Here is a 144,179-nt window from a genome sequence, read left to right as displayed (position 1 = left end):
GAAGTAAATTATTAAATAGAAACCATTTCTTCATATATATTCCGTTATTGAGTCTAACACTACCTTGAGAAACTATAATGAGAATAAAGAAATTATGGCAATTTTGTAATGCATAGGAGGAAAAGCTTCCCCTCTCAAGTAGAGGGGAATCTGCAACTAGAAAGGGGTATGTTTATTAAAAGGTAACTGTACCTAAATGATAAAAATGCAGAAATTCTCTCACATCTTTCAAAATACTTGTGAGTTATTATTTCCTTGAAAATTTTCATAATGTGAGTCCACATACAGAAAGTACTTAAAAATACAGTAGTTTCAATGTGACAAACCATTGAAATGCATCTTCATTAAATCTTTGGCCAGTGTTAGTAGCCAGAGTGGCAAAATCAAGTTTTGGTGGGGAGTCACAATTTATTTTTAGTGATCCTCTACCATCACTGCTATTGGTACCATAGTGCTGGAATTTCTGGCCTGTGCTTTTTTGTGAGATTTCTGCCACTAGTTGCAATGAAACAAAAGACGGACAGCTGCTCGTGGTTCCCTTATGGTCAGGAAAAGTTTTCCTTGCCCTTTCCTTTCTCTATTCTCTATCCTCCAGTACTGTTTTCTATGCCTGTTATGACTTGCCAACTCACTCCAACACATTTTCTTTCCTCTCCTCCGTGCCATTCGTCTGTTTTACTGCCTTTCCTGTCCCTGCTGAACACGGGGCTCTGCTGCTTTGAAGGATACATGAAAAAATTATGATTGACCTCAAGTCAAAACCCACTGAATCTGTTAATTTCTTTGACCTTGAATGTACTTTATCTTGGCACCGTTGCTATTACACAGTAAGTGTAATTATCTCCCCACTGTCAAAATCTTTCCCATATTCTGTGCTTTTTTGTGTAGCTAGGTCAAACACGTTTTCTTTCCAGTCCACAAAATGCATTCCAAAGCTTTCTAAAGCAAAAGTGATTATGATCCAGCTATCATTTTGCTTTAAGAAGAGATTGTGTTTGATTTGATATTTTTGGGAAAGATGTGCCAGGAAAGTTAAAGACCAATAAACAGTTTAGATGCCCAGTATAGCTTGCAAAATTAACCTTCCATGATTAATTAGCCTTATGTGCTGAAAGCTGAAAGTAACACTGAATGGTTTGGGAATACCTAGGTGCAACACTACATACATATAGAAATACAGCTATTAGGACTGATACAGAAGTATACAGTCCAGACAGTCAGATTCCCAGCTGGAACTGCAGAAATGGTGTTTTCATATTGGTTTATTAGGCAGGAATGGAGAAGAAATCCCTATTGGACTCATATTCTTATTTCACAGAGCACTGTTTCAGAATATCCTCCATGAAAAGTGTGACCCAGAAATTTATGTTATTTTTATTTGTCAGACTGCTGGTTACCATTGCACAGGTCAGTCCTTAAATAATGCATCACCTAAGGTTATTCTCTCTCTTCATTTCTCATGGATAGTAAGTTCTGGTATCATGGGGGTTCTTTGTTTATGCTATTAATCTCTATAAAGTTCACATCTGAGAATGGAGAATAATCCTGAAGTGTGGAGAAAAAGAAAACAATTTCAGGTCTTTTTTTTTCTGGGTTTCAGATATTTTTCAGGTATCTTTTTATTTTTCCTTCAGAGAATCTCTATAATGTTTGCTCACTAGGCTACTGATTCCTCATGTCTAATTGTTTATATTTGCACCTTCTGCAGCTTTATTCTTCCATATCCCAATCTGCAAGAAACTCCATTTGTTTAGAAGTATCAAGATCAGTGTCTTGCCATCAACGTATATTAATCAAACAAAAATGTACCATTTTCTCTACATTTTCTTCTGTTTGTCATTATTGGCAGTACCATACTTGGCCTGAAACTTATTACAGCTGTGGAGCTCGTTCTGTACTACCACAGCATTCCTACAATGGGATTTTAAGTACTTTTCATCATTAAAGATGAAAAAATTTCCAGTGATTTGGGTCACAGTTAACACAGATAAAAGAACCATTCCCAGAAATAGGTACCTCTTCCAGGATTGTAGTGGGAAGCTAGAAAAGGAAAAATATAGCTGTTCATAGATGCAAGACTTAAATTAAAAGTGCTGTGAGATACCCAGAGAAGCTGTGGCTGCTCCATCCCTGGTATTGTTCAAGGCCTGAACACTGATCTGTTGGATCTAGTGGAGGGGGGTTTGGAACTGGATGATCTATAAGGTCCTTTCCAACTCAGGGCACTCTGTGACAATTGTGTAGGGGCTAAGAGAACAGCATAGCTTCTACTGTGATATTAGTGCCCTCTAAAATGGTTTGCTATCATTTTAACTTACAGAACATAAACCCTGAGAATTCTGCCACTCTTGAGTTTCTAAGAAAGTCACATTTATTGCCTGATCAAATATTGATGTGATGAGAGATCATGCTCCTTTCTGAAATCCCATTAGTAACCTGTGTACTGGGGGAGAGCTCCAACATCCTTTTCAAATTTGGCTGCTTTAGAAATTCTTGTCTAAGATACCAATAAATAATACATACCTCAGACCTGGCCTAAAAATACCAAATTCACCCTGAGCTGCTGGTCTTGACTGGAAACAGATTGAAAATGGTAGAGGAGTTATGATTTGTTCATATTTCTTTTTCAGGACATCTCACAACTTTACAGAATAGAAGTGCTAATCAGTTTTGGAAGGTCTCGTTTGAGTGTTAATCTTCCAAACTGACCTTCCCAAGCCTGACAGGAGAGATGAGCCTATTGAATTTTCTGAAGTAAGGGCAGGGACTCCTGGGGGATGGTCTAAGGCTGCAAGGGATCCCCACCTTTGTTCATGAGCTTTAAACTGAGTAAATGAGCAGAAAAAGTTTATTAAAAAAACACATGCACAAAAAAAAAAAAAAAAAAAAATAATAACAATAATAAAAAAACGCCATCCAGGCCAAGGACAGATTTATTTGCTCTACAGGCAGTACAGAGCACAGTGCATTATAAGCATGCTTAACAGGTTGCAGGTTGCTTGGGAACCATCTCAGACTTTTATAACATGATATGACAACCTTTGCTCAAATTTATGCAATACAAAGCCTGCATGCAGCTGTTCCAAAGGCTCCTTATCTTGTTTTTCCACCTGGTCTATGAATGCAGCAATCATTAACAATTTTACTGATCTCATGGCTAGCAATGTTAACTAATAATTAAGTTAATATGAACATTCATAGTATTATTATTTGTCCTAGTCACAGTGCCATTTGTGCACCAGAGGAATGTGAGGTTCTCTTTCAGTGAACATTAGTGTCACAGTCCATTTGAATATCTCAAATATAGGGAGCAATGGTCTCTGTAAATTAAGCTTTATTTTATGAACTCATTAAAAACCAAATATTTTATGAACTCATAAAACCAAATAAGACAAATAGTTCCTCAATTCCTTTTTGTATAGACTCTCATATTTGTGAGCAAAATGGTTCACTAGACAATGGTGAGAGTGCTCATTCTTCATCTTCCTCCCCTGCATCACTCTGGGAAGCACAAAAGCCTCGGCAGTCCCACTGCTTCTAGAACTGTTTCAAAAACTTTTTTTCAAAGAATCATGGAGTCATTATGGTTGAAAAAGACCTCTGAGATCATTGAGTTCAACCTTTGACTGATCACCACCTTGTCAACCAGACCACAGCACCAAGCGCCATGTCCAGTCATTTCTTGAACATCTTCAGGGAATTGTGACTCCACTATCCTGGGCAGCCCATTCCCTTGTTTAATGACCCTTTCAGTGAAGAAATTCCTCCTTATGTCCAACCTGAATCTCCTCTAGCATGGCCTAAGGCTGAGCTTGAGGTAAGCCAATGTATTTATATCTTTCATCTTGGGAGTTTGGTCTGTACCACATTTGTACCACATTATTTACTGGATTCTGAAGAGACTTCCATAAAACTGCTATGCAAGAGGGAAGGAAGTGATATCTTCAGGAGCGGGTGAGCTTAGGGTGATAATGGCTGCAGAGTGGCCTCTACTCCTTCCCATGCATTTCATCCCAACAACATGTTGTTCTGTCTTTGACCAGAGCATCCATCAGGTCTTAGCATGAGAAGTGTGTCAGGCCAAAACTGGAGCAGGAGTTGAGCCAAACTGGAGTTGAGTTGAGCCAAGTTGGAGTTATGCAGGCATGAATTCAAAACTTCCAGAACAGACAGATTAATTGTTGGATGTTATAAGGTTATATTTATTCAAAGAGGAATTCAGAAGGACGTTTTGTTCTTCTCTAGACCACGTCAGAAGGTCTGCATGTATTAGCTCCAAATCCTTTGGAAATTTCTAAAGGAATGCAACATAATCACAAACATCTTCAAAGTCAAAGACATCAAAATACACTATTCTGTAACTGAGAAATTACTCAGGAAATTCTGACCCAGGAAAACTGGAGTGGCAGCTGGTAAATGACTGCTCAGAAATTGTGTGAGAGGAGCAGTAGGTGTCTACTGCCATGGGAAATGTCAACTTGCATTTTCTTCCTGGACTGATTACTTATCTTTATAAGAAAAGTCCATCTTTCATATTCCTTATTTGGAAGACTCTCTCAGAAAGTAATGTTTATTACAGATAGTTTGCACCTGTTTGCATTTATATGGATGGAAGATTGTTGTTTCTTCTTGCAACTGACACAGGCTGATCAAAGTAAATATTCTTTGGCTAATGGTATTCCAGTAAATGATCTTCCTATGAGTGAAGGATTCCTTCATGGATTACTCAAATTCCTTCATGGAATTACTTTGATGGAAGAGAATGTTTTCCTGAGTTAATTAAGTGAAATAAAAATCAGTATTCTTTTTTTTCCTAATCTGAGCTAGTTCATTTTTCTAGTTTCATTAATGACTCTATGTGCTAAATTTTCTCTCCCAAAGACTTCTTTCAAAAATATAATATAACATAATTTTCTACATGTACATCTTCTGGATCCACTTAGTCAGGAGTAGATTGATTGTGGAAGCTGTTCCTTCTGCTTAGCAAAAGTTGAAGTGGGTTTAAAGGATATGTTGTTTTTTGGGGGTTTTTTATTCTACTTTTAGCTATTAACTTCAGCAAAAATCAACTCCCCAATATAAATTCAGGTGTCTCTGGTGTTCCCTTATTTTTTCTTCTAGTTTCTAGAAAACATCAGAGTGAGTTGGTATTCTAATCATTACCTGAGGTACTAAAATAGGCATCATTTATACATGGAACAGATTATTTTCTTCCTGAGGCCAAGAAAAATTCTTAGGACAGCCTCAGGTAACCTGCTTAGAACTATCAGTAATATGTTTTTCTCCTGGGGGTTATTTGCACTGCTCTGTCCATGAAGTGTCCGCGGCCTGAGTGGGGCTGAGCTGGATTCCCACTGCCCAGCCTGTCTGAGCTCCAGCTCTGGAAGTGCTACCAGGGAAGGGGATGCAGCCCCAGGCAGATCCTGGACAATGCTGGGGGGAAGGGGGGCTGTAGGGCAGCCTCCACCTTTTCTCTGTGAGCAGAGGAAAGGTAGCAGGTGAGGCAAAAGAAAATCCACCATCAGCATCCTTCTCCTGAAAAGTCTTTGGCATACTGATGCCACTATCTGTGCTTCAAGAAAAACTTCACAACTGACTGTGATAGAAAGTCATAGAAAGGATGAGCGTAACACATCAGAGGCACAGACAACTTGTAAGTCTTCTCTTAAGTTTTATAGTCAATAAGTTTTTATTTACTAGTTTGGACTATGTGTTAGTGTTTTATAACTCTAATAACTACTGCTTCATCTGCATTTATGTAAAGATTTTTATTAGGCTAACAGGAATTTCTTGGGTCCATGTTTACTGCGTATTTCCCTCCATCCATCACCTTATTTTTAATGGTGTTCAGTGCTGTTCATACAGCAGGTCTGTGCAAGGCAATAAGCAAAAGTGATTTACACATCTATTTTTAAGTCACAGCAAACCCTGAGGCAAAATCAAGGCCTAGCATAACATTCACAATAAGTGATGGAGATGGGAAGATGAGTACGTATGAAACTGTAGAAGAGTTTACATATGGAACCTCCAGCTATAACAGCAGATTTCCACCAGCCTCCATTGCAAGAAAAATTAAGCCCTAATTTAAACGAAGAGTTAGAAAAAGGTGCAGGTGGATACATTAATTATAGAGATGCTCTTTATAAGCTAGACAGCTATTTTTTTTCTTATTTTTCTTCAAATGCCCTTGTTGACTATGTCAACAACATCTGAGATATCAAGGTCATTTTGCAGGTGATTTGCAGTTATTTAGCTCTCTATGCTTCTCATTCAAAGGTTAAGAAAAGCAAGTTGTGTTTTCCTATTTAGTGATTATTGATTATTTGCAGCCTGTCAGCTTAAAACCCTTTAGCAGTAAGAAAATTAAATAGAATAATTCTTTATGAATTTTCTATCTTTCTTCTCATAGTTTCTGATTATGGTCCAGCATTATGAAAGCATATAAATGGAATTTGTTGTGGAGCTAAAAATCAGTGAATTTGAAGACACAGACATCTTATTAGAAGTGAGCTGTGAATGTGGAGAGGGGCTGGAAGGTGACAATATAAAACTTCTGGGACACGTATCAAGTTGAATTTTGAGCCTAGTCATTACCATGCAAAACTTGTCCTAATTTACTATCAGATCAGATCAGATCAGATCAGATCAGAAGAGATCTACCTCTGCAGTTGTGAGAAGTGCAAGTGGTGCCAACACAGTTGACAGATCTAGAAAGATCCTTTCAGTTATCCAACAGGGACAGATATTCTGTATCCAAATCCTCTAAAAAACGGTGATATGAGCAAGAGTGAGTGGAAAACAAGAAACAGCCAGACGTAATCAGAGTAAAACTGGATTCACAGATCTTTATCTAAGAAAATGCTCCCTAGAAACAATTTTTCAGGAAGCAATATAATTTGGCAACTAAACTATAGAAACTAACTAAAAAGGACTATCCTTTCATGAACAGGTCATCCCCATTCTTGTAATATCTTTTTTTGAAACCCATGTGATTGGATGTGAGTTTCAGGACCATAATTCTTTCCCCAAGACAGCTATCATTCTCTTTTGCCTAGAAATAAAGATGCACACATAAATCTCCTCCGACATATTCAGTCTTATTTCCCATCTACTGCTTTTGTTGAGCTTGGATGGACTATGTTAAAAATCCTGTAGAAAAAGCTACACTAAATTGTGTGTAAGATCACAATCATGCTGGAGGTGTACCACCTTAGAAATCCTGTGGCATATTTCTAGGTTTTGTAAACATGAAGAAAATAATTTTGAAGCTTGATTTTTCTGTTCTGAAATCCTGAGAGATTATAATCCATTGTACCCTCCTCACATGTTCAAAGTAGATTAAAGAGCAATATTTACATAGGCACTGGTAAAGCAGAACCTATGGAGTGCTTGTCTCATCTTAATGAGTGCAGTACGGAGGGTAAGAACAAATACTTCTAAAAAGCATCTCTATTTTTCTGAATTAAAAACAGCAACAGCTTTTACTCCTTTTTTATCTTTTTTTAAAGTGAAAGTTTTCAACAAAAAGAGTCTAAATTAATTTTTGGTTTTTTGTCTGTGTGCTACTTTGTTTTCAAGGATTTGAATAAAAAATTAGTCTAGCAGATACATAAACGTGTGTTGTTGAAGGATCCATGCCTAAGGAGTTTGTGTAGCCATCTGGAATGCATTTCTTTTACTGAATTTTAGGAAGAGGCAATCCTTTTATCAAGAAGCAGAATTGTTCTAGCATAGTTTGTGTAATCATCAGTTTCCAAGTGAATGAAAGAATGAAATTGTTTTGGTAATTACTCAGAGACCAAAATGTAATGCTTGAAGAATAAGTAGAAAAATTTCTGGTAAGTGCAGCTTTTATCACAAACAAAGTTTGTTTTCAGTGATTTTCTAAAATTTTTTAACTGTAATCATAATAACAAATCAGCAAAGATGTCTCCCTGGAGTAGGAAATCAAGGCTGCCATTTACAAAAATAGAGTTTATTGTTAAATTACTTCTTTTTCATGTAATTCAAACTGAGATCTTCAATTTCTTTCAAAGTTACATAGGCTGAGTATTGTCAAATCAGGGTGAAATTGCAAATCGTGGAAGTACCAACAGAAAGCTTTTATGTATACATGGTTTCAGTGGTTAGTTAACTCCATCCAGAAAATAACTTTGGGAATGTTTCTGTACGTTTTCCCTATCCTAAGCTGTCAGTGCAACACAGAGAGCAAAAGTACAGCTGCACTTTGCAGAGACGCACTCTGAAACCCTGCGAAACCCTGGCTTCTATTGTTTGTCCTATTTTCCTTTCCAAATAAAGCAGGAAAAACATGGGATTTGGAAAGAGCAGCACTGCCCTCCGGTGGGCAGATTGATCCTTCACAGAGGGAAGCCCTGGTTTTCCTTCACATCTTGAAATATTCAAAAAACAGTGCCTAGAACTGTACTCCCAGCGAAACATATGTGGTTGGATTGAATATGGTTCGAATATGAATAATGAAAACCCTTTTATTTTTGGAGGGTTTGGGGGGTGTGCATTGTGGGTTTGGGTTTTTTTTTTTTTGTTTGTTTGTTTTTTCCACAGAAATCTGTAAATACTTCTATGAAAGATTAGAAATCACTGCAAAATAGAAGAGGAGCACATATGTCTATTATAACCTAAAAGCAATGCAATTGTCAGTAAAGGTGAGTTCACTTCCTTCATGTCTCATGCCCTGAATGAGCATCTGCCATTAATCTGATTAGAATTCAATATTACACTTTTTGACATCTTAATATTTTTGTTACTGGACAGAGCACAATAAAGACTGGTTCAAATCAACAGCAAAAAATGTTTCTATTTTAAGTGAATCAGAAGCAGCAAAGGAATAAAATGTGCAGGTTTTAAATTTGCATAGAATAAATAATCTTAGTAAGCAGTTGTTTCTTCTGAAGTATAATTCTTATGGAACCCATTCATAGCTTTCCTGCCAGGTACCAAACCACTGGTAGCAGCTTTCTGAGAACAGGATTTTAAAAGCTTTGCATCCACCTTGCAAAGCTTCATTATGATAAATTTGTGTGTAAAGCAGAATCAGACGTCTTCTTAGGTCAACACATCTGAATGAGCCAATCTTAAACATTGGCTGTCATAGAATTCTGGAATGGTTTGGGTTGGAAAGGACCTTAAAGATCATTTCACTACACCCCCCTGCTATGGGCAGGGACACCTTCAGCAAGACCAGGCTGCTCAGAGCACCATCCAGCCTGGCCCTGCACACTTCCAGGGATGGGGCAGCCAAAACTTCTATGAGGAACCTGTCCCAGTGCCTCACCACTCTCACAGGGACTTTTTTTTTCTTTGTTTCTTTTTTTTTTTTTTTTTTTTTTTTTTGGTAGTATCTAGTCTAAACCTGCTCTCTTCCTCTCCTGGGGAAAAAAAAAATTGAATGAGATTTTTCTGAGTGAATTAATTTTAAAATGCCCATGGTTCTCATTTCTATGTTTTCCTAATATCTGTGTGTCATTTGGGATGCTTACAATGAGTTGGAGTATTTTTTTCCCATACTTTTCCAGACATCTGGCCTGGGAATTGAACCAGCAATGGTAGATTTGGGGATTTTGGCCAGCTTTTTTGCTTTTTCTTTTTTTTTTTTTTCCTAAATACATTGCATAGTGGAAGTTCTTCTGAAGTCCTTTAACACTAGTAATTTAAGATTAAATTAGAGAGATTTTTTGGGGGTTTTAAGTACCTTAAGAAAAATTTCTTCAGACCCAGTTAGCAGAAATCATGTGTTTAATACTAAGTACTCTCTAACTAGGACTTTTTCAACCCTACTTTGAGCTAAGGCCTTGACTTATTCACTTCTCTAGCCATATGAACACAGCTGAAATTTCTAATTAAAAAAAAAAAAATATTCTTTTGCTGGTTTTATTGGCACATCTTCCCTTAACCTTTTTTTTTTTTTTTTTTTTTTTTTTTTTTCATGCTCCAGCTGATTTTGTACCCTTGGATGATCTCGCTGGCTCAACAGGCATTCCTCAGAGGGAGAACTTTTTATTTCACTTGGAGGCTGACTTGACTTACCAGCTCTGTGTTAGCTTTAAGCATGTGTTTCCATACTTTACTCAATCAGTGTTAAAATTATGAATCAGGTTTAATTTTCTCCTGTTGATTTTCCAGCTGCTGCAGTAATATGTTTTCCTCAACAATTAATTTGTTTAATATTCATGAGCAGGCAAGGTATTTTAAAACCATTCTCAAGATTGTCACCATCTCACCTAAACACTTGTTAAACTTCACTGGTTTTCAAGTAGAGTCATGAATTGAAATAATGTAGAGACTTTTAATGTGGCTTAGCTCCTTTTTATATGCTGAGGAGAGATTAAAATTAATCTGACTTTTTTTAAAATGCAATAATTCAATGAGATATACACTATGGTTAGAAAATTACTTTTAAACATTGTTTCTTAATTAAATATACGTTTAAAAAGATGTATTTGAATACAGATTTAAAATGTTACTGAAATCTGAGATATTTACATTGAATTTCAGTTTTATTTAACCACTACAAATATGTAGTGCAGTAAAATTAAAATGCAAGTATGATTTTTTAAATTTTTTTTTAATAAATGTAATCACTATTCTGTGATGTCCTGGGGCTTCCTCTACAACCAGTGATGGCTGCAATGGTGATGCCAGTGAGAGCCTTCCAATTTAAGTAGGCTTTGGATCAGGGCTGTTAACATCAACTTCCAACTAGGACCAGCTGGATTTATAGGAGTTAGTTGACATAATTCCTAGAGAAAGGGTGGGCTGTTTCTGGAGCAACATGTACTAGCTACATCCCTAAGCTTAGCTGATACTTCCAGATATCAGAAGAGGCGACTTAATGATCTGTATCTGTCCATTTTGGGTGATGAAAGGGACATATCTCCCTGCTATCTAAATTCCAATATACAGAAAGAAGACCTAATGAAGCTTATCTCACAGCTCCAGGAAAGAACATTTTAGTTCTATTATTCTTCAAAATTGCAAGAAGACTAATGCAGCCTGGGAAAGATTGTAAAATGAGTTATCCTTAGCGGCACTTTTCTGTATGGCCTGATTCCAAAGCAAAGAAGTTTCCTTTCACTTCCTATGAATATCTTCTGCTGTCATCCTTTGGTTTATTTTGCTTTAGGGACATCATCAGCTTTTATCTGACAATAAAGATCCATTTCTGACAGCAGGTAATGGCATTTGAGACCTTGTCCTTACACTATCAATTAAGACTCTTTGTGCCATGAAATTGGTCCTTTTTTCTTTTTCTCCTTCTTAGTTTGCAGATAGTGAAAGTTGATGCATCAGCCTCCTTGATGTTTCCCATTGGGCACTAGGAAATGACCAGGCAAAAAGCCAAATTTGGATGAGAGCAACACAGAGACGGAAAAAAAAAAAAACCAAAAAAAAACCAACCAACACACACACACACACACACAAAAAAAAAAAAAAAAACAAAAAAAAAAAATTAAAAAAAAAAAAAAAAAAATAAAAAAAAAAAAAAAAAAAAAAAAAAAAATCAAAAGCCAGTATTTTTTTTCCTCAACTTTTCATTTAGCTAGAATTTTGTATTGACTCCAAAACAGGAAAGACTACCTTTTTCCAAAACTCCGTTTTTTTAAGAATTGAAAGCTTTTAAGAATTAAAACTTTTAAAAACTGAAAGCTTCAGTTCTCAGTTTAAAAAACCCTCTTTAAAATTCTAGGGAAAAAAAAAAATCAATAATTAGTTCCATCACTTTGCCTACCTTAATGTCTAAGGTTAAGGAAGCAGCAAATGACTCAGGGTGTTTGCAGTGCTGCCAGACTCTGGTTCCATATCTCTTAAGGTGTCTGAAAATAGACTGCTGTCCAGTGGGTCCCAAAATTATCACTACTGGTAGGTTGTTCAGCAACAGATAACCCAGTGGATTTGCTACAGTCAAATATCTGCTTAAAATTTGTAATATTGACTTCAATGCACAGTGGAACATGACTGTGAAAGTTAAACAGAAGGGATGGTCAGCCTAAACCCTGTAGCACAAAGCAGAAATCCCAGCAATTCATGCATTATTATAAAACGTGATCAATGAGAACTTAAAAACTTCTTTTCTAACATGGAAAAAGAAAACTATGTTTTATTTGTCTGAGTTAAAATAGGAACACTGTGCAGAGAATAAGATTCAACAACAAACACAGTGGCTGCCTCCTGATATTGAACATATTGTCTCCAAAAGGGTGGCAAATCAAGCAATGAGTGTGATTTTTAACAATATTGGTACGACTGTGAGTTTTGTTAATGCAGGATTTCACACCTTCTTGCAACTTTTCAGAATTGAGCTGTTAGTTAAGTTTCCTTCCCAGGGGGTAAAAATACCCTATTATCTATATGGTGGTAAATATTGGAAAAATTACCCTCAGTCTTTCTTTTTTTCCTCTCTTTACCTTTTCATTTAGTGTCCTTGACTGTCATCAACGTAAAAGCTTCATATCATTGAAGTACATGTAGTGGTTATCATATCTACTTAATTATTTTTTATTTACTCACTAAATTGCGTCATTAATTTATGTAATATTCTTTTTATCTATTGCACTGGGTCCAGCTGGGGTGGAGGCAATTTTCCTCATGGCAGCCTGTGTAACAACGTGTTTTGTAATCATGTCTGGAACTCTCTCATATTTTGGCTACAGCTGAGCAGTGCCGAGGTTTTCTGTTTCCCATTCTGACTCCCACAGTGATTGGGGTGGGGCTTGGCAAGATATTAGGTTGGGCCAAAGCCAGGGCAGAGTGATATTCCATGCCATGTGGCACCATGATTAGCAACTAAAAACAGGGTCCTAATCCTGCCAGGGAAATCTCACCAAACCTTTCGAATTCCTCGCTGTGGTCTAGAAGTTGCAGGGTCAAGGCAAGACTGATGGCACCTTTGTAGGAGCCACAGGGTGTGTGTGGTTGTCCCTACCCATCTGTACTGCAGATACAGCTTTAATGGCCACAAAGTCACGTTCAGGAAGGGGAGTTTAGAACGTCCTTTCCCACATCCCTGCAGCCAGGCTCCAGAATTGCAGGCAAATGCAGTGCTCTGACATGCTTAATAGTCAGAATTCTATAGAAAATTTTAGAGGTGGACATGTTTCTCATTCTTCAGCAAGTCAGAATGAAATCATAAAACGTTAAAGGTGTGGAAGGGACTTTAGAAATCATCTTGTCCCAAACTCCTGCCCAGGGGTGGGGACACTTTCCACCAGACCAGGTTACTCAAAGCCCAATCCAACCTGGCCTTGAACACTCCCAGGGAGGCGGCAGCCACAGCTTCTCTGGGCACCCTGTGCCAGGGTCTCACTACTTTCACAAGGAAGAATTTCTTCCTAATACCTAACCCAAATTTCCTCTCCTTTAATTTGTACCCATTATCCTATCACTAGAGGTCCTGATGAAATGCCCCTCCTCATCTTCCCAGCATATACTCACAGTGTCTTTCAACAGTTGAAATAGTGTTTAACAGAGACTTTCTTCACTGTAACATGCAAAATTTCACACTACTGTAGAGAAGAGTAAACAATGAGTTTCTTTAAGAAAGAAAAATTTTAATAATTAATGCCTGAATTACTCATAGTAGACAGAATATTTTTTTTCATATAATGTCAAAGATTAGTCTTATGTGTTGGGATGTTTTCAAAATTCATTACCTTGTCTTTTTTTTTTTTTTTTTTTTTTTTTTTTTTTTTTTTTTTTTTAACCTTTTCTAACATTTCTGGTATTTTTTTTTACCTGGATTGTATTTTTTTCTACTTTTCTGGCATAGCCTTCCAACATGATCCCTCTTTAAATTTCATGTTACCAAATGTAAACATCACTTTGGACAGAATGTCTCCCAGTTCTCTGGGGTTTTTTTGTTGCTTTTTTTTCTCTTATGACTGAGGGTTTTGGTATTAGAAATTAGGCAAAAATTCAGCTTTTGTCTTTTATTTAACACAAGGTTTGTCTCCATTTCTGTGATTTCTGGATGACCAAGTATGTTTGTTGACTTTCCCAAGTGTGGTGTAAATGTTATTTATTAACTACCTCATCTCTTTTAAAAGTGTCATGTTTTTCATGTATTTATGAGAGATGGTTTAAAAGTATTTTTAAACAAAAAATATTATCTGAATATTTTAATTCATTTCACATAATTCCTAGCAATAGAGAACATATGAAATCATACAACAGGAAGAAATTGTAATTCCATTATCCTTTTAATGAGTTTAGCCTTTGTATAATATTATTGTTTGTACAGTTGTACTACTCCATCATTTGATAGGCATTTTACCAGCCGACTTCCTCCTGAAAAGTTACTCTTTTTCTTTGTATTTGACTGTTCATGTGTTCACATATGATTGCAGTGAAAATCTTTTTTTTTTTTTTTTTTTTTTTTTTTTTTTTTTTTTAATGGGAGATTATGCTGTTTTCAGCCTCCACATACTCTTTTGGGTGGTTTTTTTTTTGTTGCTGCAAAAATACGTGTGGCGACATGATTTGACTTTATTTTTTATGAGCACCTTTTTCTCTTGGATAAACTTGATCTCAAAGATAACATCTCATAGATAACCAGCAAGAACAAGTATTACTGAGGGAGAGAAGGAAAATGCAGCATATTAGTGTCCCCAAATGAAACTCTAAGCTCATGGAAGAAAGTCAGATGTGTGCTACAACATATGAAAACATTTTCCTTAAAAAATAAAATTTAAAAAAAAAAAAAAATCAAACAAATTGAAATAAGCCAGACTAAATCATTTTGTCTGTTCTTTTAGAAACAGTCATCTATCATGATTATTTTTTCTTACTTCTGGAAAAGAACTAGAGGCTTAATATTTGTTGTAAAATATGTGGGACTTATTTGGCATATACAGATTAGGAATGTTGCTCTCTCAACTCAGATCTCTAAAAACTCATTAGACCTTAGAGCCCTTATTCTTCCAGAGCAGAGATTTCAGGCCAGTTTATAGCAGACTGTACTAAAAGTTTTTGCCACCAAGACAATAAGTAAACTGTAAATATATATGGATTTTTTTCAGTTGGTAGTAACAGGAAAATCTTTCAATACAATTGTAACACTAATAATTATTCCTAAAATTATATTTTCAACTCAATATAATCTTAGAATTTTAAATTCAAGTTTAGTATTTTGTGACTGAAACAGTTTAATTTTCCATTTATAATTTGAAGAATTCACAGAGGTTTGAGAGAGGGAACTGAAACCATTTTTAGCAATAGAATTTCCAACTTGGTTCCACTTTTTTGATCTTAATCAATTCTATATGTAAATGAAAAAAAACCTCAGAGATCTCGAATCCATCTGCTGGGCTTGTACTTAACAAGACATATTTTTGAACATAAATTAATTCAAAATGTGTTGTCTCTGCAAAGTTAGGAGAAAATCAGGGGGTTTATGGGCGATATAATGTTTGCAGGGTTTTGACTTTCCCGTTGAAATAATTGATGTATGTGTTAGCTGGAAATGCTAAACCTCTTGTGTAACTGTATAGTGATAGATGAAGAGAAGCTAAAATGCAGATATATTTTCAAGCTTTAAAATACTTTTTTGTAGAATTGCACTGAATCATCCCATTCCTATTGCCTGATCCTTCCTTTCTACAATGGAAAAAAGAAACATGAAATCTGAAATCTTGGTCACTTTTATAAGGGTTTTGTAAGGCATGATTTTTGGCATCATTGCATTTGATCTGTTTCTCGTAATTTTTGTGCTTTTCCCATGTTGCGGACTGACTTAAAAGAGCAAGCTTTTTCTCTTTTTGTTTTTGTTTGTTTGTTTCTTTTCCTCCAAAGCATATGAAACCCATCAGAGTTGTTTTTCACTGGGATGTAAATCCTTCCACACAGACTAGTCCTGTGTCTCAGTAGTCCAGTTCTCATTGGTTTTTTTCAGTGGCAATGCCAATTTTTAAATGAAGCCAAATTGAGGCTGAAGGCTTGTAATAGCTATAAAATTTCAAATATCATTGTTAGCATTTCCTGCATGCTGCTGGGTTTGATATCAGGTATTTTTTTCCCAATTTAGATAGACATTGAAATAAAGAAGTTGTTGATAGATTCAATAACTGAGGGTTATAAAACATTTTTCCATTCAATATCTTGGGAACATTTAAAGAGTTTTGAAATAAAAAGTGTTCTCTTTGTAGTACCTACAATGGGTAATGAGGAACAATTTAAACACAATGACCAAAATTTGAACTCTTGTTCAAACAGATGAGCCCAGTTACTTGAATCTCTGCAAAAGTAATTACATGCTCAGTTGCTTTCAAAATCCAACAGCATTTTCCTCATCCTTCTGTGTTACCTGTCGCTAAAATAATTATCATGTTAAAAAAAATAAAAATAAGAAACCAATTGTACATCAGTTTGTTTATTTATTATCTTGTCAAACATCCAATGTGAAAAGTTAATTTAGTGCAAGAAGCTAAATGGACTATTATAGAGGTCTGACCTGAATATCTCTCCACATGTGTCTAAAAGAGTATAAATTGCCTTTAGTTCAGTAGTTATTTTGAGGGTCATGTATAGAGAACAAGAAAATAAGGGTGACCATATAATTTAGTGCTCTAGCTTGAGATCTGTGTTACCTGGTTTGGGGAATCTTTTAAGATGAAGTACAATAGTTTCTTTGTCACAGCTTTTCTCCAAAACCCACACATAATTGTTGTCTTGCTGTTATGTTAGGTGTAAAGTGGGATTTTTCAAAGGATTCTGCACTGATATAAATCTTCTTTTTCAAGTCAGGCTCAGCTTCTACTGAAAGCTGCATTACAAATTTCAAAAGGAAAGGAGCAAGGCTGAGGCCGAATGTTTTTGGAAGAATGTGTAGATAATTTTTAACATTAAAAAAAATGTCATGCTGCCAATATGCTTTGGAATATGTGTGTTTAGAGTGGAAGCTTATGCTTACACTTGATACACTGTGGGCTAGGTAAATCAGTTTTCTTTCACAGCTTCTCTGGCCTCAGCTTTCACCTCATTTTTTGTGTTGCTTGCGAGTGAAATGCAGAGTTCAGATTTACTTCTTTCCTATCTTCTCCCTTTATTTGAGTAATCTGTTTCTGACCCGAGTATCTGATTTTCCTTTTCTCTGCCTGACCTGGACAACAAAAAACTACATGAGGTGGCAACAAAAGGTGTAATAATGGAGAAATTTGAGGGTTTTTTTCCTTGTGGTCTGCCCTTCAGAATCTCAGACAGTTAAGAATGTTACATCCATAACACATACAGACAGGAGAACAAATGTTTCATAAAACCAGATTGCATTTAACATAAAGATTTCCAAAATCATTCCAAAGGGTCATGGACAAGCTATCTTTGTATTATTGATTTTATAAGTTAGCAATAGAGATAATTATTGCTCCTTAGGCATTTCTGACTTCTCCTGTTATGGAAATACCTATGCTTAGGGTTTTTCAGGGTCGTAAGGAAAGAGATCAGTTTAAATATTAGTTGGCCTAAAAGAGATGGATATTTAACAAGAGGACCTGTGAATTTTAAAGTACTTGAATTTCAGAGAAACAGATGCTATTCACATTTTTAATAGTTAAAATTTAGTGACCTTTTAAGTACCTGCAGCAAGCTGATCTGTAGAACAGGGCATAGCAATGCTTATCAAGACCTGCAGTCAAGAGTGTTCATTGAACAGCTGAAATAACACTCACAAAAAAACAGACCTTAATGCTTTAATTATTATTTAAATATGAAATTTCCCATTTTTCATGTTTTTGAGACAAAAATCTATGAATGTTCATCAAGAATAACAGTGTTCTAAGTATCATGGACAAACTTAGGAAAGACTGCTGGAAACTACACAAAAGATGGAGATGCATTTTAATGCCAGCAAGCTTTTCCCCAGATTTTTCTCCACATTTTGCAGAGGTTATAGATATCTTGAAATGGTTTATATAGGACAGAAAGAGGCTAAACTACCCCATATCTCAGTCCTTGTTTCAGACACTTCCGTCTTCTCTGTTTTTGTGTCCCTTTAACCTGCAAACAGATATAAAGATTTTCTTTCAAACCTCTTTGGAAACAAATATATACTGTGATGTATAGCCCTGTGATGTATAGCATAGAAAACTTAGTTTGCATTTATTCTACCATTCTGAACAAAAGGTGAGGATGAAAGAGGAGAACCATCTCCCTGCCACTTGAATTTTCTTTTCAATGCTTCCATATTAGCCTGCAAGGCACAAATCCTTATACACAATGTTTCTGTGATTTGTTATATTTATAGAAACTATTACATTTTATAGAAACTATTACATTGTGGCAAATTTACTGCTAGTTTCTAGTGACTGCTCTGCACTGGCTGTTACATCAATTAAGAAGAGAATTCGGAACAGCAATAATGTTGCTGCTCCCTCTTGACCTTTGCCTTTTACCTGCTTATTTTGCCATGCAAAGTTACTGGCTGAGTTAAGGCTGATTCTTTCCCTTGTGTGCCATATCTGTTCCTGACTCATCCCATTTATTTTGCCACAGAGAACTTTGCATTGATGTGGTTTTTATTCCATTGCTCAGATGGTTCATGCTATTTACTGTTTTCTTTTTGATTGCTACTGTCTTCACTTTGTTCTCATGATCCACACCTTTTTTCCCCTAATAATAATAAAGGGGAATATAAGTATGTATATGTAGTAGTTTAGACTCAGTTAAATATTTCAATGTGGTCTATTAATTTATATTTTGAATACAAAATGTTATTCTTGTTTTATCTAATTTAAATTTACTAAAATTAGAAATTTATGATAAAATATTTTTATGATGTTTAGTTAATGCAAAATGAGTTGATTGTCTCCAGAAGCAAATTCTTACTCTCACCATTGAGTCTCTAAAGTTAGGTGAAAATCTACCTTTATTCTCAATACCTGTGATCACTTCTGCTGATGTCAACTGGATTCATCACTGGTTTTCTTTCTGGATATTTTTAATTTGCCCCACTTTTTATTATAATATGTTCAGAAACATATTTCTCTGAGTCCAACTTAAAATAAGATTCTTTGATTGTGTGTTGGAAACTGCTGGGGAAAGGAAGTGAATGTTGATCTGCAGCTAACCAGTCAGACAAGATATGGACTGACCCAGAAAAGAACCCCAGTGCTCTCCTGTGAGATCTTCCTGGATGTGCTTAAACAAGGGAAGTTTTTGTTTGCTTTAAAAAGGCCTTCCTCCAAATTGAGGGAAGGGTGATAAATTCCAGTTTTGCTTTCGGTGCAATTATTTTTTTTTCCAAGACAGTCTGAAGAACTAATGACAGCAGTGCCTTTTTAATTACCTTTCTGATATAGATATGTTAACACAAAGACAGATTACTCCCCATAAATTTATTTGGATCTTTTAATTGAATAGTTCAGCTTAATCCATATTTCTGAACACTTTTCAAGGGATGTATAAAATCTGTAAGGGATTTATGTTTTTTTTTTCTTCCTTTTTGTAATGGTCTCACTCGAGGTCAGAATTTAAACTATGAATGCACAAAACAATGTAGATATTTGCTTGTGTGATAAAAATCTAAAACTCCCCAGAACCTTTTGTCAGTCTCAATATGATCTTCCACTCAAAATAAGTGCATTGATTACTTAATCCATTACTATATTATCCATTACCATATTATTTTGCACATTACACATCCCCTCTGTTTTCATGATCACCCCTGGAAACTTATTAGGTGTGTATGTGGAAGTTCTTGGGCAGAGTCTCAGAGCAAACACCCAGATGGCTCCAAGATCTTGCCACTAGAGTAAATCTTCCAATGTGATGAGGCCACCAGACCTCATCAACTCAGAGATGTCAATAATTGCAATATATACCTAGACCCAGGATTTGGTGAATGTTTAGGGACTGAAGGCAGATATCAGGTCCAGTTCCCTTCTCTATCTTCCCATCTTTGACATACCACAGCCAAATGGAGACCAACAAAACCTAGACCTAGGGGCACTTACACTCGTTCCACGGCCTTGAAAGCAGGTTGGGGTTTTGTCAGTTTGGTCTTGGAGGGCTTGGGATGGTCAATTGGTTGGATTTTGAATTATCATAAACTGTATGAATTCAGGGGGGGAAATGGAGACACTGTTCCTTCACACCTTTCTCCTAATTAAAATACAAGTATTCCCAAATTTTTTCAACACTTTTGTGTTCTATAACATAGTTTTCCTACCATCTCTAATCCACTTTGAAGAGAATAACATTGCTCATTTCTGACATCTTTAATAGTGCATGCACTCTTAGAACTTTGTGATCTTCTCTAGGAAGCTTAGGATAAGAAATAGCATTCCAGAAAACACAAGATTCAGCAAGTCCTCCAAGCTGGATTATTCTGGAAACAGGTGAAAAGAGGGTGAATACAAAGAATGTACACTCCTGTACTGCCATGACTCCTCTGTTGAGTTATGTCTTGCTGGATCAAACATGCATGAGAAGGTCTTTGAAGTGAGAATAACAGATTTGTGATGTTTATTATGTAACTTTTAGTCAGTTTAACTAAAGCCTCTGATAACTTGTTTCCTGTGAAGTTTCAAAGTTGGATGACTACTACCATGGATTTTTTTTTTTTTTTTTTTTTTTTTCTTTTTTTTTTCTTTTTTTTTTTTTTTTTTTTTCTCTCACATAAAGTGTTACTGCAATCCAGCTCTGGGTCCCCAGCACAGGAGGAACACGGACCTGTTGGAGCACATCCAAAGAAGGGCCACCAAGCTGATCAGAGGGATGGAGCACCTGTTCTACAAGGAAAGGCTGAGAGAATTTGGATTGTTCAGCCTGGAAAAGAGCAGGCTTTGGGGTGATCTAATTGCAGACTTCCAGTACCTGAAGGGAGACAAGAAAAAAGATGGAGAGAGACTATTTAGAAACACCTGGAGTGACAGGAAAAGGGAGAATAACTCCATACTAAAAGATGATATGTTTATATCAGATATTAGAAAGAAATTCTTTACTTTGGGGGTGGTGAGGCATTAGCACAGGTTGGATTGGTCTCTGAGCAATCTTTCCTAGTGGAAGGTGTCTCTGTCCATGGCAGGAAGGTTGGAATGAGAGGATCCTTAGGTTCCCGTTCAACTCATGCCATGCTATGATTCTACAACTACTGAGAAGTTGTTCTTTCATATGATCTCCATTTTAAACTTCTCCTTTTGATGCAGGGGTGAAAGTAGCTCATAGTCCATTTCTGCACTTTCACAGCAGATCTTTTTCTTTCATTTTCTATCTCCCTCTCTGGAAGTCTGCACAAAGAACTTTAGACAGCTGAGAAGAGCTGCCATAAGAAAGCTGATTTTAACTTCACTGTGATAGGGCAGGGCAAGTCTGTGGGGGTGACAAAATGCTTTCCCACAGAGAGATAGTTATTAATTCAATGTCAGGCTTTAAGTATGTTTGTGACAGTCTTGGTATTAGAGGAATTATCACTGAGCACAATATCCCCTGTCCTCCTATGTCAGCAGTCTTTTCAGCCTGTGCTGGAGACTGATCAAACAAGGAAATAAAAGCAGCCCAATAAGGTTATGAAACCTCTGAAGCTGCAGATATGGATGCAGTATAAATCACCTAAATTGTAAATCTGTTATATTTGTAGCATGTCAATGGCCTATTTCTTTAAAAATTAACCAACCTGATGTTTCATTTGTATGGCTATAGTGATAATTATAAAGACCTCAATTATCAACATTAAATAAGTGCTCATCTTTCTCTGGGTTTTATCACATGAAGAGAGAATTTGCCTTTTATATAATTTATTTTAAAATCATGTTGTATTATTTTATCATACAATTCATATGTAGTGTCATAAAACTAGAGTTTTGAAAATAACATGTAACTGATTTTATTCGTTTCAACTGAGTAATCTTATGTGCTATTTTCAATTTTGCATTATTTCCTTAGGTTATTAATTTCTTTGCTGCAGGGTGTCCATGACTTGTGAATATTCAGAACTTGCAGTAGATGGTAGTAATCTGTTAGTAACAGTGGTTAAAGCTCACTCTTTTCCTGAATGGCTTTTACCATTTCACCAGTTTACTCATGCAGCAAACCAACCAAATCCAACTTTCAAGAGTCCTATCAACCCACAGAGGAAATTAAAATGAAAATCAAATTTTAGAATTATGCCAAAAAATTAAAAAAAAAAAATGCAACTAAGACTGCAGAATAAGAATGAACAAGAAAATTAATTAAATGAGGAATAAAAGTAGAAGCAAGTGAAGCCAATATCTAGAGGGCAGTTTGCAGTCACAGGATGTGCACAGGATGTGCTGGAATAGTAATACTGTTCAACCAAGTTCAACAAGTCCAAAGTCCAGCATCTGGGGTGAAATAACCCAGTGTCTCTGTACTGACTGAGGCTGAAAATCTGATAGGGTTTTCTAATTGCTGCCTTCAGATATCTAAAGGATGATTGCAGAGAAGGCAAATGGACTCTCCTCAGAATTGCAAAGGGAAAGCCCAAGAAGCAACAAACACAAATTGCAGCAGCTGATATTCCAATAAGACACAGAGGGAAGAAGAAAATCACAATGGAGGGAGTCAGTGAATAGTGTTTATGGAGTCTTTCACCTTGGAAGTATCTAGATCTTGCTTGACATGGCCCAAGCAGCCTGATCTAATTTCAGTTAACCCTGTCTCAAGCAGGAGGTAAGACCAGAGGCTTGTCATAGGTCCCTTCCAGCACAAGCCACTCTGCTTCTGTTATTCCTGACTGATGGCAAGCAAGCCATAGCACACTGTTGAGTTCTGCTCCCCTCATATTGAAGGTATACAAATGAAAATGTGGAAACATGGGTCCCAATATTGCTTTATAACTAGCTTATACTAGTACAGACTGTAATATTTTGCAAAAAAAAATTAATGCAAGAACTCACTTTTAATTACTATTGGCTCAGTGTCCAGGGCTTGCCTATTAATTATTGCTACCATGACATCATTACTAGATAAAATTGTTTACCAAATGAGTTCATTTGTAGGAGTCACAACTCCAACTTGAGATTGCCCACTCTAAATTATGTCTTTGGCCTGACTGTAATCAAACTGTGTGAACTGTAAGTGGTCACAGTTTTTACTCCTCTGGGCTAATCTCTTTGCCACTAGAGCATAAATTTAGAATTGTGGCACCTTTGGGTAATAGTGTTTGTCTTTTATTTGTGATGTATAGTGTCAATGATACAAATAGTGAAATTGTACAAAGTGTGATAGAGGAATCCAAAGTCCATCTGCACAAAACTCCTCAGATTTGTGATAAAAAATATTTGATTAGGAATAAGACAGGACTAATCTAGTACTGTTTCAGACGGCATGGACAGGTGCAATGCCTTAACCTTACCTGGCTGCCAGATGTCCACTCAGAATATTCCTCAGTGCCCTCCTCAACAGAACAGGGCAAAAGTAATTTATAGCCATCCCCAAGTGGTGCAGGGAGATGGGGACTGAGGGCTTGTGATCAGTCCCTAACAGCTCCTTGTCACTCCCTCCTCTTCACATTCCTCCCCTGCTCCCTGTAACGCACAACTCTGCTGGGTGTGGGAAAACTTAACACGTGTAGCTGAGCAAAGTGAATTATTTAGAGGCATTGTCAATTTGTGTGATAGAGTCAGTATTCAGGAAGATGTAGAAATTTAAACCCCTCAAAATGAAGGGTATTAAAATTATTGCTGAGAAAGCACAAAAAAGTTACAAAGACACCAGTGTGCCACAGTTCAGCAGTGCTCAGCACTACAAATCTGATCTGGTCAGAAGTATACATCTATATCTACACACATTTGTATTCATATATGTGTGTGTCTGTGATACACAATATCTACAAAAGCAATTCTTACTCCATTCAGCATGATGACCCAGAAATCTCATCCATTTGCAAGATCCAGACTCAGTTTGCTCTTTCTCTGTAAAGGCAGTATGATTAAGCTGCAGTGAATTTTGTTCTGAAACCTTTGGGTTTAAGTAAATGATTATTTATTTTTAGTAAGGTGAAATATTGCTATATTGATTTCATTATGGTATGATATTACACTAAATGGAGGATCCTACTGTCAGGCCTAGAGTTTGATTGTGATTGAGTCCAATTATATCCAAACAGTTGTGTGACAATCCTTTCAAATACCACAGTTCTCAAAGAACTGCTGTGTCATCTAAGTCTCATTTCAAGACTTTTTCATTTCTTCCCAATTTATATTATCTCCATTTCTGTCAATTAACAGATAGATAGAGCTTCTCTCTTCCAAAGATTGACTCAGAAGTTTCCCTTTCCTTTGACAGGCAGGAATGGGGCTGGTGTGCTCAGATTCTCCACAAGGAAGAGTGTCATACCACAAATCTGGGTTTAGCACTCTGACTGAGTCAAAAACAGTAACTCCCAAAGGCACAAAACATAGAATCAGTATGACTTTACTTTTCTGAAGCTCCAAAGTTCTGACAGATTAAATTTACAACCAAATTTATAACCAAGTTATACTGGTTGCTACACTGCCTGTTTAATTTACTCTTGCTTCATTTACTAAGGCTACAGCTCTGACCATCCACAGTGCTTTAACTTTATCAAGGACTTGCATTCCATGGCACATTTATGCCTGGAAAGAAAATACAAAACAAGCATTCATTTCATAATGCCTTCTCTGATTAGTTCTCCAGTTCTGTGGTCAAAGGACCATGCCTCACACAGATTAAATTTGTGCTGCTGAATTACTGTTCAGTGCTGAACACGCTGTTGAGCCATGGCACATTACTAAACAATTCATTTCCCAGCATAAATAAAATTACTTTAAAAGGAACTTTGTAAGTAGAACAAGGAAAGATACAGCCTTCAGTGTTGTCCTCACAATTGCCCTTGCGAGGAATTAGCAAAAGAAAACTGTATAAGCAATAAATTTGGCAGCAATATTTTATATTGTCACTTCAAAATATCAAATTACAAGAAAAAAGTGTAGATCCAGTGTCTAACCTTACATTTCTGTGGGTTTGCTTGTTCTTTATCTGAGACATAATCTTCAGTGCTTCCCCTCTGAGTGGGTTTATTTTCTTCTTATTTGCATATCCTGTGCATGATTATAACTGCTCAGAAATGTTGTAAAAACCTCTGTCAGTGAAGTTTTATGGTGCAATTAGTTTACAAGCATCTCCTATAAATATCTGTTTGCATGGATTGTTGTCCTCCTTTTCAGGCTGTGTCTTTTGTCGGGCCTTAATTCACAGAGGTTTTTGAGACAGAAATGAAGCTGAAAAAAGCATCTGATGAGAAACATGTTGTTCTTAGTAGCTACGAGATTTTCTTTGCTTCCCTGCTTGCAATTTTTGTGTGTGTTTGTGTTGGACTCATTGTACTTTCTTGGATATCAATCCAGAAGTTGGAACGAGGTAAGTAACCAACCCTTAGCTACAGACCTTTAGGAATTCCTCAGATTTCAGAGACAGTGCACTTACAATTGTAATTGTGTTTTTTATTTCATGCTATGCTTTTAATGCTGGGGGCAGGGGAAGTGGTGTCTTAGGAGTTATGTGTTCTTCTCCCCTGGAAATTGATGTGAACAAAATTCCAAGCACTGGAATCATGCTCTGAAGGCATATAAAATAATTTTCATGGTTCAGTTTTGGGAAAGGTCCCTAAGATGCAATCCAAGCTATAAAGCTCTGGTTATTCCACCTTATTCATCAGCTAGTGAAGGTAATATGGAAAAGTGTGAAATTTTGTCTTTTTCTCTATGTATGAGGTTTGAGTCAGAAGACAAATAATCCACTGAAAGACTAATAATCTCCCAGAGTTTGTGGGGCCCATCCCTTGGAATCTATTAATTTATTTATTAAAATATATATATTTTTTGAAGTCTTTTTTTGGTGTGAGAGAGCTCCTGCATCAGACAATCAGCTGCCAGCCTGTAAAACTCAGGTAAAGTCACACTTAGTCTTTACTCAGTGCTTGGAATGTGATGGAAGAAGTTACTGGTACTCAAAGCAAACTAAATTAAAATAACAATGTTTTATGATTTTCAAATGGCATTAAAATTTTGGTTAAGAGATCTTGTGGATATAAGTTAACTGGGAGGGCCACACCTGGAGGACTGCATCCAGTTCAGGGCTCCAAAAGATGTGAGGAACATGGAGCTACTGGAGGGAGTCTCAAAGTGATTTTAGTTGCTGAAGAAATATTCTGCTACATTGATGATTTTGCCAAAAATTTTGCCAAAAATCCATACTATTTCATTCCAAAGACTAAATTTTCATGAAGGCTAACCTATCTGTAAGCCTTATGTTAAAAAATAAAAACAACCAACCAAAACCACTTTGTCAGAATATCATGTTCATTCTTTCAGTAGCTATTGTTTTTATTTCCAGATTTTAAAAACTCTACCACCTACCAACTTTCTTAGCTTCTTACCAGAGTATTATCGCACTGCAGTAAAATCAAAAGGTGCATAATTGGATCTAGAGCTAGGCTTTACCCTAATTACTTTGTTTATAAAAATAAATAGGAAAAAATTTATCCATGTGCAAATACAATTATAAAATATTTTTTAACCATAGTTGATAACTATTGCTATTTAGAAATATTTTCTAAACACATTTGCAATTGTTTTAAAGACAAGCCTTCAAAGAAACTCAAACCAGCCTGCTATTACTAGATGATATTAAATTGGTGTCACTTTGCTGTGCCTTCCATCATAAACTGTTCATTGTAGTATTTATTGCTTATCTGCTGTTATGATTGAGTTATTAATATTATTATAAGTGCCTCTGCCCAAATTAAGGTGCAAATGAGACCATATGTCAAAGTCAGTAGCATGGATTTTACTTAACAGTAAACAAGAGAGAGAGAAAAAAAAATAGGGAAGAAAGAGGGGATTGGGAGGGGAGAGTAAGGTGGAGACAGATTAAGTAGAAAATATCAATTCTCAGTGGATCCAGATGGCATCCTGTTGATCTTTATCTTGGTGGTGCGGGTTTCTTGAAAAAAATAGAATCCAGTGGAGTCATGTATGTTTGGGCCTGGTGGGAATGCCCAGGTTTCTGTTGAGAGGTGTCTTCAGGGAGGAGAGGGTTCTGTATGCAGTTTTGCCATAATGGGCAAAACTCCTTCATAACAATGTTTACGCCATGAACTATAATATTTCAGTCTCTGATATCTGCTTTTGTCTTAAAACTTGCTTTGATGCCTTCAAACACAGCCTAAAATACCACTGGTACTGCAGCTGTCAAGAAAAATACATTTTCTTTCAATCAACTTTAATTCAGATATTTTCTAAGAATTTCCAGTGTGTTACACAGTGATGAAATGTGTTTTGAATGTATTATGAGTTGCTTTATGTATGCCTCATGTCCTGTAGTGTATTAAAATCAAGATTAAATTTGCAGCAATGACCAGTTGTCTAATTTCTTTATAAATTCTCCCAGAATTTCATATATGTATTGGTGAGAAAGGTCAGATCAAAAATAGCTTAACTATTCTGACGCTGGAGGTTTCCAGTGCCATCAGCAAAACCAGCTTACACATATAAAAAAGGGCACAACACAAATACAGAAAGTGTGAGGCAATAATTCATAATATTTTTTTATCCAGAACATACAAAATACTCATAATCCACTTTTTGATTTCCCGTGTGTCTCTGTCCCTTGGGTTAGACATAAGTGGGCATATCATTATGGCTTTTATGCATTCACAAAGGTGATGCTGCTGCAAAACAGCATCTAAAATAAAATTGAAAGTAATGAGAATAAAGGGCAAATAGTATTCACAAAAATATGATTACAGTTATAACTACTGTAAACATCCAAAAAAGTCTATTTTTTTTTCTTTAAACTCAGTACTAGGCAGAACATATCTGATTGCAAAACAATAAAAAACCCCTAGAAGTTATTGTATTGATCCGTGTGAAATAAAATCTAATATAATATTTTTCATTTATTTCTATATAATTAAAACATCTTTATGTTTAATTTTCTAGCTCAAGCAGGTGTGAATACTCATGGCTACATGGGAACATTTAAAATAGTCTCTGGCACATCTTTCACTCCAACATTACAAAACAGTTCATCAGCTGATTTCAAAGTCCTTGCCTTTGATGTCAAAAAACTGGTAAGAACCTATCAGCTTGTGGTTAATTCAAGAGTATTTGTAGGTACATTAATTCCCTAACATTAACTGCTGTCAATGTTTTTTTCTTTCTAAAAAAAGAGATATTTCAGGTCTTAAGCCTGGTCAGAACTCAATATATTCCTTATTTGACAAAATCAGTGAACCATCAAAGAAATACATTGATTATGTAGTCTAGAAAAAGCTATTTGGTACTAAAATCCACGATCACAGTGTCAGAATGTGTGTATTTTTAATTATTTTATTGGTTCAAGATTTCTCTTTTTCATATAGATACAAAATATCTTTCAAGAAAGTGATCTGCAATACAAATTTAAGAGATGTGACATTTCCTGGTTCAAGTAAGTACAGCCTGATTTAACTTTGAAAATGAATGTAAAAGTCCTCACTTAGATATTTCTCCCAGAAGTACTTGCCTTGATTTTCAAGACATCCATGGGAACCTCTTGTGTTATGCCTTTCACGTCTTGCATCTTCCAAGTGCTACTGTGCTCAGTGTGTTTCCTTGGGCAAACTTCCTTCTCAAGCTGATGTTGTGTCCCTGCCTTGGCCAAACCAGCAAGGCTGAGCCCCAAGACCCACTCAAAAAAATTCCATATTTTAAAGAATTGCAAGAGTATTTTTTTGTCACGGTGCTGTTGGCAGGGTTGCCAATTCTTGCTATCTAGAAGTAATTTCATGTTAGAGATCTCCTGCCATAAGGCTGAAGGCTGAGGGACTCATATGTCCCTATGGATACAAATCCACTTAATTCATATTCCTGAGGGCATTAGCAAGTGAGGCTGTGATCTGACACCAGGAAAAGCTGCAGCCTCTGTGTCCTAAAGATTCCATAAAATCGGTGCAGTAAGACCTGCTTCATTTAGTAAAGCATATTTTAACCTCATTTTCAGTATCCTGGGGTGTTGGCTGTCGTACCGAAGGCCAGCTGAAAAGAAATGTCCAGGTCTGTGGTGTTAATTCTACATGGACTATTCTTAATAAAGTCTTGATTCAGCAAAGCACATGTAACACTATCTCTCATTATTAAGCACTTCCAGGATGTGCATCTATCCTGTCCAATGCATTATAATCTCAATGGAAACCATGTGGTGTTGGTTGTGGTTTCATTTTTTTTTTTTTTTTTTTTTTTTTTTAATTGTTGCTTTTTATTTTGCAGGAAATCTGAAGATGACCGTGACAGATTGATGTCAGATACTGGGTAATTGTTTATAAAAGAGTTTAGTTAAAATATGGGCAAGAGACAATGATGCTACTAATTTAAACAGTTCTTCTGTGGACTGTGAATAGATTGAAAAAAACAAAACAAAAACCCAAGCATTTTTAGAATTTGGATAAGGCCCTCTAAACAGGATGAAGCTTCAAAAATATAGCTTTTCTCTAAAAACTGCTTTTATCATTAAATGAAAAATATATATATATATAGTCCCTGAGGCTGTCAATTTAGAAAGAAAAAAGGAAGAGGGAGAAAGGTAGGAAACTATCTAGAAAAGAAAAGATACAGGTTTGTGCGAAGTTTGCTTGTGTAAAACTGCTTAAACTGAGATCAGATCTCATGTCATTACCAGAAACTCAAGTTTTAAATCAAGTCTGATGACACACTGTGATAGGCAAGAACAACACAGAGGACAAAAGATTAAGACTCTAGAAGAGCCCTGAAAAATTAGTGGTATAATTGGCTGTCTCATAGGTGAGCCCAGAAAATTAAAGTACACAAGACATGAAAACAGATCAATAGTTCTGTGCTAGCACATGTTCTTGTGGTATCAGTGTAAATACATGAAGCTGATAAATATGCAGAGGACTTTAGTTTATATGAGTGATTGTCCTTGAAAACAACCCCAGCAAAAAGATACTGGAATATTTGCTGATCATGAATATTAATAAGTAATGGGAAGCAGATTTGAATTGAAGCAATCTTTTGATTGGAAAAGTGAGGACGTAACCCTAATTAGCTAGAAAGTGGAATATGATCACTTTATGAAGGATTATATAATTTCCATTCAGGAAATTTGGTTTCTGCACAAAGAAAAGGACTATTCTAATCAAAATTTCAGCATTAAAGATCTCTGAATGGTTTGCTCAAGACTATCTTTGTCGATGCTGGGTTTTTAGTTTTCTCATCTGGTCAATTTAGATGCCTTTTTTTGGAGAAGACTAATTATGCCAAAGAACAGCTTGTCTTTTTCTATCAACCACAATGGCAACCCAGATATCTGCACTGTTAATATCTGTGTTGGGCAAAACTCATTCCACTCCTTGTTGTATCTTGACGCAACAATCACAGAAATCACAGAAAGTCTGACATTTCTGAATGTTGGATCTGACTTTTAATACATCAGTAAGATTGGTCTTCGCTTCTGCTTTGAATAACTTTCTCACAGACATTACTTGCTTTTCACTTAAAAAGTCTTTACCCCTTCAGGCAATCTGCTTGGTATTTTCACCCTTGAAACGCTGCTGCTGGGTCACAAGAGCAGCAATAAAAGCTCTTGTTTACTCAGCATGGCCCAGAGGTTATCAGAAATATGCAAGAAGGAGAGTCTTTCTACATGTTGCAAACTATATGCTCAGCAAAATGACAGGAATAATCACTCCTTGCAAAGAGCACTACCGAGTCAGTTGCAAGCAGGTAGTTTAAGGATAAATGAGGTTTAAACCTAAATTTAAATAAAAGGAAAATTTATCTTTGGCAAGTCTCATACTTCAACGTTACCTTACTCTAGGTACAAACATAAAACTTCATAATAGTGTCTAAAAGAGATGGGAGAGAACAAACAGAAAACACTCTGGATAAAATTCACAGAAGTTAAATGCAAATTAACCACCATTTCTAACTATCCCTATTTTCAGCCATCACTGTTTCCTTGTGAGAATCCAGTCAGTCATACAGCAGATCTGCAAAAATGTAGAATCCACAGATGGTATTTGCTGTACAGAAATGGTCACATGAAAATACTATACCATTTTCATAATACTTCAGGGTTCACCTTCAATATTTCAGGGCTAAAACCTGTTGAACAACAGTTAAGCTACTTCCTTAGTTTTCCTCAAGTTCAGCTCCATTGCAGCAATTGAAATGAATGTTGTCTTTGGGTTTTTTTCCAACAGTGTAAGAGTAGATAAAGAAAGAACAAAGTTTCTCCTAGGTTCAAACTGACCTGATGATTAAGAGATGTTTCCTAACATAATCCTTGCCAGCCAATATTTAAAAAAAAAAATCTGCCTTTGCCAATGGACCCAGCGCTAGAATTAAATATTCTGATAAGTCATATTGCAGATTTGTTTCATCGGCTTGAATCACTAATTAACTTCTCTGTTTTCTATTGCTAGTGTGGTTGTGAACTTCACCCTTTATTTTACCCAGATGGTACCAGTTGTGAAAGTGGAAAATGAGCTGATTTCAGGTGTCCTTGCAAATAACCCTAATCCTACCCAGACTTTGAAAATTGATGCAAACAGCATACAAATCACAGGTACTATTAGTGCGTTTTTTGTTTGATGTTTTTGGGGGTTTGGTGGTTTTTGTTTTGTTTTTGTTTTGTTTTTGTTGGGTTTTTTTTGTTGGGTTTTTTTTTTTTTTTTTTTTTTTTTTTTTTTTTTTTTTTTTTGATTCTACAAATCCTTAAGAACTATAGGTAGTTGGAATAAAAGCTTTGGCTCCCAGACAAAAACTTTTTCTCTTGGATGCCATCCTCCCCCATTACATAACTTTCAGTAGCAGCTGAAAGAAAAATTTACAACCTTTTCTACTAGAAAGCATGAGGCAGCATTTTGTACATTCCCTAAAGAGGAAGAAAAAGGGCAAAGTAGCAATTTCCCATGAAAACCACTCAAATTCACCTTTTATGAAGCAGAATATTTGTAATTCTTCAGCCTTCTAATTAAAGCAATTAAGCCCCAAATCATGTTGTTTCATAAGTAAATACAGTTACAATTTTGTTCTGCTAAAGAATAGGAAAAGGGCTCAGACTTGCAGTGAGAAAAGACTCATTTACTGAAAATGTGTCAGGAAAAAATCAAACTGCTTTGGGAGAAGTGCACCCAGGGAGCTGGCTCCATATTCCTGTAGGCCTTAGGTAAATGTAAGTGGTGGGGAAAAGGAACAGCACTTTAAGGACTAGGCAGCTTTAAATTCTGCAAATATAAAGATATTTTATGTAAGTACTAGAAAATTTATCAAAACCTAAATGAAAGCCCTTCAAGATCGCTGAGAATCCTTTTTTTTTTTTTTTTCTTAACCTGAATAAAGCTTCAAAAGAGCCCTTCACTGAGGGTGAGATTAAAAAACAACCTGAATTCTTTGAAGCTGATTAGCTGACATTTGAAGACCTGTTGGAGTTACTATTAAGTAGAAACTGAAGAGTGGGAATCTGGTGCGCAAGGTCTCTTACTCTATACTAGAAGTTACACTTTTTGCTAAGTGCTTCAAGTATTCAAAGTCTAAATTCAGAGTCTGGGCATATTTTGTTCTCTTTACTACTTGTTTATTCCAAATTACCATGCAACACTGTGAAAATTGATTGCTCATTATACTTCAAAAATGCCACCAAGAAAACAATGAAGAGCCTTTTAAAAGGTTCAACCGTTGATGAACTTTGAAGTAGTCAAACCTTTACTGCTGTGGATCATTAAAACACCTCTTCTCACATGAGTGGTCCATTCCACCACGAGTGCTTCAATGAAATAATTGATACTAATTATAAATCACAATCATATATGGCACTTTTTCATTGTGTATATCAATATGTTCTGCCAGAGACATTCCTGTTTCAGAGAGGGAGAGAGGTGTCACGCAGGTGTGACTTGCTTGAAGCAAGTTTTCACAGCGATTGATTAAAAGTAACTGTCATGTAAACTATCCCAGGTTCATTTTAACTCATTCATCTCTTCTAAATACTGTTCTCTAGGGCACAGGTGCTCTGAAAATCTTTATAGAATAAAAAGCCTCAAGAGAGACTACTCAGGTGAAGATACTCTGTGTGCAATAGAATCACTAGGCATTGAGGATTGAAAGGAACTGCAGTGACTTTGAAACCTCATAACCTCAACTCATTTTTTGGGATCTTTCCTCCTTGAGAAGATCATGGAGTTAGAGAAAAGACTAGGAACAGGATGAGGCAAAAGGAGGGAAGCAAGACACTGACAGTGATTCAATGAGAAATAGTCACAGATGATTTCTTTTTAATCTTTATTTCTGTCATCTGAAACTAGACACTGTGCTATAAAAGAATTTTATAATGAATTTGCTTTCTGCCAGAAACTGATGGAAATCCTACTACAATGATGCCTTTAACCTCATCAGGTCAGTACCTTTCACAAAACAGGGACTAATTTTTGTTACCAATACAAGATGAAGGAAAATAAGACTTGCTTTTTAGCTCACACAGCTTAGTAAAGCTGCCCTGGCTGTAGCTGGGGGTTGACTGCCAGGGTCCATTCAGTGATAATTAGCTGCTTTCACCATTTCTGACTATTTGAGAAAGCAGTGAGTAATCTGAAGTCTGTACAAAATCTGTAGGAGCTTAATAAGTGTATCGAACCAAAAGCTTAGTCTCAATTAACCAGCTGAGCTGCAAGCTGAAGTTTTTGCTAGTTTAGGGAGGTAGATCAGGCTAGGGAGTCCTGCTCTCATGTTGTGGTTATTGATTTACCAAGCAATGTTGATAGACAGATCTTCCTTCCACTACCTCTGGAAGTTTTATGACGATAGGACATGAGGCAGACAAACTCCTTGGTCTCACAAACCTGCCAAAAGTCAGCCAGAGAGATAAACAATATAATTAGTGCTTGATAGCACTAGGAGCAGGTAGTCACCCACAAACTGCATGCAAATTATCACTTAAAAACTCTCCAGGGCAGAGTACCAGACCAGAGGCTAAACAACTGCCCCTATCAATATAAAAGACAAGAATTTATTGATATTCTAATTACAGCCATAGTAATGAAAGAGTTATTATTAGTGTGGTTACAGACCTATTAATGTGTATAGTCCAAAGTGTGCAAGTACTCTAGTCTATTCCCAAAGATACAGTTTAAACTGCTAGCATTCAGTTTTTTTCCCCTATTTGTCCCTTCTTCTCTCTTAATGCTCCCCTGGTTCTAAGTTCAATGTTGCTAATCATCCCCAAGCAAAAATTTGGAGATGGAGGGAGGTCCCTAAAGAAGGGGAGTTGGGAATTGTCAGCACCCAAGGCTGGAATGGCAACCATATTCTTGGTGTGAGCTTCTTCTCTCTTGGCTTTGGGTCTGCTTGAGGTAATTTTTGTTAATATTTTCTACTTCCTTGTTCTTTCTGTTTCAGTCCAAATGTCACGATACACCCATGTACCATACCAGCTATATTTACACCTGCTGGATCCAGGGTTATGCCACTGCTGACCCTAAAAACATCCTTTGCCACCTCAACCTGTTACTCGAGTGAGATTTTTCTAGTAGCTGTGCTTGTATCATTGCTGCTTCTGTCACTGTCCCTTGTTTTCCTTTGGGGATTTTGCTGTCAACATGTGCATGCCCTTTTGGGAATGTCTGTAGCAATTTTTCAACAGTCTTCACAAAGTAGCTCCCTGATAACTGTTTTCTTAGAACTGTTTGCTCCTGCTTGTGTCTAGTTTTAGGTCTTGGAATGTTTAATTCCTTCTAAATTGGTTATCCTGTAGTAAAAGCATGTGTATATATAGCAACAGATATGTTGGTGTATATATATCTGTGTGTGTGTGTATATATGACTCTTTAAAAACCTATGATGGTATAGATTAAGATTGTTTTCTCTACTGTGAGAAAATGGATTAAGCTTTTTTCTCTACTGTGAGAACAGTCCATCTACTCCTTGCTCCTCTCTCTCTCTGCCAAAGAATATGTGTCCTTAAATTTGCTGACACAAGAATGCACCATAACGAGAGTGATCTAGTTTAGCTTAATAGTATTTGCTAAATAAGCATGTTTTGATCAAAAATTGGTGGGAAATCCTCCTGCAAGTTTGTGCACTAGGTCTGAGAAAGCAGAGATATCTAACAAAAGTGGATTGGGGATGACCAGTGGTCAGCAACTTCTACCCACAAAACGGATGGGTGACAAACTATAGACAGAGCCTTACTGCATCTCCCACTTTATTCCTTCAGTCTCTTCATCTTATAGACTGAGATACATGATCCAGTGACATGAGGATTGTTTTCAGTTGAAGACATCATCATCCTACTCACATATTTGAGTCTTAATTTAGAAAGTGAAAATAGTAAACAGGGATGCTAAAGCAAATTCAGAGAGGAAAAGAAAAAAGACTGTTTGGAAGCTGTAAAAGCCAGGTGCATCCTCAGTGAGACGGAACTTCTGTTGGAGCAATCACAAACACACATTCCATTTTCCCAGAATGTTTTGTGGTTTACAATCACTAATACAAATCTCCTTATTTCCCTAGGCATTTGTTCATGTGTAAATATGTACACACACAGGTATATCTATATACCCCTGTATGTAAATAGACAAATACTAGATAGGTTTGAGGCTCCTCACTGATTTGTAGATCAATGTTATTTGTCAGAAAATGTATGTTTACCTAATATTGAAGTTGTCATAACTTTTCTTGTTTCAACAGATCCCATGGGTTTAATTACAAGTTCCTTGACGCCAACTTCAGGTCAGTATTTTTACAGGGGAACACAAGAAAGCATTGATCCTATTTTAGTGGGAGCAAGGTGGAAGGAGGAAATAAACCTTTTGAAGTTATTGAAACACCATAATTTTTTCTTATGCTTATTGTGTCACTTGAGCTCCTGGACCAAGCCACTCAGGCTGGCACTACCATATAATTACCTGGAGTGTGGGGAGCAAATAATACAGATATAAAAGCAGAATAACTGCTGCTTAATTCTTTCCAAGTAACCAGAGAGTTGGTCCCAGAGAACAAGTAGAGTTCTAATATTGGCTTGTGTTTGTCCAGGTTCAGGACTACTCACCACAAGCAAGTCCTCAACAGCAGTGGGTGAGTAACTGTGTGTGTGGAGGAGCAGGGAGGTTACAAAAAACAAACAGTCTGAGATTGCAAAATTGTGCCACTCATGTACCGCCTCTCTTCAAAGCATTCAATCCTTGTATTCCATTCCTGAAAATTCAGGATATGCAGGTTTATCTTAGACCAAGGAGACCTCTTCAAAGTGAAATGTGCATGCTACAAAAAGGCTGCATATGTTATGCATGTTGAGGCACACATTGACACAAATACTAGCTGCTCTTTCTTTTTTCCATATTATTTCTTCACTTTTATGAGGAAAATTAAATAAGTAAACTAATAGCAAAGTATGACTTCCAATGGACAGAAAGCTGAAGATATTTGAATCTTTGAAAACATTCTCCAGCCTTCTTACGTGGTGAAATATAAATTATATCTACAAGCAATCTAATGTGTTCAAGTCTTAGGTGTTTATTGCCCTTAGTTAATTGAATATAGCACTTGCAGCACAATTTGGGGCAATTTGCCGTTCAAAAGAGAAGTCAGAATGTTTTAGGAGGGAAAGTTGATGTCTTTCAATCCAGGAGGTGGCAGTGCTGTTTAGTTTTCTGAGTTGATTTAACAGGGAATTGATTATGTTGTATGTAAACAATGATTTCTTTCCTGATGGGCTTGTGCAAAATCTCTTCCCGGGTTATTGGCTGGAATTTCTGCTCTGGGTCTAGAATGCACAGTTTTGTCTCTGCTCACCTGTGGAAATTCATTCAGTGGCCCTGTGTCCACCTCCTGCACTTGACTGGAGCATGTTTGGTTTGTTTTAATTTCCAGTTGGATGCAAAATGGCAAATCTTTTGGCTTTGTAACATTTGCATTGCCAGCACTGAGAATGTTTTGAAATGCTGCATTACATCCCTACCAATGTCAGTTTGGGACACACAATACAATATCATACTTAATCTGATTGCAGAACAGCTCTATGGAAAAAAAAAAAAAAAAAAAAATTTACAGATTACTATTTTTCATTCTTGCATCAGAAATGTTGACCTTTATTTCTGTAAGGATTCATTGAGGGTAAAGACAAGGAGCTGTGTGAATAGTGCTATAGAATTTAATGCAGTTTTAAGAATTTTAAGATTTGTCATTCTCCAAAGCTTATTTTAGGTGTGTGTTTCTGTTCACTTTAATAGGTCCTACTTGAATTCTACAGATGTCTAAGACCAAAACCCTCTAAAGACTAAAAGATTTTGTTTGCAGTAGATAAATATTTATGGTCTAGGAAAAGACTATTAGTAAGAGCTACAATTTCAAGGACATGCCCATGTATTCCTCTAACAGAAATTTGCTTTCAAACTATACATTTAATTTGGAAATCTGAAAAGAATATGGTTTCTGATAATTCTGGTGTTTCAGAATCCAGTCTCAAAGGCTCTTTTTGAGGATATGCTGGTTAAAAAATCAGATTCCTTAGCATGATGAGGTGCAGCAGAGTGATGTGTTAAAGTTGAAGAAATAAATTAAATTGTATTTACCTAAACCCAGAGATTCTTCACTGTTATTTAAACCAAAGCACAGTTTTCTGAAATTATTTGAGCATAAGAAGTTGGAAAATGCCATTTATTACATTGCATAAAGTAGTTTATTTGTGTAAAGGAAATAAAGGGAAATTCCCAGGCATTTTCTTTCAGCCTTACTTCAAGCTAGGTTTCAAAAAATATTTCATTTCCGAGAACCCTCTCCATTCTCTGCCAAATTTATCTTTTTATTATGTGAGATTTCACTCCAGGCTTCTAAAAATGCAGTTTTGTAAAACACTGTAGAGCAGTCGACTTGATTTTTGGTAAAGCCACCAGAGGTAAGTCAATTTTTGTTTGTAGTGAGACTGCCTTACTGTTGTGCTGTTATTGTTCTCATCTTTATTATTAGCTGAGTGTTTGCCACCTGCTGAACTCTGTGCTGATGGTGTGGCCTGCATTAGCGAAGATTTCTTCTGTGATGGAGTCTTGGATTGCCCAGATGGTTCAGATGAATCTGAAAAAAGATGTGGTAAGAATACAAATTCCTCTAAATCAGTTTTTTAAAATGTGTTTAACACTGTCAGTAGTTTATAAATAGTTAATGGGCAATAAACTGTACAGTGAAGTCCAAATCAATTTTACCAAAAATAATAATAGAAGCGTTTCTTATAGTCTTTATCTTGCAAGAGGAAACAATGTTCTGTAAAGTTCTCACTAATGAAGAATATGCTTAATAAATAATGAAATATTAGTCTTTCTGTTTTAATATAAAGTTATAGAATTTGTCACTTACTATAGAAATATTGATAACATAAATGCTATGTAAATGACAAAATATTCTAGAAATTTAATATGAAAATTTGCATCAGAAACATGTGAAATCCTGGGGTCTAAAAACAAACAAGCAAGTAAAAGACCAATTATGTTTTTAAAGAACCTGAAAGATTGATCCTGAAGGTTTGTGACAGGCTGGACCTCTCTGTCATGTGTAATTTCTTCAGAAAAAAAGAAAAGAGAATTGCAGATTCTCTGCCCATTACTTACACTTTTTTCTGACTGCAGTCAGCTCAGAAGGGAGACTTGGCTGAACATTTTGGGGAAAATATCCATAAAAATACTTTAGTAGTATATCCAATGAAGCACATCAAAATGTCTACTTATCATAACATCTTCATCCAGCTAGATAATAATAACAATTATTGGCTCTGAGTTGGTCCTTCTACAGCTGAGGAAATCAGAAGGTCCTAAGGTTCAGCTAGAAAGCATTAGGTAACATAACTTTTCTTTTATTTTTGAGACAGTGATCTTTTTGGGTGTATTTGGTTTTTTTTTTATTTTAGGTGTTGCTAAATAAGAAAAATGTAGGCCTTTATATTCATAAAGTAATATTATACATATCGTAAAATGAATGCTGTTTACTCTACTTACTTATGCTTTACATCATAGAATCACAGAATGACCTGGCTTGGAAGGGAGCCTAAAGATCATCTCATTGCAACCCCCTACCTGGTATAGGGACACCTTCCACTAGACCAGGTTGCTCAACCTGGCCTTGAACACTTCCAGGGGTGGGACATCCATACAGTCTCTGAGCAACCTGTTCCAGAAGTTTTTCCTAATATCTGATCTAAACCTATTCTTTGTCAGTTTGAATCCACTTCCTCTTGTCTTATCACTCCAGGCCCTTGTAAATGGACTCTCTCCATCTCTCGTAGGGTCCATTCAGAAAAAGGACACAATTATGTCACCCCAAAGCCTTCTTTTCTCCAAGTTGAACAATCCCAATTCTCTTAGCCTTTCCTCATAGCAGAGCCCCTCCATCCCTCTGATCAACTTGGTGGCCTCCTCTGGGCTCACTCCATCAGGTCAATGTGCCAACTAGGTACAAATTTACAAGTTTCATCCACATTTTATTGAAGATATTACATTCGTACGTGTTACATGTATTATTGTGGCAGAATTTAATTGGCATTATATATTGGTAGATGCAAAAATAAGCTCAAATACTTGAAGTCAAAGCTGTGTAGACATGACTCAGCTGTGCCTTGGAGGCCTCACAGTGGCTTAAGTTATGAATTGTGCTTGAGTAGAGTTTTTCAGCTGAGGCATAGACTCTTAAGCCATAATATAATTTGTGAATGTTTTCCCCTCTGTGACCAAGGATGTCATTCTTAGTTTCGGCAAAACCGAGCTGAAAATTTCAGGAATGTGCATACTTAATAAAAGTAATAAATAAAGTAAATAAGTACAAAAAATAAAAATATTAATATAAGTATAAAGTAAATATGAATACTAGTAAAAATAGACAGTGTCATAGGGAAAACAGCTGTAGTTACAGTCCAGAGAGCTGGATGATTTGGCCCTGTTCATCTTCACTGATGCCTGGTATTTCTAAGCAATTTGATCAGTTACACTAGCACAGCAATTTTGGCTCATAACCTTATAGAACAACAGCTCTGGCTGGAAGAAAAATTATTGATCCATGTTTCTTATATCACATTTTCAGTCTCCTCTATCCTAAACCTCAGAGCTTCTCTAATTTTATGCATTTGAGTTTCTCAGCAGATTTTATAAAACCAGTGGAATGAAGGATAAGAAGCTGGATGCACCTTTGGGATACCTGCCAATTTTTCCACCTCTTTAATGTTTCACTTTTGTCCAATTCCTAGAGAAACTCAATATGGTCATATGAAAGCTAAAATTGTTTAGATTTTCAGAAATTCTTCAGAGTTTCACAATGAGATTTATGACCAATTCCTTACTCATGCTACAAGTGCTCCTGCATACAAAAGAGTTGCCGTCCTCTAAAAATCTTAGTTTGTTTTTCATCTTGATTGTTATTCTCTCTAGTATTTCTGATTTCACAATGTCAATGGTTTCAAAATATAGGATTAAAAAGTGAGTTTTAGTCATCTCTTTTTTTTCATTAGAGAGAATTGAGTAAAATCTCAGATTCTCAGAAGAGATTCAGACAACAGAACACCTTTTTTTTTGTTTTGTGTTATTGATTAAAATTGTATTGAAATGCTTCTTTCTGCAGTGCAGTAACAAAAGGCTTCACAAAAGCACAGCTAGCAATTTCAGTGAAAGAGTCTATGGAGAAATGTGAAGTCTGAACAGCAGCTCCTAATAATGACTGGAAGTGCTATCAAGCAGCCATGTAGCACATAGGGGTAGAGAAAGGGAGACTGGAGGCTGATCCCAGGAGGGGTTTCTGCAGACTCTTTTGCAGTTATTATACGTCTAAGACTTTGTGATTACTCACCTCACAGCATCACTACAGCACTGAGAGAGATTAATCAGAAAATAATGAACTGGCCTTTGGCAGAGAGAGGTCCTGTCAAGTGAAATATCTGGGCTTGATTTGACCAGTCTGGGGAGCTTCACCTCAAATCCAAGGCTAACAGGATAAAGCCTTCATAATGTCCCATGTATGGAAAATTAGTAAACAGCAAGATGAATACTGGGGAAAGAGTGGAAGTGGTTCCTACAAAGGATATCTCCTGTCTCCTTAGGAGAACAACTGCAGCTTTTCTTTGGCCTCCAGGAGGAGGCAAAAATTTAATGACTTCCATGCCCCCGCCCATCTTTGACCACACCTGCTTTCTCCCTGCAAGGAGGAAGCACCGTGGAGGTTCTCTAGGGAAACAGGACCAGTCCCTGCTCTCTTCTTGCTCATTCCTGACACAGGAAGCACTGACTATTGCTAGTCTGTGGATAACCTACCTAAGGGCCTTTTCCAGAGCCTTGCTGTCCTGTTTGAATTTACTCACTGTCTCTTAAGAGATAAGGAACAAATAAAGCAGAATAAGAAGATAAGAACAATCATAATAATAGGGGGCTGGAGCATCTCTCTTATGAGGAAAGGCTGAGAGAGCTGGGGCTGTTCAGCCTCGAGAAGAGATGACTGAGGGGGGACCCCATCAGTGTCTGTCAGTGCCTGCAGGGACGGGTCAGAGCATGGACCAGGCTCTGCTCAGTGGTGCCTAGCAATGGGACAAGAGACAAGGGGCAGGAACTGATGCACAGGAACTTCCACCTGAACATGAGGAAGAGCTTCGTCACAGTGCAGTGACCAAACACTGGAACAGATCACCCTAAGAGGGTGTGGAGTCTTTCTCACTGGAGACATTCCAGAACCATCTGGATGCAATCCTGAGCCATGTGCTCTGGGATGACCTGCTTGGGCAGGGAAGTTAGGCCCACTGTGGTCCCTTCCAACCCAACCCATTCTGTGATTCTAACAGAAATGAATGAGCAAACATTTGTCATTTATTTTATTAGATTGGTAGGCTTATCTTTTTTATTATTGTCCATACTATAAGATTCCTTTTAGATCAGTTTATGTCTCACTTGTTAACAGGACCACTTTTTTGTAATCTTCACTGATAAGAAGCTGGGCACTTTCCTTCTTCTCACACTGATTTGTTTGTTTGGTTTGGTTTTTTGTTTGTTTGTGGTTTTGTTCATTTTTTTTCTCATTGGTAAGGACAGGAAATATGTGAATTAAAGTAGAGATAAAAAGTACTTCTATACCAATACCCAGGTCTAATGCTAACATAGAATAATAACTATCATTCATGGACCTTTTCTCTCTGTGTATTTAAAATCTTATCTGTTCTATTTTCCTCTCAACAATTGCAAAAGGGAATATGTTTCTATTTCAGCTCATGCATTAGGCCTGTTGACAATGTTCTTTTAGCACAGTTTTTATTTATGGTGTATGGCTGCCTGAAACAAAGCTTGATTTTATTTTGTGTTTGCTACAGCAATAGGCAGGAAGAATTTTACACTTATGAAATGAACACACAAAGAGTCACAATTTATTCTTTTATATATTTTTCCCAGAGGAAGACTATGCTCAATAAAATTCCCATTTTATTTTCAATATGATTGGTTATTTTTAATTTGGACCATCATTTTAGGGATGATTTCACTTCTGAAATTATTTAAAAGCTCTGTAAAATTTCTGATCATCTGCTTCAAATTGATGAACTTGTCCTTACCTCTCCAGATAATCATGTGTGGTACCAATTTTATCTATATGTGAAAGCTCTATGATACTTTTAAACAGCTGAAGAGAAAACATCATTAGACAGATTCCTAAAATAATGTTCAAGAGATGCAGCAAAACCTTCAGCAGCTCTTCAGTGTCTGCTGAAACAAAAAAACACTACATGAAGTATCATTTGCAATCTTGCTGAGGCTTAAAAATACTGGTTTTCCCCCCTCCTTTTTTTTTTTTTTTTAAAGTGAAGAGCTTTCATCGAATGGAATACTGACACCAAGGAAACAAAACTAATAAAAGCCATTTGAAAAAATAGATGATGATAAATGACATTTACCTCAGCAGAATGAATTGAATAGCTGGCAGGAAACCTGGGAGATCCACTTATCTCTTTGAGTACTCAGTAATATATGAGTCGAGGAACTAGGAAGCTCATAAAAGTAAAAATAACAATAGTCAACCATGTCCCCTTTTGCTTTTATTCACATGATATCAAATAATCTGTGGTAGTATAAACACAGTTTTCTGATTTAAAGTAGTTGTAGATAAGGACTGCTAAGAACTGTTTCCTTATAAAAATAAGAGTAAAATGAAAGTAAGAATTGGATTAGCTAAATCCAGTAGCTGGTTTTGAATTATTTGGATTGGATTAGCCTGGTTTGGATTAGTTGGATTGTGTCTAATTTAAAAGTTAATTTTCTGTACTGCTTTTCTTCTCATCTAGTACCTTGAGATCAAACAGTGATGAGACTTAGAAGTGGGAATAAGTTAATAGTGTATTTTACTTTGTCTTCTTATTGTTGCTTACAAACCAGTTCCAAGGCAATCCATGTAAACCAATATCCAGAGTTGTCCACATTTTGGCTCTGATTCTGTTTTTCAAATGTCATTCTGACAAATGTTCTTTATTATATCTTTACAGCTGCCATTTGTGATGGACAATTCATGTTGACTGGTTCCTCTGGTTTTTTTCACTCTATGAATTATCCAAAACCATATAATGAAGATATCATTTGCCAATGGATAATAGTGTAAGCCATTTTCCAATAGTTTTGTACCTAACATTTTTTGGATTATGAGGTGATCTTGTTTCCTGCACAATAGTCTTATGTTATTTGCTTTTATTCCCAAATACTCCAGCGCAGAAAATATGTCATACCCTTTTCTCCTTTGTATTTAGGTAACTTCTCCTTAAAAATCTTCAAGCATAAGCTCCATAACTATATCCATATTTTTTTCCATTTACAAAAGTTCTTAGGTACAATTTTGAGAAATCTTGTGTGCTATATAGATCCAGAGGAACTTAAGTGTTAATTCAAATTAAATCACAAAACTTAAAATAAGTGAAAGGTTTTTTTCAAAGAATTATATTAAATAGTAGTCTTCAGGTAATGGCTTTCTATGATGTAAAATCTTACTTGAGAGAAAGAATTTTCAAGAATTCATTTGTCACTTAGGTGAAAAGGTTTAATCTGTGAGTTAAGAGTACCTGCGTATCAATGTAATTTAGGAATACGCTTTAAAATTGCATAGTTAGCATTTTATATAATAGCACCAAATGCCTTTTAAGCCTTAGGCACAATAAGTGGATTTTTTTTTTTTTTTTCAAATCAAGGATATATACCTATAGACAGGGACAACTGTCTGATTTTGACTCTCTAGGTCTAGTTCTTAGGCCAGGGAGAAAAAAGATAGCCACACTATATAATAAATCTCATCCAAAAGTACATATCTTAAAAAAATCAGATGATCACAAGTTAGACAGTCCTAAAAATCCCTCCTATGACTGCCAATTCGGAAGCTACTGCTTTGAAAGTAGTAATTCTTATTATGGTTTTGTAATAACAGCTGTTCTTTGATTCTGAGAAGTGTTAATTTGGTGGAAGATTTCAAAGGAAATTAACAAATTGCCTTTAAAATTGGAAAAGGTTTGGACTTCTCATTCCAAAGGCTCCTTTGAAAGTGATAGGCCTTGATTTTGTTCAGAACTTTCATATTCACCTTGAAATCCTAGTTTTCCTTCTGTTTAGTACATTTTTTCCTTCTCATTTTCAATGGTACTGTTCACCAGTAATTACTGGCAACACTTGGCTTTAAAACACAGGTGTGTCCCAGAAAAAGAACAAGATTTTTTTTCCTTCAGAATATTCCAGCCTTGTTCTTCATTTCATGGCAGTGCAGAATTTGAGCACAGTAAATAAAGATGGCCCCAAGTGTCCTTCTTCCTTCTAAACTGTCAATGTTGCTCCAAGTGCCGCTATAGCTGCAAGAAGCATTGTAATAGGTAGAAATCTACATGTACGTATCTAATAAAAACTTTTTGGAAAGAATCATGAGCAACTGCAAATAATATGGTAGAGGTTCTGCAGATATGTGTAATTACAAATTGAAAAATGACGAAAAGCAACCATCTCATTTTACCTGCTTTAAAATAATCTGGCATCACTGAGAGTAAAGACCTAAAAAATTCAAAGTGGCACTCAAATTTTGTCTTTCAGAGTTGTTTCCATGAGGGAAACACTTTTGGGTTTTGGGTAACCTATGTTTTTTATTATCCCTATAAAAATGTGTCAAAAAGCAACCTATAATACATCCGAGATTGGGTTTTTCTTGTGCCTGCCTTTGTCTAGAAATATTTCCCCATTACCTTTAAGAAGGGCTTTCACATTTTCATGCTACTTAACTGCAAATGAAGATCCAATCTCCTCTCTTTCTAAAAGAGCAACAAGCTCTGTATTTCCCTGAAAGTTTAACTTCTTGAACTTTTCAACTGTATGTTTTACTCTTCTCTAATCAAGGCTATTTCTTCCCACTGGAGAAATATAAAATAACAACAACAACAAAATGTTTAAAATGTCCAAGCATTTACTTCACAGTTCTCTACTAATCATTACTAATAAGGACCAGCAGATTTTAGTTGAAAGCTTATTTTCATTGAGTCAAAAAAAATTCCAAAAATAACCCACATAGTGGTAGCTAAGTTGATAGTGTTTTAGAATTTGGACTACCATATGTGTTTAGTGGAAAGGAAATGGGAGAACAAAATAAATATGGATTAGTCATAGAGCATAACTGTAGCAAAATAAGACCAAGAATTTTTATACTTTACTTCAAGTGACTTCTGTCATTAAACTTTGTGTGTGATGGTTTGGATTTATAGCAATTTCCCAAAGAGTGGGTTTGAGATCATCAAATCTGCAAGAAAATCTCATTTTTGTCATAAAAGACAGTGTTTTGGACTTTCAGGAGAGAGATTTTGATATCTTGCTGTTTGTATTGATAGCCTGATATTCTTCTGGCTTTGGGAAGTCTACCTGAGCAGTGAGGTGTCTAAGAGTAACATGTATGAAAAAGTGACTGCAATTCAATGAGATGCAGAAGACAACAAAACCCAGCCCAAACCACCCAAAAAACTGCTCCTAGAACTGATTATCACATTCTAGAGTTTAGAACATTCAGTTTCTAGAACATACTTAACTCCAGTGCCTTAAGGGTGTCCGCACACTGTTATGAAAAGGTTTATGCCAAATTCCTTTGGAATTTTGCATGCTAAAAGTTAGAAAAATAAATTGTCTTGATTAATAATCTTGATTAATATAATTTCATGTTGCTTCTGAACTCCTTATTCAAGCACTCAATGACTTCAGTTTTGAGTTTACGTTTCTCTTGTTGCCTTAGAGTGCCTCAAGGGTTGTCCATTATGCTGAACTTCACTTCTTTTGAAACACAACCATATGCAGATGTATTGAGTATTTTTGAAGGATTAGGACAAAACAAGGTTTTAAGAGGTAAGTTTATTTTTCAGCTAATAATAATTTTCCATTAATAAAATCTAAGTGGTAAAATAAGCATTTTGAGGTATCAAAAGCTGTAAAAAAATGTATTAGAGGACGACTGGACCTGTGTAAAACTACCCTGTTAGACAATCTCAATATACCTGTCTGCTTTTTAATTTGACCACATAAAATCCTTATAAATCCTTATACATTATGAAATATCTACTTGTTTTTCAAGACCTTATTTGAAAGTTCTGGACAACTTCATCAGCCTCATGGTCTTGTGGGGTCCATGTTTCATTGGAAGTATATTGTCAGGAGTTCCTGTAATATCACACAGGGTAACATAAAATGAAAGCATCTAAACTGAACTGGTGGGAGAAGTGCTATGAAACTTCCTGAAAATCTTTACAAGTATGACATTACTCTCCTCAGATCTTGAAATACTGATGATACTTTATCTCTGTCTCTGTATCCTACTCTGAAAACTGGGATTGTACTCATTTTTCACAGGACTCAGTCTATACGGCTTAATTCCATCAGAGGTGGAAAATATTTTCTGAAGATAGACTATAGAAAGATATATCAGAAAGATATATCATTATTTATCCTTATTTATGGAAATAGGTAGAGAATGGGAATGAGGAATGATAAAAGACTGGGTGATATCCATTTTGGTGGATATGAGATATGGAATATGCAGAATATTTATATGTCAGCCAAACAGCTAAATGCTTCAAGGGTTTGAAGCCACTCTAGCAGGATCACAGTACAACAGGAAAACCGTTCCTTAAGACTCAATAAACTAATCCACTGTGTTTTTGTGACAACACTGGAAATTTTAATGTGCATGTGATTACTTTCTCTCTGACTGTATGGTTTTTTATTTGTTTTCAGCTTCTCTGTCAGGGACCAATCTTGAAACAATTTACATTTTTTCTCATGAGGCTACAGCACAGTTTGTGTCTGACTATTCAGAGAATTATAATGGCTTTAATGCAACATACGCTGCATTTAATGCAAGTGAACTAAACAGTAAGTGTTCTGCGTGTGTGTGTGTTTGTTTTTTTGTTTCTTTTTTATCCCAAAATTGTGGTCAATCTACATTTTCAGTTTGAGAAAATGGAGGTGGAAAGGGAACCAGCATTTTCTGGCCTCAGTCCAGCAACTAGATCCACTTAGAAAAATTTCATACTATTTTAAAGATCAAATAAATTATTTCTGTAACGCCATTCACAGGTTTACAGGTCTGTATCTAGCAGCATGGTGATGTCTGACAGAACTCATCTCTGTAAATAAAACTGTGTCTGCACCTCCATCAGATTCCTCTCAGCCAGTTTGTTCATTAATCAATACAATGAAATCATCGACCACAATATCTTTATTAAAAAAAAAAAAAAAAATCAGAATAACATTTAGAAATAACATTCAGGAAAGTACCTGTTTCAGTAAACAGGCCTTAGGAAGCCTGGATGAGGTAAATCTACAGTGACAACAAAATTCAGCAATATGACTCCTGCTTTGGTAATTGGATGAGTGAAGGCTTCTTTAGCTGCTAAATTTGGAGCAAAAGGGAACAGGGAATGTGGCTGGGATGGGATATGCTGCAGGAAGCATCCAGGAAGTTCCTGTCATGTGGAAGCCCTGCCTGACCTGCATTTCAAGGCACCATGGACAGAAATATCATTGAAAGAGAAAGGGGCATCCCAGGGCCATGGAGCACAGCATTCTGCTCTAATGGTGAGCCCTTTCTGCTGGAGCAAAGAAAAGAGGAAAAAGAAGGATCAGAAAGGAATGTTGGTGAATGCGTGCAAGAGTCTGTAGGGCTACCCTTCAAAAATAGTCTTTTATTAACAAGTACAAACAACACATTTATTTGAGTAATTTTGTTGCATTGCATAAAGAGGGAATTAAGTTGCTGTGGGTTGGTTTACAAATATATTAAAAAATTCACATTGTTCATCACTCCTTCCTGTGTAATTCTGAGAAAAAAACTTACCATCTCTGTCATCTTTTATTTACTAGAAGTTTTTATTCACAGATTACGAGAAAATCAATTGCACTTTCGAAGATGGCTTTTGTTTCTGGATACAAGATTTAGATGATGATTCAGAATGGGACAGAGTTCAGGGTCCTACCTTTCCTCTCATGAGTGGTCCTGAATTTGATCACACATTTGGCAACTTGTCAGGTAAGATCAAAAAGGTGCCTTGAAGATTAAAGGAAAAACTTGGTTTAGCTTATATCACTGCATTATGGATTCTTCATAGTGGTATTACTAGGATATCATATTATTCTGCCATAAGAGTGTCAGGGCTACCAGACAAAATGTTTTATGCTACTCATTGCCATCTTGTGGAAATATCCAAAACTAAAAGAAAAATATAAAAGAATAAGTAAAATTATTTAAGTATGAGGTACTAAAAATTTCAAAGCTATTATTACACCAAAATGCCTTATCTGAGAAAGGAATTTTTATTGGTCAAAAATGTTAAAGGTCAAAAACCTGTATGTTTAACTTGAGGGAAAAACATATAATTGCATTATTAGGCAAAACACTTCTGTTTCATCCCTCTCTACTTCTGACATCCTCATGGCTGTCACAAAAGAACTTTGATTTAGATAAAGTTGACCTGCAGTTTATAGGGGACATCTGTCCTCCCAGTTACTGCAGAGCAAACACACCAACTGTGCCAAACACACAAACACTCCAGTACCTGTTACAGTTAAATAACTAAATTTGAAGAGTGGTCATATCAAAAGTGGAATTTATTTAAAGAGACAATACTGATTGGAATCAGATTTTGAGTGTATCATGAATCCTTATGCCAGAACTAGACTCTGTAAGATTTTTTCTCCTTCATCAATAAAACCAAATAATCACTTTCTCAGCTGATTTGTCACTCTAGCTGAAACCAGATAAAATATAAATTGGATTTTGCAATGTATGTATTCATATGTATGAATATGTATTCTATGCAAGACTTACATAGAACTTATTCAGTGACAAATAAGTGAGAAAATTGCAAATGATTCTGTAATAATCCTGGGAAAAAGAAAAATAGTATTCTGCACTTTATCAGATAGAAATTATTCATCTCTCTTTGAGTGAATGCACATTTTCTAAACAATCTTCATAATGCTGTTCTGTCTTCCAGCTTGGCTCCTAGAATGCAAATCAGATGAAAGAATGTAAAATTTGCTTAATTAAACACTTGGTAATGTTTTCTGTCTCTCAAAAATGTTTATCTATTTTAGGTGCTCTCTGTTTCCTTGTCTAAGGAAAGCCAAGTCTAAGCTTCCATATGTAATGTTCCTATGTGTAATGTTATTTTGTGTTGCATATTCAAATTTCTATGACCCCTATTTTGATTAAATTGCATTATTAATAACAAGCTATTACCTTCAGTGAAACATTTTCTTGTTTTTGCTGCTCTTGAAAAGTAAATACCTTAATACATATTCCAAAAATTGAATCTGAATGCTCAGAGAATTGATGAAACAAAGACAGAGAACCATCTCTTTGATTATAGGAATAACTTTATTCTTTAAATTAGACACCATGTGTATTTTAGTGCATGCTATCTCAGTCAACAGAGGAACTTAAAGGCCTGGTTCAGATTTCAGATTAATTTTCAGGAATTTTAGCCTCCCACATGAACAAACAAGACAATCTGGAAGTATAAATAACAGAATACAATGTATAAAATTTAATTAACATAATTCTAGTAATTTTAAAATGATATTAACATAATATTTGTATATATATGTATTAGATAAAAGAAAATATAAGATTACATCCATGATTTGAATAAAACAAGAATTTAATTCTAAAGCTGCCTAAGTTTGCATTTCTTATGAAAAATCACAGTGCTTCTGTGGCCTGGCCTCATATGGCCACAAGAGGTCCAAATTCCCAGCTGCAACAAACTCAATTTCAAAAATAAAGGGGAGGTTTGTTTGCTTATAATGCCTCACCTTGCTATAAAATATTCACCCAGTCATTCTGTCACTCTCTCAAAACACAAGCCACATCTCCCATTGTCCCATGTGGACACACATTGTGAAAATGTCGGTGAATTCTTCTGCAAAATTGCAAGCAATACCAAACAGGAAGACATTTCTATAAACCCAGGGGAATTGCTGCCTTCACTGAATATAAGGCAGGATTCCCACTGACTTTAAAAGGACTAGTTTCCCATTGCTTATCTAGTTCTGAGGAATATCCAAGAAACTTAAAAGCTCAATTTAATATATCATTGACTGATGAATATACCTTGGAATAATCATTCACATTTATTGTGTCAAATCTTCCAAATCACACAACACTATCTGTGCTTGATGTTATTTTAAATGTAAAAACTCTAATTCAATAAGTAAAAAAATAAAAAGGAAGTTCTTCTGTCTAAAAGGTGTTCATTGTCTTGCAGGATTTTATATTTCAACACCCATCGGACTTGGATTCATGGAAGAGCGAGTCCGGATTCTGAGTTTGCCTTTGGTCCCTTCAGATATCTATTGTCTAAGCTTTTGGTATTCTTACATAATTCCTAAACCTGTATTTTGTTTACCAATATACCCAAAGAGTTTTCTTTCATAAAACATTGATCCTACGCAACATGCCAGCAATGCCAGCCTGGTTCTGTTTGGATTTCCACAATCAGTCTCAGCTCCAGGCCCGGAGTTCAACTCCTTCCTAGCTTTGACTTCTGCAGTTAGCTGTAATGTATTTTCTTTTTCACCCTGTATCCAATATTCATTTCTATACAACAATGGTAAAAAGGATCCCTGAAATGTGCTTTGTCATGAAACTTAAATAGACCTCTACAATTCCAGGTGTAATTTAAACATCCAATTAATACTATTTTCACACTCCCTTCAAATTAATCTAATTACATAAAACATTATAAAATAAAAAGAGTGACTTTTTTTTCAAGGAATTTGACTTTGTTCTAATGATACCAAAATGCTTTTCCACCCCCCAGGTATTTCATGTATGCAACAAATGTTTACCGTTTAAGCGTTAGTATAAGTGATGAGAGTGGTCAGGAAAAGATCACTTTTGAGAAAGAAGGAAACTATGGAAATAACTGGAATTATGGACAAGTAACTTTAAATGAAACATCTGATTTTAAGGTTTGTTCAGCTGCTTTTTTTTTTCTTTTCTCTTTTATTTTAGCTAAACTGATAGCAGAGGTTTCTGTGAAATTAACCCAAAATTCCACTGTTCCAAAGATAATTCTGAGTATCATTTGACAATTCATGCCATCAAATAAATATTAGCATGAAGAAGATTGGAATCTGCATTTGACTTCTCACAGCCCCTTTTCCTACTCTGGAAACCGGATCATTGTCAAGGAACAATGAATGTGACCACGAGAGCTTTCCACAAAACAAGAGTGTTCAAATCCCATCAAAATCTGCTGTGTAATATGAAATCTCAGGAGTGAGGGTGATGTGAAACACTTAGCCATGAGAAGACTTGAATTTAAATTGCTTCAGATTGTGAATCAGTGTTTTCACTAATTACTTACAGATTAATCCACTGAAACTATGTTGCAGATGGAACTGGATGATTAACAACTGACTTATCTGTAAACAAAAGGAGCAGATTTATTCCAGATAATTATTTCAGCACCTCTCTTTTGAAAACAATTTTTTTTTTTATAGCTATTTGGGGTGGTTTGCCCTGCTGCAGTAGTTTTGATTGATTTCTGGCAAGTATTGCTCAAAAGACACATTTAGCATCTGAGGAAATAAATGCATCTGTGACCTGGCTGCATCAGACTTCGAGGAAATATGTAACCACATATGATCTCAAGAAGATTGCTATACCTAATTGTATTTCACCAGCACTAATTCCTTGTTTGCAGGATTACTTTAAATATGTGGATATTAAAGAACAGTAAAGAACAAATGAGATTAATTTTAGTTTTTTGAGCCATTAATTCAGGAGAAGTTTGAGCTGATGAGCAATGCAGAATTGTTTATAAAATTACATGTATAAAGATATTGAACATTTTAAAATCATGTTCATCATTTAAATGAAGAAGCTACTATGTTCCTTAGAATGATCCATGAGTTTGTATAGTGCTGTTTTGTTTTGTGAGGAATTCTATCTCATCCCCTGCTGCCTTCCCCTAAGTGTAGCACCAGTGTAGATTAGAGTGGAAATAAAAACATTCAAGAAAAGACAGAACAGTGCAGAGCAGGAAGATGAAAATGGTTCATTAAATTGTAAAAATTTTTTTTTTCCTGAATTCAGGTTATTTTTGATGCCTTTAAAAGGCGTGGCGCCAGTGATATTGCCGTGGATGACGTTGGCCTGACGAAGGGAAAGTGTAATGAAGACAATTACGTGGAGCCAACTGTGAGGCCAAGTGTTCCTACCACCCCTTTAGTTCCTAGTAAGTAAACACTAAATCACTGCTGATTTCCTACTGCTGTATTTGGGTTTGAGTGGGGCAGAATTTTCAGCATCCATTTTATAAAAACCTCTCATCAGCATTATAAATTTATCTTCAGGATAACACACTAAGATCAAGTTCCATGCCTCTCCAGTCAGATTGCACGGCTTCATCCAGACTCCTCTAGCTGCAGAGTATTTTAGAGGAAATCACAGAGGTTTAAGTTTCCTCAAAACATTCCAGTTTCACAGAGCTAAGCAGGAAAATCTCACAGCAAAATACCTGTAACCATCCTTATAAAACTTATATAAAAGAGAAAAGAAAGACTGTATATGATTTTAAACAAGTCCAAGCACATTCAAAGCAAAAACCAATACAAATATAAATAGAGCTTGTGGAAAAGTCATTAAAATACCTGGTGGGGCTTACTTTGTAATTTATTCTGAAAGTTGATGAAATTTTGGAAAAAAATTTTAGAAAAGGCATATTCATACATGATTTCAAATCATTAAAACAAGCACTGAGCATATTCTAGGACTTCCTCATAATTTACTCAGATTTTCTGTGCCTTTCAAAGCACAGCTAGTACCCCTCTTGACAACATATAGTAAATAAAAATGATCTAAAATTAAAATTGTAGTTAGACTTCTTGCATGGTATTCATGTTGAAACATTATATACTAATAGTATTATTCTTTCAAATCTGTCACTTGCAAATCTACTGCATCAAGACAGGTAAAAAAAAACTTTCTAAATGTAAGAGTAAAATGCAGTTTCAGAGCTCCATCACGAGACATGGGGAGGTAAAGTTCAACAAAGTGTCTGTCAGTAAAATTAAATTTTATTAACAGTAGTAATTTCAGTCATAGTTTCTCAAAATGAGATTTGGAATTCAATAGCAGTTTTTATTAAAATAATTTTGTAGAGAGATGCTGATGTCTATCCCCTCCTGCTAACCTTTAGGGGCTGTGAGTAAAGACACCTAAGAAGTTAGAACCAGCGTGATTATTAGTGGCAGAATAGTCCTGTGGTAAATAGCAGCTGAGTGCTCCTGAAAAGCACCAAAGGAATATCGAACTATGGATCTCTATCCAATGCATGGTCATAATATTTTAGCATTCAAAAAAGGGACATGGTAATATGGTTTATAACTCATTATGAAATCGATAAAAGAGATCCATGATACAAAAGGACAGTCTAAGCTGCTTCTGGGGAAAAAATAACTTGTTTTCATCATTTTCTTGGGACATGCTACCACATGTTATCTGTGACTTGATGAAAAGAAAGTGAATGTTATCAATCATCTTCAAGGAAGGATGAAATTGCTTTGATGAACATGTCCAAGCTTACTAACACTGATGATTTCACTACAAATGTCATGTCCATAAACAAGACATAAAAGAATCTGAGCTGAGTCAATTTCTTTTACTAGAATTAGAGCTTCAGTACAAGTCACTTGCATCATTCACAGTGCCACAAAAGCTCCTTGAAATGTAATAAAGGATATTTTTGATGGTGGCACAGGAAAGCCGGATTCACTTTTGTCTTTTGCACAAGACTGTCACCTTACACTTTCATCTAACATAAAGATTGCTTTCATCTTCATGTTTATTTATAAGCTGTCTTTTAACACAAACAACAGTGTGGAGAAGACAGTGTACATTCCACATTTAAGGCACGTGTGTCAATATGAACTGAAGTTTTGGCCAAAGGACAGAGACACAGGTCATAATAATTTCTAAACTGCTGAAAAAATCATCTGTTTTGCTCAACCAAGATTGTTGGTAGTGATTACTATTTAGTTCTCTAATGAATAACTCCATATGAATTAATGTTTAAAGATCACTGGAAATTTTTTAAAACATTATTTCAAGACATGAGTAAATTCGATTTCTTCTCTCATTTTTACATGCTAGAACAAGATCACTATTAATGTGCCCAACATGTAGTCAGCAGCAGATCAGATTTCACAGGCAGTAATATTCCAATAAAAAAAACAATGTAATCTTTATCTGTTGTTCATGGTATTTATAGAAAATAATCCTCCTTGTGAGCCATATGACTGAAACACAATATACTTATTAGTCATGATGAGATTGTTAACAGTTCCTTTTCCTTTCCGAGTGTTCAGCTTTTCTTGCCAGGGTTGATTCAGTGAAATAGAAAGTTCTAGAAAATAGCTGTTGTGAGGAAGTTCAAGTCTTTTTCTTGGTTTTGGGTTTTTTTTTTTTGTTTGGGTTTTTTGTTTGTTTGTTTGTTTGTTTGTTTGTTTTGTTTTGTTTTGTTTTGTTTTCTTGAGCTTTCTCCCAGTGGGATTCAATGGTCAGATTTGGTAGGACTTGTAGATTATGCAGTTCCTAGAGAACAGGACGAGAGTGTGAGATGATAGCAGACATCATGGAATGCAAATTTGAGCTATAAGGGGTGGGGAGGAGAGCATTAAAGTTTAACCAAAGTCTAAGAGTTTAAAAAAAACCAATAAGAATTTTGATTCAAGGAATGAAACATCAAAAACCACCAAAATAAAGAAGGCAAAGCTATTTTGCCTTAACTACTATTTCCTGAAGCAAGTGGAGGAGAACTGTTCTTTATTTTTGAATGTAGTTGTTGTGAGCAACAAAAGTGGTAAAACACCAAAGTTCATTCACATGGTTCATTCAGTCATTCTGATGGCTAAAATGAAAATAAATAATATTCCTCAATATTAATTAAAGTGTTCGAACATGAAGCTGGCATATTTGGGGTGAAAACCACCATCAAATTGACACAGAATATTGAATATATAAAGTATAGTTATATGTGTCCATGTTGTGAGTGCATGTATATGAATGTACACGTATCTAAAAAATTTGCTTTTAGAAAAATTTTATTAATTTTTACCTATAAGTACATATACATCTTTATGACAAAGGTATTTCCTACTAGAACAGTTGTTTTAAGGAAAAAGCAAATGACTGTTTTAACCACTGACAAGGTTTAGCTGTAAAAGGTTTCGTGGTCTTGAAGAAAACAAAGTAATGGTATGAGGGGTTTTTGGCTTTTTGCTGAAAGTTTCTTGCTAGATGACGAAAAGAGCTTTAGATTTGAGTATCTCTGCTGATGCTGCAAGAATAATTTCTCCATGGAAAGGGTGATCAGGCACTGGAAGAGGATGCCCAGGGAGGTGGTGGAGTCACTGTCCCCGGAGGTGTTCAGGAAACAGCTGGATGTGGCACTCAGTGTAGGGTCTAGTTGACAAGGTTGACAAGGTCCTGTTGATCAGTCAAAGGCTGGACTCAGTGATCTCAGAGGCTTTTTCCAGCCTTAATGGTTCTGTGATTCTAAGATTGATCAGATAACAAGAAAGGCATACAAGCAGAGTGTATGAATTGGTTATATTTGGGGGTCTCTCTTTGGGGGGGCCTCAACATTTCCCAGCTTTATTACTACTGTGCTAGTAAGTCAGACAGATGACTGAATCACATTCTTGTCCTACCCCTGTCATGGGCAGAGCATTCAGACCAATAATCATGAATTTAAAAATTATCATTGTTGCTGTAGATTAAAAAAATGACAACAGGAGGTTAACTATGCTCTTGAAATGTTTGGTTTTTTTCAGCTGACTGTGGAGGGCCATTTGAACTCTGGGAGCCAAACAGTACATTCAGCTCTGCAAACTTTCCAAACAATTACCCTAACCGAGCTTTATGTAAGTCATTCTTTTCCAAATCTTCAGGAGAAGTTTAACCATATAATAATAGAGATACTAAATCTGCTTTTCAACTCAGATGCTGTCCAACAAAACAAAAATATCTAAGATATATACAGTGGGATCTTTTAGCTGCATTCTATATGGTATTGAGAGGAGAGAGGAAGCGAAGGAACACGTGCCACCTGATTAAAAAGGGATGAAGAGAACCAAAAATCCAATGGAATGGGTCCAGACAGGCCAATTCTATCCCGCCTATTATGTCAAACGTCTTTATGTTGATGCAGGAGCACATAAGGTGATGAGAGCTCCTATTTAACCATAACCTGGTGTATTTGCCAGGTTAATATCATTACTTCTGCTGTTAAATAGCTCAAGTTTTCTAGAGGCAAAGAATATGTTAATGAATTATGTAAAGAATCATCTCTTTATTGAATATTTCTTAACATACTAGTGAGAAGACATTGTTACTCTACTGACATGACTTGATTTAGATTAAATGAGAGCCAGCAAAAGTGAATGCTTCAAGGTGGTCCACTGTTGACCACTTCAAGGTGGTCTTGTTGATTGATAAAGCAAGGAAGAGAGCTTTATCATTGCCTCTTAATGAAATTTTAATTATTTATTCCTTCAATCCTGGGGAATTATGCTGGGATGGTAATCATAAGAGTTGTCATTTTATGTTTCTGTTCCACTTGAGATATGGCTCACATTTCCAGGATTCATTCCACAAGTTCCCAAATGAGATTCCTGCTAGTGATAAAATACTTTTCACTCCATGAAAAAATATATTTTTTTTTTAGTTTTTTTTACTGTCTTTACAAGATTTCCATCGTATCCGCACTTAGATTAGATATGAGAAAGTATAGGCTCAACAGAAGCAAAGAACTATTCTAACGTGAAAGACAGGCTTCTGTGACTGATTATAAAAATTATCTTACTATCAAAAGGGACTTAAGTGACAAGACTTTGTCACATTGTCACAGTCAGAAAAGAATGAGCTTTACTACTTTGGGGAAACTCACAGCTGACATGGATGATTAAAAACACAGGTATATGTCATAGAACCCTAAAATTAGTTTTCAAAAATGTTTTAAGAATTAGAAACTATAGGATTTTGGTTCTTGACAGCTTTTAAATGCAAGATTTAAACTTCTTAATTTCTTAGGTGATTCATAACAATTTAGGAGAATTTTTTTTCTCCCCCAAAGCCCTTCAACATGAAAATGTCACAGTAAATGAAAAGGTGCTGAAAAATACTGAAAAGATAATTTGTGTGTGTGTGTTACTATTTTCCAGGTGTGTGGTACTTGAATGCTGAAAATGGAAAAAACATCCAACTTCATTTTGAGGATTTTGATCTGGAAAATATTTATGATGTTGCTGAAGTCAGAGATGGCAGAGGACCACATTCCTTACTTTTGGGCAAGTAGCAGCAGAGGGTACTAAAATGAATGTAATCAGACAGCTGGAGCAAACTGATGAATATAATATCAAGGAAAATAAATTCCTCTCATTCCATTTGCATTTTTAGGGCCTCAGAAATTCAGAGGAAAAATTGAGAAAGCATATTCTATGTGACATCAAGTTCCCAAAACATTTGCACACGCTCAGTTCTCCATGCAATCCATGTGAAATTAACTTCTCAGTAAACATACTGCTTCCACGTGTGGACAAACAGATGGATAATCTCTTAGCTGAGTTCTCATTGTTCTATGCTGATTAGTCAAACCTGGTGTTGGGGTCTGACCATGGCAGTCTGGCAGCAGTCGGGTTTGGGGGAGCAGTTTACATCCCTGTGGTGGCAGTATTTGCTTTTGAACCCAAATCATTTTGAAATACATATGGACAGAATAGGCTGAATGCACTCATGTTTTCCTGGTGAACAGCTGTCTACACAGAGAAAGGCCCACTGCCAGATGTCTTCTCTACTACAAACCAGATGACAGTGATCCTCCGGACAGACAAGTCTACTACAAGGAAGGGATTCCTTGCAAATTTTACTACTGGCTACAATCTAAGTAAGCATCTGAACCTTTTTATTTAAGAGGTTATACCGCTGGCCAGATATATTTCAAAAAACATGGAGAGCATAAAGTGACTATCAGTACTTGCTCAGCAGAAAAATGTAAATGTTAAAGAGAAAAAGGCTGGTTACTAATCTGTACTTTTTATGTCCTGGCTTGAAAAGTGATTGGTTTTTTTCTTAGTGTAATTGGGCAATGTCTATGATCATGTGCAACTCTGTGATATTATGTGGAAAATTGACTCAGTATTTTGACCAAAATATTTTCAAATGTTAAGAAGGCAAACACTAACTATTCCCTATAAAAACCCAAGGAAAACATTTCACTTTGTAAATAATCTCAGTGTGTCATTAACATGTGTTTAATTTATGTGCATTTATAAAATATTTATTTATGTGCATTAATGAAATATTTATTATTGATAACATGCACAACAAGAGAAAACCGTATGTGGTAACTCTGATCAATATTTGCAATATGGTCCTTCTTGCATCTTTAAAAATTTCGTCTTTGGTGTGTGAATAATCTGAGAAGAACTAGTCTCTTAAATATCTGGACAGCAGTGTTTCTGGTTCCAGCCAGATCCCTTCTGAATGGCTCTTGATTTTCTTGGGGACTGCAATTAGACTTGTCACTCATAATTTAGCAATCAACTCTCCAGAATATGCAAAACAAAGCATAATGCAAATTACATGGAACATTAATATGCTTAGCAGGACAAATAATTATACTAAATCTAGGCCAAATGTTGACTGAATTAATTAGTGGCTTTGTATTTCTGGAAGTTTGATGGGAGAAAAACAGGGAAAGAAAAAGCAGTATGTATTGAGAGATGTGTGAAGTACCATTCCCTTACCTGAACAGAAAGTCAACAAGGATCTAGGCTCTTTCTCTTACTTTAAGTCTCAGAAATGCCAAGTTTCTCTCAGTTTGTTTAACCAGTGGTAGATTTTTTATGGATTCACAGTAGTAGTAATAATATTACTTTTCTTAATTTTTTTTCTTTAAATCTTCACCTTTGGTCTACAGTTTTAAAATTAACAATTTTAATTTATATAATTTTTAATTTAATAATTTGTAAAATTAACTCTGTTTAATCCCATTGTGCCAGACTGAGATGTTAGTTTATATGTCAATAAGACAATTTTGCTGCTTCTTGTTCTTCCTTCTCTATCACATTTGTTCAGTCCCACACTCTCTCCTTTCTGTTTTAGCTGGTTCAGCATCCTTGCTGGTCCAGACTTGCCCATATTTTGTAAAGTGAAAATTGAGCTTAGCAAGGTAGAATTCTCAGAGTAGCCATTGCCAGTTCTGGAATATATATTTTAAAAAGTTCCATTAGCAAAAGAATGATGCTTATTCATGATCTTTGCAGCCAAAGGACAGAGACAAATACCATTAGCATGCAGGCTTAAGGATAAAAGGATTGTCAGTAAATAAATTAGCTTTAGAAGAAAAGCTTATTTTTCTTTGCATCTTTTTGTTTTTCTATGAAATATTGTTTTTTTAAAAGTAAGAATTATTTGAACAGAAATAATTCTTGGCAGTATGCAATGTAATAAAAAGCACTGTCAATTAAGAACTAAGTTCTTTGGAATATCTGTCATTAGTTATGGATATTAAATGTGTGAAAATCTGGTTCAAGCCTTTTATAAACCATATTCTTCTGCTTCCATTTGATACAAGCTATGCTGATAGAGGAACGGATCATTTTATAGGAATATTAAAAATTCAGAAGCAAAGCAATTATTTTGCTCTAAGTAAGACTTCTAGATAATTAAATATTTCTGTCAGTAAGTCCAGGAAGGTCAAAGAAACAATTTTTTGATAGAATTTAATTTATGACTGTATGTTTCCTGTAATACAAATGAAGCCATTAAAAATACACTTTGGCCACAGAAAGAATTATAACTTCACATTTACTCTCTTCCTCGTTTGCTTTTATTTATTTATTTTATAACTGATTCTGAAGTAGCTTAATCCTACTTTTGTGAATGCTCTCTTCATTCATTCTGTTTACTTTTGTCTCTTCCATCTTTCCTAACAAACAGGTTTCAGAAGGAGAGTTTCAGCTCTTGTTGCCTCTTTGCTCATCTGCTTGACTTGACAGAGTTAAAGGTCTCCAAAATTTATGAAAGTGTTGAGCATTTGAAAATTTAAATCGTTAGTCACTTTTGGCAGGATTTGACTTTTCACTCCCATGTTTATCAGTCATAATGGAAGAACACTGCTAACTGAGCAACTCTACCTAGAACAGAAGTTACAAAGCGAATTTTATTCTTAATTAGCTTCTATTTACCTGAAAAATATCTTTATTGTGAAAGAGATGGATGGAAATGGAAAGAAAAGGAAATTAAAAGTTCTTCATACTATCTATATAGTTTTCTTCAGGTGAACTGTAAGGCTTTCTGTGAACATCAACCTTCCTCACAGCTACAGATTAATTTTCCTCTCTTGCTTCCCTTCAGGGGCTTGCACAGCTGATGAGCATCAGTGTGGGAGTGGGAAATGCATCCCATTGCATAACCTCTGTGACAATGTACCTCAGTGTGAAGATGCCTCTGACGAAGCAAAATGCAGTAAGGTTTCCTCCATAAAATGAAATCATAGAATCATTTAGATTAGGAAAGATCATGGAGTCCAACCATTAATCCAGCACTGCCAAGTTCAGTGATAAATCGTGTCCCTCAGTGCTACATCTACTCTACATGTTTTTAAGTCCTGCCAGGGCTGGTGACTCCACCACTTCACAGGGCAGTCTCTCCCAGTGCTTGAAAGCCCTTTTGCTGAAGAAATTTTTTCCTAGTATCCAACCTAAGCCATGCATATCTGGCAGGAATTGCCTAGGAAAACAGCCACAGGACTTCAGCTAATGTAGAATGCTGCAGATGCATGCAGGCCATGCCAATTTGTACAGCAGCATCTCATTGAGTTTGTCAGGGCTGGGAAAACAGACACTTTTCTGAGATAGTGTACGGAAGCTGGTAAAGAAATCTGGAAAAGGCAGGAAGCTCCTCTGTGCCCAAAATTGTAGTTGCATATAATTGCCTCAAAATTAAATGAACACTCAACATATGCTCTTCTTCTGTATTCATTTTATATCTCCAAATTCTACTGTTTTGCCATAATTGATTTGAATTTCATAGCAGTAAAAATTCTGCAGTGGAGTAGAGAATAAACTTGTTCTTGGTGGAAATTCCCAAAGAGTTTTGTGGTTGTGAAGCCAAAATATAACACATGGCACCCTCCAACCCACCTGGACTCCATGGGGTGAATGGATGACACAACTTCAAAAGAAGCATCCCTTGTTCACTGCTATTCCTTACTTCCCTGGTAAAGTCTCTCCAAAATGCATGTGTACAGTATATTATTCATTTCACATAGCAGGGAAATAAGATTCTCTAAAACAATAATTTAAATGTCAGACTAATGCTAAGATAATGTTTGGCCTAGCACAGCAGTTAAGCTGCTCCTCCTCACAATCTTTGAAGAACTAAGAGAAGATTTAAAAGATTTAAGATTTAAGTTTAGCAAAATTCCTTTGTTTTAAGGAGCTCTACCAGGGATCAAATATGTTTTTAGGTGTGTGCTGACAGCCCATTGATTTTAACATTTTTTACATGCATGCATATAAAAATATGCATGGCATATGTAAATACATGCAGATAGATATGTAGATAAATAGAGATAGATAGATAGATAGATAGATAGATAGATAGATAGATAGATGTCTGAAGACACAGATTCAATCCTCAAATTAGTGCCATTGGTTATTTTGTTGCAAACATATCCTTCTTTTAAAATGCATAGAATAAAATTCACTTCAGTTTCTCCTTAAGTAAAGAAAACTTGAATATTTTTTTCCAGTCATTGCTGAAGAAGATCTGAACAAGGTAACCATCACCTACATTAACACGATGTGCTTTTTCCCAAAGATTTATTTTGCCACAGATTATCTATTACTTCATAACAAATTACTTCACATGAAAAGCCTGGGAGACTTGTTTCCAAAAACACATTTAATCCAAACTTTGGCTAAATCAATCTACGTCTTAAAACAAAATGAAATTCAATTAGAAACTCTCACACTGAGTCTTTCCAGTGTCCAAAAGCCTTGCTCATCTTCCTGAAACCAATTTTGATGTCTTATCAGAAGTGGCAATTTGAACTAGAAAAACTGTGTTTTGAAATCCCCCAACTTCTGAAACTTCCAGGAACTGCAAAGAAATGCCAAAATTCTAAAATATATGATATGTGAATTAAACAGTTGTTGGATCCTCAATGACTTCATTATTCCTTATCAATAATGTATTTGGAGAAGAACATTCATCTGATAAGGAGAAAGGAAAAGGAGTTATAGTTTAAGTTCTCTCAAGAGGAGAGGTGTCAAAAGTAATTTTGAGAAATCTTGCAGTGCATAAAATTCCAATATATTTAAGAAGCTCAAAAAATAAATTTAATTTAATCTAATATTTACCATTAATTAATCATTATATATCACCTCTTTCATTCATGCACTCCAGGTGTTGCAAAGACATTTCTAAAAATCTAAATTTTTATTTACTATTTACTACTCTTTGTGAAAGCATTTTGGTGGGAAAATATTTTCTGTACAAATAATTTTTTTAATAAAATATTTTGGTAACCAGTCAATGCATTGCATGCTTTCATTTACTTCACAATGGCAATACCTGCCATCTGCCTGAAATGCAGCTGTAGCTGCTAAGACACATGAGACTCCATTGACATTATTATACTTAATTTAATATTATATACAAAAAGTCATTTTATACGCATGAGATCCTGTTGACCTTACAATCCCACTTCCTTAGTCACTTATCTTAGTGACTTAGCCTTATCTTAGCCAATAGCATAAGATTTTTTACCAATAAGTTGAAGAGTTTCTGAATTTTTGTTCTGAATATTTTCTTTTGGTAAAAGTTTTTTTATAGAAGGACTGGTTTTCAATGATATTTTAATTATTGAGAATGTTTTAACTAAAACTGCAACGAAAACAGTGAAAACTCACAGTAATTGGAACTGGAAATCTTTTTTTTTTTTTTTTTTTTTTTTTTTTTTTTTTTGTCAAAACTTATTTTAACATTATTTCCAGTCACTGTTACTGAGAATCATGGAGCTAAAGCTTCACTCATTATTTGGAAATTATATAATGCTGACTAAGAAAAAGATGTATTGTTTAGAGTTCATGGAAAATGTACAGTTTATTGTCTATTTCTGAGACATTTGCAAAATGCAAGGTACAAAACTCTCCTGTGGCAGAAATATAGGAAACAACAACATTTCCTTCCTGTGGGAACACAGGATATCCTGGAGATGCTGGGTTTATTATCCCTGTAACGCATTTTAACTTTTTTGGTGCTCTTCATTGGCAGTAATAAATCTCTTTATATTAAATTTCTGTTTGCTTGGAGTCGGGGAGGAAAGTGGTTTACCACCCATTTAAAATGCTTTTGCCCATTTTGTTTTCCAGTGAGATTATTCAATGGCTCCCTAGACACCAAAGGGCTGGTACAGGCCAGGATTAGGAAGACATGGCATCTGGCGTGTGCAGATGATTGGAGTGGAGAGATTTCAGACAGTGTTTGCCAGCTGTTGGGATTGGGGTGAGTGATAAATATTCATTGTCCTTTGTAACCTGTTTGCAGATTTGTTGAGTGTATATTGGCATTTTCCTCCTCATTTTGCTGCTGTACTCTCCAAAAAAATGGCAAATGTATCTGTCTCTGTCAAGCGGAGTGCTTGGCGTGCCAACAAATTTGAAAGTGTGGCAAATCCTGACTTGATGACATTCAGTACAGGATTGATAACTCTAAACATGGCAGGCTGGGCATGAGAATACATATCGGAGAACACTGGGAGAGCATTGTGGATGCATCCCTCTTCTATCACTTTATGTCATCATTTACATCTTCACTTTCATAAGGATGGCTCAAGAGTAAAAGCTGGAGCCAACAGCAGCCTTGGCTGCTCTGCTTTTGTAGTGCTGCTGTTCATTCCAAGTAGAGACAATCACTTGGATATTCTGCTACTGGGCTCCCAACACATTTCCTACCCATCATTAGATCTGAGCTGCTGGGAGAGGAAATGGAATTTCTCTCGAGGTAGATTTAGAGCAGGGATGGATGGAGTAGAGAAGTGTGTAACAGAAAAATAGATTTGGTTTTAGTCACTCTTCAGGAGAATTTTCAAAGAAAACATGGGGATTGTCGAGTTCAGAGTGTTGCATTTTTCATTCTTGTGGTAAAATTTATGGCCTAAATTTTGGCCTTACTTATATCATGTGCTACTCCACTGCCATCCACTGAATAATAATTAGCTTTCCTGCAGTGCTGGGGCTTTTAGAGAATATCACTCACTCAACTAATAATCAAACTAAATTCTAAGCCTGCAATTCATTATTTTTGTCTCTGACCAAAGAAAGATTCCTACAAATCCCCTTCTGATAAATTAATTGTAGCAATCACAGAGTTAAAATTACTTAAAAAAATATCCAAGTGTTATTTCAAAAATGCTTCTATTTGGATGTCAGCTGGTTTGTTGGGTTTTTTACTTTTTTCCTTTGGGTAAGTACTGTGTTTACATAAACATCAGGTAGCTACATGCACAAATCCTGACTGTAATTTATGCATGCATGCATGTAAGAACATACAAACTATCCTTAAATGTGCTTCTGATCAAATACCTTGTTCTTCAGAGTGACCAGTGGCCTTCTTCTCTGATTCTTTCTGCCCCTGCCCTGCCTCCTTTCCCTTCTGGACAGAAGTAATTTTCTGATCTACTGATTTAATTGACACATTTGAAAGGCTTCAACAAACTTTGCCTTCCATGGTATTCTACCTTTTAAAAGTTACTTAATGCTTTTGTACCCATAACATTCTGTGGCAATATCTTTCAGGTTGTCTCTATAAACTACTCAGGTGTACTTGATGAAAGGGTTCCTATTAAACTTCCTAGTTATTTCTTATTAATTCAATTTCTGGGTTTATTACATATTTCCATTGTCAAGAAAAAATATTTTTAAACCTAACTTATATCACATTTTTGTAACCTGGGTGCTACTGCAGTTACAGCATAGGACAAAATTCTCATATGTATGTGTCTATATATATTGATATATTAATAGGTATACATATATATATGTGTATATATATAAATATATGTAACTCCTGTAAACATCACACTATTCTGCTTTCCTTAAATCCTCCCATAGAAGTATATTTGTTAATAAGTGTCACCATATTTGTTACCAAATGGATGTTTGCAATAAGTGGTCCTGAGTAGGCTTTAGCTCATGCTCCTACACTGAATTACAACCTAGAATCATGCTTTCTAATAAAGGCAGGCTAAAGTTCATCTAGGACAATTTAGTTTTACTATTAATTGCTTATAAATTTGCTAGTCTTGCTTGCTGTTTAATTTATGAAAAGGGCTGAGCTGATAGGAGTACAGTATCACATCCTGATTATTTGTGTACCTGGGTTAGAAAGTGCAATTCTCCTCACAGGTTCTAATAAATCTCATGTGTGAATCCTTTTGCCTCCATTTTTCAAATGTATGGCTGTTGCATTTGTGATTTGTACCAAACAAGGAGCCAGTCTTGGGGCATGCTCATTGTGCATCTACAAAATATGTCTTAGGCAAATAATTTACAAATCTTCTTAATGAATTTGGGGTGCAAGATGAACAAATTTATGCTCTGGAGAAACCTGAAAATAATCCTTTGCTCAGTTTGCATTGTTAGCTGCGTGCATCTGACAGCACTGCTGAAATCTGTTGTCGGCATCTCATTTCCTGGAACCAAGAAAATCCTACACTAAGCTTTTTACCATTCCATTGGGCAGATGCAAAACAACCCTGTTTCTCTGGGACCAGAGCCAGCTGGGTCTTTGCTGCATTGTACCCAGGAATGGGGGTGGACCTGGCAATTTTGTCACACCTAAAAGTCCAAGAAGAGTGAGAGTTTAGGCTTTATTCTGAAACCCTTTATTCTATTTTCCTTATGAGCTTGCAGCATTCTTCAGAAGGAAATTAGTTCCTGGGAGTACTTTGCTGGTCTCAGCAAAGTTCTTCATCATAGAATTTGATTCTGCCTACCTGGATTGGCACTTTACTGCTCTCTCAGACTGTCTAAAAGGCACTTCCAGGCTGAGAAATGCAGCAGAAGTGACTTTCCACCAGGTGGACCATACAACCCTCCTAGTGGCTCAGCAGGGTTGTTGAACACCTCTTTACTTCATACACAGCAGATTTGCAGGCAGATTCCAGAGTTCATCCTTCCCAGGAGAGTGAGATTTACTGCATTTGAAGAGAAGACACAATGCAAGTGCTCCCTGTGTATTAAATTGCAGGTGCTCCTTGTGTATTAAACAAATGTTCTGCTTGCTCCTAAGTCTAAAGGGCCAGATGAGAGATTGTCACCCCCAAAAAAATTATTCAATCTAACCAGAGCTATCTTTTTTCCTCATGCTTCCTCAAGGGAAAGCAAATATGTGTTCCAAACTGGTCATATGAATTATCACAAAGCCCGTGATGCAGAATGGATTATAGAGTAAATCTGGATATGGGTTCTAAATGTCAAAACAATTTGTATCACCAGTAGTACACAGAATTCTTAGTTCAAAAAGCCATTGCTACAAAAAAAAAATAAAATTCAAAGAATAAACTAATTGATGCCTTTAAATTGACTACATGATCTTTAAAGGTCCCATCCAACCCTAACTGTTCTGTGACTCTGTGAATACATCCCACTCCTCCTCAATAGCAAACATGACACTATTGACTTATTCCACAGCTACTCTGATTTCAATAGATCTATGAGGTGAAAATTAACTTCTTTGTGTTTTTTTTTTCTCAATTAGATTCTTCTTGATACAAAATATAATTTCATTTCTTTCCTAGACAGTATAGTGTAAGTGTAACTGCACCCCTCAAAAAAAACAAGGCTGTGATACCTAAAGGTTTAACTATTACTGCCCTGTTTGGCATTCTAAGTTCTAGCTCCATACATTTAAAAACAGGTATTCCAAACCCTTCACTGTGGCACTCAAAAGCCAAAATAAATATTTACTGCTGTCAAAGGAATTAAGTCTCTTTCAATATTATTATAGCATTAGAAATCTTGCAATAAGATACAAGATTGGATGAAAGTGACTCACATTCTAATCTGAAGAGTTTCAAGCCTCAAAAATCTCCTGCTAAAGGGTCATTATTTGAGGAGAAGAAAAATAAAAACAAACAAACAAACAAAAACCTCATGAAGCTGGTGTTTATTCTATCAGCATAGTCATTTCCCAAATATTGCTCCACTGGTTGAATAGGGTATGTATCTAAAAATATGCATGTGTCTTTTTGTCCCAGGGATGTAAATATGTCATCAGCGGTATTATTCACTGGAGATGGCCCATTTGTCACCATCACCAAAGGAGGAAACCAAAGCCTAGTTTTTACAAAAAGGTGGGTACAGTGGGGTTTCTTCCTCATACAAACAATGTCTTTAAGCGTAGTGGTGATTATTTATGCCCTAATACATAGTTCAAATCCCAATTGACATCTTTATCCATTTACTGTGGAAATTATATGCTCTTTATTATTTATTATTATATTTATTATCCAGAAATCTCTAAATTATGAGTACATAATGTAGTAGAATTAAGACTACCTATATATAATATAGAAGAATTAAGATTAAGTGATATTCACCCATAGTTAGAGAGCAGTTGTCACAGCAGGTTCTCTCTGTAATCAGCAGAGAAAAATAACCACTCCAAAATGTGATCTATCCAGGCATCACTTGAAATGCAATGAGTCACACTCTATAGTCCTTTGACTTTATTGATATAGACTTTGAACATACTGAGGATTGCTAATTTAAGCCATCCACAGACAGGTATCTATATTTAAACAAACTATCCCCACCCAAAAAATGACTTCTGGATTTGTCTCCACGTTTACAAGTGACTCATTAGATGACATGATCCTCAGAATACAGAAAAAAAAAGAAAAGTTACATTTTATGTTCTAATTATACTCTGTTAACCCCAAACATTTATCATTCTCATGGGTGGTGAAAGTATCTTAAACTAATGGAATATCATTGGAGGCTATTTTTCTTTTTTTCTTCAGTGAATGTCTAAACCATCATTGTCACAAGACATCCTGCAGAGCAGTAATGATTTAAAGATGTCTTCTGTCAATACCTATTAAACACTAAAAGTGATTAAAGCAGGAGGAAATTGACTAAATTCATTTATCCTGGATGTATTTCTATTGCAGAAATAGGTGTCTTCTCCCATGTTTCATCTGCACAGCTGATAGGAATCATTTTGCAGGGTGACACTGTGGCAGATTCACACGTGGCTTTTGTACATATAATGAACGCTAGAAAGAGCACGCAGATTTGATAATTTAAGCAACTGAATTGATTAACTGGTAATCTAATTATAAAATGTATTTCTCACATTGTCTTTGATTTTTATTCAAGTGCATCCACCACTGAAACAAAGGAGGGCACATATAATAATGCTTGAAAGCTGCAGTGACAGAGACAACAAAAGCATTCTCTGCTGCCCTTAGGTAATGTGATTTTTGGCAGGATAGGTTAGTAAGAACCCTAGATCCTGCCTTTTAGATACATGTGAGCAGATTCCACAGGGACCAATTGTTTTTGCCAGTTCTAAGTGAAGATCATGCTCACAGATATCCTAACTACTCCAGATTTCTGTCTGGCATGCTACTTGACAGCTGGCACTCAGCGAGGCACAGAGGAGGGTGCTCAGCACAAGCCTCTGGTGCCTTTTGGCTTGTCCTATGCTGACCAAGAGGCAGCTGAGGACAGTTGGGCTGAAGTGCAGGCAAGGAAGGGCATTTCCTGCTGAAAGCTAGCTCCACAAAGAGGAAAAACCAGAGGTAATTGAAGTCATTTCTACTAAAGCAGCCAGCAGGTACTTGTGGTGGGACAGGCAACTCCTTTTACACTGAAAATGTAAAATTATAGAGACAAATCTGACATTTTGGTTGTTTGGGCAGTTTATGCATCTACCTATGAGAAAGCGTAGGAGCAGATAAATGATCTAATATATAGCACCACTGACCTTCCTTTGAAAGCTTATGAAGGCATTGTGCATAAGAGTATTTAGTTGCTATGAAGTTTATGCAGAAGATGGTATTGGTTTCCTGTGGGTTTATGCATTTCTGGTTGTCCTTGATGTTTGTCTGGTTATAAAGATTACACCCTTATGAAGTCATTACAGATTTGAATACAAGTCACAGGAATTTGTTTCCACCTTTTAAATTACAGCTTTAAAAGTAGGTACCTACCTTGAAGTGGAAAATGGCAATGTGTGACTATTCAGGGCAGAGGAATATCTCATTTGCACCCCACCACAGTGAAGGTTTAACTGGCGAGGTGGTGTGTTACTGTTCCCACTTTATTTCTTGTACCACTGTGCCATTGGGAAATTACTGGGTCACATCTCCCTCACAGCAGATATCAAATTTTAGAACAAACACAGTGAGGGATGCATCATTCCCTATCATGTTTAAAGTATCCTTCACCCACTCTATTTAAAAATGGAATGTGGAAATGCTCACTCGAAACAAACTGTTGGCAGAGCTTCGTTTTCTATCCTGCTCTCATTCGTATTTCTGTGTGTGTGAGATTTGAATTGCTAGCACATACAGTGTCCCAAGTGTTTCAGATTCATTACAGACTATGAACATAATATTAAAACCCCTGGGTATCACAAATGCTTGAGCAGTTTTGATCTGTGGTCTTGTGCTCTAAAGGCTCTGGCTTTCTATCTCTGCTAAATAATTTCTAACCTAGCATATGCAACTATGTATTTTACTGTAGCATTATTTTCTTAGTAAAATGATACAGGGATATAAAAATAACCTCTTAAATTCTTTGGCCACACTGATCTCTAGTGGTAAGGTATTGAAAACATCTCAAAAGGTAGGAAAAAGTACCATAGGGAGCTATAACTATATTGCAAGTCTGTCATGGAGAGATGACCTATTTCTCTAAAACACAAGAAGAGTCTACTTTTATTTCCATAATACAAATCAAGTGCCCAGTGAAGAAGAATGTGCACATTTAAAGTTGTATAGCATATAATGATGTATATTTATAATTAAATATATAAATTATATTTAATATATTTAATATTTAATTATATTTATAATTAAATATATAATTTAAACATGTAGCATTAGTTATTATACTTAACAGGCTGATACTGCTAAACGAATGTACTTTTATGTATGTAATTGTATAAATTTCTCTGTGTGTATGTATATATATTTTACAGTCAGAGTTATCTGGTGTGCAGATATTTGTGATTTAATTGCACTTTCATTCTAGAGAACACTGTTTGGACAACCTGGTGATTCATCTGCAATGTAACATTCAATGTAAGTACACAGAATCCAGGACTATTTCACAGAGAGATCAAATTGTTCAGACCATAAGGCCTAATGTTTATAGCTTGAATGGAAAGGTTGGGGAATGGGCTATAAATGCTATATTCATAATGATTCAGACACAGGAAAATTTAGTCCACACTCGATTTCAGTGTTAAGTGTACACTAGAGATGGATCTGTAGTGAAAACATATATAAAATAAATGTATAAAAATTCCAGAAGGTCTGAGGAAAGAAAACATCTAAATCCAAGTTAGACAGTTGTATCTTTATTTCAGCTATAAAAACTCAAATGTTTTTCCATATTTTTGAATAGCAGTTCAGATTCTACAGTCTTTATTATTATTATTATTAAGAAAATTGACTAGTCTAATAAAATATGTTACATCCCTTTGATTTCTTTTATTTGATTTGATTCTATTTTGCTTTATCACAGCTTGTGGAAAACACCTGGCAACTCAGAGTAATGGGACAAGAATTATAGGTGGAAATGATGCTACAAGAGGGGCTTGGCCTTGGATAGTTTCACTCCATTTTAATCTGCAAGCCGTTTGTGGAGCTTCCCTTGTCAGTGATGAGTGGGTGGTGACAGCAGCACACTGTGTATATGGGTAATGTTCTTTTATGTGCAAATTCATTAAGAAGGCATCTGATTATCAACAAATTGTGACACTGAGATGAAAAAATAACAACTTCTTTAATGGTTTAATTACCATGTTTTGAATCACTTGTAGGCTGAGCTGGAAGTTCCTTTGCTCCCTGGTAAATCCTCAGTCGTTATTTTAATGCAGAGAATGGTGGAAACCAAGCACCATTTCCTAAATAATAAGGAATTGCACTTTAAATGCATGGTATTAATATTGAGCACTGGCATTTAATCCATAATTATTGCGGGCCTCCATAAATTAGGTGAATCCCTACCAGTGGTATAAAAGGTGGCGTCATATCTCATCAATTAAACCCAGCGTTCCTCCTGTATATTATCATGGATTGATCAATACTTACTGTGCATCACTGAAATGAATCTTGATTTATGTGTATTGATTAGGCAATATTGGATATCCTCTTGATGGTGCTATTTGTACCGTTCAAAGAAGTGATGCATATTGAAATATTTTCTAGGGTTTGCTTTCATAATATCTACAGTAAAAACAAGTGTTGTAAAAGACATATAGAAACTGGAATGGAAAAAAAAAAAAAAAAAAAAAAAAAAAAAAAAAAAAAAAAAAACCCAAGAAAATTCAAAATTGAAGTAGAGTTTTCACTACAAATAGATAAATAATAAGGCAATGGAGACTTGTGCCAAAATCCTAATGCTGCCACATGTCATGACAGGAACTACAGAACTACATTCCACACAAAGACAATAAATGAAAAGGATTAAGCCCTGTTAGTTTCCACACAATAAATCCATGATTGCCTTGATACTTCCATTTCACTTGAATCACCTTTCTATTTTCAACTAAATCTAATTTTACCATCTTGCCTTTGCTAGAATTTTCCTAAATTGAAGCTTGCAGCTTCACACCTACTGAACATTTAACTTGAATACTCCTAGTTTAGAACAAAAGAACCTCTTGATGTCAAACCAAAAGATGAACACAAACCAATTCAGTCCAACAATCAGGCTGAAAATGTACTTTTTAAGCCATAAAGTGATTGATTAAAAAACAAATATTTAAGTTCTCCGATGAACACAGCCTCAAACCAGCATGTGTAGATTAGGAAAAATATCAGATTATGCCGTATTTTGTTTTAGAAGATCTTTTTTGATTGAGATTAAAAACTGAGACCAGTTTTCTGCGTCTATGAGCTGCAGCAGTTCCAACAACATCTCAGACCTCTTATCCCTTAGACATTCTATTAAAATTTTCTCACTGGGACCAATATTAATTGCCTACTGGGCAGTCAGCAGTATTCTTAATAGTGTTTAAAAAGCCATGGTAAATTACTTAATGTATCTTCCTCCTCTGCACTACAGTCTGATTAATTCATTACAAATAATGCATTACAAGCTCATCATAAAAAAATCAGCAACACATATCTCCAGCGTGCATGTTTCAGACAGCAATACTCTCACAGAATTCTAAGCACATCTACCCTGTACTGTTCATTTGACAAAAAGTGTGAATGCTGTGGATTACCACGAGGCTAAATATCAGCATTTCATCTGATACCTCTCTCTCAAAACTTTCATCAATCATTCTTAATTGTGACTACTCTCCTTGCAACTCCTAGGAGACAGTTAAAGCCATCCCGCTGGAAGGCAGTTCTTGGCTTGCACCTTCAGTCAGAACAGGAAAAGCCTCCAGCAGAGGTTCTCAACATCGACAGAATAATTATAAACCCTCACTACATGAGAGAAACAAAGGACAGTGATATTGCTCTGATGCACCTTCAACACAAAGTGCAGTACTCAGGTGAGGTTTTATTTTCCCAAAAGACCCATTTATTTCCATTTATTCTATTATGCAAAACAGTGCTAAACATATGAGGGTGGTGGGGAGTCTGCTCAGTACATCCTGGATATCTTGGCCAAAAAGTGGGTTTGAATTAAGAAGTTTTCTGGTGCGCCTCCATCAAAACCTGAATGGAGGGAAGAAGTTGAAATTGATTGCTTGTTTCTTGCTCACAGATTACATACAACCTATCTGCCTACCAGAAAAAAATCAACAGTTTTTACCAGGAATTAACTGCTCCATTGCTGGCTGGGGAAATATAAAGGATGAAGGTGGGTCATCTGCTTGGAAAATTCTGACAGCCATGTAGCTGTGAGGGAAAGCTTGATCCTGTTCCACAGGAGTTGCTAGGGTCAAATAGTTTAGAGAGTTACTCCTCCATATGAAAATTTAGAAACTGTCCTATTCCATTATTCCTTCTCTGAAGCAATATGATGTTGTAACACATTTATTAGAAGAAAACATCCATATCTAAGTTAATTAGGCTATGAAGAAAGCCTATTGCATCCACTTAGAAGTTACGACGACTATTTTTCTCAACACAAAATATGTACGTCTTGGTTCCAGATATTGGGTGGGGGAAAAGGAAAATTAGTCTTTCTGACAATGTGCAAATGATTTTCCCCAGAAGTCAAGAAAACTGACTGCAGTGTGAAATGTATGTTCTGTTTGTATGTCATATGCTCCAGATTTGGAGTCTCTCTGAAATAATAAGCATGCCATTTCACTTCCAGAGTTGAATGCATTGAATTCTACATTAAATTGCATTTAAAATTTTGGGTAGAAATTAATAAAATAATGCTTTTAAAAAAACTTTAACTAACCAAAATTACACAATGAACAATGAGGAAACACTGGACAACCCACATTCCTAAGCCTTTAATCATCCCTTAGATCCCCCTCACAGTGAGTTCATAGTCATTGATTTTAGTAGTATTGATTTAATTATAACCAAATTCAGTCCCATTACACAAATGAAAGACAGAACTCAGTTAACAAGCCCAGTTTAATCAATGACTGTGTTACAGGGGCATAAGCCTGACTAGTACAGTAGTAAGGCAGGGATTCCTTCTGCTCAGGACTGTGCCAAGCATGCTGGAACAGGAACAAAACCTGATCAGCATTCCCAGTGGGATGCACGCATTTGATGCTGCAGGTAAATGTATTTTGTATTTTCATCAGGTCCCACTTCAGATGTATTGCAAGAAGCAGAGGTCCCTCTCCTTTCCAATGAAAAATGCCAGCAATGGATGCCAAAATATAATATCACAGAGAATATGCTCTGTGCGGGATATGACATGGGAGGAGTAGATTCCTGCAAGGTAAGCAGAAGCAACTCATTTCCACTGCTGGCATAAACATCATCTAGTTACTGAATAAAATGCTCCCTGATTCTCCACTCACAAAAACCAGAACAATCCCTGTCCATTAATTCAATTTCTAGTCATGGCACTTTGTCCATTCAATAATTTTTCAGGATACAAGTTTAAAAAAACCATAATTTTTGGTGCCACCTTGGCATAAGCAACCATGGAGAGAGATAAATATCAGGATTGGAAATCTTCTGCTCTCAGCTTTGAATAAATTTTTCTCTCCATGAAGGAGAGAGGCATGTGCTTAGGGAAATGCAGAGAACGGAGAAATAAATACCAAACAGAATGATGTCTCAGAAATCTTTCATTAAGGGAAAGAGACAGCAAAGCTCCTTTTCCCCAAAATCTGTAGACTCTGGAGACCTTTCCTAAGCAGACACCACAGTATTTCAGAGAGGCTGCCTTTCTGCACTGATATATATTCCCGTGTGTTTAGTTTTTATCAATTACAGCTCTCTTTATAATTCACTACTTCTCTTTGAGGATGTACTCAGAAGTGGCTACCATATGATTTTTCTTCCAGCAATATGGAGTCTGTGGCAGGGAGACTGGCTGGCTTTCCTCGAGCCTGATGAGGAGCACTCTAACATAGTTTTTCATATTGTCTTGCCCTCCCAACCTGAGTCTTCACCATGTGTCCTGACTTTGCCCAGTTTAGTCTAGCAAAAGGACTGTGTTCAAGCCTAATGTTCTTTCCCTTCATAGTTTTCCTTTCCCTTATTTTTTTTCTGCACCTTATACTGAACAAAAACAACACAAAACCAAATGAACAAAAAATCAGTGCAGGACCACAGGCTGATACAGAGTACAAGTGACCAGCACTGTGATCAATGACCAGTCAGCCATGAGCAAAGATGAATAACTGAGTCCTGATAGCACATCCCCTTTAGGCTGCTGTCACAGCCTTTAATGTTCTAGGATGCCCTAGAGTTACAGGCAGAAGTATTTTAATGGCTGAGTCCTTGAGGAATTCTCTGGTAAAGATCCATTCACAGGGCCTGGAGAAGACACAATTAATACAGGTTCAACTAACTCGATAGACAATGAAAAACAGTAATTGTTTTCTTTCTCATCAAAACAAGATACCCATGGCTGACTCATTCTCACTCGAGCTAAATCAAATTCAGTCTCTATCACAATGCTACATCTGCTAAACTATTGAAAAGAAGGTGAGAAAAAAGGGCACCTCTTCTGGCAATCTTGTTATTTTGTTCTCTAAATTTGAAACTGTGGAAACTGGGGTGACTGAAAATAGAACTGTGTTTTGGCTGAATATATTCAACTGGAAAAAATCCTCCACTTTTACCTAGGCTTTGTGAAATACAAAGGGCTGAACATAAAAGGAATAAGATTTAAAAAAATCTCTTGAATTTCAGTGCTCTATTGGAAGACAAATCATTTAAAAATAAAGAAAAAAAAGAAATTGATCCATTCAAGATTTTTTTTTTTCCTATGGAAATATTCATCTTGATCTCACTTCCTGGTGCTCAGGACATACAGGAGTAGAGCATCTATGATTAAGAAACAAAATGAACAAACATCATAAACAGGCTCTGCTTCAGAGTTGGCACCATTCACTTTTAACTTTTGAATTTGTTGTTGCAGGGGGATTCAGGTGGCCCTCTGACATTTGAAGATGGGGACAGGTGGTTTTTGGTTGGTGTAACTTCATTTGGCGAAGGGTGTGCACTTCCCCAGCGACCAGGAGTGTACGTCCGAGTCACCATGTTTGTGGACTGGATCAAAAACATCCTCTATTAGTTTGATATTTTTTAATTATAGAAATGGAATTTAGATGTTGAAAGTAAGACATTGCATAATGATGCAAACTAGGCTGCCATTTCAATCTCACAGAGAAACGTAAATCCTGGGGAGGAAAACATTGGTAACTTCTGTTTGTTAGTAAGACCCGTTTCCAAGTGAGAACAATATTTCAAAAGAGATGCTGTGGTTTTGTTAATAAACAGTTTTGTCATTTTATTTTTTGTTTTATAGAGGATCTTAGGAAAACATTCTTTGAACATCATTAACTGCCCCGTGGAAGGCTTTACAAAGCATGGGAAATAATAATAAAAAAATGCAAATTGTAAATGATGTAGTGGAAAAGAATCAAAATTGTTATTATCAAGTGAACTATTATCTGGTTTATGTTTTTACATTGTGTTTTTCAATGTGCAGTTTCATCTCAATGCAGAGTCAACTCATTCCAGCAATCTCTCTGCGTATCAAAATGAAAGTGTGTGGTCTCTCTTTCAACTGGGGTCATGGGACTTCCTCTGCCTTGCTCTATTACAGAAGGCTCTGGAATGAGGTTTATGGATTGTGCAGAAAGGCTGACCATGGATCATGCTGCATTCTAATGAATAAACTGAATGCCAGCCAAAAGTTCTCTCTTGTGTAATGGGTTTGGAAGTAAGAGAGTTAAAAAAGGATTGAACAGAGCTTTTCAGTTTTCTTTCTAGGCAAGTGTTTGGCAATTACTCAAACAGTTACAGAAATGTGCTTGTCCACACCCAACCACAGATTCACAATACCATCACCTCTTCTCATAAAAAGTGATGTTTTAAAAAACATTTGACAGTAATGAGTAGCAGCTCTCCCTCATGAATAATAGTGCTCCGATATTACATGCTTTTTCCATACTGGTGATTTTTAATAAATATTTTGTGCTTTGAAAAAAACCTAGCAGGGTATCCCAATACATGATTGTAAAGGGGAAAGAATATGAAAACCAAAATAAAAGGTTTATCTTCTTGAGCTCTTTTATAAATAGGTTTCTATTAAAATATAATTACTTACTTGTTCAAACACCTTAAACTCCACAGTGTCTTAGCGTAATATGATGCACTTCTTTATTCCTGTTTTCAGACAAGATTTTAATATGTTTATCATTCCACAGCACCAAAACTACAAAATACATTCTCGCTTACTGTGTAAGTGTATCTACACCTATACACATAGGTGTATGATTGTTGTAAGCTCCTGGATTTGGTTTTTGCAACCCTAAATGCAGGTATGAAATGCTTGCAAACAGAGGTTGGCAGTCACTGATTTAAAACAAAACAAAACAAAACAAAAAAAAAAAAAAAAAAAAAAAAAAAAAAAAAAAAAAAACACCACAACCACAACAAACCAAACAAGTCCCAAACTGGTTTCAGGTCTTTGTAAGCATCAGAGAACTAGGTCCAGACCAAACTCTGTAGCTTTATCAAGAGATCTGTGATCATGAAGACAACAGATAAACAATGACAGAGAGAAGGTAAGAGGGTGTTTTAGACAGTCTCTCATATAAAAGACAGTTTTTTTTAATATTAAAATATTAAAGTTGCAAATTTTATCTTTCATAGTGGACCACTGTTTTTCCTATTACTCTGAAAAGCAGAGCATTTTGCAATCCATATAAATTGATTTGGATGAAGCAACTAAATTAAAAAGTTTTAGAAAAATATGACCTGATTTTTGCATTATTTACCATACATCACTATTGTACACTGTGGTTCAGTCTGTTAATGAAATACAAAAGCCAAGTGAAAGCCGATCCAGTCACTAGAAAATGTGCTTCCCAGGAACACAGTAAGATACTTTTATTTGTGTGCATTTTCTTGCTTCCCAAAATGCAAAGCATAAATGTACTTTGAGATATACCTTGATAAACCACCTCATCAGATTGAAAAAATTCTATTATAAACCCTGGCATAAAAAGATGTATCATATAAACTATTTTAATTTAAAAAGACATTTTATTTAATTTTATTTCAACTAATTATGTCTAGATAAAACTAACATAACCTTAGACAATCGCATTCTAGTCTTTGGTCAACATCCATGGATTCAGCTGCCTCTGAATTAACCTGTGGAGAAACCAGTCAATATTCTGTTAAAACACTTGGGCAGAACAGATCATTTGCAATTGACTCAATTCCAAAACACTTTGAAACAGAGGATGGATATGGTGACAAATACGGGAATATTTTGTCCCTGTAGCCAGTGTTTCTTATTTCTACATAAAACATTAATGCACTACAAGAGAAGCACTGGATGCCACTCCATCTGCCTTCACATAGAGTTTGAGGCAGATCTGTGCCTACTCCTGCCCAGCAAGCACTTTCACACTAGTGAAAAAAAACACTCCTGAAGGTATTTTCATTCTCCTAATTGCTGCTCCAGAATCACTTCTGCTGCCATTAACCATGATATTGAAAGTGACAACTTTACATCTCCTTTGGAAGTATGAATAAATAGTTCATCCTTAAGTTAAAGGGAGTTAATCCTTCAAGACCACAAAAACAGAGTTCTTTTTATCACAACTCTTCTCAAGAAAGAGGTCTTTCTTCCCCTCAGCTGTGTTAATCAGTATGAACATCAGTAGTAAAACAATTCTGGCCTTGGTGATCATGTAGGATCATAGTATTTTCTCACTGCAAAGGAAACTGAAGTAGGGGATTGAACAAAGAAGTTCCTACTGACAGGAAAAACTAAAGAATATTTTAATTAGGAATAACAATATTTAACCTGAACTACAGAAGGAGTTTTCTTTGAAAAGGAAGCAAAATCATGGCATAACAGCAGCTTTAAGATATTTCCAAAAGTGCTTCAGCAACTAATGACACAATTAGTATTAATGGCACTAAACTTTCAAACTTTTTTCTGTACTCAGAAAAATTGAGGCACATTGGTCTCCAAAACAATGTGATGAACATGAGGCAGCACAGTGCAGGCAACCCTTCAGTTCTGCATTGGTCAGTCCCTCCCCAACACTCACGCAGTGCTAGGTATGAATCTGTGTTAAAGCCAGCAAGGTTGAACTCAAGCTCTTGAACTCTTCTGCAAGGGCAGTAAAATCCCTTAACGTTTTGCTCTGACACCAGATTGTCACCAACAAATCAACCAAAGTGCTACTGCCACCCCCCTGGGCTGCTCCTAATGACTGGCCCAAACATTCTTAAGGCACAGAAAGCTCTTAAGGAACCAAAGATAATGGACATTAATGATGTTAACCATAACTCTAGAAGCTTTAAATGCATCATAGTTACCACTAAATCTATTCATCAATTAATATAATTAATGTGTTTCTAGATAACAGTCTTGAGTAATGTTGGAATCAATCTATGAGTGCCACTTCCAAGAAAAAGATTTTGTCCTCTCTTTGTTCCAACATTATATTATACCTAACAAATGATTAGCTATATTTAAATTACTTTTAATGTGGTTTTTGTGTAGACTTATTGAAACAGTCATTTTAATCTTAAACTGTTGCCCACTGTGAATTTTTTTCCATCAGAAAAATATTTTACTTAAGTAACAACAAATAGCTGCCTTTAAAGGACACACTTTCCAAGTTATTTATGTTGACCTTGGGCCAATATAACAAAAAAGTTATAGTCATTCCCTGGCAAAATTAATTCATTCTATGACAACAAAGGACTTGGATGAATCCTTGAATTTTGCCGTATCAGGTTGATGTCACAACATGGTGGCTCTTTCTGGCAGCAACCACGTTAATATTGAATAAAATAATGTTTGTTCCCGAGTGTTAAGTGTGTTAAGTGTGCAAATAAATGCTAAACATATATTTTGTATCAAACTTTTATGCAAAGATAAATAATTGTTACACTGTAAAACTGTCAGTTCCATTTACTGTACATTGACTACAATACAATGCATGAGAGACTAAAAGAAACAGAGGAAGTTTGTTTAACTACAAACATTCTTAAAACTGACATACATTGTGGATATTTCCCCATAAAAACTTCAAATGCTCTGTTCATTTCATTGATCACAACTAGCTAACTTGCATCTCTTAGCAAAATAAACACATACCCTTTATTTAGCATGACATATTTTGTTACTGAATTAATAAACAAAAAATATATAAAAATGATCTGAATATTTGCCTCAAGGGGGAGCTTACAGTTCATTCTTGTAGATCCTTTGCATTTTCAAGCCATTCCAAGCTAATGTTCTTTGACGACATTATAATACAGCCTCACTGCAAAATGTTATTTTTGCTTTGTTTTCAGTCAGTAAATCATTATACCTCCATGCTACTGTCCTTCCTAGGCGTCTTTGAAATCCATAGTGTGGACTGGTTTGGACTGGTTTTTGTTCTTCCTTTACTGAAAAATAATCATAAAAACTATTTTCAGTGCATGTGTGCCTTTCCAGTCCTTATTCAGCTCTGTGATGAGACTTGAGCATTCCATCCCCAGATCTCAAGGCCACATTTGGTGCTTTCAGAGTGTGGGCTCCCCATCCACAGTAGCATTGTTACCAAAAATACCAGACCACCCTCCTGGGCAGTGCTGCTCCCAGGAACTGCACTGAATTGGCCTGTACGTTTTTTTTGTTTGTTTTTTTTGTGGTTTTTTTTTTTTTGTTGTTTGTTTTTTTGTTTTTTTGTTTTTTTTTTTTTTTTTTGGTTTTTTGGGGTTTTTTTGGGTTTTTTTGTTTTGTTTTTTTTGTTTTGTTTTTTTTTTTTTTTTTCCCCCAGTTCCCATCCAACCACACCTCTCGTACAGAGCCGTCTTTTCAGAGAACAACTCAGTTTGACCATGGCTGGTGGGAGTTGAGCACTTCCCTCATCTGGGGGGGACCAGAGCACACACAGCCCCCTAAATGCATGCCCAAGGTGCAGCCCACCCACCCCAGTGGGTACCACACCCCTGCCCACCCTGGGTACACCAGCGGGTTCACTGCACACTCCTACACCAGCAAGCCTCTTCCCTTCTGGGCTTGACCAAACATCTAATGGAGTGATGGCACATGAATCAGACTCCTAGCAATGAATGACTGCTAGAAAGCTTCCTTAGGGCCAGTTTTCAGTCAAAACTGTCAATAGTAGGTTTTGTGTTTGGCTTTTTTTTTTCAATTAAAAAATAAAAAAAAATAAAATAAAAGATAAAACTGGTTCCAAAAAGTACCTGCTCTGCAAAACTGCTGAAGTGTTCACCCTGATTTTTCCAGGGAGCCTTGAGGTTCCTGGAAAGTTTATGGCAGTCTTTCACATGGCTACAAGTGACACCATCTTCCCTCACTTAGACTGGCAGATGGCAGTGCTCTGCAGACTACTGTCTGCAGAAACAGGAGCCACTTCAGGAGCCATTGCAGCTGTATTTCAGTGAAAATGCTTCAATTCTGGGTAGAATATTTCACACTGATTTTTTGGTGTGTTTTTTTTGTTTGTTTGTTTGTTTGTTGTTTTTGGGGTTTTTTTGGTTTTGGTTTTTTTGGGGGTTTTTTTTGGGTTTTTTTTTTCCCAATTAAGTAAAAACCAGAGGAAGAGAAATAGCCCTACATAAAACTGTGTAAGGTGGAAACCAGAGAGTCCCAACAGTCCTATACATTCAGTTTTACTCCTTTCCTGGTGTGTAAATGCAAGCAAGTCTGAGTTGATTTAAAATGTACTTCGAGGATGCTGAATGCTACAGTAGTTTCCAATCCCTCCAGACTTACCTCTGAAGTCCTACAAAGTAATGCATTATGTACCTGAGCCCATTGGAGTAATTAAAAAGACTCCTTTGGCTTCAGTGGACTTTAGATCAGGCCACAATGCTATAAACAAAGCAATTGCAATGAATCAAGTAGCTCCAGCATTTCCTTCTTACAGAAACGAAGTCACTACTTCCCTCCAGATTAATCCAGCAAAAGCAGGCAAAAAATTAATGATGAAAGGCTTTGAATGGAGAGTCCTTGCCACACAGCAGGAACAATTTCTAAATACCTTGGATCAGAGCTTGAGCTGTATCAAATGAGCTCATCTTCAGGAAACCTACGCTGATTTTCACAGCTGACTCAGGAAACAGATTTTAGTGGCAGAGGTAAGATGCAATAAATAGCTTGAGCTTATTGGTATTTTGACCATCAAATACAATCATAGAAACTGAGAAATATACCAGGTTGGAATTTAAACTTTCTGCAAGGCATTCAGATGATAATGGAGATGGATCTTTGAAGCAGTTTCTCCTTGCTTCCCTGGAAGAAATGAAAGGGAGAGCATCTAAGCATGAATGAGCTGATCATTTCTGCTAGCTACAGGGACGAGGTGTTGCTTTGCCTTATTACTACCCTTCAAGAGCCCAATGCCAGGCAAAATTAGTCATGACCTTTCAAGCTAGGCATGTCCTGGTTGGCCATGGGTTGTGGCTTTCAGAGGAAAGGTCACCATGTTGTGGAAGCCTAAAAAAGAATGAGAAGTCAGGTTCATATGGAAAGTTGGGGATCCCTCCTTCCCCAGAAGGCCAGAAGCTCTTTTCTAAAGCTCTACAATGTCCAGATGATAAGTTCAAATTATTGTGTTTGGTCTTTTTGTGTGTGAGTGCGTTTTTGGTGGTTTTTTTTTTTTTTTTTTTTTTTTTTTTTTTTTTTTTGGTTTGTTTGTTTGTTTTTTGTTGGTTTTTTTTTGCATATTTGTGATGAACTAAAATGGTTTGCAAGGCAGGTCATAGGTGGATATTAAAAACAGAAAGAAAATTAAAAAAAAACCCACCTGATTTTTTTGTTTCAACAGGTCAAATACTTCATTTTTGGTGATAATTTTTTGAGCTAAATGATTTTTTTAAATGGTTTAATTTCTTTAATGAAAAGTTTTGATGTAACTCAAAACGTACATTCTGGGAGCCCAGAAAACCCCCAAACCAACCAAATAATAAAAATGAGAACCCTGTTTTCGCATTAAAACCATTTTGTCCTTGATTTTTGTATCATTCCATCTATCAAACTAATCAGCTAACAGAAAAAAGGGCAATCTTCCAAGGTGAATTTCTAATATCTGTGTCATGCAATTTTGAAGTCTTGAAAGTATCCAGAGGTGAGTCACCTCTGGATGAACTGCTATAGCATCAAAGGCCTGATCAAAGCCCACTGAAGTCAACACTACTGTTTCTATTGATTTCAGTAGGCCATGAATCTCTCATTGTTTTCCCAAGACTATTCGAGGACTGAAACTTTTCTCAGAAGACCTGCCATAAAAGGTACTAAGTATGGTGATACTTACCAAGAAATCCAGGGCCACTCTAATAAGGGTTCCAGAATTCAATCACTATGTAATTGCTAGTGTTATACATATTATTATTTCACTACTCTTTGCTGCTTTGAGCTTCCAACCTTCTGCAGCCCCAGTGGTGAGGTTTATGCACGACATTTCACAGGTTTGCATTTGTCTGTCATAAGACAGGCTGGAAAGTGTAAATTTTCATTGTTTTATAGAAAATGCATAAAATACAAACAATCAACTTTGCTATGCAGACCTCATAATCTGTTCTTTATGGCTATTTGTTTCAATGGTACCAAGGAGTACTGCAAATATCACTGTGCACTCACTCACACAGACAGAAACAGTCTTCACATTTGGAGTGTTTTCTTGCCTGAAATAAGTTTTTGCAGCTATTGGCAGGAAATATTAAGTAAAAAGCATAAGGAAAATATAAAGGCTAAAACTAAGGAGGATTTTTTTTTAAATTTCTTAAAACAGTGGTATCATATTCTTTTTAGTTATTCCTGCTCTTCAAGAGGTTCAACAGCTTATGAATCTGCTTATTACTCTCAATATTTTACCAAAATAGCATTTATCTATAAAACATGTTTCAGTTTAAACTCTTCTGGATTACATTAACTTGAAAACACTTCCTGAACTAAAGGATGAAAACGATATTTGAAAGTTTCAGAAATACTAGTTCAGAAAAAAAAATAAATTATATGCTGTCATATCTTTATGTATCTATAGCATATCTGGAGGAAAATTAAAAGTCCAAAGAATTTTAAAGCATGAAGCAAAGTATATTATATTTCAAAGGCTGAAATGTTTCCTTTTTGCATAACAGGACACCTGCTTGATACCACAGCTATTGTGATAAAAATAGGGTAAAAATTCGTGTATAAAATAATAATTCGATGTATAATGAAACAAAGCTAAAGTAAAATTGTAAAATCCAGTAGAAGGGTAACCGTTCTCTCTCAGCCTGCTAATCTCAGTTGCAAAGACAGGACGAAAATCATCAACTTAGACAAAAGACACTGGCCAACCCTGATAAGAATCACTTCCTCGCCAAGGCAAGGAGAAATTCCTTCCTGACGACGATGCCAATTTCATCAACCTTCTGCTGCCACAAGCGGAATGAAATCAACATAAGACAGACTCTTGGAATTGACATAAGAAAGGAGCCTTCCCGGAATGAGACAACTAGACTTGATGAGGTCCGGGAGGGCCATCGAAAAGAAATCTGGACTATTCAACCCACCTTGGACACCTGAACTGCCTAAGGGCAGAAAATTCCTATAAAACGGTGGACTGAAAGCTGCACCGGCATGGACTAGGGCGTCTGGTACATCGGTGCGGACCTCTATCCACCCAGCGCGCGCTGACAATTTCCTATTTTTGTGGTTTTTCTCTTTTTCAGGTGCTCGATATTCTGTTGTTAATAAATTGTCATTTATTAACCTGAAATTTGCCTTTGCATTTATAACAGCTATGAACACATATCTATTTATTTTATGCATCCTCTTTAGCACATACATGATGCACAAAGGATGTCACACTGGTGTGTGGCTCAAAGCAAGACTTTGCATTTCAATTTCAATTTCTGTGCTGCAGTGGTCTATCTGTTGTTTGTATGGTGTGTGCAGTTGGAGCAGGATTAAGCAGCTGCTGGCCCTTAGGATTGTCCTTGGAACAAATTTTTACTTTAGGTTGGAAAGTGAGTCCTTGGTTCACCCTGTATCTGTGAGGGACCCCTCTACCATTTCCCACAGCCCAGGTACTTCTCAGGTGGAAATCACAATGAAAGAGGTGAAGTAAAAGTCCTGACAACAGCCCTGCCTACCAAGTGGTCTGCAAAGAGACTTCCTTCAGAAACAGGTGGAGTCCCAACAGCTACTTTGAGACCTGGAATTATCTCAGCATGTTGTGGAAAAGCCTGAAGGTGAATGTTCAGCTGTAACAGCTGTAAACTACTTGCATTTTAAAAGATGAAAAGCCCTTATTTGCATATCTGGGGACAGATGTAAGCAGTCTTTCAGTAGGAACAGCTTGCCAATGGAAATACGAATTCTGCATTACAAAACCACCATGGATGAGTATATTTTACCTTTTATGAAGCATCTGGAAACAGCAAGTCCCAAAAGCCACCAGTATCAACAGCAGTAGTGGTATAGTGGGTATTACAACATAAATTAAATTCGGAATTATACCTACAAGACAAAAGTTCTCATTAATGTCTCCCATGTTGAAATGCTTTTAACTGTGTGAGTAAAAATCTGGAGTAAGATAACAGGAATACATTAACTTACACAAAAGAACACATAGATTCCTTCTACAGGAAGAGCTCCAAAGAGAGCTCAGCAGTATGAAGAATAAAGCAGCACTTGAGTTATGTGCAAAAATATATCTTAAGGTCTTCGATTCTGATATTTTCCAATTCAAAATTCAAGTAAATGGAGTACTTTTTATGGCCTAATTTTTTTACAGTCCATTTTAACTGTAGACTCAGTTGTCTTTGTATGTGGATTCCCTGCCCACGCAGGGCCACAGGAGAAATGAGCCTGGGTCTCATCTTTCCTCTTAAAAGATACATATAGCCTCTCCTTGAGTAATGAGGAGAGCTAGAGGTGCTTCTCTGCAGGTCCCTGCACAAAAGGATTGGGAAATGGTACAAGCTGAGACTCTGTTATCTGTCTACGATAGAGGATGGGATCTGCAACTTCCAGAAGGGTACTGTTTCCCACTAACTATATGCCCATGGTTTTATACCAGTACACATTTAATGTACAAATTGTGGAGATTTTCTTACCCATTGTCCTATTTTGAACATAATTTTCACTAGCAAGAATAAATGGGAATATTCAGGTTGCATTTGAGTTTTCGAGTCTTTGCACAGTGTGCATTAAATGGTATTATTGATTTCAAACCACAGCTCAGCAATATAATAATTCCTCTGGAGTTACAGATAATGGAAACACCAGTTAGGAACCCAAACCAAATCCAGACAACCAGTGCGAGCAAACAAAGCACCCACTTTCCATAATCCCACGGTGCAATCCTGTAAAATCCAGAGCTGCTCCTTAGACATGTTCAATTCCTTGAACTAAAGCTGTGCTACGACTCTTCCTGAGCCTCAGGACTCCGTTCAGAAGATAAATTGCTGAATGAAGGAGCCAGTGGCTTTGCAGAACCTGAGAAGTAGGTATCCATTTCCCAAATATCAAGTGTCTTCTCTACTGGGAATCTCAGCAAGGCACTGAACTCCTCTCAGCACGTGATTTTCCCTAAATACAGGGTACTCAAAGGAGCTATGGATGCAGTGTTTATTCTAAGTTTGGTGAGACAAGGAAACAATTTGTTTCCACAGTAACTAAGAGAACTGAGACTCTTGAAATATTATTCAAATATATGTATTTTCAGGCTACTTCCCAGGGAAACAGACTGTTGCTTCCTATTGACAAAAATGGAAGCTGAAATATTTATTTAATACCACTGTTAATATTTCTAGCAGAACACTACATTCATATGAACACATTACCTGTTTCAGTAGCAATAACGTGATACTGGTCTTCTGGTTTGCTTGTGTCATAAGGATTTCCTGCAGGCACTGTTGGAAAAACATCTGGAAAGGAGATCAAACATTTTAGGAAAGTAGTAAAAAATATGGACATTATGTTGTTAAATAAATTAATTAAATTTTAATTTATAATGGGAAAATTAACATTTTTATTGTTTATCAAACATACATGTAAATAGGATTTTATTACAAATTTGGAATTATATCTGGAAGAATAATTACAAGCAGTGTTATTCTGAACAACAGCCACACATTTGTAGCTGTTGCTCTCTGAAGAATTCATTTTTCCTGTGTTCCAGTTCTTAACTGTGCCTGTTAAAGTTGAGTAATTTTGGAAGTTCATGTATGCAATCCTTACAATTATGTATTTACCAGTGCAATGGAATTTAATGTGTCAAAATTTCTTACCGTATTCTGGCTCTGCTCTGTCTCCTAATTCTTTTTCTAAGACATTATCTGTTAAATGAATATGTGAAATTGATTGGTGAAGAATGAAAAATGTATGCAATAAAACAGATGTTTCCAATTCTTTCATGCAGTATCACGGAAACAGATATATTCCCCCAAACAATAATTGCTTAATCCTTCAGCATTTCATCTTCTTACCAAAGACTCTTTGAACACTACTGTCAAATCACCTCTAGTTCACACTTTTTGCTCCTTAGAAGAAGGCCATAGTTAAGTCTAACTTTTCTTTTTGGTGGCCTCTATTTAATGGCAAATGGTTAAAGGCTAAGCCTCTGAACACCCTAATTCTGGTGCTGAATAAAGTGGCCAACACACCCAAAGCTTGATTGTGCAGACAATTCTAAAACAATATAAGAAGTTCTCTCTATCACAAGGTTATACTAACTTAATAGTGTTATAACACTACAGTTCTGGGTGTCTTGATAAATACCAACTGCTGGGAGAAATCAAAACAGCACTAATACTTACTAGATAAAGGCAATTATTTAACCTACTCTGGTGAAAAATAGCTACATCTGGCCTTATATAAAGAAAGATGCCAAGATACCTCAAAGAACTGAGCTGCTGTCTCTTGACAGCAGCAGAGGAGATGAGTTTTTAATTTGATTGCATAATCAAGCCCACAGGAGCTGGACAGGAACTAAATGTGAATGCAATTACCAACCTATAATTAAATTTAAGATTGCTGAATGATCAATACTATCCAAAGCCAGATTGAACATTGCAACAGTAAACGTTGTCAAGGGAGGGCTTGGCAAAATAAAAGTGTCTACCAGAAATGTAGTTGCTGCTTGAGCAAGGCTGCCTAATGAGCACTGTCCTGGACTTGCTGATGATACAATTAGATGCAACTTCATCAAAGTCACCTACAACCTGCTTTGGCCTATATTGAATACAGACAGGAGAATTGTGATAAACAACATACTCGGATAATAAACTGAAATTCAATGTGCATGTGGCACTTTAGTACTCCTGGCGAAATGGATGTATTTTGCATTGCTAAGAGCTGACAGTGAAGACTTTACAGTGATTGGAGGGGAGAGAAAAAGGTCGTTTGTGAGTCTCACTTGGTTTGAGATAACAAATGTAATTTTCCTACAAACATTGTGTTACTTTCTTCAGGCAGTGAGAGAAATGTCATATATCTATTTATATATATTTTTTGCATCTACTCCTTTCCTCCACGTGACAGATAAATACATTTCTTGAGAACAGTCTGTTTTGCTAAAGAGCATAATTCCCACAGTTTGAAAAATAAACAGCTACAATTCAGTAGTACTCGATTTAGGTGCATAACAATGTTGATACTAACAATAATTTACCTATACGTTGTTTGCTTTATATGCCTCATTATAAACTAATAACCCATTTCTACTTAGAGAAAGAAATATAAATGTATTTTCATTGTTACTGTTATCACTTTTCTTTCTGACAAGCCAAAATACCCAGCATTTTCTCAGATGGTAAAAGCCATAGAAAAAACAATTCTTTATCCCATCTCAACAAGAATGGTAAGCAGTTCACTATTACAGAATAATTATCTAATTTAAATTTGTTTGCTTTTAAAGCAACAAAATACAACTGAAACCAAACCTTCTTAATAAAGCCTGCAATTTCTGACATAAAAATGCTGGGCTTTTAACAACATAAAGCTTTTTTATTTTGTTACATTATTTCAAAACAATTTGAACAGTTCTAAAAGGGATAAAATTGTAACAATTCCTTGAAGGGCCTATGATGATTACTGATCATCATAAAGTAGTGATATCCACTAACAATTTCAAAAGCAGCAACAGATTTAGGGGGTGGGGGGATACCAAAACATGTTGGTATATAAACTCTGCCAAATATTTAATATTTGCTTGCAATATTAATTGCCATTAATATCCTCCTTAAGAGACCAGAAAGTGACAAAAGTTATGTATCCACCAAAACCAGAGGAACAAACTAGCCTGGATCTCTACAGACAGACAGATCTCTACAGAGAGTGATTATTGCTTGATCATCAGCATAGACAAAGAAGGTAGGAAACTGCAGAATTATATAGGTGAAACAGCTGCTAAAAGTGGGATACCATAGAATCATAGAATGGTTTAAGTTGGAAGGCACCTTAATAGGTTTTTCCAACCCCTTGCCATGGGCAGGGACACCTTCCACTAGACCGGGTTGCTCAGAGCTCCATCCAACCTTCTCTTGAACACTTCCAGGGATGGGGCAGCCACAGCTTCAATGGGCAACCTGTGCCAGGGCCTCACCAAACTCACAGCAAAGAATTTCTTCCAATATCTAATCGAAGTCTACTCTCTGGCAGTTTCAAGCCATTCCCCCTTGTTCCTGTGGGTTCCCTTCAGGTACTGGAAGGCCACAATCAGATCGCCCCAAAGCCTGCTCTGTTCCATGCTGAACAATCCAAATTCTCTCAGCCTTTCCTCACAGCAGAGCTGCTCCATCCCTCTGATCCCCTTGGTGCCTCCTCTGGCCTGGCTCCAGCAGGTCCCTGTCCTTGCTGTGCTGGGAGCCCAGAGGTGGATGCAGCCCTGCAGGTGGGGTCTCAGCAGAGCGGGGCAGAGGGGCAGAATCCCCTCCCTGCCCTGCTGCCCACGGGCCTTTGGATGAGCCCAGCACACGGGGTTTCCTGGGCCATGTCCAGCCTCTCACCCACCAGCACCTCCCTTCTCCTAGGGCTGCTCTGGGTCTGTCCATTCCCAGCCTGGATTGGTACTGAGGGCTGCCCTGACCCAGGTGCAGAACCTTGGACTTGGTCCATTAAACCTCACGAGATTCCCATGGGCCACCACTTGAGTTTTAATTAATTAATAAATGAAATAAATCCATAATTTCATATGCTTTCTGACTTTTAGCTTAGTTCTGAAAAACAAACACACCGAAAATTGTTTGAAAACATTTGCATGATCCTGCCGAAAACCACATTTTCATTTACTTTAAGCGCCACCCAGGATAGAAAATGTTTCAGGCTCAAACTGGAAAGTTTACTTTTCACATCCTTTCTGGTTTTGCACCATGTTCTACTTTATAGTTCACTTTTCTTCTGTTGACATATACAGAACTTATGTCACGTCTGAAAGCACAGCCAAATTGCCTAAGATCTGTTTTTTCTATCACCATCTCAACTAGCATGCATCTGCTTTTCATATCTCTAACTCTATATGCATGAATGCAGAATTTTTCCCTGCTGTTCTGGACTTCATTCTCCAAGCCATAACTTTGAAACAACCACCACATGTAAGTTGGTATAAAATGGCAGGGCTGAAACTACAAGGACAGTGCAATATTTTTTTACAGGAGGACCAAGAGGTGTCTCAGTCATCCTACCCAGAAAGTAGAAAATGTACACTTAAAACACTTTGTGAAGTAAGGGAATTAATTAAATCAAAACAAACAAACAAACAAACAAACAAAAACATCAAAACCAAAACAACAACAACAAAAACCAAACAACCACAACCTGGAAATGCATGATACTGAATCTAACTTTGAAAACATTCTTATTAGACAGAAACAGCTTTATTTAAATGTATTAAAAATGTATTTTAATAGTTGTTATTGACATATTATATCCCCTGTTAATGCCAGCTCAGGCACAGACCAAAGAACCAGTAATGCAGGCCAAAAGATACTTCCAGATTCCCTCACTAACCAAGAGGCAATTGTTTTTCTAAGACACTGTCCCACTGTTGAAATAAAACTTCAGTGTTTCACCTACCTGGGGTATATTTGCAGATAAAATTGTGCTTCATGTTACATCTATCATCATTCCATTGATAAAGGTATGGCCCTCCCAGACCAGGGTTTGCAGTTGGCTGATGATACATCACCACACAGGCTTCACTTCCACAGGAAGGCTCATCTGTGTACCAATTTCTAGTTTTTGAAGATAAGATTTATCAAGATGACAAAGAAAAGAGTTGACATCAATGAAGAAATATCAACTCCAACAATCCCATCATCTTTAAAGACATCCTGCATTTCCCACTACCTGTCTGTGAAAGGAGCTTAAGGCCCAAGCTGCACACCACTGAACCTTAAAAAAATTCTAATCAAAGCACCTCTGCACAAGTAACACCCTACTGCTCTGCTTCCCTCTCTATTAGACTCTAACCTGTCCCCTTGTCTTGAGTTCTGTGAGTTGCTGCTACTCTGGCCTTTGGCTTCATCATAAAATTAAAGGCTTTTCAGAAAGGGTAGAAACAGAACAATTTACGCTAAGCATCTCTCAATTATTTTCTGGCTGGCTCCCTGATTTGAGATGGCCAGAGCCTTGCAGAATTTACCTGTCTGCTTTCAGATCACACCTGAAAGACTCTAGGTGTGGCAGAACAACCTCCAAACATCATGCAGAGGCAAACTCTGTGGGTGGGAGCAAAGAAATTTGTAGGCTGAAGCCACACAATGCCATCCTGTCATAGCTTGAAATTCAAAACCCTGATTGTCAGCTACCCTTCATCTGGAGAAGTCAAGGGGGGGATGCTACAAACTTCATGCCTTGAGGCAAGGCTTGGCATTTCAGACTCCATTCCTTGAACACTCTCAGGGATAGGGCATCCACAGCTTCTCTGGGCAGCCTGTGTCAGTGCCTCAACATCCTCATAGCAAAGAATTTCTTCCTACTCCCTAATCTAAGCCTACTCTCTGTCAGTTTGAAGTCATTCCCCTGTGTCCTGTCACTCCAGGCACTTGTAAATAGTCTCTCTCCATCTTTCCTGTGGGCTCCCTTCAGGTACTGAAAGGGAGCAATCAGATCACACTAAAGCCTTCTCTTTTCTATGCTGAACAATCCCAGTTCTCCCAGCCTTTCCTCACAGGAGAGGTGCTCCATCCATCTGAGAATCTTAGTGGCCTCAATAACCAGATTTTTCACACACTTACCTGAATGGTGACATACTTCCATCAGCCCACTGATAGAGGTCAGGGCAAGGACTCGACGTGGCCACTCCATCGCCGCTTCTCCACAGCCCAATCCAGAAATCGCCATCAGAGATCCCAGAGCCTGATTTGGTGAGGTTTTGCAGCATGTTTTCTATTAGCTGCTGCTCAGCTTCACTCTCCAAGCTCAGCAAAGCTCCACCATCAATTTCACAAGCCTGGCGAGCCTCCTGGAAGCCCACGCGCCTGGACAAGTCCTGGAAATAGGCTAATTTGTAACACGAATTCTTGAAGGCACCATAGCACACCTTCTGGCCTGAAAAATAAAAAACATGGGGCTGTTCAGAGAGCAGTGATGAACAGCAAAGCCGCAGGAATAGAATAAAGCACACGGCGCACGTGGCTGGTGGAGGACAGGAGATTTTTGTCTGAGGGAATTCATGGTGATAACAGTGGCACCGCTGAAATCCTTTGCTCTGATTTAAATTTCAAATAGCACACAGTTCATGGGAATCTGTGCCACCTTGCCATGGCCTGTGAAACTCTCCAAAGCACTGAAGATTCCCAATAGGTTCTAGGAAAATATTCTCTCCTTTATTGACTGTACCATCAGGCCTCTCTGTTACAGCCAGGATCTATTTGGAGGGTGTTTCCTTAACTATTTCATACTAATGAGCCAACTTCACTTTTATTGTGTACTTATGTTTATTTAAGGACAGAAGAAGACTTTTAGCTATAACCATCTCTTAAAGAAAAAAAAATCAAGTTTTTTGGGGAATAAAAATTTATCACTGGAGAAGAAAAGTAGGAAAATTTATTTATTTTTAAGTAAGAATGACTGAAGGATACCAAAGTAACAAAAGCTACCAGGCATTATCTAGATTGTTTAAAAAAATCAACAAAAGTCATCATTTTACTGGAAAATTTGACAATCATACAACATGCTGAGCTGGATGGGATCATTGAGGACCATGGATTCCAACTCACAGCCTTGTAAAAAACAGCCAAACAGCCCAAGAGTCACACCATGTGCCTGAGAGTGTTGTCCAAGAGCTTCTTGAGCTCTGTCAGGGTTGGTGCTGTGACCACTTCCCTGGGGAGCCTGTTCCAGTGCCCAGCCACTCTCTGAGGGCACTCTTTAGGGGCTTTATCTATATTTTGTATTATCTTATATTGAGGCACCCAAAACTCCTCACAGCACCTGAGGTAAAGCCACACCAGCATGAAGTACAGTGGTTTATTGTACTAGATCAGGTTTGCATTTGAAAATCTTGTCTTTAGTCTCACTTTTAAGCAAACCCAGATATGTAACTCACATAAATAACATTTGATCAAGATTTATCATGTTTCACCCTGGGAAATAGCAAAATTCTCACAAAACTTTCACTGTATTTAAGTTTTTCCCAGGCAATGTTTTTCTATACACAAAGAATAAACATCACAGTAAACAACCTTAAAAGCTACAATAAAGTTCATTCTTTTTGCATTAGAATCCCTTCAATTTTGCATTTAGTAAGTAGGATACTTCCAATAGCAGACAGCACAAGGGCTGAGATGAAGACATCTCTGTATTTGCACAGAGCATAGTTTCATATTTGCAGAGAATAAGCAGATTTTATCAAAGATGCATTAATATAGGAATAGAAAAACAAGATCAGCTCTTGACTTTTAGCTAAATCTGAAAGCAATTCTCATTTCTATTGCAGAAAGTTAAATTATAGGGGCAGTAGGGATAGACTGTGCTTAACTTTCTAGGCTTTCCTACAATTCTTATAAACTTTCTAGAAAACAACAACAACAAACTCTGAAATCTTCACTTTATAATACCCAGTTAAAGTTCATCTGGAGAAGGACTAACAGAAAGAAAAGTACCGTTTTAATCTCATTCTTACCTTGGCAGACAGACTTCTGAAAATTTAGTTGTATATCAGCAATTAATCTATCAAAAATAACACAGGAACAAGCCAGTCTAAAAAGAGACAAGCTTGTGCCACAGATCTGGAAAAAGCCAGGCTCCAAGATCAGGCAGAGAGTGACAATTTTGATTTTCTCTGATAACATCCTGACAACGGAATATATGTCCCAATTTCTTTCCTGATATTTCCCTTTATTCTCATAGCTTAAGAGCCTTGCTCCCAATAAATGCAGCAAGGGCCATAGTCCTGGCTGGGCAGTGGTGCTGAAGAAGCAAGGGACAGACTCTTTAACAGTTATAAAACAATGGGCTTCTTCCTAGACTTCTTTGAACAAATGAACTACTATTATCAAAGTAACAAAGAGGTAAGTCTAAATGTTGTAAAGTGGGAAGTGCAAGAATGAAAGCTCCATGTGAAACCCCAGCTCATTCCCTTCCTCTACAATGCTGAAATTCCAATTTGGTTAACATGATCAATTTTCCCCAGCAGCTCTGTTTCACTGACAGGACAGAGTGCACAGGGCAGGAGAAGTTGATCAGCATTTTGACCCTCACTACTGGGTGAGTGACAATGGCTTATTGCCAGAGTACACATGTGTACATAACAGCACAAACACCCAAAGCCTAGCACTGAATTATGCAGGACACAAATCACTTGCAAGGAAAAGTGACCACACATTTCCCTGCAGCTGAAGATTGGATTCAAAGCATTAATTCAAGATGTACATGCAAATTTAGGAAGAGTGCTTTGTCCCTTGTCTTGTTCTTTTTATTCTCCCAGACAATCTTTGAAATAAACTCTGCCATGATTCCTTTCATTCTGTGCACGTACTCCTCCTTGACATGAAGTAGTAAGTTATGAGCAAATTCACGTGTCAGAGTATCCTGGTCACAATTTCAGTCATGCAGGAATGTTCAACCAACTGCCATGAGCAGGCTGACCACTATGAACCATAATTCCTGTGCTGTTTCCCCCCTCTCATGGGAAAATAGCTACCTCTGCCTTCATAACACACAATCCACTCCCCATCCCTGCATGTTTCTCAGGTGGCTGAAGTGTTTCCCTCATTCTCTGTTCTCATGACCAGCCTTTGCTCTTCTGTGACTCTCCCAAAATCTGAGCCAAACCTTCCAGCAGAAGAAATGGATCCTTGCTGGCCACCTAACTGAACTTTCTCATGAGCATGCTCATCTGCCAGACAGCTGCTGCAAGGAGACTCAACTAGAACCACAGAATCTTTTAGGCTGGCAAAGACCTTGAAGGCCATCGAGTCACGTCAAGTGAATTGCTGTTTGTGACCTGCTGCAAGGCTTGTATCCATAAACTGTGCTATATTTCTGTCCAGTACATAGGCTGTATCAGCTCCATCACCCAAGGAAAGCAGGTGGGACTGTATGGAGCAGCAAGGAGGATGACAAGAATTTGTGATGCACAATGGCAAAGAGCTACTGCAGCCCCTAATATGTGCCCAGCTTGGCTCCACTGTGCACTCAAGAGGGAGCCCTCTTGGAGCCATCAGAATACAGATGCGAAGGCCCAATTTCTACCCAAGCGTTTATCTGAAAGAGATTGCAAGTTAAAATCTTGAAGCTTGTGAAAGACATTTTCTTTCTTCCCTTAAACTGACGTGAATAGTTTTTAAGGACACCATTGTTATTGCAAACGTTTAAGTAACTCAAAAATCAAGTTTTACAAAGTGAGAAAATCGAACCAATGAAAATTTGCATGAAATCCAACTCCTAAATTACTGCTCTTTCATTTATTGCTCTCTCTACCTGCAGCCAGAGAAATAATATCCTCCTTACAGGCTGATCATTTCTGCAAGAATATACCTCCAGAAACCACCAGAGAAAACAGCAAGAAACAAAGAAATAATTGGCATTAAGACCCATAGACCCAAACAGTGTGAATGAAGTGTGTGAGGCAGAGCAGTAAGCTTTCTGGAAGAAGCTGTGAATTTCTCTTGTTCTGGTTAATTTAATCCCTGTGTAGGCAGTGACCTACTCTGAGGATTCTCTTTCTTCTTTTGAAGAGGACTTTGAACCAGTTCCACCACAACAAATAAATGTGTTAATGGAAATCTGCAGTTGTGCCTTAATAGCTGGCAAATCAGTTGATATTTTATTTTAGTGCTCTTCTTGGAACGCACTGAGATGTCAGGTTTTAAAGCTTCATTTTTATTTTTTCTCTCACTGCTAATTTCCGAACTACAAAGCAGAAATAATTTACCACTGAAAAATGACAGAAGAGTCCACATTGTACAGGAGACAAGCATGGAAATATCAACTATGTGCTATTTTACCTTATTCTAACATCTTTCTGCAGTTAGCAGATTCCACTGTTAGTTCTAAAGCAACATTTTGCTATTTCAACTCTATAAATTGAGTTCAAATTTTTGTCACAATTGAATAGAAACTAGATATGTAAGCAAGACTATTGGAATGAATCATGTTAAGATACAACATGAACTTTTTTTTTGTCTCATCATCCCATTAGCTGATGAAAGTAAGTGAACAGTATTTGCTCCAGAAAGTGCTAGCTACAATTTCCATCCATCCATATGGGTCAGTTTTCATCTTTGGGTGTTTCACAGATGGGCCACAGTAGAATGTTTTGATATCAGCCTCAGAACAATGATATTTTTAAACTAAATTACTCATCAAAATGTTTATGCAGATAATTGCACATGGGGGAAAAAAAATTTCCTTCAAGAAAAAAAAAGAAATCAGTAAATTGCAATATGTTATTTCAATCAGCTGCATCTCGATTATGTTTTAATAATCATGCTTCATTAAACAAATAATAGGTTCTTTGATTTCTACCATGACAGAAGTTACAGCAAAGTGTCATTTAGAAGCAAAATTGCTGCTAAAATACCCAGGTCAAAATCTCCTCTCTCCCTAAGAGCATCAGGCTTATTACCAAAATAAACCCCCACAGGCCCATGAGGGCACAAATGCAATTCTGAGTGACACACCTTGCTTAGCTGGACTCTTTGAAGACTCAGGTAGAAGATAAGCTCCCTGCTGATAAATCCCATTCCTCTTCCTCTTGACCCTTACAAACTAACCTGCAATCCGGGGTTTGATACCATTAGCACCCACCTAGATTAGATCCGCCATTGCACATGCACAGCATTTGTGAAGAGAGACAAAAATGGATGCACAAAGCCTGATGTATTAAACTCCATTATGTTTTTGTATTTTGACTATTTTTTTTCTTCCCAAGGCAATGGATTTAGCAGAAAACACAAAAGAGCACTTGGAAAAAGCAATGTGAAATATTCAACATTAACCAGAGCAGCGTGAGCTGGATGGACACCTCTGAAAACAAAGTGACAAATAAAAACACAAGAACTTAAGTGAAAGTGATAATGAAACAGCAAAACAGAAATCTATGGCAATTAACCAAAATATTCTCTGCCTGTGTTATAAAGACTAGTCTTGGTCTTGAGCTTGTATGAGCACAGTGACCTCAGAGATGACTAACCAGCATGCAGGACACTGGGCACAATTTGTTTTCACCAGTCCCCGTGTCACAGGGTATTCCACACCACGTCCCAGTGCTGCACTCCAAAATGTAGCCAGCAAGAGACTAAGTGGTAATAAATTTTTCCTAATCATATTTTGTTTCAAAGCTGATGCATCTTGTCAGATAGTCTTTGTATCATACAGTCAGATTTTGACTGGGTTCACTGCTGGTCATATTTCGCTTTATTACGTTACTGCTGTTGATGTTTTACTGCATCAGATTTGTGTCCATCCACCAAATATATATATATATTTAATGTTTCATATTACTTAAAAAAAAGCTGTGATAACATTTCATAATTACATTCTGTCAGCATTTATGATAAGAGCAAGTTGCCATCTTCTCTCCCAAAATTTGCAACACTGAAGACACATCATTCTCTAGCTGAGTCAGAGTTCAAACCACTGATGTTTCTCAGCTCACAGTCCTGAGCAGTTTAAGGAATTCCATGTGCTCATGTGCTCAAAAAATTGACATTCAAATCAAACCTGCTGTACAGATCACATGCCAGCCTGTATTTGTACTGGTATCTTCATAGCTATCTCTTCCATACCTTAGCAGGTACTTTTTCCTCCAATCCTCCTAATAACCAAACCTTCTGAGAGAAGATAAAGCTGTTCCTGAATTTATTCTGGATTAGAGATTATGCCTAATTTTTCATCATACAGTTTCTTCTTAAGTGATTTCCCAGGGTGAAAAATTTTCAAAGGTTCCAGATCACTTTCAATGGCTTATATATAAAACCCTGAAGGCCACATTTGCCTGTGCAGTAGCTGTGCTTCAGGCAGACAGTTTGTGTGCATCATATCAGAGCCACAAGCATGCAGACAATGTCTGAGGTGGCTCAATGGAGGCTGCCCCCAACCTCTCGTGCAAAACTCATCTCTCAGCCATTCTTAAAATGCTTTTTGTAATGGAGTATCTTTCTTGCTGAGTTCTTGGGCTTGGGCAATTAAAAGTTATGGATACATTCAGAGACGTTAAGTCTAAAATGATAAATAGGAGGATTTTTTTTTTCTGTTCCCTCTCACACACAAACCAGATAACGTAACTTTAGCTATTAGCCAACCCATATCTTGTGAATTAGCAGGGATGATGCAAGAGGTCCTCAGACACCAGGCAAACATCTAGGATTAATGCAACTAATCCATGTCTCTAGGATTAATGCAACTTTTGGAAAGAGGAAAAAAAAAACAGGGATGATGAAGTTTTAAGTAAAACCAAATTACTGCATTGTACCATTTATATGGAGATTTAGTGCAGTTATGTAGAATATGAAGCTGCACAAGACTTATTTGTCTTGTCTAGTCCCTGTCTTTATTTTTTCTTTTGCCATGGAAAGGGATTTTCAGTACATTTACTGCTAAAAATGGGGTTTCACCTGCATGTTGGCCTTTACTAGTTCAGCTATTGTGATTCTAAGTGCTTTTGGGGACAGGGAGTGGAGTTATTTTTGAATGACAACTGTCCTCAATAGACCCATAATAGTTACACCTTTAAAAAAGCAATCAAAAAGGAGACAGTGCAAAGGAGCACCTGGCAGTGCTCATTTACATATTAAATGTTACTCATTCCTAACACCTGGATTTTGCCATCAGCTGAATACAAGTGCAATTAAAATTGGATCTGCTGCACAGTGCAGCAACACTGCTGGTCACAAAAATGGGTAGTTAAGAGTACACATATGACCCCTTATGACAAGTATTGATCTAAGCAGGTTATTTTTGGGGAGGTTTGTCAAAGCCCCTATGTGCTCAGAACCTGCAATGTTCTAGGTCTTGGGAGGATGCAAGAGGATTCTTTGTTCTGCCAAATGTTCTTCATTGAATAAATTGCTGGGAGAATTTTTCCTTTTCACAGGAGATTAAAAGTTTGTCTGGATTTTCAAAATACCTGATGTGGTGCTCTAGGCTTGTTCTTGATGTCCTGCGAACTGAAACACCAGCCTGCATGAAAGCTGCCATCTTCACACAGCCGTGACAGGCTTATTCACTCATTTCCCAAGAAAACAACACACATTTATTTCTTATATTTAGCTTCTCAACCCTGGTATACAAAAGAGGGATCTCAGGGCATTGATAACAGAGCTGTAAAGAAGTAGCTTGATGTCTAAATCTCATTAGAAACTAATCAACACTTTACCCTCCTTAATTACCATTGCAGGAAAACATACCATTACAATTATGTGACTCAATACAGGGAAAGTGTCTTCAACTGGAAAATTAATAGCCATTTTTATGAAAATATTTTAGTCATTGATTCAGGTCATAACTCAGCATTAAAAAAACAAACAAAACTCACTATAAAGTATTTCCCAAAAAGTATATTCTTTTTTCTCCAGGTCAAACCATTAAAGCCCTGACAGATTTCCTTTCTTCTAAGTGAAACATACCTTCATTTTGGCATCGGCCCTGGTTTCAGCTATCTAACACATCATAAATTTAAAGCACGAGATCCATTTAGCTTTTCCTGTAATAACCATTTTCCTTTCTTCTGAACATGTGATCTTTACAGGTGTATATCACAGGTCTGGTCATGGCAGTCTGCCACTTCCTTCTCTAAGGGGCCAGCTCACAGCTGCATTGTCCTGGGGATTCACAAAAACTACCAACATAGCTGCTAAAACAACCCCCTAAAGCTGCCAATTGCCTTCCGTTTTTTATGGAAAAAACTTGGACACAATCAGGCAAATTATAACACCCAAGTGTCAACAGCATTTATTTGAGCCTATTCAAAACAAGAGGAAATAAAGTGTGTTGGAAAGATCTACAAGTCTGCTCTGGGATGTGATTATTTTACCCAGAACTTTAAAACTTTAAAACTTCAGAACAAAAAAAAAAAAACAAAAAAAAAAAAAAAAAAAAAAAAAACACCCATACTTCTGAAGCTGTTGGCAGTGGGTTTGCTTTTTGTTTTTCGTTTTTATTAATTTTTATAAACACAGTTATGCATAGGTTAATTCTTGCAGACACAGTAACACAATAAGTTTTTATATATCATAGCTTAAAGACACATCAAGTACTCCACAATTCCAGCTGTTTATTAAAAAAAGCATAAACATGACAAGACTGGCCCAGAGAAGCTGTGGATGTCCCATCCCTGGAAGTGTTCAAGGTCAGGTTGGATGGGGCTCTGAGCCACCTGGTCTAGTGTAAGATGTCCCTGCCCATGGCAGAGGGTTGGCACAAGATGATCTTTAAGGTCCCTTCCAACCCAAACAATTCTGTGATTCAAATTAAGTCCATTCATCAATACTTTTTTTTTTTTTTTGGCCATGAAGCCCAGAACAGAATTCACAGAAACTTTAAAGACAGACATACTATGGCAGCTAAGAAGTTGTTAAGTTGCTGTGGAATAGAAATAATAGACAAAAATTGTAGGCTGAATGCCTTAAGTATCTGTGCCAGCCTAGGAGAGCAGGGAATAGTTTTATCCTCCTATCCCAAATAAGCAGACATTTTCACAAATACCCAATTTTATAACCATCAGTAGGTTCCCTCAACAGGTTTTCTCCAAGGCATAAATGTAAGCACTTTTGACAGTTTCTGCTGATGGCTTATTCCTTATTTTTGCCTCCAGAAGGAAATAGTTCATAACTCCTTGGTTGTAGAATCACAGAGTATCACTCAGTTGGAAAAGACTCCCAAGGATCATCAAGTCCAACTCCTGGCCCTGAACAGAACCATCCCCAAAAATCCCACCATTTACCCAAGAGTGTTGGCGAACTCTTCTTGAACTTGGTGCTGTGACCACTTCCCTGGGGAGCCTGTTCCTGTGCCCAAACACCCTTTGTGCTAAACCTTTCCCTGATATTCAACACGAATCTCCCCAGTCAACAGATCCGCCCTATGCCAATTAAATGAAGAAAAAAAAGGAGAAGAGAGAAAATATGCTCTTTCTCAATTATTTTTCATAGCAAGCATCACCCATTCTCAGTAACTTTCAGGAAATTTGGATGTGTTTTTTTCCAAGTAGATGTATTTTCCTGAATTTGTTACCAAAGTATTTGCAATAGATTTAGGTAATTATATATATATAGGCACAATTTATATTATTCTCCTTGGTTTAAGAGCTTCCTAGGGTTTAACATCCTTTAAGCATTTCAGTACAGGAGTGTAGAGTGCTTCCTTTTTGCAACAGTTCCACAAGTAAAAGAGAAAGCAACAAGCAAAGCTTTGCTTGTTCACCTGCTCCTAAGAAAGTGGGAAAAGCCAATCCACATTGGAACCTTAAAACTGGTGACAGTTCACTTAAGGCAAAAAAAAAATTGAGGGGAAGTTTGAGGGGAGGAGAAATCTGTTACAACATTATAAAGGACAATTTACACTAAGAGAAAATTCAGAGGTAAAGCATCACTGGTTAATTCACATTACATGTAGTCCTTGAGATACAATTTGAGATTCATCTCACCAAATTTTAGGTCTTCCCAATAACCTGTCCATATCTAAACTGGCTCACGCCCTCACTGTGTAGACAACTGAACAAAACAAACACAGATAGCAGTAGCTGTTAGCACAGATCTGCAGTGTATTCAAAATCCAAATTTAAATGAAATTATTGCCACTCTTAAAATATCAACTTTTTTTCCTTCTGCCTCTTTCTGTCCCTTATGAAGTGAGCATAGAGTCATTAGCTGGATACTGCAGCTACATTCAGATTTAGTTAGAGCCATGCGAACTTTTTAGTTAGGACTCGTTACTTCTTAAGATGTCTTGGAACTGAAGATCCCGCTGTTTGTCAGTGGTGAGAGTAGGGACTGCTTCAACAAGAGACTCAACTTCCAACTAATGAGAGACTGGTAATCTAATGGGATCAGAGTGTAGCAATGACTATCAAAGGATTGTTTCATCTTACCTATTGTACATTAGCATGCACCATCTTTTCTGATCCATCAGAGATTTGCAAAGAGAAAGCCATTACAGGAATTAGTTTCAGAAAAATAATGCTGTTTAGAACCCTTTATGAACCAAAGCATGTTCCCCTGCAAACATCTTATAATTGAGAAATTTGATCTACATAGGATCAGGCCTGAACTACACAGACTTAAAACCAAGGTACAGACCATGAGCTCAACCAGGGAAGAGACCAGCCTTCTCTTTCTGGGAGCAAGAAAAGCCATGTGAAAGCAAGCAGATTGTCCATACCATTCCACATGGTTTTTACCATAGCTCCCTCCATGTTACGTTTCCTCTTGGGCTCTCTAGCCAGGTGGAATACTGGGACTTGAAAATCATGAGTTTGAGCTCTGCAATGCCTTTCTATTTTTGAACAAAATGCTGTGAGCAAAAATTTGTATTTCTGGGAAAGCAGCATGCTGCTCTGAGACACAGCACTAGGATTTTCTATGTTTCTTTCCTTATCCCTGAACAGAATTGCAGCCTGGCCAACCTGCACAACTCCTACCCACGGTAAGCTTTACAGGGTTGGTGAAGGGGGATCACTTCTAATACAGAAATTAAGACTCTTGAAACTGATTTAAGTTCTTGGGTATTCCTACCCTGCTACAGAAGGACTCCTCCACCATCAGAGGTCTCATCTAAACTGGGCTCTCATTCCATAGGGTATTGTAGAATTTCTTGGTTTGCATTGAGGTGCGTTTACTAGAAATATGTATTATATCCAAAAGTCATCCCTCATTTCACTTGAAGAGCCAAGCTCACTGATTTGCCCCAAGAACACAGTGCTCAGTACAGCTGGATAAGGAGAAGAAATAATAAAGGAGTCCATGGGAATTCAATGTCCAGCTTCTCCTGCACTTCTCCAAGTCTCAGCTTTAGTGATTGCTGAGACCTTCAACTAAGCAAAAGGATCTTGTACTATCTGAGCATGCCTAACCAAGAAAAGCTTTTCTAGGATGGAATTAATGCTGGATATTTCCAAAAAAATGTGTTCAACACACACCTGTTGCATATGTAGATGAGAGGTTTTATCTTTTCAAATTCTGAGCTGTGAAAGTATCTTGAAATTTACAGTTCACACGGAAAAAAACACCCAAACAACCCACAACTCTACAGTAGAGGGCTTCATCTAGAGAAAACACACTTTGACAGACAAAAACTCAGTGCAATAAGCAGGCCAAGAAAATTAAATTAAATTATGCATCCTTTGAGAAAGGCTTTGTTAGCTCTAGTCAGGCCAGTACCCATGAAGACACTGCTTTAATCCTCTTACTTTGCAGTACTTTATGTAAAACTCAAATCTGATCATAAGCCATGTGAATGAACATATCCACTTCCTTCAAGGCATCTGAAGCAACAAAGTTTATATTAGGGGCAACTCTGGTTTCCTGACCCACCAAGTATTCTTCTTCATTTAATGTTTGATATATTCAAGTACTTTTGCACCAAAATAGCTACATACTGCTTTAAAATACTACATCACTATTTAATCTTCTATTGATGCACAGCAATAGTAAAGAGCAAAACTTTAAAAGCTGCAGAAATACAACTAGACGAACAGCAGTCATTAAGCTATAATATCTATGATTAAAACATAGGCTGTTAAATGATTAGTAATAAGATTAGCTTGCATCTCTCCTGCCCAATAGATACTTAAAGTAATTGCATCTTTGCAAACTGCATTATCATCACTTCATGTTCTTTATGATGTCATGGGACAGCAAGGCAGACTCAGCACTTTCTCCCGAGCCTGCTTTGGGTTTTTTCTCTATAGGAATCAATTCTCTGGCAACACTAGATAGTTCGACATGGAGGCTGTGAGCACTGCTCACAAAACATCTGTCTAGCTATATTAAAAATTAAAAAGCATTTTGCATCACTGTTCAAAACTTCCCAAATTAAAGACGACAAAGAAATAACACCAAAATGTGAATCGTTTGATGCCAACAATAGTTTTAATTATATCCTAGGAGAACTAACATATTTGGAAAAAGTAACAGAAACTCTTTACTTAAAAAAATAGCATTTCAAAATGGCAGGCCTTTCCTTCTCTGTCCTCTTGACACTGTGATCAAAATAATAGCAAATTTGCAATTATTGCTGGTCTGCTGTAAACTTGCTGCAGTCAATGGGACTCTTTCCACAAGGTCCAACCAGCACTCAAGCAGTCTCACAAACACCTTAGGTGGGTGATGGGAACTATGCATTTATTTGGAATAACAGCAGTGAAATATCCTATTATGCCAGATTTTTAATCATGACTGAAGAATAAATAAAGAGAGATGTTTTATGGATAGGTCTGTTTGAGATATACACTGATGATTTCAAACATAAGCCTGCTTAAGTCCAAATTGCTAGTTCTTATACAAGAGAGAGGTAAGCTAGATGGGAGTCAGGTGGCAGCACACACTGCCCAATTATTCAGTGGTACTACTTCTTGCCTGAAGTAATGTCAGCTACTGCTAGTACTACACCTAACCCTGTGCCAGAACACGGGTGTAGTCCCTGAGAGAAAGACAGGGAGGATAAAAAAGTTCTTCCAGTGTATAAGAATATCTGCAATAAGCATAAACAAATAAACGTGGTTGTTATTGTCTAGGAAGCCTTTATCTAATGAATACAACTTCAACAAATAAACTAATAGTACATAAATGGTTCTTTCTGTAAGTGATTTCAAACACTCTCCTGTATTCTACCAGACAAGTATTATCAGCATAATACAGTGACATGAGGCTCATCATATGCTTTGAAATGCTTCAGGGAAATATGGGGCAGAGTCTGTGTTGTCTCAAAACCCCCAAAGCCTTATGTGCATCTAGGAACAGCTTACAAGGCTGTATAAAAATATCACACGTGGCTTTAAAAGCTGCACCTCAGTTTCCTACGACTCAGTCAAACACAGAAGCTGCGGCTAGAAGATTAAGGGACTGGGTTTCCTCAGCCACACAGAGATTCCTGCACTGAGACTGCTAATGCCAAACACATCTCGTAGATAATTAATCTTCACCAGTCCTTAAAAATAACAGTGTTACATAGCAGCCATATAAATTGTAATACTTAGAGCTTTGATGTATCATATAAACCAGTATAATTCACAGTATAACAGAGGTAGATTAAGCATTTCAGGTTACTGTTGAGGCAAACAAGGTTCTTCAAAGTGTTGGAAGTACCTAGCTATTGTTTCCTGAAGATACTGTTTTACCAACAGCCCATCTCAGTTTTAGCGTTAGAACACGTTCCAAACAGAGCATGATGAAAGGTGTACAATGACTGCCCTCCCTCAGCAACTAACAATGCTACCTGAATTCAGCAAACGCTTGCATCAAAAAATTCACCTATAAAAAGTTTTGTCGATATGCTACTATTATAGCCTCTGAAACAATAGTATACAAATTATTTGGATGGTTCTGGAGACAGTTTGTTAACAGCCATTTCCTTACCCACATAGACACACGAGTGTGTAAATCTTTGTTTCCAATGCATGAATGTATGGGCACATGCAACACACCTCCGAGACCCTGTCACCTTAAGTCTGGAGGGTCTGAGCCAAAGTAAGCTTAAAAGGGACCTTTTCATTAAATTTAGCAGCTTCTGAGCGTATCCACCTTTATACTACAAACACACAGTGGGAGTCTATAGGTCTTAGATGAAACCTAAGCTCCAGTGTTAGATACAGATTTCTAAGGCATTGCCTTCCTTTCGGGTTTTGAGAGTTGTGCCTGCACCCACACAGAACAAAACTATTCATGCCGCACGCTCCTAAAAGTTTGTCCTCTCCTCCTGGCAATATCGCAGACAAAGAAACATCCCTGTCCAGCTGCCAACAAAACTCGGCGCACGGACGCTCCTGGGGAAGACGCTCGATCATTTTTAAGCCATCCGAAAGCAGCCGGAGCGCAGTCAAACAGCTCTGAGAAGACGGGGTACGGCAGGACAGGACCCCAGGCTGCCGGAGGAGCCCGCAGCCCCCCGGCCCGGCGGGAGCGCAGCCCGGCACACCCGCGCCTTCCCCGCAGCATCATCCGCGCTCCGCCGCGGGGCAGGCGCACCCGGGCGGCGCTCCAGGCGCTCCCCGCCGATGTTCGGGTGGTTCGGTGAGCGAGTCGGTGCCGGGTCCGCCCGGCGCTGTCCCCGCTCCCGGAGCCCCGCGCTCCCGGAGCCCCGCGCTCCCGCACCGCGCACTCACCGCTGAGGACGCGCCCGGCCAGCGCCCCGGGCCCGCACAGCACCGCGGCGGCCATCACGGCCGCTAGCCCCGCCAGCCCTCCTCCGGCCCCCATGGCGCTGCCCCTCTGCCGGCTGGCTCCGAGAAGCGCTCAGGGCAGGACGACGCCGGCCGGTGAGAGTGGGAGACACGCACCCGGCTCCGCTGCTACCACCTCTCCGCATCCCGCCACCCTGCCTTTATCTGCTTCCCCGAGGAGAGACCGCCCCCGCACCGCCCCCAGCCCCTGTCCCAGTCCCTGTCCCAGCCCCTGATCCAGCCCCTGCCCCAGCCCGTGATCCAACCCCTGTCCTAGGCTCTGTCCCAGCCCCTCTTCCTGCCCCTGTCTCAACCCCTGGCCCAGCCCTAACCTCTGGCCCAGCCCCTGGCCCAGCCCCTGCCTCAGCCCCTGCGCCAGACCCGGTCCCTTCTGCCCCAGCCCGTCTCAGCCCCGACCGGCCTGTCGGAGCCCCTTCTCCTGAGCAGTCCCCGGTGTGCGGTGGTTCCCGCTCCTGGTCGGAGGCTGCGGGGCGGCGGGTCCCTCCCAGCCTCTCTGCTGGGTCGTTTAGTCCCTTTCCCAGCGGCTTGCGAGTGTGATCCAAACCCAGGTCTGTCGGGATTTCGTATATCTAAAGGGCTTTGTAGACCTTCCTGGTCCGTGTTTTCTCTAAGAATAGAAATGTCCTTTTGCCAGCTTGAAAATGTGGGGATATATACCTGGAAAGCACATATGGATGTAAGTATGTATTCTGGAAAGTCCCCTTTTCTCGTTGCCTCAGAAGATACTGTAGTTAAATCCACATGGCTGTCACTCTGAAAATGCACTGGTAATTCTCCAGATCTCTTCAAAGGGCCACTTTGAAGACTCGTTTGTTTGTCAGAGTCACGTTGAGGTTTTATCTACAAATACATTTCATACATTTCTGTGATTACTTGTGTACTTCGTGTACTATGCTTTTAAATGGGATAGATCACTGCAGATGTGCTTAAGGGACATCTTGTATGCAAATTACTAGATGGTTTGCCATTTAATTTCATCTTTTTCAGAACTCAAAGATCATATATGGCATATTATTTAGTCATTTTGCCTTTGGATATTTATAGCCGGGTTTAGAAGTCAATACATCTTAGATTATTATGGATTATAAAACATTTGATGGATTCCTAGCTGCCTTAAAGCTGCCTGGGATCAGTTTTTACTAAAAAAAAAAAACCCAAACCCTTGAGGTTCATAAGTACCATTGGAAAATTATTTCAAGCACTGTTGTGTTTTGCTACCAGCTATTTTAATTTAGTAGCAGAGTGATTTGTTTGGCTGACACAGGTTTTTTTCAAAGTGAATTTATTCTTACAAGGAATAACTAATTTTTTCTCTGCATCTGTAGGTATGTTGAGCTGTGATCATACTGAACAATACATTCTGAAATGAAGAAATTACCTTGAATCTCCATGGTATTTGAGATTCAACCTTTCCTTCACGTAAAGCTGATGGTATGCAGAAAGAGAAGAGCACTATCCAGACCTAGGATGAATACAATGAGAATTTTAGAACATTTTTTTGGTAATCCATATGTTTTTAACCTTCTCCTGTGTTGCTAATATGAGGGAGTTTCTTCAAATAATCTTGGTTCTCAAGAGATGTCCAGCCAAAAGTTTGGGAAACCTAGAAAGGTGTTACTAGTCTTCTGGTGTGTATAATTTCCTATACTGTCTCAGAAATGAAGTATGGATAATAAGGGACAAACCCCTCTAAATTGATGGGAATCATACGTTGAATACTACCCATAGATCTTGAAATAGGTCTTCTATCTTTTTCTTACACCTTTGCAGATTTTCTTAGCTTGTGAGCCCCTAAAGTAATTTTGAAGTGCAGCAGTTGTATATTTGCACAGCTAAAGAAGGGCTCCAGGCATCCACATTACCTCTTTTACAATTAAATTAGCAGGATGCAAGGGAAACACAACAAACTCTGTCTTTAGTAAATTATGCATCCCCTTTCTGACATATTTTGGGCTGGTTTATTAGCTAAAATTATATACAGAGTGACAGCATTGTGAAGTGACTGGTCAACCTCTTAGAATTTTAGTAAATACAGTAATTTGCATTCTAACTCTGAAGCCTAACAATACATATATTAAGATTCTGGTACCCTGAATATGAATAACATCCAGTGAATAAAAAAAAAAATATATCTATTTTTAGCTAAATCCTAGCAACTTGTATGTCCATTAAATTACTCTTTGAAGGAGGGCTGTGTTCTCTCTGGCATCATTAATTTGCCGTGTTGCAAAGTTTTATTTCCTCCTTTGGAGAATAAGAAATTGGGAAGAGGATAGTTCAGCTGAACAAAAAGATTTCAAAATGTTGCTATCTTCAAATCAGGGCTAGATACTTCTCTAAGGTAACTTTTCTTCTGTGTGAAATTATGTAATAAATCAAAGAAGAAAATAGGTAAAATTGAGCGGTGTTGTTCCAAAAAGTAGGTAAATAATTTTTAAATAAATATGATCATTGCTTTATGAACACTTCAACGACCAGATTTGGGCAATTTTAAGAGACAACTACTATTCAGTATCACTGAACAATTTTCAAATAAACCTAGAAGGGGGGAAAAAAAGTACGTTAAGTTGGACTAGTTGCTCTGTTCAGCAACTTAAGAGTTCCTCCACTTTGTGATTCCTCAATGTGGTAGTGCTCTATTCTTTGATTTCATGAAATGCAGTTTAAAATCCGAGTTACAGGTGTTTTCTGAGTTCATTTCTCAGCAACGAATATTTTATTTTTAGTTTTCTCACTGGAAAGTCCTTCTGTCATTTGCCCATGAGCTTAGTCTTTGAAGCTGCCCTGGTACACAACTGAAAGTAGGAGGAGAGAGCAGTGGCTTGCACGTGGGTAATTTATTAGATAACTTTGCTAGAAGTCCATCAATTTGATATCTCATGGGCTTACAGAAATGGTTTAAGCTACTTAGCTGCTTCTGCCAAGTTTCTTGGGGCTATAATGGCATTATATTTTTAATGGGTTTTTTATTCTGTAGTTATGGAAAAGAATTTAGTACTGATGTTAAAAACATTTGAGAAAATATAAAATATATTAGAGGAGAGAAGGGGATGGCAAAAATTTTAAGCTTTCTTCACCCCTTTTAGCATTAACCTAGGTACCATCCACCCATAAATTTAATGCAGGTCAAAAGAAAATAATAACAATAATAATAATAATTTTAAAAAAATTAAAAAAGAGGATTGGGAGAGGAGAATAATGGAAGTGTAGCATTATTTGATATTCAAGGGTCTTAAAAAAAATTATGTCCATTCTGCACAATATGATGTGGCTTGGAAATTCCCAAACTACCTGTGGAATTAGTGGTTTACATAGCTGGGGCCAGTGCTCCCCCAGCTCTCATGGCAGTGTTCCCACCTCAGCCTGTCCATCTTCCAAGGCTGCTCCCTGAGCACTGCCTCGGCTGTTTTTGCAGAGTGCTGCATTGCACAGCACAAAGTGCCACTGTGGCTCTACGTGCAATGCAGCAGGACGGGCTGCTTCAACAAGTTCTGCCAAGGAGGCCCAAAGTAATTGAATTTCCTTCTATTATAATTCATTTAGATGTAACATATAGCAGAAGTGGCTTAACAAAAAAAAAAAAAAAAAAAAAAAAAAAAAAAAAAAAAAAAAAAAGTCTAGATAAACAGGATTTCTTAAAGGCCACAGGACTTTTTTATATATATCAGCACAAAAATTTTGAGTTCACAAATTTATTTAATATCCTTAAACTGTGATATCCAGCATCTACTAAAATAACATGCTCCTTCCCCCTTAAAGTCCCATTAAATCTAGCTCCTCAGGAAAAATCTTCATGGCTAGAGACCCAACTTATATTAATATCTCTTGGGCTTGGATCAGAATAATCAGTAAGGGAACTCTGCATGTTAACTAAGCCTGATTCTCAAAACAGCAGCAATTCTAAGTCAGAGCAGTTCAGTCCCAAACCAAGATAATAAACTGGGTTTCAAACTTCCAAAATGAACATTTTGACAACTTTAAAGCTATATTATGAAAACATATTCAAGGCAAGGAGGTAAATGAAAACAGCTGTTCTTCGAAAATACCAGTTCACTGGAATTCACAGCTGAGCCAAATTTCTAGCCCTTTGTCTCTCTTCTCAGTGGAAGCAACAAGTGCATAGTAATATTCCTTAAGAGAGAATATATGCCCATATGCCCAGCTTCAAAATCCAGGTGGTCTCTACTGGAGGAGGTTGAGTTCTATCTTTGGATGAGAACAAGCATGTGCATATCTTTAGGTGATATGCCTTTACTTGATTTGAATGACAACTCAACTCCTGGTTATTGGTGTTCCTCAAATCCACACAGCAAATTTGTGAGAGTAAAAGTATTAAGATTAGTATTCCTCTCTCACAGTGTTATCCTGTTTTCCTTGCATACCAGAGGTGATGACAGGACCTTGTTTGACTGCTGGGGTCTCTATGTTTTACAACTATTAATAAGCCTTGTACCCTGTTTAAGATGCACTGCATATTTCCCTCTTGCTGTGGCCCTCGTGATTGTGATTTTGATCAGATTTTGTGCTCATTTTCTCCTAAAAACTTTCTCTCTTTCTTAAAACATGACTACCAGGCCAACATACCCATTCTTTCCTTCTCAACTGCTTTCAGGCATTTGAAAAGAAAATGTGATTTAAAGGAGATGTGGTGGCCAATAAAGATTGATGACTCAGGTCTGCTTAGCAGTAGAGATTACCTGACAGTATCAGGATCTTTCCTTTCCATGTGGAATTGAGCTGTGGCTTGTGTTCTGCTGTTTCTTCTTTCCCCTGGAGGCATTTGTAACTACCAACAGAAAGAGTGCAAGGCTGTGGAGACAAAAGGAGTGTCAGGTATTGTTTTGGAGCATGTAGTGATGTTTTCTTTCTAGCACTTCATTGCAAAGCTTCTCTCTTTTCCTTGGCTCTACCAATGCTTAACTCTAGTCCTCACCCTGATATCCTGCCCATTTGATAATTCTGAGGGTCTTTTTGCAAGAATCCTGCAATGTTACCCTGTCTGAACCCTCTTCCTTCAGCAGCTGGTCTCCTGAACTCTGCAGATGCTGATAAAACTGCAGCTCATTCTTGCTCCTAAACCATGTCAAGACAAGCCCCATAATGCCAGGGAAGCAACTCTGAAGTGCTGTTTAGTCCTGGTCTCCTAAACAGCAAAGTTCTATTAAGCCCTGATGCTGAGGCACAGGATCTACCATCAGATGAAGATGTGAGAGTACTCAGGCAGCTGTGGAGTAGGAGGGATGTTTTCCTTCTCCTCTGGAAAGGACATAGTATTTAAGTAGAAGAAGAAGTCCTGCTTGTTCTTCTGTTTTTGCTTTTGTCAATGTCTGCACTTTTTAACAAACTAAGCTAAAATCAGCATTTGAGTAGCTGAGAAAATAAGATCTTTGTTTCACAACCTTGTTCTGTTTTCTAATGTTTTCTGATCAAATTTTGCAATTTGTATGCAAAAACTCTCACCATCTTTTGTGTTATGAGTGTGTGGTGCATGTGCTTCTCTCTCTTCTGAGCAGGAGAAGGGGTAATATTGATGCTGACAACATTACTCTGAGACTTCTTCCCAGAAGGAGCTGCTTGAGTCCGTTCCTCCCAGTCAGGGTAGGTCAGCTCACATCTCTGAGCCAGCCTGACTGATGGGTTTTCCCATGGAGTGAGAGAGAGTATGTTGTGTGTTGTGTCAAAGCAGACCAAACTATGCTCAATATCCAGCTGGATGCACCCACAGTGCAGTGGAGAAGTGTGCAGATGTGACTTCTGACACCTCTGATGCCTGAGCTGTGTGGATTGTGAGTTGAGGGAGTCAGGAGCAACTGAGGCAGAAATACAAGAGCAAAGCAAAAGAGACACCAGAAACCCACAGGGGCAAGATTATCTCAAGTGGCTCCAGAGGCTGTTCTACTTGGATATCAGCAGCTGATGACTCAAGTTTTTCCTGATGTCCTTCTGGTCCTCTCTTGCCAGCCAGAACCACTTAAAAATCTCGAGGAGAAATATGTTTCCTGGAAAAAAATCATTGTCCTTCTTGAAGAGCCACACTTAATTCCATGCAAGAGGCCTGACACCAGAAAGTCAGCTTACATTAGCACTCTGTAGTCAGTGCTTCCCAACCTTGTGTGAAATTTCAACCTGGCAAGGCCTATCTCTCTGGGAACTGAAACAGAAGTAAGAAATCCCTGAATCTCTGACCTGCATTTCCTTGCTGGCCTTGAAAATGCTCTTAGCTTGAAATTTTTATATTGCCTCCCAGCTCATGACATCGTCATGTGCAGACACCAGATCTGATCAAATTCTGCCACTTAAGTCCAGGTTTTCCCTAAGAAAGAGAAACCTATTTAGGCCTGGGAGAGGACAACCTGGATGATGCTCTGGTGTATAACTTCTTCAACACAAATTTCATGGGAGAGAAGCCAAGATCAGAGATCTTGTAGGTGTTGGCAGAGTACCAGCAGGCTAAAGCCTCAGAACACTGAAGGATAACTATGGACTTCCCATCCAGTAGCTTAGCTCTTTAATTCCTCTCTATGAGATGGAATCATCCTAATTCTTGAGTTTCACTGCTGAAGTGTAATGGTTGGATGCTGCTGCCCTTGCTACCTTGGTCTTCTTCTTTCCCATGCATAAGATGTTTCTTGCACAAAACACAGCTCTGGCTTTGTTTTAACCACAAGTCCTGCAAGTCAGAGGCTCCCCAAAGCCACCCCTCGCTGGAAGCATAGGAGGTGATGAGCAGATTTCTGCCCTGCTCTTTCTGGTTCAGCTGCTGAGGACTGGGTCCCAAAGGAGCTGCGTGTCAGCCTTTCTGTCTGAGCAGTCAATGTCTCAGACTTGTCTACATTTGAGATTTTTGTGTATTGAAGCAGTTTAAAGGTGAAAGTTTTCTGTAATGAAGATGGGTAGCTTGTATGAAGACAGCTTGAGGAAGAGGATGGGGTGGAGAAAAACTAAAGTCTAGCTGCCACCTAGATGCAAATTAGGCAAAACCTACAAGTGTAGCCTTCTTAGATCAAGCACATGTAACCTTTAAAATTCCAATTATGGAAGATGCTCAGCGTAACAAGATTATTGCATTTCATTCATACCCTACCTTGCCTTGTTTACTGGCCTTTCAGCAATTTCATTTAAAAGACTGGACAGTATGGCTCATTATTAACATGGTCCAGGTCTCTGACTAGAAGAAAAAGAGCTGTGATGCTGAAGCTCTGGAAGAAACAGTCCCAAATGTCATATTGTGGTTCTAATCTAACATGTAACACCAAACCAAGGACCTCTGTGGATTTGTTGCTTACACCTCGGGGGATTGCTCCATCATAGATCTGCCTTTAGAAGGGAGAACTACCATGACCTCACAACTCTGAGTATTTCAGATGGTGGTAACAGTGGTAGGACCCCTCATTGTTTCAGGATTCTAATTCCTGGAGAGCTGGGCTTAATTCAGTTGCAGATATCAATTGTTGCTAATTCAGCTCTGCAGCAACAAGGTGGCTGATTCAGCAGGAAAGAGAATTCACTTTCTTCCAGACACATACTGGTACCTCTCTACATGAGCTAAGCTATTTGTGATCCTCCCTACCTTGCAGAAGCAGGAGTGCCAGTTACAACTACTGTTCTTGCATTCCCAATGAGGTGGGATCAATGTTAGGGATGCCAGGAACTCTGAAGCTTTCACGCTTCTGTCCAAAACTGAGCTTTGGCAACTGACACCATCTGAACGTGCTACTGCTCTTAAATTGTTCTGTTTTCCTCCTTTCCATTACTTTATCTCTGTAATTTCTTGAATTGCATTTGGGGAAGGGGGAATTTAATCCATATAAAATGCCCTGCATCACCTAGTTGAATGGATAACATGCATGAAATAATTATGATTTAAAAAATCATCCTTTCTAGAAAGTCTAATCAGTAGATTTCACTTCATCCTTACAGAGAAGACTGAATAAGCTCATGAGACTACATTGTTGAAGTAAAGCTTCCATTCTTTCAAAGGCTGAAGATTTTGTTCAGTGAAAGAAAATTGATGGAACCTGCATCACAGAAAGAAATCTAGAAATTAAACACATAAAAAATTCCGATATGAAAAGTTGGATTATTAAAAGCCTGGAAAAGAATATATAGCTTCATAGAAGAGGAGAAGATTCTGTTCCTTTAGAACATTTGACAAAGCTTATTTTTATTGCAAGAGGATATACTGTCCAGGATACTACTTCAAAAACAGACATCTGAGGGCCTTCATCTTAAGCAAACCTAAGTAAAAGCAAACACTGGCACTCCAAGAGTGCTGGCTGCACTTAGTACAACAAAAACTCTGTGTAATAAGCTTGTGCACTACATTCTCTGACTTTAAATATGTGGCATACCTTAAGGATATCTGCTCATTAAAATGATTCTCGTCATACACTATATTGCGCAAACTGATCCATAGCTTTATGAGTTTCCAAACTTGGAATGCCTTCAGCTCTCCAGAGTTGAACATCAAATGACAGGTAGTATCTCTGAGGAGATGGGATGGAAATTGCTTTGTGTCCTCTTGGAGGAAATTTGCTGCAGAAAACTGATTACAATGCTTGTTATTTCTTTTGGAGTCACTGGGCCATTCTTCTGTATGTGGTGTGAACCCTTGCCTTCAGTTTTGCAAATGAGCTGTAGAGCAACTCAGCTATTAGGGAATGGATGTAGTGAAAATGCTGATTTAGTATTGCCAACAAAGCTTCCACCATATGGACAGTTCCACAGGTGAGAAAATTAAGGATTACTCTTAACCTTTTTTGATCATCTTCCCAAGTGAAGGCCAGTATCTCTAAATGTGTTTGGATTCTCTTTTTTATCAAAATGCTGGTAGCAAGGACTTTAGTGAGTGACTGCTTAACTAACAATGAAATCCAGTTACTTTTCATAGATCAGCAAAATAAAATTAAATAAGTAATAACAGTAAAATAGAAGAATAAAGGCTAAAAGTTACTATGGAATCAGCCTTGGTGTCTATTAGTTTAGCTTTGGAAGCATCTGAGCAGTGGAACTGCTCATGAGATTTTAAACTATACCTGTAAGCAACAGCAGAAAACGTTTTCATACATGTTTGAAAGCTCACATCACAGACAAAGTATCTGTTCTTTTGGAATTGTTGATTAATTAAGATTACTTCAATAGTAAAAAGAGCTTGAAAACTGTTTGTTTTTTTTAACATTGAGTTTCAGAGAGATGCAAATGTGTCAAGTATCAGAGAATATGTATTATTACATTACATTATATTATATTATATTATATTATATTATATTATCATACATATATAATTGTAGAGTAATATATGTTGGTGCATATTCTGCATATGTATGCATATTAGAGTATAATATTCCCCACAAATGAAATAGTGATGATATCTATAAAATAATCAAGTGCTGTAAGCATGAGTTTATCTGTCACAAAGTAATGCAAAAACCAACTAATTCCTATGTTCTGTGCAAGCTACTTCAGCCATAAAACTGAAAAGAACATTGGTCATTTCATTTGGTGCATATATGCATCTTTGTGCTGGAATTTAAAGAGTTCTAGAGGCATATCTGATGCAATCGAGAATGTTAGATTGCCATATCTTCCTAGTTTAATTTTAGCTAAGTGGTCAGGTTTAGGTACTTGTACCTTTTTTAACTGTTGGGATTGTTTGATTGGATTGACTTGTTTTGGGTTTTTTTTCTGGGGGAAATAAAGCTAAACAACTAATTAAAATCATAAGAGCATGCCTGCTGAGGTCAGGGGGATGGCAAGAAAGTGTCTTTCCACCTGTATATGCACAACTACTACTTTCTTATTCCTCTATATAACTATTTTCAAAAAAAAAAAATTAATATCAGGCTATTTTCCTCTTCCTTCTTTGTAGATTCTCCTTTCCTTTCTGCCTGGATTTTTTGCGTGAGGCCAGTCTCTTGTCTTGCACTCAAATGGAGCAATCCAAGTCTCAACAGAACCATAGTTTTATCCTCTATGTTCCTTGCTTTCATGTTTAAATATTTGTTATTCTTCAAGTTAGAAGTAAATTTCCTACTCATGGAGATAACTCCAGTACATCATGATCTCTCACTAGATCAATTTTTCCTTTGAATGTTGCTTTACCTCCCTTTTATCCCTCTTTATTGCCCCAACTTCTACTCCACCAATGTTTGTTGCACAATTCCTCTCTGTAGAGAGCAGGGAGCAAAATTGATTAAATCATTAAATGCAAAACATCTTAGTGTTTGTGGCCATTCCAGCTGCCTAATATGCAAAACCCAAGAGTGTTTTTTTAGTAAGATGGACTATGGAATTGCAGCCAAGTAGATGCATGGGGACTGTGATGGAATTAGTGGTCTTAGTTAGCCATGGGTATGTTATGATGCTGAATTAACTCAGGAAAGAATAGCTCTTGTCTAGTTGTTAAAAACATCAGAAAAAGGTATGAGATAAATTACATTTGCCATAAGGTACTTTATTTCTAACAGTCTCCTAAGCATGTTAAGGAAATTAATATAATCACAAGGCATTTTTGACAACTTGCAACAGCTTTGCTGCAGGAATATTTGAGTGGAAATGAATTTTTACTTTAGATTTTGGTTTTCTTGTCTCTCCTTAAGTGTTCTTCCTCAGTTTTCCATTCATATGACAATTGTTTTCCATCGTGAAACACAGAGGCTAGGAATGAGAGGGTTTTTGTCTGTTATAGGAGCTGCACTTCAGAAGTTTTAAGTATCTGAACTCCTTAAATCTAGTTTTTCTAATCTAGATGTTACAAACAAAACCTGAAAAATCTCAAAACATCCTATTCTTATCACATGTGTGTCACAGGCCTTGCCCTTCTTGTTTTGAGGCCCATAAGGTGCTTGCTGCTGACTTGGATGACCCAAGACTTTGGAATCCTCTTTCCACAAATAATACAAACTCAGTATCTCTTTGGGGCTTTGTTGGTCTTGATCGATGTGATGCCACATAACTGTTCCCAAATATCTAACATATGTTTCTGGGCTGCCATGACCTCATGAAGCTTTATCTGGGATGGTTTTTTAGCCACATGATGTGTTCTTCTGGAGGGGGGTGGATACCTCTGTAGTCAATGTGAATAAGGTCATGGACAAAATTCTATTTAAAAAATAATACTGATAGTCAAAAAAGCATTGCTGATAAAAACTGGGCAAAAATTGTTGCCCCACTGCTGCTTCCCAGAGTGTCCCTCCACTGCCATCCTCCAGGAGAATGAAGGGAAAAGAAATAAAATAGTGAAACATGAGCAGTGAGCTTAAGAAGAATATCCTCTATTTTAAAAAGTTCCAAGAGCTCCTCATCAACTTTTCAAACTAATTTGCAGACATCAGGAAACACAAGGATGCCAAATACCCTTTTGCACCTTCTTGACCTATGAATAACCTGTACAGTAACATTTCTGATGATTCAGTGCTTCTCTGTTTAATCTGACCACATAGAGCATAGAAAAACAACCAAGAGTGTCTGCTTCCATCTTCGGGCCTTTATTAAATCAAATAATTTCACAGTTCCAGTGCATGCTGGCAAAAGTTACTTAGGAAAAGTTATTAATCTTGGTTAAAATCCATTTGAGTTACAAGTTCGAGAGGTTTCCCTTCTGTGTTATGAAAAAGAAAAATTGATTTTATAGGAATAATTCTTTGTTGGGAGCATTAATCTCTGGAAGCATAATGGTTGAAATCCTCCACAAAGTAAATCCTGAGGAAACTTTTATGTAGAAAATATCTAGTAAAATGATATTTTTCCTCATGTTTCTAATTACGATGAATCTGGAAGCTGATTTTCAAATTCTCATTTAAAAAACAACAAACACTTAGTTTTTCTTCATATTTCTTCATTCTGTGCTATTGACTGAAGTTGCCCTTTTTGCAATGCTACTTCCCTGTTAATACTTTCCACTTTATGACAAACTAGATATTCCACATTAGAGCTTTCTGCAGCTAGAGTCAAGGCTTCAGAGAATCCCAGTGGGCATAAGGAGAAGTTTGATAAACTGTATTAAAAATGAAAAGAAAGAAAAAAACAAACATACAGTGAGAGTGTGTTAAAATAACCCTTTGCAGTTTAGCATACTTTCTTCAAGCAATAGACTTCTCACTTGTGAGATCATCACACATGGCCCAACTCCCATAATTTATATTTCATCAAGTTTTCAGATTTCAGATCTACTTGCTCATCCATGAAAATCAATATAACTTCTGTATCCATTTATTAAGCTGTGGTGGAATGGACATGAATCATCAGTGGCTAACTTTAGTTGTTCGATATGATACAGCATTAACTTAATAGCCTCTGAAGATCACATTTACCTCTATCCCAGCGCTGTGGCAACCGCTTTTCCTTTAACAATGATTTGTATGCCTCAGCCCATTCCAGTGCTGTTAATGTGTTTCAGGCATTCAGAGCTATAGCGCTCTTCAGGTGTGCAGTATTCACGTCTATCGCTGCAGATGGGAGGTGCAAGACAAAAGTGGCCAAGGAATACAAATGTTGATTTACTTCAAGGCTTTCTATTTTGACAAGGAAGAATATCATTCTCTGAATGTCATCTTGATGCCAAAAAAATCTGCATTGAATCAAAGAATCATTGGAAGGGAGCTTAAATAACACCTCGTTCCAGCACCCCTGCCATGGACAAGGACAAGTTCCACCAGACCAGCCTGGCCTTGAGCACTTCCAGGGATGGGGCAGCCACAGCTTCTCTGGGAAATCTCTGCCAGGGCCTCACCACCCTCACAGGAAAGAATTGCTTCCTAAAATCTAACCTAAACTGACTCTCTGTCAGTGTGAAGCCATTTCCACTGTCCTGTCACTCAGGCCCTTGTAAATAGTCTCTCTCTCCTTTTTTTTTTGTAGGCTCCCTTCAGGTCCCGGAGGGATCTAATCAGGTCATCCTAAAGCCTGCTCATTCCTACTCTACTCTGCCCACATGGCACTAAACTCTTCCCCTTCCCTGCAACCAGGACAATAAGGAATCATCCATAGGAATGCCATGGGTTCCAGAATCTTGTAGTGTTCAGAACTTCATAAGTTTAAGTTTTCCTAAGTTTAAGTACCTCAGATGGCCCTTTGATTCACTGATAAACTTGGGAAGCTGAGTGAGGCTGTTGTAATAAAAAGGACTTGAGTCATCACTGGCTGACTTTTAGGGCTTAGAGAGATTAGACTGACAGAAAACCTTTCAGCACTGACCTCAGCAATAAATTCAAAGAGATTTTGGGTGTGCTAGTAAGTTCCTGATGAAAGCTTCTTGTGTTTGTGCACTAACAAAATCAGAGGTTTTCCTCTTCTTTTGTGGTGGGGCAGACCAGGTAAAAGAGCAGTATCAAAAATAAGCTGGGCAGGATGGACATAAAGCCCAGTTTTGCAGTGTGTAAGTGCAACTATCAAGTTACTTCTGTTGTGGATGCTGAGAAATGTTTACCAAGCAGGAAACGAGCTGCTAAAGGGTTCCCCAGATAAACTTTCACATGTCTTTTTATTAACTTTGGATTATTTGAGGCAAGAGAATTGGATCAAAACTGTCTAAGTGCTTTGCAAAGGACTGTGTTGAAGACCAGACTATGTTGGGACTGGACACTGAGCACACCTGGAAAGTGGAGTAGTGAAGCCAATTAATGACATTTCCCATTTCACTGGGCCCAGACCCATTCTGTAGCTGTTGAACATCCTCTGCACTCACTGGCACAACACTAATACTGGCAACCAGGGCAGGGGAAATCAGATCTGATGAGGGAGAAGAACTTCACATAGGACCACACACTGCACCCTGGATACCTCCTCACCTGAGAGCTGTGCTGCCCGTTTGCAATATGCAAGTATCCATCCCTACAACTGCTGACAATTATACCATGTGAATGGCATCCTTGGAAATTATATCATAATGAGTACTCTGCTTCTTAAAACATACTTCCTGAATAGTATTATGTGAACATTAATTAATTCTGGTAGGTTCAGAACAGGATTATGAAACTGCTGGCTAGTCTATCTAATCAATTTATTGTATCAAAACACCAAATAAAGAAACAGAAATAGGGAAAAAATATTCTGACCACAGCCCTAGGTTTTCTTGTGCTGTGAATAAAAATATCAGTTCCCTAAGGAGGAAGAGAATTACTCTGTACGTCTGCTGGAGCATTCGTGATACCAGAGCTAATATAATAATCATTACTCACGTCATCTTTGTGAAAGAGAGGAAGAGAACAAAGGCGAACTAAATGGTCAGTAAAAGTACTGGAGTTAGGGAAGTTGCTTTTCTGGAACACAGACTTCTCTGCATGCTGTGGATTTAATTTTGACAATTTACATAGACTTGATCAGAAAGCAAGATTTTCCCTCTGGAGGAATAAATTAATCTTTTCTACCTGCAAGTCCTAAAATGAAATGTAAATGAGAAAACTCAAGATCAATAATTACAGTAAGAGCACAGCAAATGTATAAATACAGAGGTTTGTTTTCATTTCTGATCTGATCAGTAATGTCTTACTTCTAGTTCATAATGAAAGCAAAGTATTTAACCTGAAACTGAATGCTGCAGTGAAGTCACCTCCTAAGAAAATCAAGACAACTGAAGTTTTTCCTCCCAGAATGACCATTTCTGAGCCTCTACTCTTGCCAGTGGCCAATTTCAGGTGACAACAGTACGACAAAGACTAAACACAAGGACAGCTCCAGGAAGGTGGGAGGGACAAATCCTGTGTGAAACTAAAATTACACTTGGATTGATGAATAGCGTATGTAGCCCTTCTTTGGAAGACTTTTAGCCTTAGGTTTGTTTCTAAGGAAACATAACCAGAAACTCAAGGGTTGAAATGAGGCTTAAGAATGTATCTCTGTGCTTCTCAGAGATCTGTGCTGCAGCTCTTCAGAAGCTTCCCAGCCACAGGGCAGAATGGTGCTGACGTTGGGTCAGACTCTACTTCACGTACAAAGTGTGCCCTGGAACTGCAGCACGTGCTGAGGTCTTGAGGGTTGTTACACATCTTTGTTGTGCTCAGCAGAGATTTTCACCTTCTCTTTATTGTTTTACATTTGCTCAGAGATACTGCCCAAATCTCCTATTTCATTTCAACCCACCATAATTAATGATAATGGCCTGGGTTGGAAGGGACTTAGATGATGATCTCGTTCCAACCCCCCTGCTGTGGATAGAGACAGCTTTCACCAGACTAGATTGCTCAGAGCCCCATCCAACCTGGCCTTGAACTCTTCCAGGGATGGGGCAGCCACTGCTGCTCTGGGAAACCTGTGCCAGCACCTTGCCACCCTTACAGTAAAGATTTTGTTTTTCTTAATATTAAATCTAAACCTAATCTCTTTAAGTATGAAAACATTCTCCCTTGTCCTGTCCAACAAAAAAAAAAAAAAAAAAAAGGGTCATTTTGTCACTGTGGCCAAGCTTTGAGATGGGCTCCATTTCTAGCTTTTTCAGTATCCTGAAATGTATCTAGCAGGACTTCAGATCCCAACCAGCAAAGTTGGCAGTACAGCTCTTATACTAGTTATCAGTGTTTTCTTTTAAAATAAGCATCTGATTTGAGGCAGGCAGGATTTCTTTCTGGATCATCCTAGCAAAGGTGGTAACAAAAACAATCAGAGCTTCTGGACAGCTGAGCAGCACAAATAATAATGCTGAGCACAAATCATTCCAGCAAAGAGCTGATGAGTATCTGCTTGCACAGAGGATCTTTTTGCTACTATTTTATCAGCAATGTTTTATCTGTATTGTCTTTGCTAAGACACTGTGCTTCAATGCCATAGTCAAAGCAGAACATCAGAGCAGAATACTCTCTGTTGATAAATTTCTTCTGCAGATTAGTCAGCCTCATTTCTCCTCAAAGGGGAAAAAATGTCTCCTTTCTTCTGCCTTTTGGGTTGGCTGGTAATTAGACTTCTAGAGCTGTGTCACTGGACATCATCAGGCACTTGGAAATCTTGACAACCTCCTCAGCTGGTAGATAAGGCAGAAAAAACGGTTCTATTTTTCTATTGTCTTCAGTATTACAAAATCTCAATATTTAATATTCATAAGTTAGCTGATAAATATTTACACATTTAGTCACTGTGATATCTAAACTCTTACCATAATGCTAACCAGTGAAAATAATTTTACTTTTCAAATAATTATGTAGTGTACTTATAGACTGTGTGCAGCAAGCCATTTGCACAAATAAGCTCAACCTGAAAAAAATGTTGGGTTCAGAAGAACTGGAAAAAATAACGGCAAAAAATACATTCAGTACTAAATGAGGTGAGCTGTTAAACACACTAGAAAAAAAAAAAAAAAAACCTGATGAATGTGCACAAATCACAGTCAAACTACACAAAATTGCTATAGTTCTGAAATCGTCAGAAAAGTAATTGGGGAAAAAAGACTTTTGATTTTGCTTTATCTGAGTGTTCCTGTTGCACATCTAAACAGGGCAAGTGTTGCCAGGTACGTGTTTTTTTTTCTTTCTTTCCTGCTGTTCTGCCAGTCCAAAAAGAGAATGATTTACAGCTGGTTGTCAGTTCTTTTGCCATAACATATTTGCCCTTATATGTGTAATCTCCTCATCTCTTACACCTCCTGTAAAATTGCATGGATAGAAGCCCTTGTTAGGGACAAGACTAATGCCAGTTTGAGCAGGGGTGAAATTAGGCCACCAGAGACCTCATTTCTACTGGAAAATGCATGAGCTGGGAAGAAAAAGTAGCTTGGCTTTCAGATTTAAGCATGCTCTGACAGAACTGCTGGTAATAAAATCCAAACAGAACACTGTTTTGCATGTGAACTGAGCAAATGTAATGTGAAAGTTACCGATTCACAGCGTACCCAGGATCCTGAAATCAGTGTGGTGTGGCAGGGCCATATGGCCTGTCTGAGAGAAGCTATTTGCAACACCCAAGTCTTGCATACCATTCTCTGTCTTAAAGAAAGCTCTGAGAATTTGTGCTGGTTTGTGCTGGGGCAGACTTAATTTTCTCCACAGAGGCTGCTGTCAGGCTATGTTTTGGGTTTGTGCTGAACACAGAGAGAATAATATAGAGATGTTTTTGTTATTGCTGAGTGAGGCTTGCACAGATCCAAGGCCTTTTCTGCTTTTCATACTGCCACGCCATGCAGTTTACTTCCCAAATATACATGTGTGCCTGTTCATCTGCCTATTTTTCACTGTGCTTGTAATGGCCACTACAGATGGTATTTTGTTCCCATGGACTGCTTGATGGTTCCGTCAAAATTTTTGACAGAAGCCAGCCTGAAGGTTGTCTAGCCAATCACTCAGCCCACACACTGAGAGATAAGTCCACCAAATTGATCTCTTTGCTGTCTGGGTTTTTCAAATTCCCAGAAAAACATCTGAAGAAAAAAAAAAAAAATTAAAAAAAACCAAACCAACAGAATGAAACCTTCCTGCCAATCGCATTAGGTAGCCAAAGGATCACTCCATTAGGATGGGGTTCTGGCCAGAGCAGGGATTATTCTGCCTTATGCTGAGACATCCAGAAGAACAGGAGAAGACACACAGTTTGAGTGGCTGTGGATATCTATTTTACTTCTATAGCTCCCCTCCAGGTCATTATTTTATGTAATCATATAGTTTTAGTGAGTCTGGAGCTATTAGGATATAGAAGTCTCCATTACAGATTTTCTGTGGAAGCCCTACTAACAACACAGATTTATTTTTTAATTATTTTTGAAGGAAAATTTGATAAAATGTATTTTCTTTTTAATTCAAAGGAGCAATTCTATAGGGGTGAGGTTAAAACAGGCTAAGGCATCCTAAGATATTTAAACCTGACATTTATTAGAGCATAAAAGCACACTTTTATTGGCTCACTGCAGAATTTACAACTACAGTTAAGAATATTACCTTACAGTATATTTCAAAGAATTCTATTTTCTGTAACATACTAGCTACCTTAGCTGGTAAAAAGTTTTTCTGATATATGTACATTACTTTATTGACTTGCACTTTGCTCCATGATAAGTTTATTCCTTTAAGTGACACTGCAAGTAATAAATATAAGGCTTCAGATGAAAAACACTTTTAATGGCACACTGGAGAGGGAAAGTAAAAGCAGTGTATAAAAGTTTGGCACAAGCAATCTGCATTTGTGAAATGAGGTAAATTAATGAGGAGAACCAGTTAAAATGGAGATTCAGCATGCTGTTCATTTTCCAAGAGTTAAAAAAAAGAAACACTGAAGGCCTGGTTGTGAAATTTTTTTTTCTGAAATGCATGAAGTATTATATTATATTTTATCATCTTACAGAAAACTAAAGGGTTTTCCCTATTCCAAAAATATCCCACTGCACTCCTTGCCACAGTTCCTTAGTACTGTGGGTACTACTCAGAAGTGGGCTATGGAGATGAAATTCACTGTCAGAGTTCATCATGCTGTGTAGGAGGGCTGGAAAAAAGTGCAGCACATATCTGTTGCGGTTAGGTTAGTTCAGGTTACCAGCACAGAGGCAGAGGTCTGGTCTTATGTGCACAGCCAGAAGCTCAAGAGCTGTTTTGCCCTGAGGAGGTGCCAGTCCTTTTCACATCCCATAAGAAATGCACTCACAATGCAGATAACTAGTAGCCCAAAAAGGGTGATAGGAGTTATAAAATCTTATTTCTGATGCTGGTGATACTGTATGAGAAGGATGGATGGTCAGGGCACAGCCCACAGTGCAGAACCCAGCCACAGTGAGGTTCACCAGCTCAAAGACCCCTAGAATTCTGACAGAGCCTTGGTCAAAATACAGATTTCTCAGTCAGTGACAACAGTCAGGACTGGAATATGCACTGAGGTTTGAAGAGTCCCCTGGATGTGCACTTTAATATTCTCATTAATAAAGCTGCAGTTCCTGAACACGTGCATACAATACTTTAGTGGCACAAGACAATACACTACATATTTACTCAAGATTGATGCACTTTGACTGCAGGTACATCTACAAACTGTAACTGGCTGCACAGATATTGACTAAATAGCAGTCACACAACAGCCACAACAGAGAGGCATTCACCTAGATTAACCATTATGGACATCAGAGTCCTGTGATATTCCTCCAGGCTAAACAATGCAAAGGCAGCTTGAGCTTTCTTGCTGAGATCTGAAATAAAGGCAAGCTACTGTGCATAGACAAGGAGATTGGCAGGTTTTTGGATAAAGTTAATAAAATAATATTAATAATGTTACACTTTTCAATTTCTAGCCATAAGTGATTTAGAATAATGAACCTCAAATTCCATTTTATCTGGGAGTATCTATTTCAATGATACCTGTATTATTCATCAAATCCATGAAGTGTCTTGAATTTTCTGTTTTGAACTTGATTGCTCTTTCCATATTTTACACACTGTGCTTATTTAACTCCTGCCTTCCCTCACTGTTTAAGAAGTCTGCTGTACAAGCCCCCTGAAGCCAGAAGAGGAGGACCATAGTAGAGATCCATCTGCAGCCTGGAGAGGTCTGTGACAGAGGAGAGATCCAGCCCTTTAGGATCCCTCACTGGAGCAGGTGGATACACAGGAGAGGCTGTGACTCCACAGGAAGCCCACACTGGAGCAGGTTTGTTGGCAGGACTTGTGACCCCGTGGAAGACCCACACTGGAGCACTTCGGGAAGAACTGGAGCCCATGGGAAGGACTTTAGCTGGAGAAGTTCATGGAGAACTGTCTCCCATGGGAAGGACTTTAGCTGGAGAAGTTTGTGGAGGGCTGTCTCCTATGGGAGGGACTTAGCACTGGAGCAGGGAAAAAGCATGAGGAATTTTCCCCCTGTGGAAGAAGCAGCAGCAGGGACAATCCATGATGAACTGACCACAGGCCCCATTCCCCATTATCCCATGCCACTGTGGGGGGAGGAGGTGGGGAAAATCAGGAGTGAAGCTGAGTCTGTGAAGAAGGCAGGGGATGGGGGGAAGGTGCTTTTTTAAGATTAGCTTTTATTTCTAATTACACTGCTCTGATTTGATTGGTAATAAATTAAATTGATTTCCCCAAGTCAAGTCTGTTTTGCCAATGACATTAATTAATGAGTGATGTCTCCCATCTTTTATCTAAACCCAAAAATTTATTCTGTTCTTATTCTCTCTCCTATGCATAGAATGGCTTTGGTGAGTACCTGGCAGCCAGCCAAGGTCCAGCCACCACAGAATCAGTCAGTAAAAGGTTTCAGATGGGAAAACAGCTTTTGGTTAGCCAATATTCCCTGGCCAAAATGGATAGACAAACAACTTCTAGAGGCCAGTGTAGACTCAACATTTCTGGTGTGCAGCTCTCTGCACTTCTGCTTCTGTTCTGCTGATCACTCATCTTCCAGCAGCCAGATATGTGACACTGGGGTGATGGTCAAGAAGAAAGTGTAGATCCTGTGTGACTATAAACTTTTGAAATCAAAATCAAATGGTCCTGGTGTTTAACCAAAAAAATAAGTGTATTCAAACCTTATATCCTTTCTTTAAGATCAAACCAGATCAATTCAGTAATGGCACATAAATCTCTCATCCCTTTTAATATTTACCAGCAAAGCCATGAATCCATGCAGTTCTTTATCCTAGCTTTAAGGCTGGGGAAGTTTTGTTAATTTGAGACTTCTCTGACAAGCCAGAAGGGTACCATCTTGGGTCATCTGAAATAAAGGTGTTTGCAGTGTTTTTCACTGTGAAATTTTGGCTGCATAGATTTATCAGTGTCATTTTTTTTGTTTCTACGTGGTTAATTAGACCATGCCAAATTTCCTGCTTTAGAGAAGTAGTTTCTAGGTTTCATATCAGTGTGTTTTCAAGCTCATTTAGGTATTTCTGCTGCCATAAAACTTGCACAAGGCAGACATTGTTGAACAGACTTAACAGAATCTAAGAATCCAGATTACATAAATAGTAGAAATTCTTTTTACACATTCCAGTAAGTAACCACTTGTATTTATTTAATTATTTTAACTTTTTTTAAATGGCCTTCAAAACTGCAAAGAACTGGCAGCATTGAACTGGGACCACCCCTGTAAATCAGCCAATGTGATCTGGTGAAAATCTCATGAAACTCTTCCCTTAGCCTGGCAAATCAGCCTGATCTGCTCATTCACATTACGTACTTGCAGTGATACAGCTAATGCTTCAGTTTAAAAAAAAAAACTAGTTCTTTTTAACTAAAAGTAGTGGAGTGATGACAATTATCAATCGTCATCAATTATGACAATTTTCTATTAGTTGATGTTGCTTATTTAAGAAAGAGACATTGAAATAGCAGACTTCTCTCTCACTGGTTATTTCATTAGCTTTTAATCCTGAGTTAGACAGAGAAGTGAAAATAATGATATTTTTATTTTGTGAATAAGATATTTTATGACAGATTGGACTGTGCTATGTCTGATTAAAATCACTCAGATTTGAGAATCTGAGTTGTTTTGTGGCTGAGATGGCACAACCAGGCATCCTGGCACTCAGAAGTATTCTCCTCTTATTGAATCTTTTGTAAAACTCCCAGTCTACCCTAAACCACTCTTGATGCACCAATCAGCATCAGTGGGAGAGTCAAGTTCATTATTACTGAGGCAGGTTAGCCCTCTAACAGTACCTCCCCTTTAGAAGATCCTGGCTCATGGGAAGGTCATAATCATAGAATGGGTTGGAAGGAGCATTAAAGATTATTTAGTTCCACCCTCCTGCCATGGGCAGGGACGCCTTCCTAGATTAGGTTGCCCAGAGCACTCTCACACCTTGAACACTTCTAGGGATGGGTCATCCCTCACAGCAAAGAAATTTTTTTCTAATATCCACTTCCTTTTGCCTGAGGTAAATAACTTTTTCAGATGGGAATACATTGGTCCGGGATCATTTTCAGGTTTAACACCTCTGAGCACACCTGTATTTCCATTATTCTTGATTGATTTTCCTCCCACTGATATGTCATTACTTGTGGTCTATCTGAAGTTCATAATTCTGATGGACATGTAAAGCTGACTGCTATATACAGTTATAGGAATAGGACATGCTGAAGAGTCATAGCCAGAGTCAGCAGTTAACATATCTGCAATGAGGAAGGCAGGAATTTATGTTTATGGAATTGGAATTAAACTTTGCAGGTGCCAACTCATAGAAGTTCACTGAAACTTCATGGCCAACAGCCACAGAAATTAAATATCTGCTGAATAGGATGTTAAATTAGCAGGGCTGCTGAAGCAGGCTTGCTGATACAACATTGTCATAACTGAGTCAGTGTCAGAGCTGTTTTGTGCATGTTTCTGAGGAAAAAAAAAAAGATTAATTTCACATGACAGATCTCTTGTTCAGAGAGAGCAGGGCCATTAAGCTGTTAATACAGTTTTCTATTATTCCTATACAAGTATTCAAAAAGTATTTCTTTAAATACTGCTCCACGTTGTGTGGCAAAGGTTGAGGCACCTGTGCAGCAGTGAATGAAGGCTATCTAAATATGAATGACTAATTATCGGGGAACAGGAAAACACTAGTTTTCTTTCATGACTGAGATGGCTTCATCCTATTCAGAATAATCTGTTGGGAAAATAATTAGCATAAAGAAGATGGAGTTTTGATAAATAACTTTGATGTTCATAATTATAGTAATTTTTTTTATAATTTCTTTCTTTTATGCTCATGTTTTATTTCAGTTTTTTTCTTTCAGTCATAAAAGCTGATATTAAATTTTAAAGCAAACCTATCTCACTGTAGACAGACTCCTTAGGAAGGAGTCTTATCTTTCTATGATAACAGTAGACTTGACACGAATTTTCTGTTGGGATTTCTTTCCGTTTCTCTGAATTTGTCTTCCCGACTGTAATAAATCCCACAGATTAATGTGTCAGGAAGGATGTAGAATTATTTGATTTAGCAAGGCATTAAAGGAAACCTTCTTCACTTTATTTGTATAATATTTCATATTTTGAACTTTATTCTAGACAAAAATTCAACCCCTGAAGTGTTGAGCAGAGAGGGAGTATTTGGTTCATTGTGCCCTTTGAACAATTTCCTAACTTAGCTCCAGATTCTGAAAAAGTAGTGACTGTTAGAGGGCTCTGAAGGTTGCCAGCTTGAATGGTGCTTGTCGTTGTGCTCAGTGGCGTAAAAAGATTCTTATTCAGTCCTAGCTTTCTTTAGGGCTCTATAAAACATCTCAGTGTGCTGAGAAATATAATTTCTTACACAACATTTCTTTACACAAAAATGAAAAAAAAATCACTTTAGGCATTAGTAATGCTTTTCAGATCTATTTAAAGATGAGTCTACAGAAAAATTGCTACATCTTCACTCTCATTTGCTTTCTAAGAAATTAATTACTGGGTACTCCAAGTAGCTAATTTGGTGTTAAATTGCTCATATTGTTCTTCCTATCACTGAATAATACTGAACAAATATTTATCTCCATTTTCATTTATTCTAGTGTTTGTGTGCATGTGTTTTTTAGTAGGAATGCTTGAAATTTGGGGTCCTTGGTCTCTGAAACCCTGTTTAAAAACACCATGTTGTTTTGAAGGATATTTTAATGCTTTTTTTCTACACAGATTCTATTATTTTAAAAAGTCTATCAGCTTTCTCATAGCCTGTATAGTTAAATTCTCTCCCTGTCTACTCACAGCTCAGAGATTAGGGGGATACCCGTTTATGGCCACCTGTGCCACAAGAAGATGCATGAAATACAGGAGTGTTAAAGGATGAATTGTTGCATGTGTCCCATTGAATCCAGGGAGGCTTTAGTGCAATAAAATGGCTGTTGTCCATTTTATTGTTGTTGTACTATGAAACAGCAGTGAGGGATGATGAAGTCAGGGATAACTTGAGCAGCACAAGTCCATGGAATCATCCAAAGGTAATGACAGAACTGTTCAAGGTCATTGCAAAGCCACTGTCATATTTGAAAGGGCGTGGAAATCACAGGAACACCTCTGATGAATGGGGGAAGGTAAATGTCACATTCATTTTTAAAAAATGGCCAGGTAATCGAGGGAACTGCAGACTGGTCACCTGCACTTCAATCCTCTAGTGGCTTTAACGTCTACTAGAATATTTATTTTTTTTACTGTGAGATAGGATTAGGAGAAAACCAAAGCATGTTTAAACTTAAGGGGTATAAAGATAGGTTTGTTAACACACATTAAAAGAAGAAAATGAGAATCAAAATGAAACTTTTAAAACACTCCTCCACAAGTTTACTTTACTACTAACAACAGAAAAAGACAAAATTTAGAACTCTTAATTCTACTACCCATTAAATACTCTTTTATCAGAGTATTACTCTTTTTTTTGTTGTTGTTGTTGGTGGTGGTGTTTTTTTGTTTGTTTTTGGGGTTTTTTGTTTGTTTGTTTGTTTTTGTTTTTTTGGAGAGAGAAGCCTCTTTAGTTTGCTATGGAATTTCTTCTGACAACATAGAACAGTTTTTTTGTGGGTCTTAATTTTCACAAAAACACCCTCTCAGGAACTTGCTTTTGTGAAGTCCTTCCCATGGGCAGTTTTCTTGAGCTATATATGGGTTATAGACACAACTGGAGTGTCTATAAAATGTCCATTGTAAAATGGACAGTTTAAACGCAAAGGATTTTCTTCATCTTATGGAGCAGAGATCTCTATTTTTTTCTTCCTTGGGGCAGAGGGCTTCTTATCTCTTCTCTCTCTGTTCAAACATCTCATAGGATCACAGCTTCTCATAAGATCGATATTCACTTAATCTGTGAAAAAAACCTTTGCTTTAATCTATTGCCATAGACAATCCATATTGTCTACAGTTTAAAGGCCTATTCTAGCATATTATAGTTCACTACTATGGCTCATAAAAGACTTTCAGCCTAAAAAATCTAAGGTATCTTCTTCATCTCTTGTCAATTAGGATTTTTACTCTCTCTCTCTCTCTCACTGGCTTTAGCCTCACGCTGTGTCTCTTTAAGTTTCAATTACTCTGTCATTTCTCTTACTCAGAGACAGATTAATGATCTGAAACTTTTATCTGTTTCTACTTTAAATAAAAACCAAACTATGTTAACCTATGACAAGCCCCATGAAGGAATCTACTTTGGAATGTATTTTTCCATTTGTAGAGCAGAATGTCATGGTGGGGGACAATCATGGATTTATGAAGGGTAAATCATGGCTAACCAGTCTGATTACCTTCTAAGGTAAGATGCCTTGGTCTGTGAATTAAGGAAGAGTAGCAGATATAAAATCATAGAGTGGCCTGAGTTGGAAGGATCTTCAAGATCACTTAGTTCCAGCCCCTGCCACGGGTAAGGACACCTTCCACTGGACCAGGCTGCTAAGAGCCCCATCCTACCTGGCCTTGAACACTTACAAGGATGGGACATCCACAGCTTCTCTGGGAAACCTGTGCCAGGGCCTCAACATCCTCACATCAAAGAATTTCTTCCTACTATCTAATCTGACCCAACTGTCCATCATTTTGAAGCCATTGCCTGTTATCCTGTCACTCCAGAGCCTTGTAAATAGCCTCTCTCCATCTTTCCTGTGGGGTCTCTTCAGGTGCTGGAAAACTGCAATCAGATCACCCACAAGACTTCTCTTTTCCAGGCTGAACAATGCCAATTCTCTCAGCCATTCCTCTGTGAAATGCCATTTACCTTGACTTTATCAAAGCTTTTGACACTTTTCTCCACAATACTTTTGTGTTCAAATCAGTTTTATGGCCCAGATGGTCATCCAAAACTGACTTGATGGTTCAGCTGAGAGAGTGATGCAGTTATTCCTACCCTAACCAGAGGCCATTAACAAATAGAATATTGATGGGGGTTATCCTGGCATCTGTCCTGTTTGCTCTGTACTTGACACCTGAGGACAGGTAGGCAATGGAGCAGGTTAGCCAGAGAGACTTCACAGACCCCATCCCTGAGGTTCTCAAGACCACCCTGAACAAAGCTCTGAGCCACCTGTATGACCTTGTAGCTGACACTGCTATGAATAGAAGCATGAATAACAGTCCTCCAGAGATCCTTTACAAACTGTGAACTTAAATATGGGATTGAAGATGCTAAGTTGCAGGAAATCACTGGCTGAATGATCTGTTAATAGCTGAATTCCTATAAATTCTCCTTTTCTGTGATCTTGATTTTGTTTTACTAATTCCAAATTGCATATTTCTCTAGAATATGGCAGAAATAACAGAAAGGATAGAAAGATGTGGCAAACGCACTGATACAGTCTCAAAAAGTTGATCTTATTCCAGTTTTTTGTGGGATTATTTTATTATTATTATTATTATTTTTGTTGTTGTTGTTGGTTTTTTGGGGTTTTTTTCTGATTACTTAGTACTTTGGACATCACGGATTAAGAAATAAAATATTTGGCTCCTTGAAGCCAGATTACTTAACCCCGTACAGTTTGCCTTCTAGAAACACACACACGTTTTCCTGCACATCAGGGTAAAAGGAGTTGCTGCTAATCATCATCACCAGAGGACTATGGTAAAAATTAATATCATTCAAATGAAATTGATGTCCTTAATAATCAAACACATTCCATTTGTTTATTTATTTATGTTTGTTTGTTTGTTTTTTATTTTCATTCCATTTTCCAGTTGCTACTAGTAGTATGCAGTGCTTTCTTAGGGACTTGCTACTACTCACTCTCTCTTCCCACTTTGCTGACTTCTCAGTAATTTTTTGGGCCCTTCAAAAAAAAAATTATCTTCAATTTCTATTAAAAATGCAGTTTTAACTATTGCTTGAGTTGTACTTACTCAGAATAATTTTCCTGGACACTGAGTTCCAGTTTGGTATTTTTATGTGTTTGAGACCTCTGTACAGGAATGCTTTGATAGCACAGCTGTTTCCTAGTAGTTCCAGATTCTGGACCATGGGGATTAAGTGAAAAGTCTGGAGAATATCATCAGGGAAGTGGCTTTTATTTCAGGGTCTGTTTAGCAAGAAGTAATAGGAGGGGTCCACACATGCTTTCCTGTAAATTATTTCCCAGTTTTATTTGTGAGAGAATGAAATAGCAAAACAAAGCAGATTTTATCTAAGTACAATTTGAGCAATTGCAATTGACAATTCAATATTTTTTGTTAGGAAATTAGCAAGAAATCATGAGCTACAATGTTGTGTAATTCAAAAAGATCAAGCTATTTATTTGACACCAATGAAAAGGAAATGCCATGAAAGAAGATTAAAAATTCTGCTTGTTTCCATTGGTTGTGATGAAGGCTATAAATGTATGATAAATTGACCTTAGGGCACAGTAAAGGCGTATTCAAACCATCCAATTAGTGAGTCTGACAACGATATTAAAGAAATAATGAGGAGACAAAATGTTTGAAATGTTGGCAAAGTGATAGCAATGAGACAATTAGAAACTGGTGTGGTGAAGCGATTCAAGCCTTCACCAAAAGCTGTTTCAGCAGTGATGAGAATCTGTTTTACTCCTGTCCCCAAGTTAATGTAATCCACTGCCTTCAATAAGAGTCAACAGTTGCCACGCAGCTGAGACCAGTGTGCATGCACACAGTGCTTGTCAGAAAATCCACAGGTAGAAAAGGGACCTGACGTGATCCTGTTCATTCCATTTGTCAGATTCTTTACCCTTTTTCAGTATCCTAGCACTTCATTCTCCTACATAATTCCTGCTTCTTGCCTTGTGTTATCTCCATATCCATGTGTCCATTTTTTTTCTCCTCTCTGCTTATAAATCTCCAATTCACTTAAGACACTTAGACAATCTCTGCTTTAACACCTCATTTATCCATTGTTCTGATTCTCATATTTTAACATTTCTCCATCAAAATTACCTCTGCCATTCAATTCCTTCTCCTCGTCTGCATCCTGCCATGATGCCTGTTTTTACTACTAACAGCTCAAGATTTAAAATAAAAGCATTATGGTCCTTTTACCCATATTGTTTGATTTTATTAGAGCATGTTTTTATGCACACTTTTTTAATGTATTGTGTATGCAATTTCTCTAAAATTACTTTGATACCCAAGATGCCCATGGTCTTCTATCTGAAAGAAAAATGAAGAAATAAATGAAGAAATGAAGAAATAAATGAAAGAAGAAATAAATGAAATAAATTAATGAAAAGAAATAAATGAAGAAACAAATGATGAAATGAAGAAATAACATAAGTAGTTGTGGGGATTTGACCCTGCCTGGACATCAGGTGCCCACCAAATCCATTCTATCACTCCCCTTTTCAGCTGGACAGAGGAGCAAAACTACAGCAAAAGGTTCATGGGTCAAGCTAAAGACAGGGAGTGTCACTCACCAGTTACCAACTGGTTACCAAAGGGGCAAAACAGACTTGACAGGGAAAATAGTTTCATTTTTTATCAATCAAATCGTTGTAGGATGATAAGGAGTAAACTCAACTCTTAAAAGCCCCTTCCAAGCAGTCCTCTACCCTTCCCAGGCTTAACTTTTTCCTGATTCTCCACCTCTTCCCCCTGCACAGCACAGGGGCATGGGGAATGGAGGATGTGGTCAGTTCATCACACTTTGTCTCTGATGTTCCTTCAAGTATTTTAGGGCTAGGTAGGAAAAAAAATAATGCAAATTGCACAATTAAAAAAAAATAAATTAAAAAACCAAACAACCTGTGTAGCAAAGCAGAGACTGTAGTTTTCAGGTCTAGATTTATCCTTCAGGTATTATTTGCTGGTACAAAACTCCAGCACATGATTCTGGAACAGATGTTACTGGAATAAAGAGAGTGAGTTTAAAGCAAAGCACAGTGGAGACATAAACACGAGCAGGCAGGAGAGACACTGTCCTTGATGAGGAGGTTCTGAGGGGATTAAAAATCACCAATATTCTGCAATTATCCACACTGGATTTTTGATGTATTAAACCTCTATGCAATGTAGCCAATGTTTTAGTCTTACAGTGAGCCATTATTTGTTCAGATAGAAAAAGATAAGAGGTTATTCTGCCATGAGTATGAATGAAGATAATTTGTCATGCTAAAACATCATTTATACTGGATCCTCAATATATCTGCCCTGGAAAAAAAAAATGGGTTTGAATTATTTAAAAAACACTGCCATATCAGATCATTATGATAAAACTGAGAGAACTCTTCCTTAAAAGCAGCAATATTTTTCAGTCTAAACAGCCTCCAAAAAGCCACTCCATTTTGCTGTGTTTAGCTTAGATGACTGCCATAGCCTGAATGCCATACCTGCTTGGTTATTTGTGTTGGTGGATGTCTTTTTTCCTTCGTGAGTGTCCTTTCTCTGAGAGAACCTCAGAACGCTTATATTTGAAACTTAGGGAGGTTCATTTAGGTAAATCCCTTTTCTGCTATTGCATATGTATATTCTATTTGTTTCAAGCCAGAGTAAGATATCCTGTTCAAGTTATACCATGAGTCAAATTCATGTTGCTCTAACTTGAATCCACAAATAACATCAGCCAGGCAAAACTGGTGGTGTGAACTCCAAACTTGTATTATACACTTTGCCTCAGAAAATCTGTTGAGACACTATTGCAGTGACTTGTCCCCAAACAGAAACAACAAAGGCACTCAGAGGTGCATTTCAGATTAGAATTTGACTCTACAGCAAATCATAACTATCATTCAAAGAAATCTTGAATACCATGTTGTCAGACTAAATGATCAACTCAAAATTCATGATTTATTGTTTGTCTCTCTTCCCTGATACAAAACAAGGAATCTATTGATTTTTATTTTTTTTAAAGCCAATTTTTATTGTGGTGCAAGGCATTGCAATTGCTATTAACTATAATATTGTACAGGCAGTGAAATAGTCAGTGCTATTAGTTATTGTGCAAGCAAATATCGACCAGCAATTCTGAACATTAAATATAATGATATGGGACATGAGTGTTTGTTCAGCATTTATTCTGACAATCTAAAAATCTGAAGAAAATCTCAGTGTTTGAATCCAGCTACCATTAAAAATTATGCTGTGGTTTCTATCCATCCAGGTTTGGAAAAACTGACTGTGATCCAGTTTTGGATCTGATGGTCTTTAGCTGATGGTCTGATGACTTTAGCTTTAGAAGAAAATCAATGGTATGTAAATAGCTGTTGAATTGTCCTAGACTAAGCAAACCAGCTCAAAGATTTAAACAAAAGGAGGGGTTTTAATTCAAAGAACAAAGAATAGTTTGCTACTATTTGTAGTGTTTGTATCAGTGGGTACTTTTTTTTTTTTTTTTTCTTTTTTTTTTTTTTTTTTTTTTTTTGTTCTATTAGGAAAAAGCACTGGGATGCTGAGTGGAAGACACAGCTAACAGTATAGCTACCAGGAACCTTGTGACAGGAGGAAGAATATTTTAATTTTTGCATGTGAAAACACTTCTACAACAATCTCTCTGCCATGCCTCAGTGCAGCACTGTGGCACAGTCTCTCCAGGTGCCCCTTGGCTCCTGCAGAGCTGCATTCCCTTGTCTTGGGAAGGCTCCACCTCTCAGCTGCACTCCACTGATGTCACAAAAATGAATTCAGTTTTTTATACAGGAAATATGATTTTGTACCTGCTAATGGAAGGCCACAAGCCCTGGGATGAGCTAACTTTAACAGATGTCTCATGATCAAGTCAATGGGAATGGCTTGCTTGGAAAAAACAGTTTAAATTTGCAATTCAGAAAAGAAATTATTATTTCTCAGACCACATTATTGTATAGCTGGTGAATCTTTAATACTAGAGGAATTGTTTATTTGGTGAGTTCTTTTCAAGCATAAGCAATGCCCTTTTCAGATTTTAATATTGGAATTAGAGAGATTTCTGCTGGAGACCTGCAGAAAAGTGAGAAATATTTGCTATCTGTTTTGTGTAGGGCAGGATGTGGTGAAATGAAACAGAAGAGTAGCTGACCCCTTTATTGAAAACCAAATGATTTTTCTGTTAACATTAGCCTATACCACTAAAGGATGAAAGATTTATTATCGACTTACTAGGAAACACAAAGAATACAATTAAGATCTGAATCTGTGGCTGCATGTTTTTAATTCTTCATCACAGGCAGGTCTTTAAAAAATCACTCATCTTTTATGAAATACATTATGAGAATACGCGTGATGTTCATTTTCCCAAAAAAGGAATTAGAAGGAAGTCAATTATTTCAACAGACTATATTATTTTATAAAACTGTTTTCCATCAGTTTTGACAGTTTGTCAGTACAGAATAGTCATACTCAGTGTAGCTGCCCTTCATTTTTTTAAAAAAATTAAGAATATTACATTGTCACCCAGGAAGTGTCTTACACTTGTCATTGCTGAGAGAAGATGTCCCAGGGGTGGGTCCCAGGGGTGTCTGGACTGCCCTGAGCCTGAGAGGAGCTGTACTGTGTTCCTGGGGTGCCCTTGCCCAGCTCCTGCTGCAGAATGCTGCCAGGGAAGGGGCTGGCAGTCCCAGGCAGTCCCCACACTGGGGGACAGTGGGGCAGCTTTCACTCCTTCCCTGGGAGCAGGGGGTAGGGAGAAAGCTGAGGGAAGAAGCTGTGTGTCCCGGTTTAGGGCAAATTTGGGAGGAAACCTCTGTATGGGATTCCTCTGGAGACGTAAACCCAAATGGCCCCTCCCCTGACTGGTCTGGGAAAGAAAAAAAAAAAATCTCCTTAAAGTGGAAAAAACTATTTATTTAACAAACAAAGTGCCCACAAGCACAAAAAATGAATAATATGAAACAATAAAACCTCCTGTTCTGAAGTCAGATGGCAAATTGAGAAAGTTCTTACTGTGGGTGCAGCTCTGCTGCCTCAGTCTCTTATCAGGACCTTTGGTGCTGGAAAATGCCGTCCTGGGCCCCGGTGGGCCACAGGTGTGAGCTCCTAATGCTCTACTGAGTTTTTCAGTCCAGGACAGGTTTAAACAGTCCCAAGAAAACAAAGAAAAAAACAGTCCAGGGAGCTCCTCTGCCTCAGCTAGCTAAAACTACCTAAAAGCCAAAGGAGATCTCTGTCCCACTGTCTGTCTGTGCCTCAGACAAACACAGTCCAGGAGCAGAATGTGGAGGACTGAAAGCTGTCTCTAGAAAGAAACTGCTGCTTCCTCTTTCCCACCTTCTCTCTCAGAACCCAATATACAGCATAAATAAACAGAACAGAGGATTGGGGATACAAGCACCAAAAAGTCACCCCAGGACACTGTGGAATGAAGTGGAATGAGACAGGAGATTCGGGACACCACCACAGGCAAAGGGTCAGTGCTAGGAAGGTGGTTTTGTACATGTATTGATTTTGACTGTATTATTAATAAGGCTTGGTTTTGCATTAAATAATTTGACCATGAAAATGCTAACTGGGCAAGCAATATGTAGCATACTGCTTTTTCCCATAACAGTATTTGGAGTGTAAGAGTATTTGCCACCATGTCTCAGTTTAGAGACAAATTTAGGAGAAGACACTCTGGAATGAGTTGTCTCCTCTAAAAGGGTTCCCACAATCTCTTTTAATACTAGTGCAAGAAAGTGAAAAAAAGCCCACCCATCAGTTTACAAACAAACAGAATGTCCACAAGGCATGGCAAAAAAAGTAAAAAAATGCAAGGTAGTAAACCGTCAGACCTTGTCCCCACACACAAAGTGGAACAAATCCCCAAAATTCCAGGGAAAAAATACTGGCTCATACCACATGGTAGAGGATGGCACTAGCATTGGTCTCAGGAAAAAAAACAAACATGAGCTTCACACAGCAGTTTGGGAAAAGAGATGAAAACCTCTGGCATGGAGCTCCTCTCCACAGCAGATGAAGCAGGTGGGCTGGATGTGCTTTCTGTGCCAGGCTCAGCTTTCCCAGTTTGGGGCCGAGATGGAGCAGCTCCTCTGTCCTGGTCCTGATCGACCCCTCTCCCTCAGCTCCTGTTTTCTCTTTCTGGTCTCAGACTAAACCAGCTGACCAGTTCACCTCGAAAAATTGCTGAAGGATTGCTGCTGCAGCTTCTCCAAGTCCAGGGCAAGGAAAAACTTCTCACCTGGGCTAACAAAACCAAGCTAGATAGCAAAACCCAGACTGTACCACACCCTGGACGCCTGGGGAGTGAGACTTTGAAAAAATCTGCCAACCAGCCCAGGCTCCCTCCTCCTCTGGACCCCCCTCAAAGATACTGCAACCATTTTGGGGCATAGAGCAGAGGATCAGGAAATACGCTCTCATCATGAGTCACCCAAAGACATACAGACAATACATCTGATTTATGATAGAAGGTAATTATAATTTAATTAATAATTATAATTATTATTTATAGAATAACTATATTATTAACATAGATAATATATATTATATACAGTATATTGCATACTATATATTTATTATAAATATTATCTTAAACATGCTATATATTAATATATTCTATATTTGATAATATACAAAATATAGTATATATTCTATATTAATTATATTGTTGGTGATAATTTATATATTGATTATTAATTATTATAAGTAAAAATTTATTTGTTTTTAAAAATTGCACTGGAAAGTGCACAAGTAATTAACTATTCCTCTTATATGATGAGTAGTTAAACCAACCTTTTCCCTCAGTTAATTTGTGCATTAAGGACTCTTCAGATATAATTAATTGCCTGTTCTCATTTCATGTGAACTGCAGCAAGCTATATTTCTGTTCAACATCTTGAGTACCTGACTTTCTCACTGACTGCAGGGCAATATTCTCATTAAATGCTTGAGAAACAGGAAAACTTCTGCATAACTTACCACCCAAGGCACAGAAACAGTGACTTAGTGGTTTTTTGGAGTGGGGAATTAAACCTCAGCACTGCAAGGCTCAGGGTTCAGTACCTGCTGCACCATCAGCAAAGCTCATCAGTAATGTCACTGGTTCCTAGAAATATGAGCAACCATAACACTGATTAGAGAGCTGTGAAACAGCTAAAGGATCTTGCTCTCAAAGTGCTGGTTGCTCAGGGGAACTCCTGGCCTGGAATTCTATCTGGTCATTTACAAACTCAAGATCTGTCTTCAGGATGATGGCTCATGTGATGGCTCATGTCCAAAGATTCATCTGCCTCTGGGCAGCAGGGTTTTGTGCACTGAGCAGGAGTAAGTTTTGTAGTCAATGCTCTAGAGAGCTGCAAAAAACATCTTGCATGCACAGAAGTGTTAAATTGTTGTTGGTGAGAGATCACAGTATCCTCACCCTGACAAGATCCCTGGTGGTTGTGCAAGACTTCATAGCTGACAGAGTCCAATTCCACAGCTCCCATGGCCACTCTTCTGTTTTTCACCATATGTCTCTCCCAATGGCATGGAAAGGAGTGGGCACTTCTCTTCCCCCTCACAGTGAGAGGTGCTCTGGCAGGGAAGAGAGCAGATTCCACAGGAATCACTGTCTCTTTAGCACCACCAAAGACTCTAGAGTAATATCTGCAAGATAAAGGGTATCAAACTGATTTTTACTTTTTTTTACAGAACTCACAAGCAGAGGTGAAGGTGGTACACTAGCAGAAAGTATTTGCTAATAAAATATTACTTCTCTTTCGGCTTGAAAGCTTTTAGGTGGAACAGATGGCAGCACTATCAACATAATGTAAGATAAGGGACATTGGCTCATACTGGAATACTACTGACCTGCTTGATAATATTTATGCACTTGGAGACTTCTTCTTTTTTTTTTCATTTTTTATAACTTGATTCCCTTTATCAGGCAGGACTTACTTCCAAAGAGGCGCTGCTGTTGTCCGGAAGTCATCTGGAAACTATTCAAATATCGTAAAGGTCAAATTAAATGATTTGCCTTATTTCAGAGTGGTAGACTTAAACCATAAGATCCCTTCACAGCTGAAGCAATTATGAACCTTTTCTTACAGAGAAAGTGGATTTTTGAAAAAGAATTATTGGGATAGTTTTCTAAAATCAGGTGAAAGCCAGCTGACAGAGTTGGGAAAATCCTACCAGTGCAGATATGGATTCACCTACTTTGCCTTCTTGTCTTCAGTATTCATCACTCAAGCAGCCACACATAAAAGCCAGTCATCCAAATTTTGAAGGATTTCAGTGTTCACTGGATCTGCAAGCCACCATTTTTTAAAAAAACAAAATTACTACTCCGTCTCTAAAACAGTGGAGCACATGGACTAGTACTAACTAGATGTAAAATATTAGACTGAAGACACAGTCCTACTTGACCTCTAGTTAATACACATTGCCAAAATATTATCTGAATTGTAATTGTTAAGCTTGGGTTTTCTAATTAACCTGTCTTGTTCAGAGTGATTGATGGAGGACTGTAAGATCTTTAAATTTTGACAAGTAAATCAAATATCTTTGCTACAGAATCCAATACAGAACCTAAACCTATTAGCTTTTTAGGGTATCTCGCCAGTAGGAAATTATTTAATCTATTTATTTTAATTCTTCTGCCTGTAGGACATCTCTCTATGTCTTGGAAATAACATTTGACAAGGGCTTCAAGATTATATTGTTAAGATTATAATAATAATTAGATCCATTTGCAACATTTCCTAGTCATATTATAATATAACAGTACTGTGGAAGAACTACTCAGGGTTTGGAGGAAAGAGTCTGATTGTTGTCTTGTGGTCAGTGCAGATTCTCAGGTGGTGTAAATCAGCATTGCTTCCAAGAGCTAAAAATCTTGGCTTCTATGCTTTAAACATACTTTGGTCACAAGGTTATTTCAGAAGCATTGTGATGGAAATTTCTTCCCGGGCAATTATCAGTTTTCCCATTTTCAGGTTTTCTTTCCTCAGTCCCGTTTTCATTGAAATTCAAATGAAGGTGGTTTTTTTGGGGTTTTTTTTGGTTTTTTTTGTTGTTTTTTTTTTTTTACTTCAGTGTGAGTTTGGTGATTTGATAAATGATGCATAGTTTGGATGAATTTTACTGGCAAGAGGAGAGGCCTTTTTAATTCTATGTTGTCCCAGGATAAATTGTATAGATCTTTCACAAGTAGTGGTGATTTTTAATTTCTTAGGTAAAGTAATAGGTGTTAGACATTATTTTCAGTTATTTCCATATATATATTGATGTAGGCACTGAGTTAAAATGTCCTGTCTGAGATCTGACTGGTCAGTTTTGCTTTGTGTTTATACACTCAGAGTGAAATCCTCCACAAGAAGTAGTAATTCCCATTCAGTAAATCACTGAACTTTGGTTCCCTGTGTCCCAACTAAACTCACTGTCAAACTTCTCTCTTTCTAAACCTTTTATGTACATAACTTTTTGTTTGACAGATCTGTTATTAGCTGTTAGTCTCCTGTGCAAATATCATGTTTCTTGTCTCTCAGTTCATAGCCCTTTGCAGCTTTTACGTTGCTTACAATTCCACTTATGTATTTTTGTGTTGCAGGTACACCTGTTCCCTATATTCCTTCCTTCCTGAAGAACATTTAGGCCTTTTTCATTCTTTCTAAAGAGCCACCTGTTCTCCAAGGTGACGGGATGGCTGTTTCCCCTCCACTCCTCCATTCTGCACTGATTTGCTCATTTGCTTCACAGTACCTGAATTTCTCTGGCACATTCATTCCCTCCTCAGTCACGCTGATCTGCTCTTTACTCAATCAGGTGAGTCTTTTCTCCTTTATGCAGGAAAAATTTTTAGTGATGAGCAATATTTGACCTAACATCAGAGGTCTTAAAGACTAATTTTTATTTTTTTTCAACAAGTGGTTTTAAATTAATCCCAATCCCAATAGGTTTTTATGGTATAATGCTTTCAAAATTATGAACTGAACTTACCTAACAAACAAGTCGTGGAATTGACTGAAAAAAACAGTATGTGACATGACAGCCACAACAGTGTATTAATACTGATGAATTGTGTGGAGTGCAGAAAATACAACTTCTTAAATGCAGGAGGTAAGATCTGCTTCTGCATATTTGCCAGGGATGGGACCATTTTCATGGTTTCTGCTCCAGCCAGGGTCTGAGCCTAGGTAGATGTGCTGAAACCACACAACAGGGATGTACCTGCTCAGTGGGGTGGAGTGTGGATATAATTCTGTCTAAATCCTATTTGGAAAAGGGTGATTTTGATTCTGAAATGAACATGAACAGCAGAATGTT

At 37.4% G+C, this 144,179-nt stretch overlaps 2 protein-coding genes across 7 annotated transcripts; one reads left to right on the top strand and one right to left on the bottom strand.

The window, feature by feature from the left end:
* Positions 1-31,434: 31,434 nt before the first annotated feature.
* On the top strand, positions 31,435-77,413 carry TMPRSS15 (transmembrane serine protease 15). Of its 3 annotated transcripts, XM_083855759.1 has the most exons (25): positions 31,517-31,557; positions 33,342-33,386; positions 34,386-34,501; positions 35,676-35,717; positions 36,021-36,062; positions 37,953-38,072; positions 43,474-43,582; positions 46,230-46,339; positions 47,225-47,362; positions 48,369-48,518; positions 50,758-50,860; positions 51,313-51,463; positions 52,593-52,734; positions 56,333-56,422; positions 57,722-57,847; positions 58,312-58,443; positions 60,918-61,028; positions 63,941-64,073; positions 67,828-67,923; positions 70,832-70,881; positions 71,327-71,501; positions 73,129-73,310; positions 73,526-73,621; positions 74,532-74,671; positions 76,328-77,413. In XM_083855759.1, the coding sequence occupies exons 3-25, from the start codon at positions 34,450-34,452 to the stop codon at positions 76,481-76,483; spliced, it is 2,646 nt and encodes an 881-aa protein (XP_083711885.1). In that variant the 5' UTR covers positions 31,517-31,557; positions 33,342-33,386; positions 34,386-34,449; the 3' UTR covers positions 76,484-77,413. The 3 variants fall into 3 exon arrangements, with proteins under 3 accessions (XP_083711883.1, XP_083711884.1, XP_083711885.1); XM_083855757.1 differs by lacking the exon at positions 34,386-34,501 and having other exon boundaries at positions 31,435-31,557; XM_083855758.1 differs by lacking the exons at positions 33,342-33,386; positions 34,386-34,501 and having other exon boundaries at positions 31,435-31,557.
* Positions 77,414-78,399: 986 nt separating this feature from the next.
* Positions 78,400-107,909, bottom strand: CHODL (chondrolectin; the record flags this gene model as incomplete). Of its 4 annotated transcripts, none has more annotated exons than XM_083855761.1 (8): positions 80,782-80,838; positions 82,615-82,693; positions 85,804-85,906; positions 87,235-87,318; positions 87,682-87,729; positions 91,466-91,623; positions 92,629-92,941; positions 107,892-107,909. In XM_083855761.1, 8 exons carry the CDS (start codon positions 107,902-107,904, stop codon positions 80,836-80,838), a joined length of 801 nt encoding a protein of 266 aa, XP_083711887.1. In that variant the 3' UTR covers positions 80,782-80,835. The 4 variants fall into 4 exon arrangements, with proteins under 4 accessions (XP_083711886.1, XP_083711889.1, XP_083711887.1 ...); XM_083855762.1 differs by lacking the exon at positions 80,782-80,838 and adding an exon at positions 82,825-82,897; XM_083855760.1 differs by lacking the exon at positions 82,615-82,693 and having other exon boundaries at positions 78,400-80,838.
* Between the last annotated feature and the right edge of the window lie 36,270 nt (positions 107,910-144,179).

This window comes from Zosterops lateralis, assembly GCF_965231275.1.
Source record: "Zosterops lateralis genome assembly, chromosome: 2".
NCBI lineage: Eukaryota > Metazoa > Chordata > Aves > Passeriformes > Zosteropidae > Zosterops > Zosterops lateralis.
Note: the sequence above shows the minus strand (reverse complement) of the source record. Positions and strands in the feature narration are given on the sequence as shown.

Coding starts and splice junctions, on each gene's coding strand:
- TMPRSS15 (XM_083855757.1), top strand. CDS start 31,449: ATGGTACCAGTTGTGAAAGTGGAAAATGAGCTGATTTCAGGTGTCCTT. Junction 70,882..71,326: donor TCTGCAATGTAACATTCAAT/GTAAGTACACAG, acceptor GCTTTATCACAG/CTTGTGGAAAACACCTGGCA. Junction 71,502..73,128: donor GCAGCACACTGTGTATATGG/GTAATGTTCTTT, acceptor TGCAACTCCTAG/GAGACAGTTAAAGCCATCCC.